We start from the raw sequence: 129,577 nt of genomic DNA on the forward strand, positions 1-129,577 counted from the left end.
CTATACTATGCTATGCTATACTATGCTATACTATACTATGCTATACTAGAACAAAATATACTATACTATACTATACTATACTATATTATATTATACTATACTATACTATACTATACTATACTATTCTACTCTATACTACACTATACTATACTATTCCATACTATATATACTTTAATATACTATAATATACTATACTATACTGTTGCTACTATACTATAACTGTTGTTTATAAGTTGCTGTAGATAATGTCTGAAATAACATTAATCAAACATAAATTAAAACCAATAACTTTTAAAACACAAGACTATTGTGGACACTGTCGCCTGATTACACATAACTGCTGCTGCTGCTGCTAAAAGACTCATATAAAAAGTCCTATTATCTCCAGAGAATCTGTACATTCACTCACATTCAGAGTTTGTGTAGTTTGTTTAGGCCATTTAAATTACCCAGATTTATTTAAAGCTGTTGATTCAGTGCATCATGGGTAACGATAAGTCTGTGCTGTCCTCCATTGCTGTGTGTTCGCCAAACTAATTCCACCCATATGCTGTTATTACAGGAACACTGTGTCTAAATTGCTTGTTGGTGCCCAACCCAATCTTCCTGTGTAAACCGGTTTAACTTTAGGCCAGAAATCAGGTCAAGGACCACTGCAGCCGAAAAGTATGAAGAAAAAGTATCTGGTTAAAACAAATTAAAATGGCATGTTTCTTATATTATTATATTATAATGGATATCCAGTCTTTTCCACAGTCTCATAAAATAAAACTGTATGTTTGGAAAATGGCACAACCAAGTTATTAGATGTAGAGAGCAAATACAATTAATACAATAAATGTATATAATAGATTAAATTAAAATTTAAATAGTCTTGTTATAATTACTCAGGTTATTCTTTTCTGATGTTAAAATGTGTTTGTTAAACTAAGAAATGGGAACTGGCTTCTGTGATGTGCACAAGTGACTAGATGATGTGAAAATTGAACAATTGGTGGCAAAATGCTCCAAAGCAACAGAGAAACACTGTAAATATATGTAATTGAAAAGCCCAGACTGAGAGATCTTTGTTATTATAGTATGTATTATTATATTACTATACACAGGGGTTGGACAATGAAACTGAAACATCTAGTTTTAGACCACAATAATGTATTGTCCCAGTTCTGGTGGAAACAGGAGAGTTGAGGTGCACATTGAATTCTGCCGTGATTTGATCAGCCGTGGTTTTATGTTTATTGGATAAAATCCGGGTTAGCACCCGAACATCCCTTTCAGACAATGTATGCTGACATTACCCTGGATACTGTGGCTCTTGATGCATCACAAAGACTTGCTGTCTTGGTCACAGATGCTCCAGCAAGACGTGCACCAACAATTTGTCCTCTTTTGAACTCTGATATGTCACCCATAATGTTGTGTGCATTGCAATATTTTGAGCAGAACTGTGCTCTTACTCTGCTAATTGAACCTTCACACTCTGATCTTACTGGTGCAATGTGCAATTAATGAAGATTGAACACCAGGCTGGTCCAATTTAGCCATGAAACCTCCCACACTAAAATGACAGGTGTTTCAGTTTCATTGTCCAACCCCTGTATGTGGCATAACATTTTCTTAAAATGACAATAATATCATTTATTGCAATTATGTCTGGGACAAAATATAGAGACAAAAATACTTATTGTTTAATTCTATTGGAAATTCTTTACACTCTTTGTTGATAACAGTCAGAAAGGATGCAGGTTTCTCCCTCGATTCTGTAAAGACCTTCATTGGCTGGTGTTCAAGTGTATCATCCCAGGACGAGCTAAAATAACCTGAGACAAAAATAAAGCCGGACAACAACAGTCTAATCTGCTTCAATAATCACAGATCAGATCAGCAGATAGAAACCAGGCTGCTCATCAGTTAATCACACACTCATCCTAATTTAATGCATTTAAACTACGTTCTTGTGAGTGACGGAAGACACACACACACACACACACACACACCTCAATAACTTTAATAACCTGTGCACAGTGCGTCTGAAACAGGTCGACAGCTGGCCTGCTGAGGCTTACACCACCAATTACCCAAAGTGGACTCTGGCACCCGTCTCTCTCTCTCTCTGTCTCTCTCTGTCTGTCTCACACACCCAGTGTCCAGCATGCACATCTGTCCCCTCTGTACCGCACATCTGTAAAAAAAAAAAACTCCTCTTCTGTGCACCAACCCAAGCCAAGACATGTCCTCTAAAACTCAGTTGATTAAAGCGTTACGCAACATGTCCAGTTGCTGCGCTTGACCCGCCCTTGTGCTCATCCTTGTGCTGTTTTTATTTTTTATTTTTTTGCAGAAGGCAATAGAACAGGGGGGTCCAAATTTTCGTTTAAAGTGGGCCAGATCGACCCATATAAAAACATTCTTTGCAAAAATACTTTATTTAAAATGTGAGAAAAAACACAAACATACAGAACTACAGTCACTTTTGTTTAAACACACATATATTTTATTTAAACACACATAATATATATATATATATATATATATATATATATATATATATATATATATATATATATATATATATTTTTTTTTTTTTTTTTTTTTTTTACATGCAGCAGGAGATCACACAATACCAAATCTTACAGCAGATTTTTGGAGACTTTTTCCCTTTGTGGATAATACTGCACCTTCTGAGAGCATTACGAGATTCATTCAGTCCAGTCAGAGAAACAAACTGCTCCTAAATATACTGTAGGTAGCTAACCTACATTTAGAATTAATACAAACTTAAATACAAACTAAATGTATCTATTTTGGAACAACTTATGGTAACTTAAGTATATTTCAATTGTAATTAAGCTATATTTAAATACAACATACAAGCATTAAGTTGTGCTTTTGAGTGTTTTTTGCATATAACTTCTGCAAACTTAAATAGATTTGAGTATGTGTTTTTTTTATGATTTTTAATACACTTGATGTATATTATAAAAAAACTATTACTCTAAAGCGCAAGTGTATTTTCATAAAGTATATGAAATAAAAAAATTACTTTTAGTATTCTTTACCTAATTTGAAGATATTTTAATGCTCTTAAGTATACTTCCTTTTCACAAGGGGAGGTAGATTTGGTATACAGTGAATAGTGAATATTTGAGTAATGTTCTAATGCAGATTATGAGAAGCAACAACTACTTAACTAAGTAAAGAAAAAAAAATCACTTTAAGAAATGACGGTCAGAAAAAAAAAGGTCAGTCAATCGAAAAAACTCTGAAAGTATCCTCAAGTGCAGTTGTAAAGAACATCCAAAACATTATGTTGAAATTGGCACTCATCAGGACCGCCCAAGGAAAGGAAGAGCAAGAGTTTCCTCTGTTGTACAGGATAAGTTCATCAGAGTTACCAGCCTCAGAAACAAATGCAAGTTAACAGCTCCCCAGATAAGAGCACCTAAAAGCTTCTTCACAGAGTATTTTGGTTTGTTTAACACTTTTTAGTTACTCCATGATTCCTTATGTGTTCCTTCCATATTCACTTACAATGTTGGAAAAAAAAAGAAACATTTTGAAGTGTGTCTTCAAACAGGAAGGACCCCAATTGCAGAAAAAGTTCACATAAGGTTAATAGTACTACTAGTTCTTTATTATTAATAATGAAGTAATAATATTGCATGATTATCGGTGTATGAAATATTTGTCTTGCCTAATTTCTGAATTGTTATATGCCATTGAAATCAATCAAAGTTATTTATTCTCACGGTTAAAGCAGAGACTGAAACTGCACAGCAGCAGCATTCCTGGCAGATGGTAAAATCACTGATCAAACACAAAAAGACACAGAGATTATTAAATATCAGACACTGTGATCTGACTGGATTGGAAATAACATCATTTGTACCCGATTTGAGTCAGAAAGTCAGTGTTTTAATGGAAATGAAGCACTAAAACACATTGAAATTTAGGTTAAAATGAAAGTAACAGACAGAGTGTAATATAATGACCTCTGTCATTGATTTGCTTCTCATCTCTCCAAAATTCAGGACATTTGTGGCCTCTCTCCATCTCATTAATCCAAATTAATCCCCCCTCTCTCTCATGACCTGGCGTTTTTCAGCAGTATGAGCGTCGCGTGTCGCCGCCGGGGGCCGTAACCCTTTCCTGTAATCAGCTTTTTGCCCTTCTGCCACATCTCTTTATTCTCTGATTCAGGATTTGACTGATTCCCCGGAATCCTGTATTCATTGCGGATGTGGATGGCCTGTCTGTTCACTAATTTCCAGAACAAATCTTCAGAGATCAGAGGACAACTGGTGCATGGCTACATGTATGCTGTAATGTTGATGTTATTATAATGTTTATGTAAACCTCATTATGTCTCTTTATCCCTTGAAGGCCAATACACCAAATATACAGCCATGTCTACCTTTCTACTTCTCAACTTTAGTAACCTGATGATGTCAGGTATAAAACTTATCTTACAAAGCTGGAGATGTTTAGTTTGTGTATAATTACATTAAAGAGAGATTTTAGATTGGTAGAGATAGAAAGTGTGGTAGAAATGTACATTTTAGGAAAATAAGTTATTATATCGACAGAGTATGTCAAACAAATTAAGTTTGAAAAAATAAGTAAAGATTTAAAATAACAATATGTCTTTTGACTTATTCATTGTCGCAACATACTAACGAAAAATATATAGTTTAAGTTAACATTTAAAAACATCGAGAATTGTTTTTGAAAAATACAACAATAAATAATTTATCAATATTTCTCAAGAAGTAATATGATGTATTTTTTTTTTTATAAAATCACATGTGGATATTAAATGCTCTGCTCTGACACATATCTAGTGCACTTTCAATTTCCCTAGCACTTTTATACTTTCAATACTATATAGAACTGAATAAGCAAATCTAATTTAAGCATGCTTCAGATTATTATAATCAAGATGAAGATGGATGATCACAAGCCATCAAACCAATATGAACTGCTTACATTTTTGCACTAGGAGTAAAGGCATAAAGTTATCCAAAAGCAGTGTGTAAGACTGGTGGAGGAGAATATGATGCCAAGATGCATGAAAACTGTGATTAAAAAACAGGGATATTTCACCAAATATTAATTTCTGAACTCTTAAAACTTTATGAAAATGAACTTATTTTCTTTGCGTTATTTGAGGTCTGAAAGCTCTGCATCTTTTTGTTATTTAAGCCATTTCTCATTTTCTGCAAATAAATGCTCTAAATAACAATATTTTTATTTGGAATTTGGGGGGAATGTTATTTGTAGTTTATAGAATAAAACTGTACAATATTTTTTTCTCTCAAATATATACCTATTAATAGCAAATGGTAACTTCTTTTTCTATATATTACGTTATATTAAATTATTTAATCACACTGGTTGTTAATAATGCCTTTTTATTTTTAGCTTAAACTTTTTTCGCAAAAAAAAAAAAAACCTGGATGTCATGTTATGTCATGTATTTTCTTATCCAATCAGCTCTCGGCTTGCTGGTCGGCCCCGCCCCCCGCTTCTGCACATGTGTATGGTGGTGAGTTGAGCTGGGTTTATGTGGTTTTGCTGGTTTTGCTGGTTCATAGCAGTTTTATCTGCAGTATGTTGTTGGTTTGAGCTTTATTATTAATGTGCGCTGCTGTGTTCAGTTAGTTGCTTAGCCTAAATAAACAGGGAGAATTTAGCTGGCTAGGTTATGTAGTTAGCCTAGCATGCTAACAGAAGCTAATGACAGCTAACCAAAACAAATTACAGAACTTTACACCACTGAATCTGTAATTAATCACACAGGCAGCATGTGGACCACGCTGTGGACGAAATGATTAGTTAATAAACGTCTTTTAATACAACTCAAATCGATTTGGCCACGTTAAAATATACTTTTTATTTGAACACGCCATTCCACCTTAAATAGTGCGGAAGGTTGCTATGTAACTGCTGCACCTTTTAAGGTGGAACGGAGAGTACAGCACTGCACAGTGTCTGCTCGTGTATTAGGGCTTTTATTTTATATGTACAATATAATTTAAGTAACTTAATTTAAGTAAAAATAATGGTAAATGTATATTCTGTAGGGTTTTTTTTACGAATAAAAACTGTAGATAGTCCGCATATATTGTTTTAGGTTTTTATAACAATAAAATGTAATATAATACCCTAGTACTGGGCTACAATGGGCAATAATGGACAATATAAAAAAAAAAAATGAAAATGTCATTAAACAGTTACATTATTTCAGTTTAAAATGTACATCTCATATTATATAGATATATTACACACAGAGTGATCTATATATTATAATACTGAAGATGAACATTTACATTAGATAGAACAAAGTGGCTATAAATGAAACTACACTTTTAAGCTAAAGAAAGTTTTGGAATTGAAACAGATTCACAAAAGAGTTTCCCTTTACTACACTGCATATACAGCTTCTATGAAAATTAGCAGTGCTTTCAGACCTTAAATAGTGCTAAGAAAACAAGTTAATAATAATTTAAAAACAACAACAGAACTAGTGTAGTATTGTAAAATACTAACTCAGGAAGAGTTCAGAAATCAACATTGTTGGAATAACCCTGAGTTGGTGGAATAATTCCTGAACAGCAGTTTGATTTTATTTACATTTTCTATTTAAAAAAAATCTATATTCCAGTTAATGTATCCCTCCAATATCAGAATTTTCCTAATTACAAAAGTCTAATGCAGTGCAGCTGCATTATTATTTTTACTTTTTTTTTATGATCCTCCACAGCTGGGGCTTCATCCATGATTCCTGGGTGTAGGATTGTGACCAGAAGACTCTTCAACCTGAGACATTGTCTGTCTTCCCTAAACCCCAGCTGTCATCCTCGCCACCTCTCTCAGTCAGGCCATTGTAACGTTTCCATGGATTTAAAGGGAGTTTTAGGGGTTCTTGAGCAACTGGCTCCACTCTCACTGGCAGAATCATGGGACAATGTCGGCTTATTGGTTGAACCCAGCAGACCACGGCCCATCAAAACCATCCTCCTCACCAATGACCTCACGTCTGCCGTCATGGACGAGGCTGAGGAGATGGCATGTGACCTTGTCATCTCGTACCACCCACCTCTATTCCGGCCTTTCAAACGACTGCTCCAAAAAGACTGGAAGCAGCGATTGGCCGTCAGAGCTGTAGAAGGCGGGATTGCAGTCTTCTCCCCACATACATCATGGGACAGCGCCAAAGACGGCCTTAATGACTGGCTGATAGGAGGATTGGGTTAGTTATCATCTTCAAATTAATCATCATCATCATCATCATTATTATAATACAGTATATTTCTTTAAAAATGGTAACTTGTGATTTTTCTCCTCAGGTCATGGACAAGTGTCCGTATTGAGCCAAGCTCTCTGCAGCGCCCCTCAGAGGCATCGGGTGGAGTTCACTGCTGGAAGTCAAGTGGAGCTCGACAGTATCTTGAAGCTGCTGAAGGAGACAGAAAACAGTGAAGCATTTCAGTACACTCTGCTTAGGTATGTTATTTTCTCACTAATTTACATAGCCAATTACCCAACCCACTCATTGGGACTACCCCTATCACTAGTGATGCCCCAACACCAGGAGGGTAAAGACTACCACGCGCCTCCTCCGACACATGTGAAGTCAGACTCCGCCTCTTTTTGAACTGCTGCTGATACAGCATTACCGAGTAGCATCATAGTGCGCTCGGAGGAAAGAGCAGCGACTCGGTTCCGATACATCAGCTCACAGATGCGTTGTGCTGTGGACATTACCCTTGGAGTAATGTGGGGAGAGAGCGCCATCTACTGTACCCACCCAGAGAAAGAAAGGCCAATTGTGCTCTCTCAGGGCTCTGATAGCTGATGGCAAGCATTAAAACTAGTGGTGTCAATCCATTACAAAAACCTAATTAATAGAATTCATAATAGAATTCTGCAATTGATCAAAATGAATCAAATAAAAAAAATCAGTGTTATAAACACTAAGATTTGTATTATTGGTGCTGACCCCTTAAAAAAGTATTATATTTATTATAACAATATTATGTGACTAAAATCAAAGAATAAATAATGATTATATTTTTTATATGTTGGTACATATAAATTTTTTTACATTTTTTAATTTTTGGGAAAGGGACAGTAATAATGGTGTAGTGTGGGTTACACCTAGCAGATTAGATCCTTTTTTACTGGAATCTCAGGGTAGATTTAATGTATTATAATATTTTAGGGTATGATTGATGCTTTTTAAACTAGAATACTGTAATGTGCCGAGTTTAATCTACCTTCTGAACTACCTGCTGAAGTGTTGCTGTGTTATATCTCTAAAAGCTAATTGTGAGCATGGCATGGCCATTAAAAAGTGAACTAATTCTGAAAAGGACTGAAACTGATGAGAATAGAGTTGGTGGTCTTTCTATGTAAGAGTGATGTTGTATAAAGAACTTAACGAACATGTTTTGTACTATAGCCCATAGACCTATTCTAACGTGTAAAAAGAGGTATATTTTTTAAGAATTTTAAAAACTGGCTTGTATATAACACTCTATGTATTACATTAATGGTATAGTAATGGTATGATATAATTAAGTAAACACAGAAGACAAAAGGGATAATGCCAACACTGTAGATTTTAGTTGTTATCTTATATAACAGACCCAAAAGATGCAATAAGTTGAATGCTGTGAGAAGCACCATTAAAAGATCATATATAATCCTGAGCTGTGTGGAGAGGGATGGATAAGAGCAGTGCAGGCTGGGCTGACTGCAGTAAATCACGTCTGACACACTTTTTTAACGCTTCTCGATTTTCCAGATTCTTTTCCGGATTGTTGATTAATCCCCTCTCCCATGTTGCTGCTCCTTATCAGGAATGAGGAGGGCGGTCAGCAAGTGATCCTGACCTGTCCCGGCTCAGCTCTGACCCCTGTCGTTCAGACTGTGTTAGGAAATGTCTCAACCAGCCAGTCCCTCAGCATCACGCAGGTCCAGCAGGTAAAACCACTGTCCCTATATACTCATATATCTCATATACATCATATACTAACTGTGATTTCTTTTACACAGCTCATTAAAAGCTCAGAGACTTTGTATATTAGCAGATAAAATGATTTTACTTAAAGCCAAGAGTTCTATACAAGGATACTCCAAAAACAAAAAATGTAAATATTATTAGTTTATTTAATATAATCAAATAAAAATGATAGCAGACACTGAAGTAATCAAGCTGATTTACACTGATGAACAGTGTGATGTCTTGGCTGTGTAAGATCACTGTGATCTTACTGGTGAATAATGTCCAACCACTGCAGTGTTTAATTGACCTAATGTCAGTATGGACAGAGTAATTTTGACTATTTTATAAAATTTTCTTTGGAGAACATTTAATTACCCTTATGGTTTTATGAACAATTTAATTCTTTAGTATATTATTTAAAATTGAGTTTTTAAGTGCATATTATTTTTTTTAATATTTATGTAGCTTTTATGTAGCTATGTTCTTTTTATTTGAGTGTTTTTTGTTCTTTTAAGTATTTTTTTAAGCCAATTGTTAAGTGGCTTGTTTACAAACTGTTTTAAACTAAGCATAGTGTCTTGCACTCTGTTCATAGAGTAGTTTACCATATACAGTGCCAGTTAAAAGTTTGGCCACATCATTTTAAAATGTGCTGCATTGTAGATTAATACTAAAATCACCTAAACTATGAAGAAAAACATATGGATTTTTTTTAGTCAACAAAAAAAAAGTGTTAAACAAACCAGAATAGTTTTTATTTTAGATTCTTCAAAGTAGCATCTCTTGTTTAGATGACAGTTTTGCACATGTCTGCTGGATTATGGTTTGTTTAACACTTAAATTATTACAAAGTTCATTATGTGTTCCTTCATAGTCTGGATCACTTCTCTATTAATTTACAATGTTGGTAAAAATAAAAACATTGAATGTCCAATTTGGACTGCTACTGTATATCGAAAACGGCAACATTTTTGTTCTTCCATACTTAAGTCAAACATGTACTGTTTTAAATTAGCAGTTCAATATTGTTTGGTGTAGAGCTCTATATTGTTACCTGATTCAAGAACTGCTGTGGCTATCTGGACGTATTCCAACTTAAACAGTGTAATGTTTTTTGGAATTTTTGTACCTGTTGAATTATTGTATTAAATGTGATGTAGAACCCTATGCTTGGCTGTGGTCAAGGACGACATGTGGTTTTGGACGAGCCTCTCTCTGTGGGCGTGGCAGTGCAGAAAATGAAGACGCACCTCGGCTTGCCTCACCTCAGACTTGCCCTGGGAGAGCAGAAAACATTAGGTAAGAAGATTATTTACTTTATTATATACCGAACGCTCTGATTGACCAGTATTTTTTGATAATAGTTCTGCAGTTCTATCAGATTTAAAGATGGTTAATATTTAAGACTAAATAGAAATTTGGACACACCTTCTTATTCAAGGTTTTTATTTATTTTTTTATTATTATTTTTATTAATGTTTTTGTTGTTGTTTTGCTAAATAATTCCAAATGTTTGTATTTATAGTTTTGATTATTTTAGTAATAATCTGCATTGCAGAACTTTTTTTTTTTTATATATATTTTCCCATTTTCTCCCAATTTAGCTAGGCAAATTGTCCCACCCATTCAGCTGCTACTCATCTGTATATCCCCCATCACTAGTGATGCCAAAATAAAAGGAGAGTGAAGACCGGCACGTGCCTCCTCTGATACATGTGAAGTCAGACTCCGCCTCTTTTTGAGCTGCTGCTGATGCAGCATTACCGAACAGCATCACAACGCCAACGCTCGGAGGAAAGCCCAGCGACTCTGTTCCGATACATCAGCTCACAGACGCAGCCTTGTGCTGATCCACATCACCCTAGGAGTGATGAGGGGAAAGAGTGCCATCTACTGTACCCACCCAGAGAGAGCAAGGCTAATGCTAATGCTCTCTTGGGGCTAATGCTCTCTCCAGCAGCTGATGGCAAGCTGCATGAGCAGGATTTGTATCGGTGATCCCCAGATTATAGTGGCAGTGCTTTAGACCAATGGACCACTTGGCGCCCCTGCAATGCAGAACACTTTTAAATAATAGGGGAAAGAACTGGTGCTGAATATGGTCACTTAATTTATATTATGTATAATTAATTGACTTTAGTTAATTTTCACTGATTGCTTTCTGTGTTTGTAAAGATGCTGTTGTGAAGAGTGCAGCAGTGTGTGCTGGCTCAGGAGCTTCTGTCCTACAGGGAGTCAAGGCAGACCTCTACATCACAGGTATCTTACCACACACACACATACAAGGATTGGACAATGAAACTGAAACACCTGTCATTTTAGTGTGGGGGGTTTCATGGCTAAATTGGAGCAGTCTTGTGGCCAATCTTCATTAATTGCACATTGCACCAGTAAGAGTAGAGTGTGAAGGTTCAATTAGCAGGGTAAGAGCACAGTTCTGCTCAAAATATTGCAATGCACACAACATTATGGGTGACATACCAGAGTTCAAAAGAGGACAAATTGTTGGTGCACGTCTTGCTGGAGCATCTGTGACCAAGACAGCAAGTCTTTGTGATGCATCAAGAGCCACAGTATCCAGGGTAATGTCAGCATACCACCAAGAAGGACTAACCACATCCAACAGGATTAACTGTGGATGCTGTAAGAGGAAGCTGTCTGAAAGGGATTTTCGGGTACTAACCCGGATTGTATTCAAAAAACATAAAACCACGGCTGAACAAATCACGCAGAATTCAATGTGCACCTCAACTCTCCTGTTTCCACCAGAACTGTCTGTCGGGACAGTAAATTACTGTGGTCTAAAACCATGAGTTTCATTGTCCAACCCCTGTACACACACACACACACACACACAACAGTAGTTCCTATTTAACAAGTTTATTCAAAATGTCTAATTACATCACATCAAAATAAAAAAAATATTAACATCACATAACAATACAAAATAAATATCACATTTATTAAAGAACTTTTAATCATTTTTCATTGCTTGTTCGTTCGCTCACTCCACCCAGGTGAGATGTCCCACCATGAGGTCCTGGACGCTGTCGCTAACGGAACCAGTGTGATCCTGAGTGACCACAGCAACAGCGAAAGAGGCTTTCTGACTGTGATTAAACAGCGTCTGGCCAATCATCTTCCAGATTCTGTTACTATAGCGATCTCCAAAAGAGACCGAGACCCGCTGGAGGTGGTCTGACACTCGTGGACCCTCAAGAATTATCCCATAACTCCCATACCATCCCATGCTTTATCAAGTAAATTGGAATTGGAGTCACTTTAAATACAGCAGTAACAACATGGATTTCATTAACATATAAAACAAATACAAGTTACATTTTGATCAAGAAGCTGTTAAATAAATATGTTTAGATTAAAAAAAGGTTAATAAATATACTACAATTGTCTACAGTCTACCTTGATATTTGATATGAAACATTCTAAATATTAATTTTACTAGAATCTCATTCTGCTGTTCTACTTTCAGTCCTTTAAAATTCCAGCTGTCTGTTATAGGTAGAGTTTAATTAAAAAAAAATGATGTATGAATGTGTTTGATATCTAAGGTAAGCTTTTTTTTTTTTCTTTTTTTTTTTCATCAACAGGAGATGCTAGGCTAATGTTGCTAACAAACTCTGGATTTATAATCCATAATCATCTTTTGTATGTAAACACACTCCTAAATATCTTAAACTAAGTGCTTTATAGTAGGGAAGTGCTTTATCGTATCGTACGCAATAATATCGCCAACATTTTTGAATATGGTGAACGATATTATATCCTGAAATATCTTACCATATCACCCACCCCTAATTGTCACATCAGGGTACTACTCTTACTACTTTTTACTGTTTTTAGCAAAAGAAAAAGTCCCACTGTTCTCATTTCCCATTATATATTTACTAGAGACAGATTATATTTGTCAAGTATAATTTAAATCCTTGCATTTTTTTATATCGCAGTTAGGGTTATGCCATATCATATATCATATGCAATAATGAAATGTAATTTTCATTTTGATGCAGTAGTGTATTTTTAAAATATATATATATTTTTTCAGTGTTTTCTCATATCGTTATATATATTTTCGTTATCGCTACTTTATATACTATTTTATATTTCTATCACTTTATCACACTTCACATATCACAGATTTTCAGAATGAAGAGAAGTGTTACATAGTGGAGGGAGGGAGAGGGTGGTTTTTAAGGTATTCCGAGAGGAGGGCGGGGTAGTCTGACATCACTCCTGTAGCTCCGACTGAAAAGGCAGCATCCATGTCGCTCTCCTCGTTACACACAAACAGCTGCACCTAAGAGAGAAAGAACAGGATGATAAGAAGAGCTAATCCAGTGCTGGAGAACAGAACATACAGTCCTGATATTGGATTATGCTGAGATAACTGGATTTCCATCGGGAATGTGTCACGGCCCATATGTTTTTGAGGTTTCTGAGGTTCTGTGAATTTTAATCCAGATTACAGATTTAAAAAAAAAAAAAAAAAAGGATGCAAAATGTACTGTACCTGCATCCCTCGCTTCACCAAGTGGTCAAACAGGGACTTCCTCATGGTCAGCCTGCAATAAAAATCAAGAGAAAAGGGGGTTAGATGTGGTGAGCACCCAAGGGACCTAGACCCAATGCCCCCCCTTAAAAAAAAAAAATGTAAATGAAATTTAAGGAGAGTTTCCAAAGCGAAGAGTGAGTGAGTGAGTGGATCATATTTGAAGAAATGTAATCATTTAGATTCAAATCATCAGACACACAAACTACTATGTGTAGTACAAGGAGTAGATAGTAGTAGTAGTAGATAAGAAGATAAAACTGTTGGGGCCACATTTTAAAATATTTGTATTAAATATCTCTCTTCTAGCTGCATTCTCAATTATCTGGTCTAATAAAAATAGCTTAAAAGCAGGAAGCTACTTTAAAATTACTTATGAATTTTTTAGGACATTTGATCACTCTATTTTTTTGCAATGATGTTTTACCATCATCAATTATTTAATTGCACAGGATCAATCAGGAGTGGGACATCACTTGTCTTGTCATATGTTCTATTATTCTGTATAATTTATTATCTGATGCTCACACAGACAGTACTAGTCTAGCACCTTGCCTTTAATATAAACCGAGCAACATAAACCACAGAGCAACATCACCACAACTAGCCTCTCTCTCTTCCTCTAGTTAAAACAGTGGACGGAGGCTGCAGTCTACAGCATTAGCTTACTAAAAAACAATAATATCATAAAGAGTGCTATTTGATTGTCCATGCGCATATAAGAGCCCAATGCAGAGAGTAAGCAGATGATGCTGTTTGCACGATAAGGGGTGAAAATTATGTACTTTATTCTTTAAATGGTATTTAAATGATGCTTTCTTGGATTCTAAAAAGTTTAGCTCATCAGAGACAAAAAAACAACAACAACACAACTTTATTTCTTTCACTATTTGATGTGTTGGGACTCATTTTTAGGGCTAACAACACCCCTAACTGACCTACTGCAGACTTTCAGAAACAGTTAGTCTTCAGCACTTACTTTTCTATGAGAGAGACGACGAATCGATTCTTCAGAATTGATTCTTCTGGAATGTATTTTCTGTAAAACACAGCAAATAAGAATATATATATTAATAATAGATACAATTATTAAAAATGATTATTACAAATGATAAAATTAGCATTATTTATTTAGCAAGGCCTGATAGTGTGGTAGTTTTCCAATCCCACAGGTCAGTGCAGTGTTCTTTGGCTTACATTAGCTGTGGGAAAGTCATGGGACACTTACAATGTTGCATACACTGTCACATACTATCCCATGACATTTGGTATGTAAGTGTATCTTACTGAGTCAGTACCGTATAATCAAGTCTAGGTCAGGGGGGGCGTGTCTATGTGACCTTTTGCTTTTATGTGAGTTTATTCAGCAAAAATGTTCACAGCTTGTTCTTTTCTATCTAGTTTTAGGTTTACATTTCACTGAACTCAAACAAATCTAAGGATTCTTCCCTCCTTCCTTTTGGTTTCAGATAAACCACTGACCTGTTGATCACACTGGGCAGGTAGAACTGTAGCAGACTCTCTTCCAGAGGCATGAAGGGCAGGAGACCAGTATAGAACAGCACCAAGAGGAAGAATATTCGTCCCATAGTGAAGCTGTAGGGCATGGAAGGGCACTGTCCAGGAAACACAATCACAATCAAAGAAATGTCATTCTAAATTAAATATTATACTTCATGAGTATAACAGACACACGACTGGCGCTCAAGTAAAAAACTAAAAAAAAAAACAAAAAAGCAGTTTTAAGTGAATATCCAATGCAAGCAATAAAAAACCCTGAAGATATTACTGATAAATATCAAAGCAGAGGATGGACCAATGCACACACACCGACGAGACAAATTTCAGCATCTATAATTCACCTAACGGCATGTGTTTTGACTGTGGTAAGAAATGAGACATCGCTATATTGCTGTTTTAATCAATTTTTAAGTAAATTTCAAGCATTAAATTGACTTAATTTAATTCAAATTAGGTCTGCCTGGCGGAAGCGACAGAAATGTTATGTGGTGCACGGCCACGGGACTAAAACAAAACAATTTTTGTCGAGAGCGGGCCGTAACGGGACTAAAACAAGCAACCTTACTCATAACGATAACCTTCTAATACAACTAATACAGAGGTGAACATCATCAAGCCATCCCCTCCACATAACATGATCAATTTAAATACTTATATAAATTGTATACTTCTATACATATTTATATACCCAGTGCTTTACCTGTTTCTTGCACTTTGCCATAATGACGGAGTCGTCTGTGGCCCAGACGGTGATGCTCTCTCGTTTATACTTTTTCACCAGTGAGGCGACCTTGGTAGATATAGAATAGCATTAGCATTCTCATTTCTGTTCCAAATCATTACAGTCATTTATTTAAGATCTGTAAGGCATGGCCGGCTGTACCTTTTCTATGAGCTCGTCCTTGTTCTCTTTGACCTCGATGTTGATGGGCATTTTTGGAAATTTCTTGAAGACATCCTCCAGCAGAGCCATTTTCCTGTCCTTTCCGGTGCTGTAGTGTCCTGATAGGAGATTTTCATTCTATTAGCGCGCTAGCATTCATTAGCCACATTAGCATTTTTCTTAATTGAATGTGATAACTAGTACAAACTTTTGTCAAATAGCCCAGCAGTCCCAAATACAGAGCTTAATAGCTAATGCTTGCAACAGGCTTATAATGCTAGTGATAGGGGCATAGTGTCACCAATGAAAATTCTATTCTATTCATCACTATTTCTACACCAGTAACATAAAGTATATCCACACTTCCTTGGTAGAATTCAGAGGGACCATATATTTTTTCATTAATAGCTGCTAAACACAAATAGGCACTAAACCCTTTGATTTTTGCTGACTCCACCCTCAGCTCAAATTTGAAAAAGGCAAAAAAAAAAAAAAAAATGGGAGGGGTAGTTAGTTTGGGAGGGGCACTGTGTGATTTATGGGTTTAGAGGCAGGGCAGGACGGACAGCTGATTGGTTGAGCTGCAGCAGCAGTGTGCCTCCGACAGCAGTAAGAAACAGATGGATGGTTGTCAGCAGGGATGGTTTTATGGATAACTGGTATGTTTCTTTGCTTCAAAGGAACACATTTGAACTATCAGTGTAAAAGAATATATGGTTTAGGGCTTAGTGGCTCTTTACCAAGCTTAACGTAGCTCCACACTTTTTTTAAAAACACTTTTTATACACACAGTGCCTTCAGGTAGTTTAAATCCTGATAAGTTGACTAACGAGCACAAATGAATCCACAGCTGATCACGTTACGTTAATCACGTTAATACGCATTTGTTTTGGACTGGAGTTGCTGCAGTAGGAGTCCCACAGAATTCTACCAATGAAGTGTGGAAATACTTTAAGCTAAGTTAATGGTGTTAAAATAGTGATTTCTTTGCATGGTGCAACACTATGCCCCTATCACTAGCATTGTAATCCTGTTGGGAGCATCGGCTAAAAGCTCTGTATTTTAGAATGATTCTGGGTGAACAAAGGTGGGTTTATCATGTATTACTACAACCCAAGATCGTACTCCGCTGTTGTTAACTTACCCACGTTGAATGTGACCTCAAGGTGATCCTTATAGAGAGGTAAGTCCTGGAACATGAAAATGACCATGGTCAGTAATGGTCACCAAATGTATAATGTAAACAGACTGAGATTAGGAGCAGAAAAAAAGAGCTACCTTTCGTTTTAGGGAGGAAATAGCAACGTCTAATCCAGTCTGTCTTTTAAGGTTCTTGTCATGAGACACCATCACATATCCGTCCTGAGTTAAATGACAGTCCAGTTCCAGCATCTGGGTTCCTACTTCCTCTGCGCTGAAGGAGGAGGAACAGAGGGTTATTGTAGTGTACAGTGTATGAGTGATCGATTAACAAGATATTCAGTGAAAAGGAATGTTGAAGATAAAAATGGTTTCATGTTTAAGGGAATTTATTTATTTATTTTATCCTGTTCCTGAGTATTTTATGACAAAAAACAAATATGATCAGACAAAATGATAGCCTCTGTTGCGATGGCTATTGCTGTTGGAAAATGAAATCTTCTGGTAGACACTGCACTGACTTTAGACCTCATAAAACACAGTGGATCAACACCAGCAGATGACATGTCTCTCCAAACCATCACTGATCATCATTAAATTTTACATTTCATTTGTAAATCAAGGGAGCAGAGTCTGGAGGAAGAGTGGAGAGACACACAGTCCAAACTGCTGGAGGTCTAGTGTGAAGTTTCCACCAATCAGTGATGGTTTGGAGAAAAATGTCATCTGCTGGTGTTGATCCACTGTGTTTTATTATCAAGTCTAAAGTCAGTGCAGTTTTGTTTTCCCAACAAAATCTTACAGCACTTCATGCTTCCCTCTGCTGACAACTTTTATGAAGATGCAGATTTCATTTTCCAGCAGGATTTGGCACACTGCCCACACTGCCAAAAGTACCAATTGGTCTTATATAATATTCAAATTTTCTGAGACACTGATTTTTGGGTTTTCATTGGCTGTAAGGTTCATAATCATCAATAATAAAAGAAATAAACGCTTAAAATAGATCTCCCGGTGTGTAATACATCTATATAATATATAATTTTCACATTTTAAACTGAATTACTGAAATAAAATAAGTGTTCAATGATATTCATTGTCATGTGGCTGTCCTCTGCTGTGACTCAGGAAGGATATCACAAGTGAGGACAGAATCTGTTCTGCTAGTTTGCTGTTTGTAGAACAAAATGAGGTGTTCCTGTTACTCACTGTGTAAAAGCTTCCATCGTGTTTTCAATCTTCTCCCCGGCACCTGATAGATAACAGCAAACAACGAATCTGAGTGTTAAAAAGGTTCTCAAAAACAAAGGAGCCACACAGTGTTCTCAAACTGATGTTTCCTTATCAGCAATATTCAGAAAACAAGAAGATTTACTCAAACAAAACTCTTTTTTTGGTCTTTTTTTTAACATCTTTGGAGAATAGTTATTTCAAATGGAATATCAGACCTTCAGACAGAATAAAGGATGTAAAAGAATACTTGGTGGTATTTTTTTGTTTAAGTTTCTTTACAACAAAGTTCTGTTGTAAACGTTCTAAAAGTTTAAGGGTTATTCATAAAACCTTTTCTCTTTATGCCTATTTTTACAAAAAAATCTTCATATTTGCATCCCATTTGCAACAAAAAACCCACAAAACTGTTCTTTAAGAAAAAGAAAAAGACCATACTGTTTAAAATATATGAATTGACAACGGCAATCTCTTTAAACCATCCACTGAAAGGTTTTTTTTTGGGAACCAACATTGATTCTTCTGTAGCATCACTCCGACAAACATACATTTACATCTATAGTAAAACTTTTTTTAATGAAATGTGAGGGTGTGAAAAAACTAAAATTTTTAATTCTATAAAAAACAAACCCTTAGGTTAATTTAAAACCTTTGCATGATGTGAAGGTTCTTAAAACCTATGAAAGGTTGTCCACACTGAATGAAATGGTCCTCTAAAGAACTATCATTGCTTTCCAATGAAAAAAATCTGTTTTTAAATTTTTTTACTTTACTAAACTGTCCCTTTCCTTGTCAATTCCTTGATGAATTGACCAATAGAAATACTTCAAAATGACCTGAAATAAACGTATTTTACATTGACCTCCATTGAAATTTTAGATTTTTTTTTTTTCGTTCCTGAAAAGTTGCTGTTTTGGAGATGCTTCTTGTTTATTGGATATTGGTGACACTGTCCATTAAAAAGATCTTTAAAGGTAACCAATTAAACAACACTTTTAGCTTATTTGTTAAAAATGTTTTTTAGCAAACAAAAGAAACAAAGAGTCAAAGAACAAACTGTGAGACTCATTCAGAAAGCTGTGTAATCTGTGATCAGGTGTGCACTCACCTCCTCGGTGGGAAATGTGTCGGCTGTAGAAATCTAATTTCTTCTTCTTGTGGAGAATCAGAGGGTTTTTCAGCAGATAAAGAGAACACGGGATAAAGAGATCTAGAAACAGGATGATCAGCGCTATCACCAACATCCAATCCATGATGTTTCTTCAAGCGACTCAGAGCCTCGCTGGATGACCGACTGAAGTATCTTCACTACTGTCTTGTCTTATCTCCCTTGGCCTTCTTTTATGGCCTTGATCTGACTGGAGCATGTGAGGGGACATGTGAACTGTACTTGTGTGTGTATGTGTGTGTGTGTGTGGTCAGGTATGACACAGCTTATACTTATGACTGGAGGGAAAGTCTGGGAAACAATACAAAAAAAAAAATCACACTGGCATTCAGTCAAATCCAAACATTCCCTTATCTCTATTGTGCAACAACAGCAAACGGAAACCGAAGGGGCTCCGGTTTAGTGTGAAACTGAAGTGTGGACACCGTCTCATGACATTTCCAACATATCTCAGCTGTTCTCAGACGATTGGCTTTCCACCAGACGATTGACCCCTCGGCCACAAACCCAACCCAACCCAAACACGCCGATCAGTACATGACATTTCCACAAGGTCCTAACTTCTCAGTGCCCGGGTAAAGTACTGCATATCACAACGGAGACCGCAGAGCAGCAGCACTTCCCACCCTGCAGGAGTTTCACAATGAAGAAACTGCTGATCAGGAGCGAGACAGTCCATAAAAGGAGTGTCGGTCACCCTGTGACCTCACTTCTCCATAAAGTTCACACTAATTTCATCAGTACGCCAGTTTGTTTAATCAGTAAAATGATGAAATGAAATGATTGAACTATAGTGAGAAACTCATAAAGTCAGTCATTGGTCAGTTTTTTCTTATAATTTTATTTCTCCTTTTTCCCATTTTCTCCCCAATTTACACGGCCAATTACACAACTCATTAGGACTCCCCCTATCACTAGTAATGCCCCAACACACCAGGAGGGCAAAGACTAGCACATGCTTCCTCCGATACATGTGAAGTCAGCCACCGCTTCTTTTCGAGCTGCTGCTGATGCAGCATTGCTGCGGTTCTGATACATCAGCTCACAGATGCCCTGTGCTGCAGACATCAGAAGTGATGTGGGGAGAGAGCTCCATCTACCCACCCGGAGGGAGCAGGGCCAATGGTGCTCCCTCTGAGCGCCGGTAGCTTGATGGCAAAGCTGCATGAGTGGGGGTTCGAACCTACTTTAAACCACTGGACCACTCGGCGCCCATAAATTGGTCAGTTTTTAACATAGTTTGGTTCAGCAATTGGTCGTTCAGCAGACTATGGTGCTGTCACTGTGATCTGAGGATCACAAGTTTAAGTCCTTAATCAAGTCCTTAATCATGCATGCTGCTTCGCCATCAGCAGCCAGAGTCCGAGAGAGAGCACAACTAGCCAGGCTCTCTCTGGGTGGGTAGATGGCGCATTCTCTTATGCTATCACTCCTAGTGTAACGTTGCTCAGCACAGGCATCTGTTAGATGATGTATCAGAGCTGGGGATCTGGCACTTTCCTCCAAGCATGCTAGCTACTCACTGATCAGCAGTAGTTTTAAAAGAGGCGGTTGGTTGGCTTCACATGTATGGGAGGAGGTATGTACTGGTCTTCACCCTCGTAGTGTTGGGGGCATTATTAAGGGTTACTAAGGGTTCATATGAAATGGACTTGTGAAAACAAGAAAATTGGGGACAAATTATGATTTGGATAAATTAGAACTACATAAAAAATAAAAATTGGTTCTTTGAGTTGTTGTCTTTCCGTAGAGGACCGTAGCCTTTAATACACATTTTCTCATTGTACAGAACAATGTTTTAATATAAAACTACGATCACTCAAATAACTGTGGGAATACCTTAATAGATCTACATCTAAAAGGAAATGAAATTTTATGATTATTTAACAGTAAAGATATCTTAACCATCTCCATAATTTAACAAGGAGAGAGGAAAAAACCTTCAGTACTTTCAGTTTCCATATTAATATGTTAATAAACTTAAAATAATCATAAAATAATTAAAGATATATGAAAACCTAAACATTTAAACCATATAAAAATGATGTTTTTTCTTTGATTTTACCAAATTTAAAACCTCTGGAATATAATCAAGAGGAAGATGGATGATCACAAGCCATCAAACCAAACTGAACTGCTTAAATTGTTGCCCCAGGAGTAAAGCAGCATAAAGTTATCCAAAAGCAGTGTGTAAGACTGGTGGAGGAGAACATGATGCCAAGATGCATAAAAAAACTGTGATTAAAAACCAACCAGGGTTATTCCACCAAATATTGATTTCTGAATTCTGAAATCTACCTGAGAAACGGGTGAAAGGAGGATAATAGAGTATAATGAGAAAAACAGAAGGAATGCACAAACAAATATTATATTCTTATATTTATATATTATATTCAGTATTAACTTGCATAGTTTGAAAATATTTAATTTACTATTTACTGAAATAAAAATAAAAAATACAGTATTGTATTTGTGCATATCAAGTGTTTTACAACTGACCCAGCCAATCAGAGTTTAGAACATGTGATATCTGTTTAATAACTGGTTTTATATGAGTGGAACTGTAAACGTTTGTACTGTAGAGTAGACTGAAACTAATTTAACTGCTATTTAGGAGTGCTGTGTTTCTGTAGAGGTGTGAAAGATGGAGTTTGCAGTTGAGCAGCACAGTAAACACTCTCAGCTCTTGTTCACGGATCTAAACACACAGCTAAACACACTCATTACCACTAATGTAAGTGGAGTGTCTGCACTGCTACTGGTGTCTGCAGTGGGACACCTGTCCACTCATAAACACATTACAGCTCATTACGCCTAACTGACCCCGAGCCATCACACCCCCACCCACCCCTCACCCACGCGGGGGTCAGTAATGACCCCTCCACCTCCCCGAGACAGACTTCAGGAGGAGGAGCAGCAGCGTTCACACCTCCACTTCCTCTCCTTTACCAGTCTGGCTTTTATCCCCCACATCAGGCGCCAAGAAAAACAGCAACTACAACAACATGAGGCTCGCAGCTCTGAGACCCAGCCGGTGGAGGATCTGACCCAATGCCAGAGGTTAAAACAGCTCTGGAAAAAAATAAGAGACCACTAAATAATGATGTTTTTCCTTGATTTTACCAAATTGAAAACCTCTGGAATATAATCAAGAGGAAGATGGATGATCACAAACCATCAAACCACCAAACTGAACTGCTTGAATTTTTGCACCAGGAGTAAAGCAGCATAAAGTTATCCAAAAGCAGTGTGTAAGACTGGTGGAGGAGAACATGATGCCAAGATGCCTGAAAACTGTGATTAAAAACCACCAGGGTTATTCAACCAAATATTGATTTCTGAACTCTAAATGCTCTAAATGGCAATATTTTTGTTTGGAATTTGGGAGAAATGTTGGCAGCAAAATCAGAGAATGATTTAGAAACTGAAGTGGTTGTATATGGTTATTATAGGGGAAAAAAACAGTTAAAGCATACATTCTCACTGATTACAGTGACTTATAGCAAGACACCAACAAATGTTCAAAAGTTTAAAAGGCATTTTTTTGGTTTTAAATCCCCAATTTTTAAGATTATTTTTGGTACTTTGCGACTTTCCTAAAGAATTAAGTTTTGCTTATTTGATGTTCCGATCAATTAGAAAATTTGACATAAAAAGAATTTGTGTATGCACCGGTACATCTCAAAAAATTAGAACATCATTGAAAAGTTACTTTATTTAAGTAATTTAAATGTGAAAAATCACAGTAGTTTAAAATGTGAAACTCATATATTATATAGATGTGTTACACACAGAGTGATCTATTTTAAAGGTTTATTTCTTTTATTGTTAATGATTATGGCTTACAGCCAATAAAAATCCGTGGCAGTGTTGGCAGTGTGCCAAGTCCTGCTGGAAAATGAAATCTGCATCTCCATAAAAGTTGTCAGTAGCAGAGGGAAGCATAAAGTGCTGTAAGATTTTGTGGGAAAACAAAACTGCACTGACTTTAGACTTGATAATAAAACACAGTGGATCAACACCAGCAGATGACATGTCTCTCCGAACCATCACTGATTGGTGGAAACTTCACACTAGACCTCGAGCAGTTTTGTTTTCCCACAAAATCTTACAGCACTTCATGCTCTCCTCTGCTGACAACTTTTATAGAGATGCGGATTTCATTTTCCAGCAGGACACTGCCCACACTACCAAAAGCACCAGTTGGTCTAATTTTTGGGTTTTTATTGGCTGTAATCATCAACAATAAAATAAATAAATGCTTAAAATAGATCACTCTGTGTGTAATACATCCATATAATAGAGAGAGTTTCACATTTTGAACTGAATTACTGAAATAAATTAACTTTTAAATTGTTTTCTAGCAGGCAGGTCACAGGTCGAGGTGCTGGGGCTGGCCGTGTCCTGCTGGCTGCTATTCTGCAGCTCTGTGTTTTTGTAAGGCTGATTCTGGAACATGTGGGGCATTTTGTCTAGGTTTGTTGTTTATATAGAAGACCAAACTGCTTCCACCTCTTCCACCTGCAAAAGCCTGCCCTCCACACCTCACACACCTCCTACTGAGAGTCCTCATCACCGACCACACGCCTGACCTGCCCTTACAGACCCCTACACTCAAACAAACAATCACAACCATCATTTTACTGTTCTATTCACAATACCTTATTCCAATCAGATTAAAATATTATACAATACAGAAACTTACTTAAAAATTGGGTAATTGAATATTTGATTAAATGCCAGTTTCTCTGATTTTGCTATTTATAGGTTTATGTTTGAGTGAAATGAACATTGTTGTTTTATTCTATAAACTACGGACCATTTTTCTCTCAAATTCCAAATAAGATTATTGTAATTTAGAGCATTTATTAGCAGTTATTGAAAAATGTCTGAAATAACCAAAAAGATGCAGAGCTTTCAGACCATAAACAATGCAAAGAAAACAAGTTCATATTCATAAAGATTTAAAAGTTCAGACATCAATATTTGGTGGAATAACCCTGGTTTTTAATCACAGTTTTTTTTCATGCATCTTGGCATCATGTTCTCCTCCACCAGTCTTACACACTGCTTTTGGATAACTTTATGCCACTCCTTTATGCCACTTCAGGACTGCAGGCAGGCCAGTCCATCAATTTGTCCTCTTCTTCCAGCCATGCCTTTGTAATGTGTGCAGCGTGTGTTTTTGTATTGTCTTGCTGAAACTGTATGCACATCTATGGAAAAGATGTAGTCTTATAGGCAGCATGTGTTGTAAGTTGCATTTTTGAATGGAACTGATTGAGTTTTTTTTTTATGTATTGTACAGTGTTTGCCAAAGATTTGCCAAAAGTAATGCTTGCCCATATACAGCTCTTATACAGTTATCCAAAAGCAGTGTGTAAGACTGGTGGAGGAGAACATGATGCCAAGATGCATGATAACTGTGATTAAAAACCAGTGTTATTCCACCAATTATTGATTTCTGAACTCTTAAATCTTTATGAATATGAACTTGTTTTCTTTGCATTATTTGAGGTCTGAAAGCTCTGCATCTTTTTTTGTTATTTCAGCCATTTCTCATTTTCTGCAAATAAATGCTCTAAATGACAATTTTATACGGAATTTAGGAGAAATGTTGTCTGTAGTTTATAGAATAAAACAACAATGTTCATTTTGAATTCTACTTCACGAATTCAGGCCTTCAGGCCTGACTAACGAATGTACCTGGTATGAAACATAACTGCAGAGTAGCAGTTAAACTCCCTAATGTTACTCAAGGTTAAAGCAGAGTGTGAGCATGGCGCTTGTTGTTTGTGGTTTTGAGTGTATATGTAGGGTTTTGCATTAGTGTAGTCTACATATAGTAAGTCTGAGCGTGTAGGTGTGAGTGTGTGTGTCTCTGTTTGTTTAGGCCATATGCAAAGACCCAGAGTGTGTTTGTGTGTATGTGTGGGGTGTGGGGTGTGTGGTTGGGGTGTGGGGGGGGGGTCTATTGGCTTGATAGAGACAGAAGGAGAGGAGGGAGTGTGAAGACTCCACCATTTGGTAGATGTGCCAACACACACTCACCTATATAACAGAGAACCTGGAGCCACGGGCGTCAAAAGAAGAAATGCAGCCACCAGAGAACCACTAAGCACAGAAGAAGAAACTGTAGTTTAGTGATTTTAAAATAATGTTAGATCATAGAGAAAGTTGAGACACGGATAAAGAAGATCAGAGTTTAAACACAGAAAGAAACTAAAGAAGCTCTAGAGGAACTATCTATCTCAGAAGAGGATGCTGGGAGTGGAGATGTACCCTAGCTTGGCCCTTGCGGCCCAAAGACTGGGAGACTGCTATTACCGAGGTAAGATCAGCTTGTAAAAAAAACATCCTGCAGAGCTGATTAAGCTTAAATGAAAATACATTTCTTGAAAACATTTTATAAAATTAAATAAAAAAATATTTCTGTTATTTAAAATTTGGTGCATAGTTTTAATAGAAGCACAGTTTACTGGTTCTACAATTAATTGGGAGACTGGGGGAGTGTATAGGTGACACATATTCAAATGCTCTGCTCTGTTCTTAATTTAGGTGCCAACATCTATGTGTTGGGGCTCAATGACAGTTTACTAGAAGGTTTTGCATAATTTACACATGATTATTTTCTCAAAAAAAATAAAAATAATATATAGATGTATTAAACACAGAGTGAATTTATTTCTTTTATTGGTGATGATTATGACTTAAAGCAAATGAGAACCCAAAAACAGTGTTTCAGAATATTATTAGAACATTATATAACACCTGTTGGTATTTTTGGCAGTGTGAGCAGTGTGCCAAATCCTGCTGGAAAATGAAATCCTCATGACTCTCCAACACATTGAGCTCCAACACATAGATCTTGGCACCTAAATTAATAAAACATTTGAACATTTTCTTCACTTCTTTAATGATCTCAAAGCAGAATGTCTGTATATGAATGTCTATATACATATAATATATATATATAGATCTATCACGATAATTACATCATCAAATTATTGTACAATAAATGGACATTACCGAAATAATATTTGATAATTGTGATTTTGACTATTATATTTATTTGCATGTTTATTCACATACTGTATATAACAGTGAATAGTATTTTACCCAGTCATTCAAAGAGTAATGCTTTAATAACTGTGACTCCATACACACAGTGTGGACTATTACTATGATTAATAAAAAAATGTGGGTGTCTTTTTTTTTTATAAGGGTATAATTGCTTTCTTATTCTATTCCATTATCATTGTGTCAGTGGCATTTAATGATCTTAAAATGACAATAATATTGTTGTGTTCTCTATGATGATTCCTGATGATTCTTTAATTTGCTTAAAAATATATATATTTTTTATATATTATATTTTCTTAGAATATTTTATCGATTTGACAATGCAATAAAATATTGAATATTGAAAATATTTTAATATTGCCCAATACTGAAATATTCTACCTACAAGATGTGCTACTTGTTAACACTGCTCATATTGTTAACTTTCCTCCAGAACAACAGCCCCCAGCCCATGTGCCCCTATACCCTGCATCATGTGACATGATGGCCCGAAGCCTGCCCACCCGCATGCTGGCCCCACCCCCTCCCAACACCGAGCCCCCTGGGAAAGCCCTGGATACTGTAAAGATGGAGCTGGAGAACGCGTCGTTATGGAAGCAGTTCAGTACTGTTGGTACAGAAATGATCATCACCAAGAAGGGCAGGTAATGCAACTTTGACTAATATTGAAAAAAACATTAAATAAAAGAATAGACATGTTAAAAAACATAAAAATCCCTTTAAAAAAACCAAAGCAAAATATATAAAAATATACAATACATATAAAGGCCTTTCCTCACATTGCCAGACTGAAGTGACTCAAATCGCAAAAGAATTTTAAACAGTAATACATGTGAGTGACTGTGTGAAATGGCTACAGGAATCCAATTTACAAACACTGGCAAGCTATGGTTAGCAACCTAACCGAAGCTCAATGATTACCTGTTCAGCAGAAAAACAACAACCAGCTCGCTCTCTGGTCCATGGCTTCAGCACACTGTTTTCCTGCTATTGTCTGTACCTGGCAACCCTGGGTGTAGAAATTGGAGCCACACAGGTTATTGTGACGTACTGCACAGTTCAAATAAGAAAATACTGGCCAAAGCTCTGCTGTTAAGAGCTGCCAGTGCTTTAACTCAGCATGTTTCCTTAATCTGATGATACATCCTGATCATGTTAAGATAAAATAAGACAAGATAATCCATTATTAATCCCACAATGGGAAATTTGCAATGTTGCAGCAGCACAGAGGAAAGGACAGAGAAACAGGTCAGGAAAAATATATAAAGAAATAATAATAAATCGATATAGATAAAACATTACAGAAAATATAAAAATATATATAAAAATACTAAAAAATATATACATACATCTTGTGCAGCTAAGATAAGGTCAGAGGAGGTATAATTATGGTAGGTTCTGACCAGTTTTGAGTTTCTATAGAAAATATAATCGATAATGGTCTTTTAAATCAGATTTGAGTCACGTTAAGAATACTTCTGTATTTCTGATTCATGGGCAAGTGACATGAATGTGAATTGTCAGATCATAAAAAATTAAATGAATTCTGAACTCAATAAAGAGGTTAGTAATGTGAACACAGCCACCTAAAACTGAATTCATATTCTTCTAAATCTCTCTTTATCTCAGGCGGATGTTTCCTCAGCTCAGGCTGAAGCTGTCAGGCTTGAACCCGTCTCTACGGTACATTCTCCTGTTAGACATCGTTCCTGTAGACTCCTCCCGATACCGGTTTCAGGACGACAGCTGGCAGGTGGTAGGTGGGGCTGAGGCTCGGCTCCCAGACCGAGTGTTCATCCACCCCGACTCCCCTGCGACTGGAGAACACTGGCAGAACCGCACCATATCCTTCCACCGAGCCAAACTCACCAACAACACACTGGACATGCAAGGACATGTGAGTGACATGAGCAATGACGATAATTTTACACATTCATTTCCTATATAATTCAATAAGTTCTGAAATGTGATTGATGTAAATAATTTCATGCCTGATTTCTTTTTATCAGATCATTCTTCACTCCTTGCACAAGTATCAGCCGCGAGTGCACGTGATTGAGGCCAGAGACGTGCTGATGTGGGGAGGAGCCCAGCACTCATTCACCTTCCCTGAGACCCAGTTCATCACCGTTACGGCCTACCAGAACAACAGGGTGAGAATCACTTGACCGTAAATGTTCTCAAACCACTTGTAGTCATTGTGTCGAGAGCTAAAATGAGCTTACAGTATATTAGCTTTTATTTTATTATTATTTCTGTTCCACCTTAAATGCTAAAAAGCCTCTGCTATCTGTTTGACCATTTAAGGTAGAACAGGAAAGTAGCTAGCTACTGAGACCAACTACTAGTGATTTTTATGCTTTTTATAAAGAAACTGGCCATAGAACATTGAAACTACACATTAAACTATATGGTAATAACGTGATTAACATTTCTAACAAGGAAACACTTAAATTTTAGTGTTTCTTGGTTTGCTGGTGCCAGTAATTCCTTAGCTCTCTGTTTGGAGTGTGCCTTGGGACACCCTATGCCTAGATGTGGCCAAGGAGTGAAATAAGATTGGGTCATAGTTACAGTAAATTAAAAACGAAAAAAAAAAAAAAACACACCAATTGAACAGCATTAAAGCAACTAGTTTCTGCCATCATGGGAATGATCTAAATTGTACATTTCATCTCTTTTAAGATAACAGAGCTGAAGATCAACTCAAATCCCTTCGCCAAAGGTTTCAGAGAAAATGGAATGAACTGTAAAAAGTAAGTTCCTATTGTTAAATTAACAAATGCAGAACTGCAAATGGTGTTCTGTTTAGCTGCGCTTTCCACACTGTGTAACTTTCTCTGCTTTGCACATTATTGCACAATATTATTTTAATTATAATGTATTGTATTTACTTTTCTTTTTTTATTTTCTTTTAACATTGTTTTTAAACTATTTTTTTCTATTACAATTTTTCTTTTACATGGTTTTAATTTGAGTTCTCTTTGTTTTAATCAAATTTTATTATTTTATTTCCATTTTTATTTTTACATGTTTTTGTAATTTGACTTCTCTTTTTTATTTTCTAATTTGTATAGCACTTTGAATGACCATTGTGTATGAAAGGTGCTATATAAATAAACTTGCCTTGCCTATTATCTATAATAACTCAATATTTCTTTTAGACAGCGAGAGGCTAGACAGAAGAGGAAACTGCCCCACCCACACCAAGAGGAACCTTTAGACATAGGTAACAATCAATAATCAATAATAATAATAAGCAACAGATTTCTAACTCACACTGATGTTTTTGTTTGTTTAACTCAATGTTTTTCTCTCTTCACTTTAGAATCGTGTGACCCGTGTGATTCCACCGAGGTCCTACAGCAGCCCCTGGTCCTGCAGAGCACCACCATGCCACTACCTGATTCAGGCTTCTGCCCTGATGTGACGTCTTTCCAAGAGCAGACAGGTCAACAGCACATCTCTGGAGAAGCTTTTCTGGGTTCCCATATGACCCAGATACCTGAGATCTCAGAGATTCCTGATTCCAGAGAGAACCAACCGCAACCAAGCTCAGACAGCGACGTGAACGGTGGATTGCTTCATGGGTATGTTGTTTACTAGAGTTTGTATAGCACTGTATTTAAAAAAAAGCTCATTAATTGTGCATTTCAAGAAAGCAACAGGGTGAGGGCACGATCATGCAGACTAAAGTTGATCTCGCTTTTTGAAAGACTTACAACTAAAGCTCCACAGTAATTGTGACTCTAGGAACGTGATAGGCTCCAATGAAAGGAAGGCAAAGCCACTAAACCTGGTTGCAACAGTCTGCAATATATGCCTTCTATACTTAAAACATATTGAGAAGTATGCTGTAAATATACTAACAGATTTTATATACTTAATTAAATTATATTAAAAATACATTAATATTAAGCTGTCATCAAATGTTTGAAAGTAAACTTTGATCATACTTATACTATAAAAGTACAATATAGTGTATTACAAAAATAGACTACTATGAAGTACACTTTTAGTTTAATGTAATTCAATATATATTTTAGCAAAGTGTGTTAAAAACAATGGTTACAATAGTTAACTTATAGTACAGTGTATCATGGAACTTTTTAGAATGTAAATTAAAATACTACATTAGTAAAATGTTTTAAAAATATATTTAGCCATTACATTAGTATAAAAAGTTGAAATGTATTTCAATGCTCTGTAAATATAAATATAAGTAAATTATGGGAAACACTGTTAAACAACATTTAAATGTAAAAAAATTAAGTAAATTTGAAACACGATAAAAACAAAGTGTACTAGAAGTGTGCTACTTACAAAAGACAAGAAATCGATTCAAAATCGATTCTTAGTACATTCCCAATATACTCGGTGTATAATAGTGATACAGTTGTAATGCTCATTAAATGTATTATAATTTTACTGTATGCATATTTAATATATGAAGTAGTGGTTTAAATGTCACGTAAGTATATTTCAAATAGGTCCATTTTAGTACAGTTAGGTACACTTTGCACTTTTTTTTAGTACTATTTTTATACAATTAAAGTATAATAAGTACAAAAAAGTTGTTCTATTTCAGGACTCTTTAAATATACTGATTAATAAGGCTAATAATGTGGCTACGAGAACACTTTAGTGCACTATAGCATAATAATGCTTAGTATACTTTAATCTACTTTTTTTCACTAGGGCATTCACTTGATTCACTTAAAGTTGTGGGAATTGAGCCTCAGTTAGCTGCAATATGCTCTGTACTATGGTGTTAGCTGTTAGCCTGTTAGCTGTTAACCTAACTAACTAACTAACAAACCACAGAAAAATGTATTTTATTCCAACAGCAGTTACTCAATCTAAGTCATTCTTATCTTATGTTTATAAATGGAGTTTAAGTCAGACAGACTTGAGTGAATTTTATTGTGAACATTTATAAGATAACCTAGAATTCGATGGAGTGGTAGCCAAATAAAAATACAGCTAATGCAAATCCCCATCCCAGAAATCCCTTATACCGCCAATAGACAATAATGTACAATACAAATCTCTGAATATTTGTTTATTCAATTTTTTGGTTCTCTTTCTCATATACAGGTCTACCCAAATGATGGCACTTTCTTCATACAACACATTTACAGGCCCTCCTATTACATCATCATCTCACCCACCAGTGGCTCATCCTCAACCTTCATCACTCTATTCCTTAGTTTCTTCCAGCCAGGCAACGGATCTGCCATCCTCTCATTCTAACCAATCCTCTTTACAAGATTACTCTTCCATGACGTCTTCCCACTACCCCCTATCCACCACCCTGGATTCTTCTTCTCCAGTCACAGCTTCCTCTACCTCTCCCCCAAGCTCTACTTATCCCTCCATCTCTCATTCTTCCTCTCCTCCTCAGTTACCCCCTCTCTCTGCTTCCTACCACTCTGTCCATCCAACCCAAGACAACCTTAGTCCTCACACACCAACAAATTCACCCTTCCAGTCTCTTCCTCCACCATCCTGCCAGTCTATCAATGGTTGTGCTTCCAGTCTGTCTTTAGACCCAACACAGAACCAAGCTGTAGATGGAGGCTTGGTCAATACACCACCTTCTGTTCAGGATGGAACCCAGACTGCCTTTCCATTCCCTCCTGTGCAGTCATCCAACGGCACTGATCCCACCACACCCCCAAACCAAATTGTACCACAAACTGCTTTCCCCTTTCCTCCAATACCACAGACGCAAAATACGCAAAATCAAGACGCAAATCAAATTCCAACTGCGTTCCCTTTATTTGCGGTCTCAAACCCCGCCTCCAACCCTGTTTCAACTCCATCTGATCCCAACACCCAAAACTCCACAGCCTTTCCTTTCCCCACGATTTCCCAACAACCCAACAATCCAAATCCATCAAATTCCCCACCCATGCAAACCCCATCAGCTTGCTCTTTTACAACCACCCAACCACCATCCTCAACTTCTCACCTCAACCCTTCTCCGTCTTTCCAAAACCCTTCAACAACCACTCATTCAGTAACTCAATCCTTCCCTCCACAACCATCAAACCAACAAATCAATATACAAATCCCTATAGTCAATCCTAATCCCAACCCTAATCCTTCTGTCTCTGCTTCTCTGCCTACCACATTTCAACCCCCTCAACCATCCTATGCCTTTCCCACCACCATCCCCTCAGGTCCCCATCTCTTCCAGAATCTAGCCATGCCTCCTACTGGCTCTTCTCATGCTGTTCCAGCCATTCCAAACATGGCCCATTTCCAGCCCACGATCCCCCAGTCACTATCAGCCTCCACCTTCAGCCATATCCCTCCACAGTGCAACTCAAACCCCACTCAAATCCCACCACAGACCTTCATGCCTGTACAGGCTTCCCATCCGACCCCCCACCTCCCACCACATTCAGCTCTACAGAACCACTCCCTCCCCCCGGCCCCCACCCACACTCAATACACTGCCAATCCCAACGCCTACCCAGCCGTGGCAGCATCTGAGGTGGGCTCATTTTCTCAGATGAACCCACCACCCGCCCCATACCTGCCCGACGTAGTACTCCACCCCTCCCTCCTTCCTCCTTTAGACCACTCACTTTCCTCTTCTGCTCCACCCGCCCGATACAACCCCTTCCCTTCCTACCCTCTCCGCCTGTGCCAGGACCCCCGCACCTCCTTCCACTTACCACTCAGGCACATCTACAGGCAGCCCCAGCACGTACACCCGCACAGCCAGGGGCCGTACCTGGACCTAGGAGGAAGGGCTGCGTACTGAGGAGGCACTCTTCAAAAGATTAAAGGATAATCAATGAGATCTTTAATATTAAAAGTGGACTGAATTAAAATTGCTGAACGACAGCTTTTTAAAGATATTTTGTAAAGCAGTTACGGCTTCAAATGATGAAATGTACATTTATTTAAAGTCCCACGGATGAGAATTTCTAGCCTTAAACTTTTGGGGACTCATTACTGATCTGTTTTAGCTTCAATTTTAGAGAATTTTACAATGCAGTTTATATTTTTTCATGTATTTGTTATATCTGTATACTGGCATTAATTGTGGCATTAAAGTGTGCTTGTTTTATTTGTCAATGATTCTTTTGTTATTATGGACAATGAGCCTTTACTTTTCTATTGATACATACACATTTAAATAACTAGCAGAGATCCAGCTATAGTAATGAAGTAGAAGTTATTCGCTACTGTACTTAAGTAAAATGCTGCATCTGTATCTACTGGAGTATTATTTTTTCTCCTACTTCCACTTTTACTTTACTACATACAGCTCTGGACAAAATAAGAGATCACTTTAAAAATTTGAGTTTCTTTAAATTTTATCAAATTGAAAACCTCTGGAATATAATCAAGAGGAAGACGGATGATCACAAGCCATCAAACCAAAACTGAACTGCTTGAAAGTGTGTGTAAGTCTGGTGGAGGAGAATATCCCAAGATGCATGAAAAAAACTGTGATTAAAAACCAGGATTATTCCACCAAATATTGATTTCTGAACTCTTCAATCTTTATGAATATGAACTTGTTTTCTTTGCATTATTTGAGGTCTGAAAGCTCTGCATCTTTTTTGTTATTTCAGCCATTTCTCTTTTTCTGCAAATAAATGCTCTAAACGCCAATAGAACTGCCACTTAAGTGTGAAGCTTAAAGAATATTTCAACTTTTACTCAAGTCTGTGTCTCTAGAATTGTAAACATGTCTGACAGCCAGTGCTGGGTGATATATGACACAGGTCAATTTCACAAATAATTACAGTTACAGTTATTGAGTAATGATTTATTTTAAATGATTTGAATCAATAGCTGATACAGCATTTTCCTTGGTATAAGCTGGTCATGTTACACTGCTGGCTTGGATTTCCCCTCAGTGTTGCAGAAGAATGGACGGGTGGAGTCACATGACTACACACATGTAGAAGTGTGTTTTTGAAGAGACATGAACACGCACAAAACATATTAACAGAATTTTTGTTAATACAAAATAACAGTAAGTTTCAATAATTAACCCATAAGATCCCTCAATATTGATGCCAAATTCAAAACATAATCAGATAAATTCAGTGAGCAGCTCATTTGTTATATTTCTCATTGTGGGAAAATGACTGTAAATATTTAAAGGTTAAAATCATGATGTAAGTTAAATGTAGGTTAAATAAAACAATTTCATAACTTTTATTAACATCTTGTTCTAGAAATAGAACAAGTTAGAAATAGTTACATTGAGTTAAAAGGAGCTTGATTTATCTTAAGCACTAATCCAGCACTCATACATTATGTAAATATGGGCAGATTCACACACTGTCCTGTAGTTTTATTAAGGAACCTTACACAGATTTTTGGGGATCTGTGACACATACACATCACCATGGGATTTTTTTGGGTAAAAAAATAAAATAATTGATATGGGCAATGAAAGGTATAAAATAACCCAGCAAAAAAAACACAATCACAATTAGCAATTATACACTATCATATTATATATATATATACACTAACAACATTATACAATATATATTGGTGATTAAATTTGCGTTATGTAAAACATTGCTGAAATGAATTTACAAAACCAGTCAAATACTGAGATAGTAGATAAAAATCAATTAAACTATTAAAATGTTTGAAATCCATTGTTGTATTATTAATAACTATTATCATATTATTTTATCATTAATAAGTGATACAATAAAACTGTATAACAACAAACACTATTTATCATACTAAAATATATTTTAGATTGTATATTAAATTGTAAGTATTTTGAGAGCAACAGGAAATGTTTACATATGTAAATGTAAAATGTAAGTAATTTAAATCATTAAAATCAAGTTTGTTTTAAACACTTGAAGTCACAAACATTTATCAACAATTAAATTAAAGGGTATTGATTATTATTATTATTGATTCCAAACTGGAATTATAACAGGATTTTTGTTTTGTTTTATTATAAGCCATTTCTGCATTTACTCTTAGTTCAGTCTGTCAGTTCAGCACAGAGCACATGTGAAACTGCTGAATAAAACACTGCCTTTACTCACATTACAGAACTTACAATCAGAATTCTACAGCCTGAGAACTGCTGTGTCATTCTGACTGTCCTTTTAAGATTTAAGGAAAAGAGAAGTATCCATCAAAAATGATACTGAAACAAGCTTACTCACAAAAAATTAATAACTCCACACTAACACTAACAACTATGAGCAATTATACACTATTATATCATACAGTAATAACAATTTATACATTTTACTTAATACAATTATTTTGTGCCATGTAAAACATTGCTGATTTTAATGAACAAAACCAGTCAAATACCAAGATAGTAGATCAAATCAATTAAATTATTCAAATATATGAAATCCATTGTTGTTTTATTTTTCTTAGTTATTTTATCATCAATAATTAATTCAGTAGGACTGCATGACAAACAAACACTATATATAAAACATACCAGAATATACTTTTAGATATAAGGTATTATATATACGTATATTATACACTAACAAAAATTTATACATTATATTATACAGAATTATTTTGTCATGTAAAACATTGCTGATATTAATTAAAATCATTGCTGTATTTTTTTTTTAGTTATTTTATCACCAATAATTCATACAACAAAACTGCATGACAAACAAACATATATATAACATACCAGAAAACATTTCCATATATTAGGTATTATATAATGTAGGTATTGGTATAATATATACACAGCATCTAGATTTACATGGTTATTAACATATTTTCACTCTGAGAGTACTTAGTAATATATTATTATTATTATTATTATTATTATTATTATTATTATTATTATTATTATTATTATTGATAACAATGATCAACAATTGATTATTGATTATAACTGGACACTAAACCCAGTTTATTGCCTTCACTAGTATTTTTACACTTATAGTCAGACAACTGCATTGGAAAAACTGCTATGTTATTATGACTTCAGAAATTGAAGGAAAAAATAAATATAATACTGAATCAAACTTACTTTAAAAAACATGAAAAACTGTCTTTATCTAATAGAAAATTGTCACAAACTGTCACACTTTCCTACCTAACATCTCTAATTGATATATTGATTGTTTTTCTGTATTCAGACCCATTTGCTGAAGGCTGGGTGCTGAAAGGGGTGATGAGGCATGGTGTTGGTGAGGGGAGGAGGTGATTAAAGAACAGGTGATAATGACAACAGACCCCCCACTCCTCCCCTCTCTCTCTCTCTCTCTCTCTGACTCCTTTTGGTGTAAAAAGTAAAAAGAGGGAAAATGTGTTAAATAAACAAAAACACTGTTAAAGCACATTTACTAACAGCTGAGCTCATTAAATAATGAAAAGAGGAAAGAGGGAGAGAATCTGAAAATCACATGATGATCTGCAGCGTTTCTGCTCTGTCACTCACAGTCCAGCATATCATGCATTTATGATGACATCACTCAATCAGTTTCACATTCACTAACACTGCTCATGTGAAAATAGTCTGGATTAATATCTAATTTAGATTTACTTTAATGTAGAAGTTTTTTGTCCTAAACGTTTATTTTTGTCCTAAAATAAACCTCATTAATTCAAGAAATGATCATCAAGTCATTATTTTGTAATACATTTATTTATCTTTGTATTTATTTTATATTATTTATTATATCACAGGTACTTTTTTTGTGATAAAATGATTTTACAAAAATAGAAGTTTACAATCATACATTACAAGTTATTTCATAAAGTACAAAGTAAATCAATTAATCAATGAATTAATTAAAATAAATAAATTAAATATTTTACAGGGTAAGTAATGTTTAAATATACTAATTAACCATATGATTAAAAACCAACACATTATTTAATAATAGTAAGAGTGAAAATATTGAGATTTTTGGGGAATCCAAAGTTAAACCTGCCAAATTAGCTGATTAACTAACTAATTCATGAACAAATTTGTAAGTAAATACATATTGACATACCAAGTAAGTTATAAATGATCTATTTTTTATTTACATTCTTTTCACACTATCTGGATGGAGAGATTTATCTGGATAGCAGTATTAGCATTAGCTGCTAGCGCTAGCTCTTTGGCCATTCAGAGACCCGGAGCAGCATTAGCATTACACGCTAGTGGTTAGTCGCTAATGCTAATGCTCCAGCTTTTGTGGAAATCTGGAATTCTAAGCTTACTGTTAATAAACGAAAGAACTTTACACACCCAAATAAACAGTTTTTTAAGGAGAAAAATGTGTGTATATTCACATACAGCACTCGTTTGAGTTGTCAGACTTGTTGAAATGTTTTTTTGTTTTTACAGTTTTGTTTACTTAACTTAGCTTAGCTTTACAGGTTTCGCCACCCAGCAGTGAGACCTGCTGAATTAGAAGGAAAACATGGCGACACCCCTGTTCCTTACTAGTGTCGCATAATGAGCGTTATAATCCAGTGGGCCTTATGTATGAAAATAGAGCAGAAAATAGACGTTTATTGATCCCTTATAATCTGGTGCGCCTTATAGTGCGAAAAATAGAGTATTATATCTTTATTCTGTATCTTTCGCACCTAAAATAAAGTCCTGTCTGTCTTTTGGATAAAAGTGTCGGCCAAAAGTAACGTAATGATTGTTTCATTATAAAACCAAAATCAATTTATTTAAGACGGAATTTACAATAAATTTCTCATATCAGTCCACAAATACTGTACAATGTGTAGATTGTAGATAAATACTGATAATGCTATGTAGTGATTACTGAAGGTAATGCTACACAATGTTACCAAAAATAATAATAATAATAATTGTGTAAAGCAAGGTGCCAAGTTAGACAGCTGTTAAAACTGAACAGGTCACCATAAAATCATATCATCATAATATCTGCCCCCCTCCTTCCTGAGATATTTAGCAGAAGCTAAAAGAGCTACATGATTCTACATGTGGAGTAAAGAAATCAGTGTAAATCTGATTTATATCTGAACAGTCCCTGTAATATGGATCTATTTGGCTCCAGTGATCTTCTCCCGGACTCTGCGGCGGAGCTCCTGGCGCAGCAGGTCTCTCTCTTTGCGGATGCCCTGCAGAACAGTGCGGTTCTCCTGAGCCCGACGCACCAAATAGGGCAAAGTGTCGTCAACCGAGCCGTACGGAACCGACTTATACACAGAGAAACCCTGCTGAGCTGGAGGGAAAAAAGAGACGGAGAACCCAGGATGTTCATAGATACTCTACTATACTCTACAATATGTGTGTAACTGTAGATCCACATCAGTGTACATCACAGTACCTACATTTAGATTTTAGTTTCTCAGATTTTACTATTTATAGGTTTATGTTTGAATAAAATGAACATTGTTGTTTTATTCTAAAAACTACAAACAACATTTCTCCCAAATTCCAAATAAAAATATTCTAATTTAGAGCATTTATTTACAGAAAATGAGAAATGGCTGAAATAACAATAAAAGATGCAGAGCTTTCAGACCTCAAATAATGCAAAGAAAACAAGTTCATATTCATAAAGTTTTAAGAGTTCAGAAATCAATATTTGATGGAAAAACCTTGGTTGCATGTTCTCCTCCACCAGTCTTACACACTGCTTTTGCATAACTTCATGCCACTCCTGGTGCAAAAACTCAAGCAGTTTGCTTGGTTTAATGACTTGTGTTCATCAATCTTCCTCTTAATTATTTTCCAGTTTAAAAAAACATTTAATTTGGTAAAATAATAGAAACTCATAATTTTTCTCTTATTTTTTTTCCAGGGCTGTACATAAAACAAATCGTTAAACAAACCAGAGTATGTTTTATATTTTAGATTCTTTAAAAAGTAGCACCTCATGCTATTAGGCAGTTTTGTACATCTCTGCTGGATTTTCTCAGTCATTTATGAAGTAGAGTCACCTGGAATTCAGGCTTTCAGTTAACAGCTGTGCTGAACTTGTCAAGAGTTAATTACTTGAATTTCTTGTCTCTTAATAAAGTGATTGAGAGCATCAGTTGTGAAAAGTAGTGAAGAGGTAGAGTTACAGGTATACAGTGAATAGTGAATATTTGAGTAATGTTCTAATACAGATTATGAAATTATGTGTTTAGTACTAATATGTGATCCTGATATAAATAAAGCACAAATTTGATAATTTATGTTATTTACCCAAAGTAAGAGACACATGGTCACACATCCCCAACAGCTGACCGAAGCAAACTGCGCCGCCGTCTCGATCGATGCCTAACTCAGTCATCCTGAAACAGACAAGATATATATCTTAAAGACCTCTTTAACCTGATAGAACTCCAGTTACAAAAAGAAGTGAAGTAATGGGAGCTAATGCCTCACCAATTAGCATAGTGCTTCTCAAAGAGGGTGGAGGTGTTCAGTAACCTCCTATAGACTTGCTTACATAGTTTCTGACAATGTATATCTACCTGTTTTCTATTAACACGGACTAAAGTACGGAAAAACATGTCTTGGCTAATTATTTCACTCTGCTAGGAAGGGTTTACTAAGAAGCTGAAAATGGTTTCATGTCACTTGTAGCTCTGAACCCTTTAAAGCAGGGGTGTCCATTTTTTTTCTTGTTGGGGGCCAGAAGGAGAAATATATTTGAAGTCACGGCCCATAGACTCTGTAATAAAACAAATAATGAAATATACCACTTTAAATAATACTTTTTTCTGATTTCATTTACACACCATTTTACTTGACTTACTATCTTTATCTTTGACAGTGTTGTGTAAACTAAGATTTTTCAAATTGATTTTTAATTTCATGATGTCTCTTTATATTAAACTCCTTAATTCCGGAAACTTTTACACTCTTTGGCCCGTTTTTCTGCGCTAGAAATACGCTCCCTCTCTGATTTTAGACTCGTTGGCCCGTTTTATAGGATGTAAACAGTGGCTTTTAATAAGCTTCTTGTGCACTTTTAAAGTTTTTAATGCCTCATTTTAAATGTCAGGGCTCTTTGGATTCTACCTTTGAGCTGGATAACAGTGTAAAAAGCAATTTATCTGCAGGGGCAAAATATGCCCCCATTAGAACCTATTCTAGCCTGTTTGGACAAGCTGCACAAAACTGCTGGATCTCAGAAAGCTGTGCGAGAACAGAGGTGGGCTATTTAACAAAGTTAAGTACTCTTTTTCATGTAATACTACTACTTAAGTCAATTTCACTCTGGAGTTCTCCTTTAATTTATGTAAATATGAAGACTGTGTTTACCTCGTCACTGCTTTTCTAACAGACTCTTCGTTATGTGTTGCTACAATGATCTTGTAGCGCTGGGGATGCTGAGAGATGAGGTTCAGCATGATTTCCAAAGAGCCGTTGTAGCTGCAGGTAAAAAAATGCAGGTTAAATATTAGGATTAAAATCAACGCAGGTTATTTCAATACTTCAACACCTGAGCTTTAGGATCTGATCACCAGTCATTGGTGTACTCCCAGGATTGGTGCACGGGGTCGGCTCGTCCCTCCTTGTCGGCTAGTTTCCTTTCCTTGTCCATGTACGCTCCTCTGACCAGCTTAACCCCGAGACAGAAGGACTGCTCCACAGACAGACGGACGGCATCAAGCAAGAGATCCCTGGACTCCTGCATAGAACAGTGGAGGTGTGAGTTAATTAGAGTTCTAAGCAGTTTCTGATTCATACCATATCATACTAATTTATATCAGCCAAAACGACTGCTCACTTGCTGCCTAATATATCTACACCTTAACATCACTGTGCAGTGATTCTGATACATCAGCTCACAGACGCAGCCTTGTGCTGATCCACATCACCCTCGGAGTGGTGAGGGGAAAGAGTGCCATCTACCTACTCAGAGAGAGCAAGGCCAACTGTGCTCTCTCAGGGCTCTGGCAGCTGATGACAAGCTGCATGACCGGGATTCGAAACAGCGATCTCCTGATCATAGTGGCAGTGCTTTAGACCACTAGACCACTCTGCACCCCATACTACTTTTGGTAATATAGTGTATCATCACTGTAATTTTATCAATAAAAATGCTCAAAAATTACCTGGAATAAAATCTATTTACATTGCATTCCAACTAAATATGTTCTTCCTTGCCATTTTGCAGACTTTCTGAGGTTTTTGTTAGACAGTAACAATCAATACACTTTGCACTTTTAAAAATAATCTTATTTTGATTTTTTTCAAAAACCTTCTAGAACACCAACCTTTAAGTAGCACTGGTAGGTGTTCCAAATCCAGGCTCCATCTTGATTGAACTTCTTCATCATGGCCATAGTGATGAGGGAGAGGGCAGGGTTCATATACGTGTATTCAGCATCCACCAGAACCCTGACTTTATTTATACTCGCCTGTTGATTAAAATGAGTAAAATAAATACATAAACAGATTTTAGATTCACCATGCAAGCATTTAGAGCACATAGCAAATTATATGTTTAGTTCAGGTTATTAAAAAAAAAAAGGCATGTGCTTCTTCAATTTCAGCAGTGGGGCTACAAGGCTAATGTTGCTAACAATTTTGGAGGATGGAAGTTCATACTCTTAACAATATTAGCCTGATGCTAAATATTAGCCTGATGCTAAATCATCACACATTGGCTTGTTGTAGTCTCTAGTAAGCTGTAATATAATTGTTTGGGGGATTTCTGACACACTGTAGTTTATAGCTCAGTCCTATCTTGTATTTTCGTATCTCTCATATAGGGGTGTGCAGTATTATATTGTGTGTAATAATTTTTTTTTTCTTGCAGTGTATAGTGTATTTTTGAAATTGTTTTTTTTTTTTTTTTTAGTGTTTTGTCAGATTGCCAAGAGTATTGTTATCGCGAAAATACCATGAAATATCGTGATATTATTTTAGGGCCATATCGCCCACCCCTAGTCAGAAGGAGCATTTTTTTTGTAAATAAAATTATTCTAAATATTCTCTATATAAAGTCATAACCCATTACCAAACAGCTTATTCTGTCATTGCAGAATTGCATACACTTTTTAACCAATAAATTTCCATGATTTATTTATGACTTATCCATGTTTTCAAGACAATTTTTTTAACGACCATATGATTTTTAATACATCAGTGCAGACATGGATAATAATATAATGGAAATTGATTATAGTAGGCCTGAAATTAATCTAACACACAGTTTTTAATAATAAAATGTGTATCGGACCCTGAGAGCTCCATTGTGTAGGGCTAAATTACTAAAACTAATCCGAGCTGATGTATTTGTAGCTCAAAATAGATTTTCTCCAACAATAAATGGAAAAACAAAGGATTTAAGACCAAATTACCATGATTTTTACCAAACTTTCTGGGTATTTTTATTTTTCCAAAACATATCTAGGCCTGGAGATTGCTATTTTTAAATTACACGACTTTTCCAGGTTTTTCACGACACATGAAGCTGATGGCTGATATCTGAGTGTCTAAATGGAACAAGTTGAGTGTAAAGTCATTTCCAGCTCCAAAATCCAACATCCGAGGAAAATGGAACGCACCACAAGCTTTCATTCCATGTTTTCTAAATCAGCCTCATAGCTACAGAGCTACATTTGATTTTAGGTGCAAGCATAAGAATGTTAGTTAGCGTTTTGTACCTCTCCTATTTCATTTAGTCTGCGAAGGCCGTACAGGAAATGTGTGTTTTCTCTCTCGCTGAGGCCTGGAAACACTATGACCTGTTAGAGAGAAAGGACTTTAGGTCATGCACCGTACATTACTTTATTACGATTGTTGTCTGCAATCATTTCATATAAAAGTGTCACGTCTACCTCTCCATCCATAGCTTTAACCAAGAGGTTCAGATCATACTGCTGTTCCTGTAGCAGGCAGGTCAGCTTTACCTAAACAACAGTAAAACACAGGGAGGGAGGGGATGCTGATGAAGCATGTTAATGATTAACGTTATAAAATACAGGTCAGTTCCTGGACATGGATTAAGCCTAGTCCTAACAGTAGAGAATTCTTTTGGATTTAGGGTGACAGATCTTCAGGGCTGGTCTCCCCCAAGTACAATACAGCACTTGATGTTTTCCTCCGCTTACAACTTTTATGGAGATGCAGATTTCATTTTCCAGCAGGACTTCCAAATTTCTGAGACACTGATTTTTGGGTTTTAATTTGTTGTAAGTCATAAACACTCTGTAATACATCTATATAATATATGAGTTTCACATTTTCAACTGAATTACTGAAATAAAGTAATTTTTCAATGATAACTTTTCAAATTTTTTGGAGAGTTTTGTTTTAGTGGTTTTGTATACCAGCCACTCACACAAAGCTCAGGGCTGACCAGTGCAGTGATCTTCAGTTGCATCATGGGATCTTTGCTCCACGTGTTGTGGTGAGACATTCGCACACATTCCAACATGGACGCCAGGTTGTCATCGTACCTCTGCTCTCTTTTAGATCAGACAGAACAGGAGAATTGGAAATATTTAATTCAGGAAAAATATCTATAATCATTATTGAAGTATGAGACATTTTATGCTAGATAGATTTCTCTGATTTTTTTATTTATAGTTTTATGTTTGAGTAAAATGAACATTGTAATTTTATTCTATAAACTACAGACAAATCATCTCAAATTGTAATATTATGAAAATATAGTAATTTAAAGCAATAATGCAAAGAAAACAAGTTCATATTCATAAAGTTTTACATGTTTTTTTTAGTGGAATAACACTGATTTGTTTTTAATCACAGTTTTCATGCATCTTGGCATCATGTTCTCCTCCACCAGTCTTACACACTGCTTTTGGATAACTTTATGCTGCTTTACTCCTGGAGCAAAAATTCAAGCAGTTCAGTTTGGTGGTTTGATGGTTTGTGATCATCTATCTTCCTATTGATTATATTTCATTGGTTTTCAATTTGTTAAAATCAAAGAACCTCATCATTTTTAAGTGCTCTCTTTTTTTCCAGAGCTGTATTTTATTGTACTGTATTTTATATTATACAGACTCTGATCTGAACAATATGACCCAGTAGTGTCAAAACCTTTACCTATTAACTATTTATAATCAAAAGTACAGCATGGTATGTACAGTGGCGTGCAAAAGTATTCATACCCCTTAAACAGTTTTTTACATTTTGTCACCTTACAACCATAAACTTAAATGCATTTTATTGAGATTTTAAATGATAGACAAACACAAAGTAGCACATAATTGTGAAGTGGAATACAAAAATGAAGTTATTTTAAAAAAGTATCAAACTAATATGTTTTTAGGCCCAAAGGAGGTGGATCTATAAAGGGTCCTACCCAGTGCTCTCTCCCAGGTCCTCCTCAATGGGGACGGCCAGCATGGGGCGCAGTCCCAGTGAGCTCATTTTCTCCATGGACTCTGCAATCTCCTCCTCAGTTTCCCCAGCAACAAACTGGGCGTATACAAACGGGCGAAGGGCCATAGCAAAAGCTCTTTTTCCCAGGATGGTCCGAGTAAATGACATGAGCTGATGGACAAACAGGAAGGGAGAAAGAGAGTGAGAGAGAGAGAGAGAAAAGAGAGAGAGAGAGAGAGAGAGATGTGTGGAAAACTTGCACAAGAACATATAAGAGGAACAGGGCAATTTATTTAGAGTTAATCTGCAAAAACTGATAGGTGCTATTCTTTCAACACACCGTTACCTGTTTTTGTGAATGAACCCTTCATATAATAATTACAATAATTATCACTTGAGTTAGAGAGTTCATCAACAGGTATATACTGTAATAGAAGCACCAATAAAATTATATAACAGTGTACCAACATGTTACTTTACGAGAGTACTAAAACATAGCACAGAAAGTGAGGAAATTTGAGTTTGATAGATTATTTCTTTTTTGTAATAATACTTCTTATTGGCAATAAATCTTATACCATTGGAAAGTCTTATAGTTTCCCTTTTAAATGAAGCCACATTTGTAAGGAACATGAATTTGTGTGATGAGCAGCAGAGCTGATTATGTGCTGAGGTTGTGCCCATGAAAAAAAATGACAAATCTTCTCGTACTTCTAGTACTACACAGATTATTCTGCTGTTGCTATTTACATTTATTTTGAGCTTCTGTTTCCTCCAGGTTCTGATTTTGAACTGCTGCTGACGCAGCATTACCGAGTAGTGTCACAGCGCACTCAGAGGAAAGCACAGCGACTCGGTTCTGATACATCAGCCCACAGACGCAGCCTTGTGCTGATCCACATCACCCTAGTAGTGATGAGGGGAAAGAGCGACAACTACTGTACCCACCCAGAGAGAGCAAGGCCAATTGTGCACTCTCGGGCCTCCGGCAGCTGATGGCAAGCTGCTTGAACAGGATTCCAACCAGCGATCTCCTGATTATAGTGGGAGCACTTAGCCTGCTGGACCACTCAGAGCCCAGGATGGTTGTTTTAATGAATTGCCTTTTTTTGCAATGGTCTACAGACTGGAATGGTATTGTTTTAAGCAACAAATCTAGGTTTTGTTTGGGATCCGAGGACATTCAGGTTTGAGCATGGAGGCCTTGTGAAATCCCTTTCACATCTTCACCTCCAAGGCAGTGGCTTCCTCACGGTCATCAAACGAGGATCAGCCACTACATACAGTGAACGCTTCACCTTTAAAACTGAACAGATCTGGAGTGAAGCTCACCTTACCACAGTGATTGACCAGCACAGGGAAGGAGCAGAGTCTGAAAACCCCCAGAGCTCGCGTGAGCTCCCACCAGCTCTTCGCCTGGAACGCCCGCGGGTCCTCAAAGGTCAGCAGAGTCGGCGGAACAGGAGTTCTCAGAGGTGCAACTTGTGATGCCAACATCCTAGAAGACACACTTGTAATTCGGAGTGAAAGGATGGGGTAGAACGTGGACGGCCGGAGAACAGAAGACATCTTTGGCATGAAACTTCAAAAGACCCAATAGACCTCCTCCAGATCTCTCTCTGTTTTGTCTTCTGCTGTGCAAGCAAATTAAAAAGTGGATTTTTTAAAACATGGTGTAGGCACTAACTTAAAAAAATTGGTGAAATTAAATCATAATTATAAAAAAAAAAAAAGTACGAAAATATAATGCTTACCGTTGCAAGCTTCAGCCGGCAGCACCAAGAACAGCAGCTGTTACAAAGTGAAAGCTTTGCCCTGCATGAACTCACGCAGCAGGTCAATATACAATGAAAGGAGACCAGAGTGGGAGGGATGGTCTGTCCGTGACTCTGGGATTGGGGTTTGCGTCTGGTTTTATGGTTAATTACTGACCAACAACCTGAACTTTGGGCCATTTAGGGGTGAGGACCTTTAGGAACAAATAATCTAGCAGATCCAAAACTTCCAAGCACAGAAATTGCCTCCTTTAAAAAACAATATGCAAAAATATTTAAAGACTCCAGGAAGGTGGTATGAGGGCCCGACGTCCACAAGTGAGTGCAGGGAGATTTTCCAGAGAACATCAAGATTGGCAGATTCGCCGCTGGCGCCCTGTGCTCTTCACAGATGAGATCAGGTTCACACTGAGCGTATGTGACAGAAAACTTTAAGTTTTTTTTTTATAGTATTGTGATGTCATCGTTATCGCGGACAACATTTGTGATATCATATTGTGAGATGTCCTGTGATCCCCAATCCTACCAAACAGTACTGTGTGTTGCCATGGCTCTACTGTATATATTCTATATAATATATATATATATATATATATATATATATATATATATATATATATATATATATATATATTCTATATAATATTCTATATCATTGCTTTTAAGCAATTAAAAATTTTAAGATTCTCAGAATATTTTTCCCCATTAATTCAACCCTACTAAAATGTGACAGCACAGAGGAAACCAGTAGAGGAAGCTTCATGTCCCAGCGGGTCAGTGACGTATTTCACTTGTTCACAAGCAGACTTTGGCCTACCCTGACCCTGCTAACAAACCAGGGGCCAAAAATTAACTTCATACAACCTGCCAGCAGTACTGCTTCACTGACCCTCCTACACCACAGAACCAATCCAACCAGTCCACAACACGTCAGAACAGCATCTGTTTCAGTAAAAGACCAAAACAATCACGCTTACTACTACATTGATATTGACCCTACTATTTAAAATGACAAAAAAACTTCAAACATTAGTCTGGTTTTCTCTTGATTGTTGGAAGTGAGTGAATCAGCACGGCCAGATCCAGAGAGATCTGTGAGGCCTTCAAAAAGAACTCAGTCATTCCGCTGTATGGAAAATTATTTAAAAAGGTGCATCAAAATTTTTTGGGATATTATTGAAAAGTTGCTTTATTTCAGCAATTCAGTTCAAAAGTGATCTATTGTAAGTGTTTATTTAATTGTTGTTGATTATGGAGTACAGCCAATAAAAACTCAAAAATCAGTGTCTCAGAAAATATGAAAATTATACAAGAGCAGTAGCCATTGTACCAAGTCCTGCTGGAAAATTAAATCCCCATCTCAAAAACAGTTGTCAGCAGAGGGAAGCATGAAGTGCTGTAAGATTTTGCGAAAAAAGTCTGCACTGACTTTTTAGACTTGATAATAAAACACAGTGGATCAACACCAGCAGATGACAGACATGTCTCTCCAAACCATCACTGATTGGTGGAAACTTCACACTAGACCTCGAGCAGTTTGGACTGTGTGTCTCTCCACTCTTCCTCCAGACTCTGATCCCTTGATTTACAAATGAAATTCAAAATATACTGATGATCAGTGATGGTTTGGAGATTTTACAGCACTTTGTGCTTCCCTCTGCTGAAAACTTTTATGGAGATGCATATTTCATTTTCCAGCAGGACTTGGCAAACTGCCAAAAGTACCAATTGGTCTCATATAATATTCTAATTTTCTGAGACACTGACTTTTGGGTTTTCATTGGTTGTAATCAAGTACGATTAAGAACAGCTATGAGGGAATTCAGTGTCTCACAGAATTAATTGTTTAACTAGTTAACAGCATTCAGTACCACTAGATATAATAATAAATAAATGTGACACTAGAAAACAAAAATAGAACCAATGGTCAACAAAAAGCTTACATTACAGGAAATATTAGGTGAGAACACTGTCCTTTTTCTATTTCTTTGAAAGGCCAAGACAGCATCATATCTGCCCACTGGCCTTAGTGATCATCCTATAGCTTTAAATTCTCACAGCAATGCTCCAAACTCTAGTATAAACCCTTATTTGTACAGAAAATAGTTACTTCAACAAAAGCAGGATAAATTCTTCTTTAATACCACCTGATTTCAGACCAACCAAAAACTGCACACATTATTTGTTTTATTGGGTGTTTATTGTTGCTCTCATCATATATTTGCTTTGCGTGTATTCTCCTGACTCGAGTCTGACTTTGTGACTAGTGAACATGTGTGCAAGACACACGGACACTGTGACTGTTTCAGAAATTGAATAACTTTATTGTTTTAAATCAGATAAATCACACAAAGAACAAACCTGCCAAGCTTCTACCTAAAATCCTGCTTCATCCTTTAACTCAGTATTTTGAATTAACTCACACACAGACCTGAACCTCACTGTAAAGAAGGGTGAACTGAGGGAAAGCAAATCTATTGAAACAGAAATACAGTCTGCAGGTCTGGATGAATAAGCTGTACAGTGTGATTAAACAGGCTGAGGTGGAGTGGAGAAGCAGAGGAGATGTTAGAACTTTATAGAGATGGAAAGAAGAAGAAGTCAAGCTCAGGAAGCGGCAGTCTGGTCTTGGAATGAAAGCGGGTCCTGCTTCTACCGGGCTGGGTTTTAGTAAGAGCCCTGGTTCTGGGACCGGTATCCTCCTCGCTGGTAGCCGCCCTGCCTCTGCTGGTAGGAGCCTTTCTGATCTGAGATGGAGAAGAAAAAAAAGAGAGAAAATTAAACACACTGGAAGCTGTTTAAAATGTTCGAGAGAAAGAGAGGCACTGGCACAGTTCAAAACACAAGGAGACGACGCTAGAGAAGAGAGAAGAGGGGATGTGGAGGGAAGAGAAGTGGAAGAGATGATGTGTTTGGAAGAAGAAAAAAAAAAAATTAAGGGCCTTGTTTGTAGTGTCTGATTTTGACAAGTCTTTACTGAAATCTGTATGAAATTATTAAAAAACAACAGAACTACTTTATTTATACGAATAAAACACCAATTAGGCCAGTCACGATAAATTACCAAGGAAATGATTGCGATAAACAATACTATTGTCATTTAAGGTCCATTAAATATCACTGACAATCATAGTACAATAGCATAACAAAGCAATGATAATGCATGTTTTTTTGCATGAAAAATATCGATAAAATATTTTAAGAAAACACTACTACAACAAAATAAAAATGCAATTATATTATTGCATACGATATGATATATGGCACACTGCTTTTTTTTTGTTGCTGTTTTTAACCAAAGAAAAATTCACACTTTTCATTTTCCATTATATGTCTACTAAAGACAGATTATATCTGTCCAGCATCATTTATTTTACTTTAATCCTGTATATATGGAGATATTTGGAGTGCATTATAATACAACTGAGATACTTTAAAAAAACAAACAAACAAAAAAAAACACAAATACAGGAATTTTATCAGATATGTAACGGAATGTAACACAATGATCCAGAATGTCATGATACTAATAATAATGCACTTTAAATATCTCCATATATCCAGAATTTAAGTAAAATAAATGATACTGTACAGACATAAGCTGTCTCTAGTAGATATATAATGGAACTTTTCTTTAGTTACAAACAGCAAAAAGTGTGGGAAATGTATACTTTCTATATATAGACTGTCTAAAGTACTCTTTACGATATATGTGAACAAACACACAAATAAACATAATAGGCAGTATCATCAATGTCCACTTATTTTTCGATAAGTCAATTACTTAAATTATCGTGACAGGCCTTACACCCATAAATAATTACGTATGAGAGGGATTTCCATACTGGCATCAATGTGTGCACTGGCTGAAACACACTGGCAGTGCCACAGAAAAAAAAAACGAATGCCAGGATAGGGTTTTTTTATCCTTTATAAATATTACTTAATAGTAAAAGTTCACATACAAATTAAACCCATGCACAGGAAAGCTTCCCTTCACACCCCAAACACTTAAAATAGACTAAACACTAAACAGGAAACTAAACAGCAGAGACAGTCAGCACATTAAGATTAGGAAGAGGAGAGAGACAGGGAAAGAGATTGGGTGGAGGAATGAATAAAAGTGAGTTAAGGGATAAATTAATGAATTTATTGATAAGCACCTCGTTGGTAACCTTGCCTCTGTTGGTAACCGCCCCTCTGGTCTGAATCTGCACAGAGAAGAGTTTATAGAGGCATGCAGCTGTGGATGCAGCGTGTAGATACATTTTGCTGACATTCTGCCAACATCACTCAGACATGCAGTTCAACAATGACTGAAATATCACAAATTATAAATAAAAATTAAAAGCAAAAATGAAAATAGCTGCTGTCCAAACTCACCATAAAAGGGTGATGTACAGGGGAGTATAGAAAATTACTAGTTTTATAGCAGTACTATAAGGCACACCAGATTAAAAAGCACATTAAGCAACAATAGTAAGGATGCCTTCATAGAAGTGAGCAAGGGTGTCGCCCTGTTTCTCTTCTAATGAAGAAAAAACCTCTCTCTCTTTCAAAGTGAAATAAGCACTGGATGTGAATCTACACATTTATCTCCTGAAAAACGTTCATGTCATGTCATCCTCACTTGAGTCACATGACTGTGATAAAACGTCAAATACATGTATTGTATCAAAAATAAAAGCTCTTAGCTGTGTTTTAGCACTGTTTAGACATCACACAAATCAAAGCAGATCCAAAAAGACAACATTTATATTTTATCATGAATTCTATTGTACATATTTTATAATGAATTAATTGATAAGCACCTCGTTGGTAACCTTGCCTCTGCTGGTAACCGCCCCTCTGGTCTGAATCTGCACAGTGAGAAGAGTTTATAGAGGCATGCAGCTGTGGATGAGTGTACAGGTAGGCATGGGCTATTCTACATTTCGCTGATGTTCAGTCAACAACTCTGACTCGGACATGCAGTTCAGGGATGAACACAGTACACAGTATACAGAGGTCCATCATAAACATGGTGTTTCTCATGCAGTGAAGATAACTAGCTTCTAAAATCACACTATAAATGAATGCTCAGTTATACTGATATAAAGCCCTGTAAAATTACAGCTTCATCAATTGTTTGACTCAATTTGACCACTTGAATTAACCCTTTCAGACCCTACATCCATTACAATGAATAAAGTATTTTCTTTATTATAAAATCCTTTGTTGCACTTTTTGCACACTATTTGAGAGGTGTTATCCTCCATTGAAACAGCAACTTGGCCCCGCCCACTGCACTGGAAAACAGTAGTACTATAGCCATTAAGGCAAAGTAACCGCTACTTTTAAAATAATTTATTTAAATGTGATTTCGAGCATGTTTAATCCTATTTTTTACTGTTTTTTTGTTTATGAAATGAAAAGGTCAATATAAAAATATAATATACATAGGCTTCCAATGCAATGTTTAATGTTTAAAAACAATAGTTTAATAACTATTTTTATAATTGTTATATAGATTTTATATTAAAATATTAGATTATTAATTTCTGTACATAACAGACAGAAAAAGAGATAATTCAGGTCTGAAAGGGTTAACAAACAGAATCAGGAGCGCTCCTGGGTTTTGAGAATGCTTTAAGGCGTCTTCTTTCCCATTTGCATTACCTGTTAGACTAAAAAGGTCATTTCTTTACAGTTTAATTTCATATTTACATATGGCTACATTGCTAACAGAGCTTAAACCAATGAACATTTACTGATTAGCTTGAACACTGTAGCACCTGACAGTTTTTACTGCCATGCATGACCATGATATTATCAATTTGAATTAAACAATTTCATGATGAATATAAAAAAATATGCTCAAAAAGGTCAAGAAATTGACATTTTGGAGATATGAGGTTTCTGCACAACAGCAATGATATTTAGTACTGAGTTACATATTTAGAAAAAAAATTGTGTGGAAAAGAATTCCTCACATATAAATAACTTTAAATTACAATTTAGGTTTTTAGTTTTTACATAACTTACATAAGTTTTTTAAACAGACAGCAACATTTGAAGTGATGCGTAAACTATTTGTTCCTTTAGATACTTGTACATAGTAAGCAGCCCCCTTCAACCTTACATGGAGCTTTCATATTAAACAGTGTGAATATAACCTCCTTATATTTCAGTTAAATGAAAAGAGTAAAATCTGAAAATCACTGCCAAATAAGAATTTATTTTCTCCCAGTCATACTTAAGGTAGATATAAATATTTAATAGACCATTATCGACTCATCTGTGCTTGATGCCACAAAACATGATAATAATCACTCTACCTAATAATGGTTAAAATATCACTATTCATAAAGAACACAGGAAAAATGTTAGCAAATGCAGTTTAAGTGCTGTAAACTGAAATACAGAAGTCTTTGTATATGGCTACATATATCAGATATTACTTACCTCTCTGGTAGCCCTGCTTCTGTTGGTAGCCTCCTTTCTGATCTGTGGAGAAGAATAAGACCATTAACATTTTTACCCAGTTATATAAATGTGTGTGTAACTATTAGTGCAAGTAGAGTAGAGTAGAGTAGTGAGTCCCCACAGGTGAACAGGTTCTGTTTATATACTGAGGTTATAGAGATTTTATGTAAAACGTTTAAGGAGGACGTGCCTGCTCCCACGCGTAGCACAAGCACAAGTGTATAGTTTTAGTTAAAAAAAAAAAAAAAAAAAAAAGATTAAATCTCAAAATTGTTAAAACCACCACAAAAGGGCAGCATGAGCAAATATGAAAGAAAATAATAAAAATAGATAAATATTTTGCTAGTAGAGTCCTCAGGCAACATTCAACTGGTTTGTTTTTTTAAACTTGTGTTACCTGGTTTAAGCCTTTACTCAAATTAAAATTTAAAAAGTAATTAAAACAACAGACTATAGCTTTGTTTTTTTAATCCCTTATATATGCCTTTAAACAGTATAAAATTTTAATATAACTAAAACTAACTAGAACTAAAACTGGTACACAGGATGCTTATCTGCAATTGCACCGAAATAAAAGCAACCCAGAAAAGAAAACTGAACAGAAGAAAGTCAGTCGAAGGTGGAGGAGGAGGAGAGTGAGGGAGTGGGTGGGTGAAAGAGTGAACAAATGAAATAATCTGTTGATAAGCACCTCGTTGGTAACCTTGCCTCTGTTGGTAACCGCCCCTCTGGTCTGAATCTGCACAGTGAGAAGAGTTTATAGAGGCATGCAGCTGTGGATGCAGCGTGTAGATGATGGGCTATTCTACATTTTGCTGACATTCTTCCAACATCACTCAGACATGCAGTTCAACAATGACTGAAATATCACAAATTATAAATAAAAATTAAAAGCAAAAATGAAAATAGCTGCTGTCCAAACTGCATAAAACCATAAAAGGGTGATGTACAGGGGAGTATAGAAAATTACTAGTTTTATAGCAGTACTATAAGGCGCGCTGGATTATAAATTGGATTAAGCTACACTAGTAAGGAGGCCTACATCTAAGTGAGCGAGGAAGTCGCCATATTTCCCTTCTAATGGAGAAAAACCCTGTCTTTCAAAGTAAAATAAGCAATGGATGTGAATCTACATAGATTTATCTCCTGAAAAACGTTTATTTGGGCGAGTTAAGCACTTCCATGTCTTTACAGTAAGCATAGATTCCCAGTATTTTCTCTAAAAGTGAGTTTTCAGTAAAGTTTCTCCAGCATTAAGACTGGGTGCAGCAGCTAATACTAATAACACTGTACTTAAGATAAAGTGGCTTTACTGCTCCTTAACACCAGACTAGAAGAATTCATATATAAGGCGTACCTGATTATAAGGCATCCTGTAGATTTTTGGGAACATTAAAGGCTTTTGAGTGTGCCTTATAGTCAGAAAAAAATACAGTATAGAGTAATAGGTTTTTGGCTTTTGGAGGAGTTTGCTTAATCAACATATTTCGGGATCAGCTACACTGGTCAGTATATATATTAATCATTATTGTTATGGTTTCTTTTGTGGCATTACATTACTTTCACAGACAGCACGTGATAAAATGTCAAAAAGACATTAAATCATAAATAATTTAATATATTTAGCATATTCTGATTTAAAAAACATTTTCCCCCCTGGTATAGTATTGTGGCTAACTCTGCTCTTCCCATCATACCCTGGGCTATGACGGCATAAACTGAAATATAAAATACACTATAGTTTCTAGCTACATTTTAAAAAGAGTAAAAAGAGGGTGATTAATGCTGCTTAGCTAGATGAGCAACAAATCTGCTACCACTGAAATGTTTGTCATTTCAATGCAGTTAATACAAATATAATGAATTGTGAATGGATAAAAAAAGCAAATAAATAAAAACTGAAATGTCACTATATTAAAAAAAAAATCAACCAGCCCTAGCATAAACCATTAAATATATAAAAGAAATTTATGTTAAAATTGTTTTTTTTTGGCTCCACCTTAAATATGGTGTCATTTTTGCTTTTTGGTCAATATCTCAGTAGCGTACTGAAAACACAGCCCTGTACGAAGCTACTCACCTCTGTTGAAGTATCCTCCATAGACGCCCTGTTTGAGGTCAAAGACACGCTCATTGTTCTCCACTAGGCCGCCCAGCTTCTCAGCCAGCTGGAGCGCCATGTTCTGCAGGGAGGTGGGCTCTGTTCTGTGCATCACTACTGTCTGAGTGGGCTGGTCCAGAGACGCCTGGGAGCGAGAGCATCACAAAACCGTTTACTAACCTTTTACAAATCTACTCAACTCCAACAGAGTCAGAATGAAGAGCAGCCACAGTTCGTTTACCATCAGCTCCTCGTTGATGATCATTTTACTGATAATGCTGTGTACTGTGGGCAACTCCAGCTGAAACATCTCTGATAAAGTCTCCATGCTGCAGAAAGAAGAAAGAAACAAGGGTGATAAAACACAGATGGCATAAAGAGCAGACCATCATCAGTACACAGGCAGTGTGGGTTCAGCTAAGCCAGGGGTCACCAACATGGTGCCCGCGGGCACCAGGTAGCCCGCAAGGACCTTATGAGTAGCCCGCAGGCCTGGTCTAAAAATAGCATTTTTGTTGCTATTCTTTTTTTTTTTAATCACAGTTGCATTGATGTAATTTTAGATTATATTACATTAATATTAGCTTAGAGAGCCTATAGTTTATATATTATTATACAATATAATGTAATATAATATGTAATATTATATTAAAATATAATATAAAATGTAAACACTTGCAGAGATTTATAATAATAGTGTTGCCTATTGATATCTGTGTCTTCACATAGATGAATGTCATTAATTATTAATAATAACATATAATTAAAGGTAAATTGAGAAAATTTGTAATTTCACGAGTGTGTATCAAACTGGTAGCCCTTCGCATTAATTGGTACCCAAGAAGTAGCTCTCAGGTTCAAAAAGGTTGGTGACCCCTGAGCTAAGCAAATGCACGTTAGCTGGTAAAAGTACCTGATGGAGTCGTATACACTGCTGTAGGTGAACAGGTAGGTGCGCAAAGACTCCTCCTGAATCTTCCTGTAAAAGAAAAGCACAAATTGTGAAGTATAATCCAGTGTCTAAGGAGAGCTCTGTCTCATCTCTGAGTTTCCCCAGTGGCTGTGTTTACACCAGGTCAGAGACTTATATCAACACATGGGCTTAAAAACAGTTTTGAATCACTGATTTGAATTTGCACTCGAGAATTAATTCACCCAATTAGTCGACTCTGCCCTCAAGCTATTGTGTTTAAGTTCCTGAAGGCATCCAAAGACGACACAGGTCACATGATTCAAGAAATATCAGCAGATTTTGAAGTTTTAATGTCTCCCAGCCTTCAAGTTATAACTGTCACAGTTTGTTGCCATGCACAAGTGAATTTAAGAAATAAAACTGCTACCCAAAAAGGACACCAATTAATTGTTCATTATTAATTGAAATATGTAAATTTTCCTGCGTATTTTCAATTGTTCTTTAATCTAAACCATAAAATATTTTATCTGATTTTTCGATTAAATCACTGGGATTTTCAGTAGAATCCCCTAAAATATGAGAGCTGCGGCTAATAAAATAATCGATAGCTGCTGCATACAGGGTTCATACATGTTTTAACCAATACATTTCCAAATTACTAAATTACTAAGCAAACTCTGAATTGGTGCATTTGTTAGCTTAAAATAGCTTTTCTCCGTCAACAGATAAAAAAAAAAAAAAAAAGATTTGTAGATTGCAAATTTATGACCTTTCTAAACTTTTGGGGGTATTTTTATTTTTCCAAAACTGATCCAGGCCTGGAAACTACTATTTTGAAATTTCCAGGTTTTTCATGACCGTACAAATCCTGCTTATGGAGATTATTAAAGCAGAGTCAGCAAAGTGTGTGATTTTCCAGCCAGGCTAATCACAAACAACCCACTGCAGCAGCAGGTCATCAAACACTGATACACTTGTATTCCAGCTGTAAATCAAGACACCATTTATTCCCGTATTAGCAGCTAAGGCTAAGATATCTAGTTCGATGGTTATACACAGCTTGTGAAGCTCTTGGTTCACTACATCTTGGTGCATTGGAAATAAGCATACAGCATTAAATTTCATCATTACGTACCTGACGAGCATTTCACGGACCCGCTGGGCCTCAGGGAACAGGTCCCACACTTTGCTGTTCATTTTCTCATTGATGATAAATGAATGACAAGTGCGCCAGTCGCCCATCTTCATGGCTTTACTGGCAGCCACCACATGCTCCCTCATGCTCTCAGGGGGTCCTGCAGGAGCACAGAGAGGTAAATCAGTGTTCAGAGCTCAGCTGTAACATGGTCTCGGTACATTAGAAGCTATAGTTTGTGTGCATTTGCTCCTCCCTCTCATCCTACTCACCCAGGAGGGGCTGTCTCTCGCCCACTCGCAGCTGGTGATGGAACTGCTTGCTGATCATTCTGCGGCGAGCATCAAACTCGTGGGCTGCCATGTAGGGGATCTCCAGCAGCATGGCTGAAACCAGGTACACACACTCCAGCAGCTCCAGGTTGATATGCATGTGGAAAGGCACCTGGGAGAGACACGCAAATACACAATTTCAGTTCAACTAAACACAATAATAGGAAATCTATCCATCTACTACTTTCATCCACGCTTCATTTTCCTCCAAACACCTCCAGACACACCGCTTTGCTTTACACCATGGCATAACCTCCACATTTAGTATGATTTGGTAAAGTGGGTGGAAAGAACAGATACTCCAAATAAATGTTTGGTTTTTCACTTCAAGTAAAAACAAGGGGCACATTAAAAACAAACTGTGCTTTTGTAAAAGCGCATCTACACTGCTTAATTAAAGAAAAAGAAAATTAAAAGTGCAGTTTGAGTTTCACGTTTTTATATTCCTTTAATTTGTTTTGAAATGGTGAAGAAGCTCATTGGTCAGCCTTAGTTCAGGTCTGAGTGAGGGTGTCTGCTCTGAAGATCTGTGTTTTGTTTAGTAGTGGGTTAAAATAAACACTGTCAAAATAAAAATGTTTTAACCGTTTAACGGCCTGGGTCCGTTCAGAGGCTCCTGCAATACAGCTAAAGATTTCAGGTGCAACTCGCCTGTGAACTTTGGTTCTACACTACGTTCATTTCGTTTTCGCACATTCTTTCAGACTGTCTGTACCGTGTACACATACTGTGATTAAAGAAAACATGTACCCCTACATCCCTACAACGTAGGTGTTTCCAGTAAAAAGGCCAGTGAGTGGAAGCACAAAAGGCGATGTGTACCCCTAATGAAATGTCTGTACCTGTCTTCTCTTTTCAATCTTCTCTTGCTCTGCGTTCCTCTCCTGCATGTTCCTCATTAGCAGGCCCTGACCCAGCAGCTCCTTGGCTCTGCCACTCGACTGGATGTCCAGCAGTGCATTGTGGGCGTCTTTGATCATCCCCTGGCGGAAGGCACAGATGCCCAGCTGCACCATGGTCCTGTTATACAAGATCTGAGGAGGGAAAAAAAATAAATTAATCAAAACTCAGTCCGGCTGGTTCTCCTAGCGTGAAAGAGTAAATCAAACATTACGTATTTTTCACACTACAAGACGCACTTATAATCCTTTAATTTTCCCCGAAAAATTGTCAGTATGCCTTTTAATTCAGTGTGTCTTATGTATGTATTTTACCAGTCAGGTTATAAAGAGCAGTAAAGCCACTCCGCCGAATTGCAGCGTTATTCAGGAGTTTCAGTTCAGCTCTCCAGAACTGGAGCTGGAGATGTATTAGCATTAACCGCTAACCGGCATTTCCCCTTTCAGAGGGGAGTATTAATCGGCCTGTAGCCTGCTGCTAACTCCGGCTAGCACTGCTGGAGCAGCATTTGCATTACCCACTAACCACACTCGCTATTTTCCCTTTCAGAGGGGAGTATTATCAACCTGTAGATTGCTTCTAACCCTGCCTAGCACTGCTGGAGCGGTTAGCCGCTAATGCTAATGGTCCAGCCTAGTGTTGGAGAAATTCGCCAATCTAAACCTAATGTAAATAAATCACTTAAGCACTTCAGTCGCCCAAATAAACAGTTTAAGAGAGAAATCTGTGTAGATTAACATCCAGCGCTCGTTTAACTTTAAAAGAAAATATTGTTTTATTACAGTTTTGTTTACTTAGCTTAGCTTTACTTAACTTAGTTAACACCCCCCTCCCCCACCACCCAGCAGCGAAACCTGCTGTATTACAAGTTCCTTATAGAGCCTCCTAAAATGTGCCTTATAATCCGGTGTGCCTTTGAATGAAAATAGATGTTCATTGATAATGAGCCTTATAATATGATGCGCCTGAGTGCAAAAAATACTGTAATATGACTCACACAACTCAATCAGGGCATATTTAAGTGCATAGGTTAGTACCTGCACTGGAGGATCAGCGTGCTGAATGTTGTCCTGCAGGTGGCTCATGAGCATCAGGTCGCGGGCCTGGTACCAACGGCTGTGCAGTGCATGGTGGTAGATGTGGCACAGGATGGCGCAGGTACGGATGCGGTCGGTACGGTCCTTGGCGTAGATGAACTTGCACAGACGGTCCATGATGACTGCACTGTCCTCTCCCTCGCTCTCTTCTTGGTCTTGCTCAGACTGTTAAAAGGTAGGCGGAGTCAGATTTAAAAAAAAAAAAAAAAAAAAAAAACCTTATGCAGAAACTGAATTTATTTTAATAGTCATTTTTTTAATAGTCACTTTATTTTAAGTCATTAACTCAACTTATTAACCACGTATACATGTACATATACACTATGTCAAAAGTTGTAGAACACCCCTATAGCTTAGTATTTTTACATCTTAGCAATGACTTTATTAATGTATGTCAACTGTCAGACTGCTAATTCTTCTCTTCTCTGCCGAGACTAAGTCTATAATCATGTTAATCTGAGCTAAAGGCTGAAGCTGTTTCCATGAGGGTCAGCCAGACGTCTTCCTGTACCAGGAGGTGTAGAAAACAGTACTCATCGCTTTCTAGCTACATCTGTAATTTCTCTAAATAAAGGACATCTACTTTTAATAGTTACAGAGCTCTCTGTGTCTTTTTCTAGTTATTATGATGATGAAAGTGTGAATGGGCTGTAAGTGTGTAAATGCTGGAGTACAGAATAACAGCAGTAACACCATCTGTTCAAGCACTGCTTTATATTACATACCTAGGCTGTGTAAACTGATATTTCCTTAAAATCAGTTTCCAAAGCTCAGATTATTTCCATTACCACTTGACAACCGCAAGTGGATAACCAATGAATTGATTGCTAAAACTTTTTTGTACAGTACTTATTACTTTCTTCAGTTTTTTCTTTAGTTTTTATTCAGTGGATTTTGCACAGTTTTCAGTTACTGACTGGACCTGAAGAGCTTAAATAGCAAAAACCATTATTAAAAAAAAGTGGGATGTTTTAAAACTTTTGAGTGGTAGTGTATGCTACATATTCCTACAACAAATAGAAAGGTAAGACAATGAGGCTCTGCTCACCTTGCTCTCTCCCTGAATGCCCATGGAGCGGCGGTGGGTCTTGTAGTCGAACTTGTAGTAGGTGTGCATGATCCTGCGCAGGTAGACACGACACACCTCCTCGGTGCTGCCTTTACTCTCCAGGTACTGCAGCAGCCGGTCAATGATGTTGCACACACAGCCCTCGTCCTTCAGGTTATCCACGTACTCTGAAATGGAAGATTTATCATTTTAAGGTGGGCAAAACAATAAGAATAACCAATCAGTTAAATTAGATATTAAATTAAAGATCCTAATAAACTGATCTGAAGCATAAGAAACCCCCCGCAAAGCTCACCTTGTGAATGAGGGTCCGTGTTCTGCATGATCTTGGTAAACTCCTCATCCATCCTCTCCACCAGGGTCAGGATGCAGCCACGGACACGGAAAGGCTGGAATACAACACAGACAAGCAGGTTAAACCTTCTACTCCTAACATTTCACACAATGATCTGAACTTACTACTCCTTACATTTTAAAAAATAGCCTTGTTCATTTCAGCTCGTTTTCATTCCGGCTTCTCATTGTTCAATAAAACCCCTATCCAGATAAATCTCTCCATCCAGATATACCATTCCAACTAGGGGTGGGCAATATTGTATCGTACACAATATATCGTGACACAGAAATATCATGATATTAAAAATCCATATCGTGATAATAGGGCTGTTCTGTCTTAAAAGTAGTCTATTATTTACTGTGTAGCTTTAGGTGTATTTATTGTATAATTGTTTTAGTTTGCAGTTTATATGCATGCACTAAATATTCTGCAATATTTTTTGCTGCATAATATTATGTTATGCTATATTATTTATTTTGCCACATTATGATTATTCTATTCTGTTATACTATATTCCTGAAATTAATTAATTATTTTAGTTTTCCTATATCGCCAAGTATATCGTTATCGCAAAAATACCCTGAAATATTGTGATATTATTTTAGAGCAATATTGCCCACCCCTAATTCCAACACCCTACTGGTTTATACTGTGATCCATCACACCTGCACACGTTAGACGTGGTTCGGCCTAAGCTTTTGTTCTTAACGGCTTTATTTTTTCCCCTTACATTACTTTTACTTTTTTTAAACTTTAAGTAGTTTTAAACCAGTACCTTTACTCTTTTACTTGAAATAAAAAAGCTTGAGCTGATACTTCTTCAACTTCTACAGAAGTATTTTAAACCCTAGTCTCTATACTTCTACCTACAGAGTAATGAATGTGAATACTTTTCACACCTTTGATCAGAACTATCTGGCCAAACAACTGAAATACTCCTAATAAACCATCCAATATCTGTTTAACCCATAACGTGGTTCTTGAGCACTGACCTGCTCAGAGACGGCCAGGTTCTCACTGTCCTCAGCGATGTTCTCGCCAATGAAGATGTTGTTGTTACCAAACAGAATGTCCAACAGCTCATTAATGCAATCCAGACACTTCTTCCACATATCCGGCTGAAAGTGTAGAGCGGTAGATAGCGGAAAAGGGAGAGTGAAGTAGAGAGAGAAAATAAATAAGAGAAAATAGAAGCACATACATTCAAACTATGATAGAAAATTGAAAGATGTGCACGTGAATAAACGCTAATGTCCGTGTAAACGTCTCCAACCTTCATGAATGTTGCCAGGTTGGGGTTGTAGTCATAGAGGGAGGCGATGATGTTGAACTTGATCTTCACAGAGATGCCTTGTCCAAGGTTGTGCTCCTCTGAAATTGCTGCCAGAGCGTGGAGGAGCTCAATCTGAGCAGCTCTGAAACACACAAAGTGAAATTAGAAATTAATGATCACACCTTTAAATCTAGGCCAGTTTTTATACTGGTGTCCACAGTGCCAATAATGCCTTGTATGGCATTTTCCTTTCCACCTTAATTGCAGAGCAGTTCTGTACAAGTGCCATATTCTTAAATTTTATATTATTTTGTATTTTATTTTACAATACATCACAGGATTGTATAATTCATATGCACCTTTCCTTTTTTGAGTAGTTTGTCAATATAAATTACAATAAAACTACTCCATTCCATAATAACTTTTAGTCACATAAATAATGGGCATCAAACGTAAAAATAAAATTTTAGGGACAAAACATAAAAAAAATAAAAAAAAAATACTCAATGACATCCTTAAACACAAAACCAGGTCTATAACAGGGCACAACTGAAATATCCCATTTATATATATTTTGCAGCTGCACCATTTAAGGTGGAACTGAAATTATCCATCAAAAAACAACCAAAAGAGGGCACTCTAGAGCAAATTTCCCAATTATGTAAATCCTACCTGTCTGTTCCTTTCTTTCCTCGAGCCTGCAGGATCTCATTCAGCTTCTTCACCACCACAGTCGTATTGATCTCTGTGCCCTTGGCGAACATCTTCGGTTTCTCCTTCACCAGCGGCACGCCTCCCTTCACCTTCTCCCACTCTCCTCCCTCCATCTCCAGGGCCTCCTCCTCGGCCTCCTCCTCAGCACGCTCCTTCTTCTTGCTCCTCTTCTTACGGTCCTCCTTCTTACGATCGCCCATCCTGTCTCCATCCATCGCAGCTCTGAAAGAGTGAGGAGAACGCTCAGTTTTCAGTTAACACACAGGATGGAGGACCTTAAATCTGGACCTTGAATCCAGTTTATCTTCCAGTGATTACATAGAATCCACCACTGCAAACTGAACTTAAGGTCCAGATTTGATGATCTAAGACTTTCTGCATTAACACCAAAACAATATGAATGTTTATATAAAATTTAAAATGTTAAAACTGCTGTTTTGTACTTCAATCCAGGTTTCTAGACAACATTGTGCCTTATTAAAATTGTGTTCATTGAACACAAGCTCTCATTACTTAACTACCAACATAAACCTCATACTATTTAAACACCCAAATTAAAAACCGCAAATTAAGTTACATATCTTTGACCATTACTAACTTTTTGAGGAAGGCCACAGCCAGAGAGCCAGCATTTCCTTCGTTGTCCTCACTCTCACTGCCGCTGTCTGTGGAGTCAGACCCCCAGATTTCATCATCGTCGTCACTGCCGCTGTCCGATTCATCATCCTAAACAACACAAGTAAAATCAATTAACATCACCAGCGAAAACAAATCCTACCTTAATAGTAGATTTTTTATTGTGATGATAAATATGAACTCACAGCTCCCTTAAGGAACTTGCTGGCCTCAGGAGCTGCTTCAGCTGCCGGCTTCTTCTTCATGAAGCTTTTAGCGGTGGCACTTTCTTCAGCATCGTCCTCACTATCCATGGATGAACCTGGAGTTCACACACAAAATAAGGACTTAATATGAACACTTACTACCAACAGTCAGTCCACTGTTGATATTGAACAGTTAATAAATAAATCTGTATATAAACACACATACCAGATTCAGCTTCCTCCTTCTCTTCCTCCTCCTCTGCTGACTGTTCCGGGTTCTGAAAGCAACAAGAGTAGACATTTAATGACAAAAACGATGAATACAAAGTGGAATCAATACTTATTAACAGTGTTTTTAAGGCGATATTGACAACAAACCTCCTTGTAGTTCGCAATGTCTGTCTCAAAGTCCCGGTTGTATTTGCGGATCTTCTGGCGCAGGGTGCTGAGGGCTTTGGCGTTGTTTTTGTTCATCTTCTTCTTCCCTTCTTTGTCCTCCCATAACTGCCAAAGTAAAATCATCAACTTAAAATGAGCCATCTCAAAACAAGGAGTTTTGAAAAACAGATGGTGCAAACTCTCCTATTGTATCAGCAATAAATGAACCTTGAAGAACTTCTTTTTTCTTTAAGACTGTGTTATAATTTCTGGAAAAAATAATCATAATTCCTGTTTAAAATGACGCACCTGGTTGAGGTAATCCTCCAGGTCAGCAAGAAGGCGGATGTAAAACTGTGGCACTCCCTCTTTATCCACGATCGCTTTACTCTTTAAAAACGCTCGACATAACTGTTCAAACTCTTCCAGACATTTCGCCATGTCTCTGATCTTCATAGCATTGCGGATGGTCTTGATCAGGTTTGTCAGCTCCTCAAACCTGGGAGGAAGGGACCAGGTTATGGATTAAATTATTTTCCCATTTCATAAATAAATGAATAAATCAATTTCTAAGGCCCAATTTGTTCCAATACCAGTTTAATTTTTGAGCCCTTTACTCTTACATACTTAAAAGGACCTTAATCTTAGAGATAGACACTTAGAGCTAAATCATCTGCAAAGTGACCAAAACTTTACCTCTTGTCCTTGGCACTTCGTACCACTCTTTTAGTGTCCTCCTCATCATCACTCAGCAACAGATTCCTGAAGAAACACAGACATATTGCACACTGAAAACACATTATGAGTATTGCAATGTCAGTTTTGTAGCAATGCCCAGCCATAATAATGGATACTGGAAGGAGAGAACATGCACTCACTGCTTGTTGAAAGCAGCTCCGGTTGCTTTAGGAGTGATCTCCTCGGCGGATGAGGACTCCTCCGACTCACTGTCGGATCCAGTAGCAAAAAAACGGGACATCGCTGAAGGTCTTGATCACTGCGGATTATAAGACATTAAGAGACTGTGAAAAAACTGTAAAAATGCATTATTTTTTACCGTTATTGTTTTATTTATAGGCTATTATTACCGCTGTTGACACCAAAAGCTGCTTAATATGGCTCTAAAAACAAACACCATTTATAAAAATGCATCCAGCTAAAACTAAAATAAACAAAGGTCCAGGTTTTTCTGAGAATAATAGTCATAGCAATAGTAATAGTTTTTAAAAGAGGTGAACTACAGAGAAGAATCATATCATAGTCATAACATTCACATGATCTTTGGAGTTGTCGTGGCAACTGCTGCCTGTATTAAAAGGACCCCACTTTCTACACATGACCTTAAATACTGTAATCTACACAACAAAAATGTGTTATTTAATATTCTAAACAATAACTTATAATGTACTGTAAGATAAACATTAATTGCACTTCAACGGTGTGACCTGACATGATTTTTTTTAAATGCATCCTGGATTAGGGTTGGCTGATATGACCAAAACCTTGGAAACCAAAAAGTTTGGTTTCGGTCAATATGATTTGAATACCCACATTACCAATATAAAGGCCACAGAAAAACTACCAATAATGCACAAAACAGACATCTGTACCTACAAACGTCTGAAAAATGTATTAAGTTAGTGAAATGTCCTCTGTAATAAATGTCAGTCAGTGACCGATGCAGTAAAAAAAAAAAAGCTCTGATTATGCAGTTTGAGTTTGTAGGTTTACATAAAGCTGTTTTTTCTTCATTGTCTGAATAAATTCAGCATTATTTACAACGTAGAAAAAAATAGTTGTGGTGTGTAGTATTGTGTTATACACACAGTAATAATGATTTATGAAATCCATAGTTGTAATAGAAGCACTCTTTTTAAAATAGTCTATTATTTGCTGTAAATTTTATGGTTATATTTTATTTAGTATTAATCTACAATGCAAAACATTTTAAAATAATAATAAAACAAAAACTTTTGAATGATAGCTGGTACTGTAACTTTATGAATACAAATAGGGTGGCTCTGTCTTTGAGAGCATTATTCACAATGTCAGGTTTTGTATAGAAAACATTTTGTATCGAACTGACACACACACGCACACACAAATACAGACAGACAAACAGACAGACATTCCACACACACAATAGACAGACAGACAGACACACAGGGTCTAACCAGCCGGTAGCCGCTTTCAATTCATTGCGCCAGCTGTTATCAGTAACGACCACCATCAGTTAGCTTGTTAGCTACCACACCGGTAGTTGCTCTAAACCTGGGCCCAGTCCAGCCGACCATCCAGCGATGTCGCTCACAAATCGAGCCCGCTGATTCGAGCCGGCCCCCGTATCCCCCACAGTGCCGAACAGCGCGCGAGGGAAGGCCGGGCCCGGCCCCACACCGGCGCGCAGCCCGGAGCCTCAGTCTGATCCTCCTACCCCCCGCACAACACTCCCACAGCCTCTCACCTGCTAGCGGGCGGAACGGGTATCGAGTCCGGGTACAGGGATGATCGGGCTACGGTTTTGATCCAGATCTGCAGTTTATCCGCGCGGACTGGCAGCGTGCGCCTACGAGCCGTATCGCTCACTTCCGGCGAGAGACAGGAAAGAGGGAACGCGCGTCTGACCTGCAGCGCGAGACCCCAAATACCTACCCTGCCCCCCAGTGCAGCGGAGCAGTACTGCACCCTCTCTACAGCACCAGTGAAGAGTTTTGATATTTTAGTAGCTCTCATTGTTTAGATGACAGTTTTGCACATCTCTGCTGGATTTTCTCAGTCAGCTTTATGAGGTAGAGTCACCTGGAATTCAGGCTTTCAGTTAACAGCTGTGCTAAACTCATCAAGAGTTAATTACTTTAATTTCTTGTCTAGTTTGAGAGCATCAGTTGTAAAGTATTGAAGAGGTAGAGTTACAGGTATACAGTGAATAGTGAATATTTGAGTAATCTTCTAATCCAGATTATGGCAAGGTCAGTCGATGAAAAACATTATGATGAAACTGGCTCTCATAAGGATCGCCACAGGAAAGGAGGCGCAAGAGTTTCTTCTGTTCCACAGGATAAGTTCTTCAGAGTTACCAGCCTCAGAAACTGCAAGATAACAGCTCCCCAGATAAGAGCACCTAAATACTACAGAGTATTTTGGTTTGTTTAACACTTTTAAGTTACTACATAATTCCTTGTATTCATTCACTGTCATTAATTTACAGTGTAGATTTTTACTGGTAATTTAAAAAATAACTGAGTTGTTAAACAATTTTTTAAGGGGTTAAACTCCATAAGCCTTTTAAACATGATCTGGCTGCATCTGTTTACCAACCAGTCAGCTCATAAAAACCTGTTTTCTTTGGAAAAAACGTAAATATAAAGATATGTTTTCTCTGTTATTATATATTTTCTAAAATTAAAGAAAAATCTCATCCAAGTAGTATAGTGAAAGAATGGGTTTCCTCTCAGGAGCTCAGTGAACTCCAGTGTGGTACCGTGATTAGATGCAGCACCTGTGCAACAAGTCAAGTCGCAGAAATTTCCTCACTATGACAAAGGCCTTCAGATTGGCTTAATGACAGCGCATAGAGAGAATGGGATTCCATGGCCGAGCAGCTGCATCCAAGCCTTACAATCACCAAATGCAATGCGTCGGATGCAGTGCTGTTCAGAGTTCTCTGGATTGATGCATCATGCTTCTCCATTTGGCAAACTAATAGACGAGTCTGAGTTTGGCAGTAGCAAGAACTGTACTTGTCTGACTGTATTGTATCAAGAGTAAAGTTTGGTGAAGGGGGGACAATGGTGTGGGGTTGTTTACAGGGGTTGGGCTCGGCCCCTTCATTCCAGTGAAAGTAACTCCTAATGCTTCAGCGTACCAAACTATTTAACACTTTAATTATTTGTGTGAACAGTTTTGGGGATGGCTCCTTACTTACTGTTCCAACATGACTGTGCACCAATGTGCAAAGCAAGACCCATAGAAGACATTCACTTACCATGGTCTACTATGGCTCATATTTAATTTTTTTGTAATAAAACTCTTGTTAAACTTTTAGGTGAAAAGGCTTGTTATATTTTAATAGAATGTCACTCTTTGTTCTGATGAAAGCAGAGCATATAATTAATTCCTTTTTTTTTTTGCTTGAAAGCACTAATTTTGCTCTTATTAGTCCATCATCAACCGTCTACAAACAGTGAACTGCTTATAGTTGCCAACATGCATAAAGCAAACACCAAAACTCAGGATTATGTTCATACAAAAGTACAGTTTATTGTCACAAATAATAATAAAAATCAACATTTAGACCTATAGAGAGAACAGTCAGAGAAAAAAAAAAGAGAAAGAAAATAAAGCATGTCTAAAAACAGGTTGGTTCTGTGTGTTGTGTTCCGATTCTTTCCAGTGTACGTTTGTAAATTGCTGCAGCAATTCCTTCACAAAAGTCAAAATCTGTAAGACTATGACTGGGGGTAAAAATATGCATAATCTAGAACAGAGAGCAGAAATGGTCACTTGCGCGTTCCTACACGTTTAAAACATAAGAGAATAGAATGGAAAGAATATACAATAAAAAAATGAGTAATGCATATAACTCCCAAATCTGAATCTTTGAGTCTTTGCCTCAACTGTCCGTAGTGCCATTCACATTAGTTAGAAACAGAGTTGCCTACAGCTAACGGCATACTTGTGAGAGCAGAAACTTCACAGCAGCACAAGAGACTAGAATGCCATGTCTGTGTGAAAGAGTGCACACGTGTGTGTGTGTGTGTGTGTGTTGGTGTGTCTGTATGGCAAAAGAAGTCCAGGTAATAGAGAGAGTTTGTGGCAAAGAGAAAGAGAATGTGCTGAAGGTAGATGTTCATAAAGGACAAAAAGTAAATAGAAAAGATTGTAATGATAGAGAATAAAAAAAATAAGCACAGTTAAGACAGTTGGGCAGGGAAAGGGCGGATAGATATAGAAATACGAGTAGACACAGGACTCCACTTCCTGCAGAAAAAAAATCCTAAAGTCACGGCAGCCTCACAGAAAGTAGTCAGCCACTGGCTTTTTGGAGGGAATGCCTCGAGTTTCCTGTGGAGCAGCTTCAAATATGATAAATTCCTTCTGCAGGTGCTCATCCAGCTCCAAGATGGCCGCCACATTACCACACCTGCAAGAGAGAAGTTGACTAGTAAGTTTTCTGAAATAGAAGAGCATATATTTCTTGTTGAAGACTCCATCGTATTTTTTTTTGTAGTAACTCATATCATGATCAGGATAGATCACTAAAAATATTAAACAAACATGCAGCTTGTCAGCAGAGCTACAGGCAGTAGAAGCCAAGGAAAAGGGCAAGCTGGCTATTTTCCTGCTATACAGGTAATCACGAAGCTTCAGTAAGGTTGCTGACCATAGTTGGGTCATTAATTACCACACTAGTGTAGCAGAGGTGGGCATTTTGGATGTTGAAACATATGTATATATTCACTGATTTGATAAAGAGTAAGACTCATTGTCGTTTGCCACTGTGTGTCAATCTGGCAACCCAACTGATTGTTCCTTTAAGTTTTAAGAAAAATCACTCAACAGTCAACATTTTTCAGATACTTATCACTTTACATAATCAATAAAACTTTACATCTTCATTTTGTTGTTACTATTTGGTTTAAAAGTAATGGACAAATTTATTTTTTAAGAAATAAAACTGAAACATGAACAGGGCTCCCAACATTTTGCTTAGTCAGTTCAACTCAACTTTCAACTGCTTAATATGCACATACACACCTGTAGCAGTAGTTAGGAGCAGACCACACAGTAAGCACAGTCTCATTAAAGTGCCACTTGTAGCCTTCCATTACAAGCTGGTGGGCTCTGCAGATCATGTCGATGTCATTGGCTGCGTTGAACTGGGCCACAACGTCACTGCCGAACAGATATCCTGCTCCTCTCGGGCTAACTCCCCAGCCTGTAGTATCTGTCAGAGCAAACAGAAAGACAAACACCATTCATATGCTTAAAGCAGAAAGCAATGCAAATAACCATAAAAGTTGCTTTGAGTTGAACCAAGCTTCAATATCAACCAAAGGGTGAACTTAAAGACTGCCAAACCAACAGGCAAAATCATTGGTGACCCTTAATATGACGACAGAGGGAGCATTCTTAAAGCAGTAATCTACAGCGGTGAGTCAAGCTCAGTCATGTTCTCACTGTGGAAAAGAAAATGATTATAGGGCAGGCTTCCCAGATTTAAGCCTAGGACTAGACCAAGGGTATCAAACCAGTCCATAGTTATTTTAAAGAATCACCAGCTGATTAAAACAAGTGGAATCAGTTTTGCTGCTGGTTGTTTAGAAACAAAACCTGCAGCCACACTGGCTCTTTATGGATCTGGTTCAACACTCAACGCCTGTTTATAAGGGTAAAACACTATTGGCATTGCAATGTACTCCAAAAACCAGCCCAAATAGTTTCAACAGGTCAGAAGTTTAAAGGTTAGTGTTACACTGGAGCTACACAGCTAACAAGTAAGGAGGTATCAAGTGGGAAAACACTGAATATTCTGCAACCAAGCAAAAAGACAGTTTATATTGAGCAGTTATGTCTTTGAAAAGATACATTTAGGCCTAATCCCATTTCACCTCTTAGCCCTACCCCTCTGTTCAGCATGTGTACGTCCAATTGTTGTTAGGCTGGAGGGAAGTGTTAGGACTACATGGCCCTCCACAATGAACATTTTCAGAGGCACACTCAAAACAGAGGCTATGAAAAATCAAATGGGAAGATTGTGGCACAAGTGACCAAAAAAAAAAACAATAATCCTTTGCAAATGAAGTATTTTCCTTGTTATAAATTTCGATAATCACTATATTACCATAGTTTAATGTGTAGTTTCGATGTTTTATGCCAATGTTTTTTTTATATATGTAACAAAGAAGAGCGCAAAAAAAGCTAGTAGTTTGTCTCAACTTTTCCATTCCACCTTAAATGCACAGAAGAGGCTGCAGAATTTAAGGTAGAACAGAAAAATAAAAAAATACATTAATTTAGTTTTAGCTCCCCATTACAAAGGAATTATGGAATCGACACTAATATTTAATTGCTGCACCACCTGGCCTTTGTCTGAAGACATACGATAAAGTTAACTAGTTAACCACCAGCAGTTAGGTTGCTGAATTTTAGCACTCCACTGCTATAACACTATCTGTTTTGGGTGCTCGAAGGGTTTTCCCAATTCTCACCCGTTCCTATGGTAGCTTTGTTCCAGGGGGAAGGGTAACACTCGAATACAGGGGGTGGAGGAATAAAAACAAAAACAAATGGGATTGGGTTTTAGACTACTTGATTTAAGGAATGGTGAAAATATGCCAAAATTTCTGAAAAACTAAAACAGTTTTTTGTTCATTTTTGTTCATGTGAAGCATTACCTTCAGGGTCAGACCACAATAAGTCACACATTGGTCCATCATGCGGTACTTCTTGCTTCCTGTCGATGGTTCTGATCTGGTCTAGAGTCTGGATGGAAGGCGAGAGGCCACCGTGCACACAGAAAATCTGTAGAGAAAACCAGCAGAGTAATTCACATTAGTGTTGAAGAGATGATAACTGTCCAAATCAGTGACAATTTGAGCTCGTGTTTTGAATCCATTCAGAACTATTTAGGTCACATGCTTACATAATTAAATGCACATGGAGGTGAATGAACCAAGGGATGTTAAATCTGAACAAACAGCCTCTCAAATAATCAATAAATACCATGCTGCAGTCGAGCGGTGAGACTGACCTTGCCGTCGATGATGGCTGAGAGGGAAAGATAGTCGAAGATTTCCGTGCAGTACCTCCACACTGTAACAGAGCCGTATTTCCTCAAACACTCGTCGTAGAAGCCGTAGACTTGTGTGATCTGCCTGGATTCGTGGTTCCCCCGGATCAGCGTGATTCTGTCTGGGTAGCGAACCTGAAGAATAGGAATGAAAGCTTAGAGAAATGCTTTATTTTTGAAAACAGCAGTGAAAACAGCAGAGAAAAACAAACAGTCTACCAACCTTAAGGGCCAGAAGCAAGAGGAAAGTCTCCACACTGTAAAAACCTCTGTCCACAAAGTCTCCCATAAAGAGGTAGTTTGTTTCTGGAACGTCACCACCCACCTAAATCAGGGAGGGGAAGGAAAAAAAAAAGGTCCACTTAAGTATCCTTTAGGTATATAACTGTATATTGACACGGCAGAAGAGGCCTCTCTTTTTCTTTTTTTTAACAAAAACAGAACCAGAAAAACTAGCTTGCTACAATTTAAAACAAGATGATCAAAAGCAGAGGATTAACTGTGTCAGGGTGTGAACGAGACTTACTCTGAATAACTCCTTCAGGTCATAAAACTGTCCGTGGATGTCACCACACACCTGTAACAGAAAGAACACATCAGATTACTTCACATCAAATCTAAATGGCCAGTTTTACATGCAGAAGAAAGAGAGTAAAAATGTGCCCTGCTTAACCAATCATAACCTTGCATTCTTCATGCATTAAATTACAATATATTTAATGACCTTGATTTTTTTTTTTTATCTTCCACTACATGACCCAGATACCACAAACTATCACAGCCAGATTTTAAAAACTTCCCACCTAAACCTTTTTTATAATGGTATTTTTTTATTTTAATTTAAAAAAGTGCTGTACTACATTAATTTATTAGAAAAAATTCTGATCTTTGAGATGAAACCTGTTGATTGAGAGACGGGCATCAACCAAAGACTGAATATCCAATAGGGGTGGGCGATATATATGATATGGCACACCCCTAATTGGGATTTTCAACAGGTTGTAACAGAAGTCAATGATCCAACATGTCATAATGCTAATAAAGAACTCCATTTATCTCCATATATCCAGAATAAACATAAAATGAATAATACTGGACGGATATAATCTGTTTCTAGTATATATTTAATGGGAAATGAGAACAGTGTGAATCTTCCTTTTTCTAAAAACAGCAGAAAAAGAAGTTGTACCCTGATGGCCCTTAAATAAATGTCATGATATTTCAGAGTACTTTTGTGATAATGATATTTATTAACACATATATTATTAACACAGATGTGCAAAAACACTTGCTCACTTATGCACAGCTAGCTCATCTTGTTCCTGTAGAGAAGTACTACTAAAAGAAGGACTTTTTTATATGAACCTATTGCCACTAAGTCTAATGCCAAATGTGGCTTAATTACATTATTGTACACTAAACTGATACTTATTTATGAAAAAAAATATATATATCACAAATAAGCTTGACAAAACAGGTTTTCTTGTCAATAATAACTGACCATGAATAATAATGATTTTTTTAAAAGCCCCCAAGGCTTCCCCTCAAAAATCAAGAACAAGTAAGTGAATAACAGCCTAAATTTCAGAGCAGCAGTTTACAAACATCTAAATATAAAGGTACAGAATTTAAACTAATTTAACTTATTTAAACTCAAGCAGGATTTTTAGCTGTGCAGAACATTCTGCTCCACTTCCTGTGTACAGACTGTTTTAGTCATTTAACTTTTTTTTTATATGAGTCACCACTCAAAATACTGCCCTTACATATTTAGAAACATGCAGACTGACTACTGCACATCTTAAAATAAAAAAAGAAAAGAAAAAATCATGCAGACATGATTCAAACTCCAATCAACCTCTAACACTTACTGTAACTGGAGAATCCACTCTCTGTACGTTGCTCTCCTCTACTAGAATCTCTCTAAAAACACACAGATAAACAAATTAACAAGTTTATATCAGTAGTCATCATCAGCGCTGGGCATTAGATCATTTAACACAAATTATTCCCTTTTGGTCATGGATAAGTGTGATCTGCACCAATTTTGGGTGGATGGTGGGGTTTGTGAGCTCCTCTGTGTTGTTGTGCTAACATCTACTTGCTGTATGGGCTAAAAGATGTACTCTCAAGAGGGGTCTCCAGTTAGTGGTCAGAGAAAAGACCAACAGCAAAACTGCGTATTTTGGCTGAAAATCTGATGGTACAAATACATTGACAATATTTTTTCCATCTCTAAACATCTAAATATCAGTGGTAATTTTCAACTGCATCACTATTGGATGTTATTGTAGTTTCCTGTAAAATCCTCTTGTAAGAGAAACTCATGTCTACAGGTTTTCTATTCAGAGATTATTTTATCTACAATATTCTCTGTAGAGTGGAGGTGCAGACGACACACTAATCTGAAAGGCTGTGGTGAATTATGTGAGAGGATACGGTCAGGTCAGGCTTCTATGGTTTATTACCTGGCTTTGGCACACAAGGCTTTGACCTCATTCTCCTTGATGAGCTCACACCTCCTCAGCTGGTCAATCTGTCTGTCCAGATCGCTGATGTCACCCATAGTGAACGGCCCAAACAGAGTCTGCCTGTGTCTCCCCACACACTCGCGTCACCGTGCACAGCCTCCTGCAACCCACACGGCCTCTCACAGCGCACCTCACAGACAGACAATGCCAGCACACAGACAAATAGACAGACAGACAGACACACACTACGTAAAGGAGCTAAGAGAGGGCAGGACGAATGCGAGCGAAGCCACCTGTGGAAGAGAAGAATTACAACTCCAATGAAAACTGTCTGTGAGACAACAGCCAACATGACATGTGAAGCTGTCCTAGAATGTTCAGCACAAGAGCTCGTCACAGAATTCATAAAAAAGGGCCCTAATAATACTAACATTTTATCACAAGAACTACTGACAGCTCTCGCATCAGTTGATAAAAGTACTGATTTGAGCAGGTCTTCAACATATTTTACATTACTGTGAGAAAAATGCATGCAAGATTAGTTGCTCAAGAGATTTCTTTAATCTGCTGCTTCAGGGGCAATTCTTTACATGACAAAACAGCACAATAAAGATCATGTACCATAAAAATGTGTTTAAACATTGTAAAATCTATAAAATGTATCTACAACTATTTACTGCAAATTATCAACAAATATTTAATGCCACTGTAGTCTAAAAACACAAAAAATATTCGCAACATCTAGGCCTGTTATGATAATTACATTAATGCTTTGTTGTTCAATAAATGGACGACATCAATCATTTTTGATAATCGTGATAGAGCTGGATGATATTGACATTAATGCTTTGTTGTTCAATAAATGGACGACATCAATCATTTTTGATAATCATGATAGAGCTGGAAGATATTGAAAAAAATGTATCTTAATATTCATCAAGTTTACGTATGCGATTTGACATTAAGATTTATCGTTCTTACATAACATTTTTTGTAATCATAACAGCACCCTTTAAAGTGATACACAAACTAACTTTACTGTTTCCTTTACATTTAATTTCAACATTTTTGTAACTTTATTTTATAGCTTGTATATTAAACATGGTGCAAATATAACCTCCTTGTATTAAAAGTTAAAGCAAAGGTGTACAATAAATTACTTAAAGGTAAATGACTGCCTCATAAAAAGAGTTCTTTACAGGTTTTTGAGAGAAGCAAATGTCTATCTACTGAAATTCACCCTGACAGCTTCAATCTGCATTATCCCATTTTGAAAATAAAATTTAAAACAGTAATCTTAATATAGATCGTTATATGTTCTTTTGTGTTTATTTTTATGTTTGTCAACATATTTAAAAGTGAAGAGTATTTTAGCCAGCCAATGCTTTAATAACTGTGATTCCACACAGTGTGAGCTACAGTAGATTAAGGGGGTAATAATATATACTAATATATTAATTACAAATTGTGTTGACTTTAAAAGGGGTATAATTGCTTATAATTGTTATGCTATTCTGTTGTCACTATATCACTGGCATTTAAATGATCTTAAGCTGACAAAATCGTTTGTCGCAATAATTTCTGAGAGGACATATAGTTCACAAAAATGTCTTATCGTGACAGTCCAAGCTACAAGAATAAACACAAAGAATAAACTAACTAAAATAAACAAACAATATGTGTTCACTTACATATAATTACTTAGTTATGATGATTACACAATAAGGCAAACCAGGAGGTGGAATAGCTAAGTTAAGTGAACTGTTTATTTTAAGAATTAAAGACTCGTTTCAAACCCCCAGACACAACCTAACGTTACTTAACCTAGTTTAGCAAAATAACCAAAATCTACAATATTGATAGCGTTAATTTAACTTACAGGAACGAGATCAAGCTGAGACAGACAGTTAGTAAACTAACTTCACACAACTTATAATTTAACAACTGATAATGCATATCGACAGATAACTAACTAAATTTTTTGAGAAGTTAGAATCTAGTTATTTAACAGACATAAAGTTTCTGGTAATAAAACATTAACTTACTCGGGTTAAGTCAACGTTAAACAGCCAAACTTTGAACAGAAACTCTGAAATATATCATTGGCTAGGTTAGCATTTGTGCTAAAGAAGGGCTACAGCCGAGATAAGCCAGCTATGCTAGCGTAGATTATCTAGCTATCTATACAGTCTCAAAGTTAGCTAGTTGGCTAGCTGGCTAATGTTCGTCATCGCACTTTTACAATATTTCTAAACCCCAAAAACGAGATATAGATCATTATGTCGTATCAGATTGATATGTAACGAGACACAAGCATGTTCATTGCCAATTTGGTGGCTATTAAACACTTTATTAGACAATTTGTGAGCGAAAACGACGAACGAGGAGACCGGCTATGCTAACACCAAGTATCTAGCTAAGCTAAGATCTAGCTAGCTAACCTTTTTTTAAACATTATCTCTACTGGAACAGCGTGACGAGAGGAGCTGATTTGTTTTATTTTATAGGTACTTACATCAAGTTTTCTGGACTCAATGACATAAAAACATAAATACGGCTTCTGACACACTGTTTTATAGCGTGATTTTTTTAAATACGCGGCTCGGTTTTAATCCAGACAACAGCCAAAACGAGCCGCGGCTAGCCGGAGATTTAGCTAGCTTAACTATCTATCTTAGATAGCATAGCCACGTTAGCTTCACTCGGCTAGCTAACTAACTTTAGCCTATAGCGGCAGCCATGGCCTGACTAACCGCCACACACCCCGCCGCTCACACTGAACTAGGCTCAATTTCGACATTTCCACAAATAAAACGGGTTCATGAGCTCGCTAGGTTAAATTACCTGATCCGCCTCGATCTCACGTTCAGTGGGTTCAAGTTAAATCGAATTAAGTTTAAGTGAGATCCGTTTTTTCCCCTCTTTGCTCCACCGGCTCGTCGTCCTACCGGCTTTCAGCGCCTCCCTCCGCCTGCCATCCAGTTTACATCACCAGCCCTCTCTCTCTCTCGCCGCCTAAAGGCCGACAACCCCCCACTAAATATCACACTACAGCCAGAAAACCGAGAAAACCCTGCTGCAGCCTCTCAACACTCCCTGCACCGACTCCCAACTTTAATAAAAACATAATTCAGTGTCTAAGATGGGGAAAAACCACAGTGATTTGTGGACGAGTTACCAAAACCATGTGGCTAATAAGATAACCTCACCCCTAGTTAGCTACTTGAGTTAAAGTGGGAGTACCTGTCACTAGGGATGGGCAATATAGGCCTAAAATATTATCATGATATTTTATTAGATTTTTGCGACAACAATACTCTTAACGACATAATAAAAAAATAAAAAAAACATTGAGAAAAAAATTACAAAAATATACAGTACAGCAACAAAATAAAAATTAATTGTATTATTGTATACGATATTGGATATGATATGGCACATCCCTAACTGAGATATTTAAAAATAAAATAATTTTCACCAGAATATCATGATACTAATACTGCACTCCAAATATCTACATATATAAAGGATTGAAGTAAAATAAATGATACAGAGTGATGGATAAAAGTTGCTCCTTTTAAAAAGTGAAATTTTAGCTTCTACTTTCCAACCATTTTAACTATTTAACTCTAAATGCTTTTTACAGTACATGTAACTAAATCTCATACGACTGCGAGAAAAAAGCTGTTAAAATAAAAGTCACAAAACTGTTCTTGTCATTAATGTTACACTAAGATTTTAACTTTAAAATATGAATGAAATTAATGTATCTAATATTTTTTTAATTTGGCATCAATATTCAGAAATGTGTCTCGGCTTTTATGGGTTAAGAATTAAAAGTAAAATACCATTTAATACACATCCAGTTTTTTGTTGATTTAAGGTAATGGTTTCAAAGTCATTTTAATATTTATAAGTAACATAGAAGCTTATTTAATTTGAATAAAAACACAGGTTCAGAGGTACAAATGAGTTTTCCTTTATTATTTTTAACTATATATTCTATTTATTCCATAGTTTATGCAGACACAGACATTCCCTATATTGTACCCTGTAGCACAGACAATGAACTATAGGTTTGCAAAGTGTGTGCTGTACCCTGCTGGTGAGCTTGCTTTATGCTTCTTTTGTTTTAATATGCAAAATTGTTATGCATGCAAAACCCAAAATGAATTACTTTAGATTTTATAGCGTATAATGTATAGGACGAAACTATATTTGACTTTGGAAATAGTGTAAAAAATTACCCAAAATAGAAGTACTTCAGTAAAGCATGAATGCACAAATGAATGAAGAGTGTGTAATGAATGAAAAGTGCCACACACTTTTACGTTATTTATGGATTGGTATGATAGAAAAACAGCAATTTAGCAATTTATGGGGGACTGTATCCCTCTCTATACTAAAACACATGTTAGACCTGTGTTTAAACTGTGTCTCAGTGTATTTCTAACCATTTGTAATAATGTTGTGGTATCTGCTTCAATTCGGCTCCAGTGTGAACAGTTCACTATGAATAACTGTTTACATTTTAACTTTTTATTTAAACTATATCAACATATCAAAGATTCCCATTTAAAAGAGTATAAATATAAAATAGAATTTGCACATTTATTTAATTAGACAATTTTTACACATATAAATATTTTTTTCTTTACTATAAATCTCATTTTTTTACATTGCACAGTCAAAAAATTATATGATTTTTTTTATATTGCACTGCAGGGGAAGAAAAGACTAGTTTTCATTGCACTGTGGAAGAAATAGCAAAGAAAGTGAACAGAATCAGTAAAAAAGGGCTGGTTAAATTGTGATGTTCTTCTCTGGTGAAGCTCTTCACTCTTTTCCAGTCTTTTTGAGTTTGCTTTTCAGTTCTGACATCATCATTGGGTTTCCCATCCTAAAGGCACACAAAGGATATTACTTTAGAACAAAATTAAATTTTTTATATAAATATATACAATATGTTGTATGTGTATATTTGATGCAGGTTATTAATTAGTGAAAATATTCTGTACCCAGGATGTCTCGGGGGCGTCCATTTGGGTTTGTTAGCCGGCTGCTCTGGCTTGACACTTTCTTCTTTTGTCTCAGTCGGGGGATCAGATTTCTGAAGGGGAAGAGACTGAAAATAAAGGAGAACTAGTAAACAATAAGTACTGTATCCAGTAAGTCAGATTTAGGAATGTGTTACCATTTGTTGACACTGTCTAGTGTTACTGCTGTTTTTTTTCCTAAATGGTCCATGCAAATGACCGTCCTTTTTGAATAAATAATAGAAAAGTGACTGTGACCGTACCAATTACTGAACTTGACCTAAACATGTTCTGTTTTTCAAATAAATTAACATCTTATCTTCTTATTAATTAACTTTAAATCTTAATTTACACTTGCTAAATATATATATATACACACTGTGTTCCAAATTATTGTGCAAATTATATTTTTCTCAGGTTTTACTCTACGGTCAATGCAAATGACAGTCATGACCCGTTAAGTATAAATTCAATTTTATTGATCAAACCCCCCCAAAGTTAACAGTATTTTTTTTTAATAAAAAAAATCAAAATGCACTTTTCCAAATTATTATGCACAACAGAGTTTCAAAACATTTTATAGATCATATTGATCTGCAAACAGTCAGTTTTGGAATTTGCAGAAAGTGATTACATTTACTAAAATCAAAAGCGATTGCAATCAAACAATCTTAACAGGCAAAGTTACATGTTAAAATAGGACCCCTTTCTGTTTTTTTCTTTTTTGTCAGACAGCAGAAAGCTTGCATATGCCTATTGTTGCTTAAACTTTTTTAATTTCTTGTACTTGAATTTTGTCCAAGTCTTCTTTGCTATAAGTATTTAGTTCTCAGATACTTCTAAATCTTCTTGCTACACAGCTTGTTTGAGCTACAATTTTGAGATAGATATTCATGTCAGAGAACTGTGATGCTCATTATGGATCATTTTTGCTATTCTTTACAGTGTCTTATCTCTTCAAGATTTACAGATATTTTATGGTATTTGGGGCCATTAGGCCCCATTACTCACACTTACAACTTCACTCCCCTTGTTTGCACATACTCACTCGATATGCAAGGCTGTAGGGTGTCACATTTCTTTAAACTTCCCCAAAAATCACCCTTTTCTGCATCAAATAACCTTTCGAAAAGGCTATCCTGCGATTTTCACGAACAAACCACTTTGCAAAAATGGAAAAAAGGGAACTCTTTAAAATGCGAGTGGAGTCTATTATACTTTTTAGTTTAACTTGCCATAGTGATAATGTTTCACCATGCTTGAAATTGTTCTCTGCCACTGAACACACACATACTCACATTTCAGCAGCAGCCAGAGTGAAAATTGCAACAACTGCTAAACCTAACATTGGGGCAAGTGTGGTATTTGGCATTCTGGCAGTTGAGTCGTATAAAGAGAAAAAAAAGAGTGGTTTCCAAAACTCTAGATTTGAGTGCTGAAAACAGCCCTAAAACCCGACTAGGCCATATGTTTGGGGGGTTTGACCTCCACAGTTCCCCTGAACTGCCGCTTATGAACAGTCCACACTGCATAAACTATAAGCTAAAAAATAAATAAATAATAATAATCACTTGAATATCTGCTCACAGCCTTGTGGGAATTTACCCTTTTTTCACTTATTTGATTTGATGAGATATTGGATGCAGCCAATAATTACGAATTACATGCAATAATTGGTGTCATGCCCCAGGCCTGATTTGTTAATCATGGTGTGAAACCATGTTAAAACACGCCTCTAGAGTACACAACCCGTTCCACAAGCTACACCCATATTTATATATATAGATATATTTGTATTTTTTATATGTGCTATGAAATACACAGTACAAAAACGTTAGCAACTTCTGCATGTATCTGCATGGCTGTACCTCTGTTGATGAACTCTCTGTCTCTCCCTCGTCCCTGATTTTCCTACCAGCATCAGTTTTTCTCAAAGCAGGGAATCCTGCACCCAGACCTAAATATCATACAAGAAAATTGCAATTACACAACATTACACAACACCCAAACACCAAAACCAGAAATGATCTGCTAAGGAGGTGTTCAGCTCCACCAGCAGCTCACCTGTTGTGATTTAATTAACCATTAATTAGATAATCTAAGCATTGGGTGGGAACTGTAAACAATGGCCTTCCTCCAGACAAGCAACAGAAACAGTTATGCCAACACTAGACTTTACAACTTACCAGGAAGTTTGAATCCAATTCCTTGGACTCCTTTCTGTGGTATTATGAGCCCTTCTCCCTGAGCCTTTCTCAGAGGACTGGGCTGTGAGGGGCGGGTCGGTGCCAAGGGCTCCACTGAAGCCTTGTTTATGAGCGTACGAGGGTCTTTGGGTGGTCGAACATGAGGGTTTTTCACTGCAATTTTTGACTTCTGGACCGTGCAGTCCAATGAGGAGACCTTAAATAGTGAAATAGGCATTGCAATAGTAGTCAGTTTTAAAATTAAGACTTAAATCTGAAAATGATCTATGACTGCTGAGCTATTGGCACTTAGATCTAACATTCCCCAACATACAGCTCTGAAAGAAAAAGAGACCACTTCAGTTTCTGAATCAGTTTCTCTGATTTTGCTATTTATAGGTTTATGTTTGAGTAAAATGAACATTGTTGTTATATTCTATAAACTACGGACACAATTTTCTCCCAAATTTCAAATAAAAATATTGTCATTTAGAGCATTCATTTGCAGAAAATGAGAAATGACTGAAATAACAAAAAAGCAAAAAAAGTTCAGAAATCAATATTTGGTGGAATAACCCTGATTTTTAATCACAGTTTTCATGCATCTTGGCATCATGTTCTCCTTCACCAGTCTTACACACTGCTTTTGGATAACTTTATGCCTTTAAAGTTGCAAAAATTCAAGAAGTTCAGTTTGGTTTGATGGCTTGTGATCATCCGTCTTCCTCTTAATTATATTCCAGAGGTTTTCAATTTGGTAAAATCAAAGAAACTCATTTTTAAAAGGTCTCTTATTTTTTTCCAGAGCTGTCAGCTGGCTTTACTCTGTGCTAGAATAAAGTGTCAAATGGGAATAACATTATAGAACCTGCAAATACAGGAGAGCATTTTAGAACAGATAACCCATCCAGGCCCTGTACTGGGTCATGGTTTGTGTTTACTGGTGCCTGGTTACCTGGTTAACTGTATCTGGCCACCTAGTGTAATACCCAGTGTGCTCTAGATCGTTTTGCCCAATATACTGTCTGGAATATTCTCCTCAATTCGCACAGCTCTAGAATATTTGTCCCTATATTTTTCCTGTTTAAAGTTCTCTGTTAAACATCCCTATCTATTCTAGAACAGTGTAAAGAAGGAATAACATTCTAGAAAATTCCATATGTGTATATGCAATGGAGGAGGCCATTCTAAAATAGTGTATATAGGAAATAAAAAATAAAATAATTCCAGAATAGTGCGTGAATGATCATCTAGAACAGTGTGTACAAAAAAAATGAAGAAGACCTTTCCAGAATAGTGTAAGCAATGAATAATATTTCAGAATGAGGTAGACTTTCCTAGAATAGCATAAACAGGAAATAACATTCTAGAACAATAAATGGAGACCATACTAGAATATTGTAAATAGGGAAAACACTGTAGAACAGTGTGTATATGTAATAAGGTAGATCTTTCTAGAATAGTGTAAACAGGGAATAACATTCAATAACAATTAACTGATACCTTTGTAGTGTAAGTACGTTCTATAAAACATTATAAAATAGTGAAAATAATAAGTAATATTCTAGAACAGTGTGTATATGGAATGAGATATGACTTTTCCTGAATTGTTAAAGCAATTAAAGGAGTCACATTCTAGAACAATGATTGGAGATCATTCTAGGGTAAAGTAAATAGGGAATAACATTCTAGAGTAGTGAAAATAATGAGTAATATTCTAGAACAGTGTGTATATGGAATGAGATACAACTTTTCCAGAATAGTGTAAACAGTTAATAACATTCTAGAGCAACGAATGGAGACAATTCTAGTGATTGGAGATCATTCTAGGAGTAAAGTAAATAGGGAATAACATTCTAGAGTAGTAAAAATAATGAGTAATATTCTAAAATAGTGTGTATATATATATATATATATAAAATGAGGAAGACTGTTCTAGAATAATTATTGGAGACCATTCTAGAGTAGTGAAAATAATGAGTAATGTTCTTGAACAGTGTGTATATGGAATGATATATACATTTTCCAGAATAGCATGAACAGGGAATAACATTCTACAGCAATGAATGGAGACAATTCTTGTGTACAGTAAATAAGGAAAAACATTCAATAATAGTACAAATAATAAGTGATATTCTAGAACAGTGTGTGCATGAAATGTAGGAGACCATTCTAGATTAATATGAATAGGAAATAACACTACAGAACTATGATATCTTTCTATAATAACATAAATGGACAGTAATATTATAGAGCAGTGCAAACTGAGGAGACCATTCCTGACATTGTATTGGGCAAAATATCCCACAGTGTCCTAGATATAACACTAGGTGGCCAATCAGATACATTTAATAACTACTAGTTAGCATAACACCCAGGACCTGATACTGGGATGTAGACATTTATTCTAAGAGACTACCAAACTATAATCATATACAGCAACAAGCCTATGTGGGTGTGTTGGTGTTTGTTGGAGAACATTAGGTGGGTGTGCCCCGGCTTTATCAGTTAATTGCTCAATGCTTTACCTGCTGGAGTACAAGGCTGGTTCCGGCCCAGTCCTTAGGAACTGTTGGTTTACTCTCTTCATTTCTTGCCATTTTTTCAAACCCTCTCTTCAGGCCAGGTCTGCTTCTTTCTTGCATGTTTCCATTACTGTCAACTAGTAATTTCTCTTCACCATCGGCCTTTTCTTCTTTAAAACCAATATCCTCTTTTCCCTCTGCAAGAAGCTCTACGTCATCACCTGTGGTATGCTGAGAGACTTCTTCTTTTCTTTCTCTTTCGCTGCCAATGTCCATTGCTTCTACTGGTAAATTCTGTCTGATTTTCACTGTATGCAGGAGATTCAGATTAGGGTCTGATGTTTCCACCCTTTCTTTCAATGTTTCGGTCACCCCTTTTTCATGTGTGTCCATTTCCCTTGAAGATAAACTCTGACTTTCTTCACATTTTTGTTTCAGTCCTCTCATTACTTCATTTACGACCCCTAATGAAGCCATCATGACCTGCTTTTCATAAGGGAATCCACCATCGGTCTCATCAGGGCTTTTTGCATCTTCACCGCCGCCTTTTTCTAAATCCCTCTGCATCTCTGCAGATGTTTCCAGTGCTGATTCACTCTCTGGCAGACCCAACTCCCCCGAGTATTCCATCTGCTGTCCATGTGGTTCAACAGCTGATCTGTCTTGCACAGTCCACTCGTCCTGCTTGAACAGACTCTGGCTTCCAAACGTTTCATCTGAAACAGAAGCCTCTGATTTTCCAAACGTCTCTGGGGCCTCTACAGCTGCAAGAGTAGACTCACTTTCTGTTTCTGAAGCATCCATTTCAAATGCAGCTTTCTCACACTTTGCTTCGGTTATGACACGGTCTCTCACAGCTGTTAATTCAGTGTTCACTTCAAGCACTTCCACTTTCTGTGCAGTAAAACTGTCTTTTGTTTCCGTAGTCAGTCCTGTAAGCAACTCAATACCCACAGAAACGTTCTCACATTTGTCCAGTTCCTGTGGCGAAGAGCTTGGCATTTTATCAACAGATTCAACAGCAGTTTCTTCTGCTTGCTCAGCAAAACCAGACTCCATCTCTTTTGTTTTTATTTGCATGATACTGATCTGTTCTTCAGGTAACTGTAACTCAATTATGTGTTTACTATCTGAGAACTCTTGCAAAGATTCATTTCCAAGGACAGATAGTCCATAGGCCATAGTTTCCTGCAGAGCTAAATGTTCATTACATTTTGGCTGCTCGTGTACACGCTCCATCACTGCTGATTTCTTCATAACATCTGCTGCAACTTCTGCTCTGACCTCCTGTTGAAATTCTGTGGTCTCGCTTTGGTTTCCAGGCTCTTCCGTTACTAGCACGATGACTGACTCACTGTCTTGCTTAATCACCATTTCTGGTGTTTGTGATCCATATATAGCATAAACTGTGTCACCTAATGTCTCTTCTTCTGTTCTGAGCGCTACATGCAATGTGGTTCCTGCTTCTGAATTCTCGTCTGGTTGGTTTAACTGATCTGCTTCCTCCACTATGGCCTCCACAGTCTCACGGTCCACAGACTCGTCATTAAAGGTCATCTTACTGGAGAATTCACATTCAGTCTCAACTATTCCTGCTGTGAATTCACTTTGGGTTTCGTCGAGCTTTGCCCCATAAATGTCCAGATTTTCAGTAATTTCAGAGCCAATGACCTCACTCACCAGCTGCTGCTGATCTGCTTCCCTCTGCTCACTTTTCCCTGTAACCACAATCTCTTGTGTTGGTTCCAAAAGGAAGAGAGTGATGGATTCACTGTCTGGCAGTAGATCTGCTACAGTTTCAGTATCTTTTCTTGAAGGTTCTAGGTCTTTTCCATGAACTTCTGCAACTTCCACGTGTCCAGTTACATGTTCCACTAAAAGATCACACTGTTCACTCATCACTCTTTCCTCAGTCTCTGCTATTTCCTCTGAGAATTCAGTTAGGTTATCATCAAGCTTTGCCTTGTGGATGTCTGATTTGTCTGCAATTTCAGAACCTACGAGTTCACTTGATTCAAAACCTGCGTTATGATACCCCTCTTTTCTGGTTCCAACAATCGCCAGCTCCGATTCCTCAAGAACAGTCGGTGCTGCCTCATTCTCTGTATCTATGCTAAAGGGTTCTAGATCTTTTCCATGAGTTTCTGCAACTTCCATAAGTCCTGTCACAGGTTCCTCTACAAGATCCCATTCATTCTTAGCTCTTTCCTCAGTACATTGAACGGGTGATTCATCCAGTTTTGATTCACATAGGTCAACAGCTTCAGGAAACTTAGATTCACCTAATTGTGTAGCTTCTTGATGCTCATCTTCAGCGGTTTCCAAAGTCATTTGACTTGACTGTTTGATAATATTGACTGGCTCAATTTCTGTTGTTGGTGTCGTTTCATTTTCAGTACTTTCACTAATAGGTTCTGTCTCTTTTCCATAGATTTCTGCATTCTCCATCTGTCCTGTTGTAGGTTTCTCCAGTGGTTCAGATTCAGTTTCCTCCATTTCCTCTGGAAATACAATTTGGTTTTCATCCAACTTTGACTTGTGAATGTCTTGTTTGGCAGCAATTTCAGAAACTATGAATTCACTTGATTCAAACCCTGCTTTATGCTGCACTGATTCCTCAAGAACTTGGTTTGATTCCCTTTCTGCAACTTCTATATGCCCCATCACAGGTTCCTCCAAAAGATCACACTCAGTCTCCTCTCTTTCTTCAGTAAGTTGAATGGGCGATTCATCCAGTTTTGATTCACACAGCTCAACTGCTTCAGCAAATTCAGATTCACTAAATTGTTTAGCTTCTTGTTGCTCATCTTCAGTGGTTGCTAAAGTCAACTGTTTTGATTCTTCAGTGACACTGGCTGGATCATTTTCAGTACCTTTACTAAAAGATTCTGGCTTATTTCCATAGATTTCTGCGTTCTCCATCTGTCCTGTTGCAGATTCCTCCAGTGGTTCACATTCAGTTTCCTCCATTTCCACTGGGAATACAATTTGGTTTTCATCCAACTTTGACTTGTGAATGTCTGGTTTGGCAGCAATTTCAGAAACTATGAATTCACTTGATTCAAAACCTGCTTTATGCTGCTCTGATTCATCAAGAACTTGGTTTGATTCCCTTTCTGCAACTTCTATAAGCCCCATCACAGGTTCCTCCAAAATATCACACTCAGTCTCCTCTCTTTCTTCAGTAAGTTGAATGGGCGATTCATCCAGTTTTGATTCACACAGCTCAACTGCTTCAGCAAATTCAGATTCACTAAATTGTTTAGCTTCTTGTTGCTCATCTTCAGTGGTTGCTAAAGTCAACTGTTTTGATTCTTCAGTGACACTTGCTGGATCATTTTCAGTACCTTTTCTAAAAGATTCTGGCTCATTTCCATGGATTTCTGTGTTCTCCTTCTGTCCTGTTAAAGATTCCTCCAAAGCTTCACATTCAGGCTTGATCATTTCCTCTGTAAATACAGTTTGGGATTCATCCAGCTCTGACTCATGAAAATTTGGTTTGTAGACAATTTCAGGACTTCTGAATTCACTTGATTCCAGATCTGCTTCAGGCTGCCCCTCCTTTACAGACCCCACAGTCACTAGCTTTGACTCCTCGATGGCCTCGGCCAATTCTGTTTCTGGTGTCAAGATTTCCTCATATTCAGTAACTGGGCAAACTGATTCTGAAACTGGTTCTTTCCTTATTTTCACTATTTCCTCTGTGAATCCGAATTGTGCTTCATCTTGCTTTGACTCACAGATGTTCAGTGTCTCAGAAATTACCTGCTGAGCTGCTTGAATATTTCCATCCGTTATTGTTCCCACAATCTCTTCCATTGTTTCATGGTTGGAATCTTCTTTTCCTGGTGTCAGCACGGCCATGTTTACGGGTTCTGATTCGTGTTCAATTATTTCTTTTTCTCTATGTTCTTCCTGTGCTGTCCTGGGTTCCTCCAGCAGTTCAAATGCAGTCGCTTTGGCTTCTTCCAGATTTGATTTATAGTCAACAACGTCATGCTTGGATTCTCCTTGCTCATCTTTAATGAATCCTTCAGTCCTTTGCTTTGTTTCCTCAACGCTGGCCTCAATTACTTCTCTCTCAGACTGGATTTCAGTTGTTTCTGTTGTCTCGCTATGTTCTCCATCCATTTTGAGTTCTTCATTTGAAGGAGAACCAAAAAGGTCTTCCATTTGCTTTGTTGAGTGGGTCAAGTGGGATAACAAGTCATCGGCCATTCCTGATGTATACGCCTCAGTTTCATCCTCAGTTATACTCTGATTTGTCTCTTGCTCATCTTCTTTCACCTCATTTTCATCCTTGTCCTTGGCATGTTTGATTACCTTCTTGTCCAAGGCTTCCGGGACATTTTTGTTGTCTTCAAAACCACACTTGTTTGTCCGTTCTTCGAGTATTGCTCCTTGGCCAGCACTTTCAATTTTCATTGCTGCTTTTTCAGCCTTGTCGCTGATCACATGTTCACTTCTTACAGCATCGATACCCAATTCCACACTTCCGGAATCCCCAAAGTCTTGAGCTCCTTTGCCTAAATTGATGGAAGAAGGAGCATCAACAAACGCTTCTTCAACAAAATCATTACTGTTGGTTCTGACCGCCTCGTTGTTGTTGTCTGAAGCTTCACCATCCCTCTTCTCATGTACTTTTCTCTCAGTGCCCTCTTTACAACCCTCCTGAACCCCAGTGTTCCACGCAACCCCAGTGCCAGTTTTTCTTTTTGTGCCTCCCTTGCGTATGCTCGCCTTTTCCCACTGAACGGCTGCAAGCCGCACCCGGACGCCACTCTGGGGGCTCTCACTTTGGGCCCAGGTGTTTGTCTCACTCCTTTCTGTCTCTTCTTCATCTTCTTTCAGCTCTCTGTAACTCTTGCTGATGGTCACGTCGGCCGCGGTGTCTTCTCCATTTTGCTTGTCTTCTTCGTTTGAGACCTCTGGTTTGAGGTATCTTCCCACAGCCCCTGAGAGATAACCCTGTACAAACAGCAAGAAACAAGCGAGTCGGTCAAACGAAGACTTTGACGAAGCAGAAACAAAATGTGGTCTTGTTTCTTTTTAAAGAGCCAAAGTGTCAAAGGGAGGGGGAGTGTGTGTGTATGTGTGTGTGTGTGAAAGAGAGAGAGAGAAAGAAAGAGAGAGAGAAAACGAGAGAGCACCCAGATAAGAGAGGGTAAAAGAGAACAATGGTGGGACAGAGAGACAGAGTATGAGTGAGGGTAAGAGAGAGCGAGATCAAAGTTAGATCAGTTTATTTAATCTGATTAAATCAGAAGATCAGACTGTAGAATTAATTGTTTCTCATAACAATAGCAGAACTCTTTGTGGTGCAACAGAGAATATATAGAATTATAGAATAACCATAAAGTTACTTGTTAGATTAATTGACTAATCCAAAACATAATCACTGTATTCATACAAAACATTGTTATATACAGCCTTATTTTTTAATTTCACACTAAGTGTATGCCATATTGTATTGTTCTCAATAACATCGCCAACATCTTTCAATATTGTGAACAATATTATACCCTAAAATATAGTGCCATATCACCCACCCTAATTATCACATCAGGGTACTACCTTTTTACTGTTTTTAGCAACAAAAAAACTCACACAGTTTTCATTTCCCATTATATATCTACTAGATACAGTTTATATGTGTTCAGTATTATTTATTTTACTTTAATCCTGGATATATATATTATCTCCTTATATTATTATTAGCATCCTGACATTCTGAACATTCAATCATTGACGTCTCTTACAAATCTGATAAAATGTTTTTTTTTATATATATCTCAGTTAGGGGTGTGCAATATGTATGTAATAAAATAAAACTTTCATTTTGTTGCAGTAGTGTATTTTTGAAATATTTTATATTTTTTATTCAGTGTTTTGTCATATCGTGAAAATACCATGAAATATTTTACTTATTTTACTTCAGACTGCACATAAATCTAATTATCCCAGCTTAATCACCTTTTATTTTTACTTTTTATTTCCTGTCATGCATGTGTCCACCCTGTCATGACAAGCTGCACAACAGGGTGGACAATTTTAGTGATTAATTGAAAATTGATTAAAATGTGGTTCACATAGAGTTGCAGACATGTTAAATTGTTCCTTGTATTTTTTTTTCTTAAAAATTATTTTAGAAACTTCTGGTGTTATTTTACCACAGCAGGGTGGACAGCTTAAGCTTTACCTCAGCTAAACATGGAAACAATATGATAAGAATTAAGAGAAATTAATACTACTAGTTGTTGAAAATACAACAAGTGTCTTCAGGCTCTTGAAAATAAATTCAATGTTTTTATTTTTGCTTTTTTTCTACATAGTAAATGAATAGTGAAGTGATCTATCAGATTATGAAGGAATACATAAGGAATCATGTAGTAACTTAAAAACAGTGTTAAACAAACCTAAATACTCTGTGATACTTTTAGATGGGCTCTTTTCCTGTACAACTCTCGCTCCTCCTTTAATGGGACATCCTGATGAGACCCAGTTTCATCATACGGGTTTGACAGTCTTCACGACTGTACTTGAAATATACCTGTAACTCTACCTCTTCACAACTTTACAACTGATGCTCTCAAACACTTTATTAAGAAGCAAGAAATTAAAGTAATTAACTCTTGATGAGTTTAGCACAGCTGTTAACTGAAAGCCTGAATGCCAGGTGGCTCTACCTCATAAAGCTGACTGAGAAAATCCAGCCTGAGATGTGCAAAACTAATCTAATCTAACCAAGATGTGCTACTTTGAAGAATCTGAAATATAAAACATATTCTGGATTGTTTAACACTTTTTTTGTTTAGTAAATAATTCTAAAAAATGATTTTAGTATTTATTTATAATGCAGACAATTTTAAAATAATGAAAAACCACTGAATTTAAGGTGTCAAAACTGGTACTGTATATATAAAATAAAAATAAAAACAACCAATCAATTGTGTTATTCAACATAACCACTCCCAACATTAAATAAATAAAATAAGTTCTTTAAAGTGAAGCTTAATATGCCTCTGTATTTATAATAATGTGTTCATTCAGAGTAAATATTGCACAATCTATTGTTATACAGTGTTTTTTTTATGGAATAAAAAAGAAAAAGCCATGTTATATTAATATTGATATTAACCCTACTATAATTTAACAACAAAAAATAAGTAGTTTGCATGGCATGAGCATTTAAATGATTCTTGAAGTTGTGCCAGTTATATATTACTATTAATTTTAGTATAGAACCACTGAAGAACCATTTTTAAAGGCTGTATAATCTCATTTTGTATAAAAAGCAGGGCTACAGTTATGACTCTTAGCCGAAACATTACTCTAATAACCCAAATGCCTAAAAACAGATTTAAAAGCATATTTAAAGATTTAAAAAATTACAGATATTCCTCAAACAGTTCCCTCAGGTCAGAAACAAAGCCCCTATTCTCCAGCAGCTTCATGTTCACTCACCCAGACTGTCCAAATAGTGCGACCAATCCGGTTTATGGAGCTCTCAGATCCCTCCATGGCTGAAGAAGTTCAGGAGGATCTGACTGAAGCTCTCCTCAGCTCCTCAGAAGCGGCTCCTTCTCTATAATCCAGAGGAAACGGCTGGATAAAGAGAGTTATCTGGAGCTGCAGGACTGTGAGTGGTGAAGTGTGAGTTTCTGCAGTTCCTGAAGCTGCTGAGAAGCTCTGAGGAGGAAGGAGGGCGGTCAGGTTTCAAAGCAGACAGCAGAGGGCGAGCTGAGAGCTGCTCTGTGGTGAAGTAAAAAACAACCAGGCCTGTTTATTAAACGCCATCAGAGCTGCTGCTGCTACACCACAACAACCACCAGCAGCAGAGACTTCTCTAAAACAGCCCAACACCTCAGCTACACTTCCCCTCACTCACAACATACTCACAACATATCACATATACACTCTACACGTATACAGCTCTGGAAAAAAAGAGATCACTTAAAAATTATAAGTATCTTTGATTTTACCAAATTAAAAACCTCTGGAATATAATCATAAGGGAGATAAATAATCACAAGCCATCATACAAAGCTGAACTGCTTGATTTTTTGCACCAGGAGTAAAGCAGCATAAAGTTATCCAAAAGCAGTGTGTAAGACTGGTGGAGGAGAACATGATGCCAAGATGCATGAAAAAAACTGTGATTAAAAACCAGGGTTATTCCACCAAATATTGATTTCTGAATTCTTTAGGGCTCTTTAAATCTTTATGAATATGAACTTCTTTTCTTTTCATTTGAGGTCTGAAAGCTCTGCATCTTTTTATTATTTCAGCCATGTCTCATTGTCTGCAAATAAATGCTTTAAATTACAATATTTTTATTTGGTATTTGGGAGAAATGTTGTCTGTAGTTTATAGAATAAAACAACAATGTTCATTTTACTCAAACATAAACCTATAAACAGCAAAATCAGAGAAATTGATTCAGAAACTGAAGTGGTCTCTTAATTTTTTCCAGAGCTGTACACTCTACACATGTAAACTCTTTACATATACAATGCTGTCTTCATTCAGTACACTGCAAACATCCACTAGCAAAAACTAACATTTTATACTAGTGCATCTAAAAAAAGTAATTCAGTTCAGAATGTGAAACTCATATATTATATAGATGTATTAAACACAGAGTGATCTATTTTAAGTGTTTATTTCGTTTATTGTTAATGATTATGACTTACAGCCAATAAAAGCCCAAAAAACAGTAAAAACACAGGAAATTACAATATTATATAAAACAAATTGGTACTTTTGGCAGTGTGGGCAGGGTGCTAAGTCCTGCTGAAAAATGAAATCCGTATTTGCATAAAGTTGCCAGCAGAGGGAAGCATGAAATGCTGTAAGATTTTCCAGGAAAACAAAACTGCACTGACTTTAGACTTGCAAAGTGAGATCAGCCTGGGGTGTCAAAACAATTACAAGACAAGTCAAGAGTCTTTTATTTTCATGCTTTCTGAGTTCATGAAAATACTGGAAGGAAATTACACTCCTCCAGGATTATGGTGCAACAGGATACATAACAGTGCAATACAGACTATATAAAGTGCATTTTACTTCTGCAAAATAAAAATAAATCAAACATAATCAAATATGTACCCTCTAATGTGCTATATTAAACTTCTTAAACATAATGTCAATGATTAAACATATTTTCCTATATGTCAGCAATGTCTAAATAAAATCTTATTACTCAGCTCAGATGACCATGAGAGGAATATAACAAGTTGTTGTACAGCTGAGATAGGAAACCACAAGTTCTTATCATCTTGTTTTTCATCTCAGTGGCCTAAGAGATAAAGAACAAGTAAAGTTTTAAAGGCTTTGAGATGGTGAAAAAGAAAAAGAAATGTTTTTTTTTCTGGCCTGTATTATATATATATATATATATATATATATATATATATATATATAGGGACGTGTTTGCTCGTAGTTTATACTCTTTAGACCGCAGGACCTGCCGCAGAACGGCAATGAAACCCCTCAGGGTCAGAGACGCTGTCTCACAACGATCATCAGCAAAACCCCTGACCTTCACAAGCACAAAAACAACCTCCAAGGCCTTGTAACATTGTGACACAGCTAAAGAGAGCTCTAAAGATCATTAATCTCTGTGGATTATTAAGCAGTAAATGAGAAAGATAATACTTTAAATAATTTTCATATCATGCCCTTTAATATACATCAATATAAACACAATGCAAATATGTTAGACTGTCTTTTAAGTGACAGTCTGTAAGTTTTGAAGATTTTTTAGAGCCTAATTTATACAATTACCTCTAAAACATGTATTGTGGTGATTGCTGGAGATTTTAGCAAACAATTAAGTTCAAATTCTATGTTTTTTGGTTTAATGATGAGTTTTCCATTCTTGTATCTCCATGTTTGCAGTAGATCTTGTATCAGCACCATTAGCAGTGCCACTGTTGTTCCTGTAACCAGGAAAAAACATTCAGGAATACTGTTTATTTCAACTTAAAAGAAGAAAAAAATGTAAGTACTGCTGCTAAAACCAGTTACTGAAAAAAACATGGTTGCCTTAATTCCATATTCACATTATCAATTTTGCAGCCTATAGTGAGCAAAGTCAGTTATCAGAAGCAGAGCTAGGCATGCCTGCTCAATTAGTAAGTCCGTCCCCAAGAGTCTCAGACCGCCTTCATTGAGTTTTCAGCACTGCCTAAAGAACAAGAATCACTATATTAAGTTTATACAGTTAGTGTAATTCCTTTACACTAAAACTGCAGGTTATATTTTATTAGTCCAGCACATCTAACTACGCCAACATTAGCTGGCTGGCTAACAACTAAATAGATACTGTAGGAATTAGACACTGAAAATGGAGAAAAATGAGGCAAATTGTTTTTTTTTACTGAAATATACAGGGATACTGTATTACTGCAATCATGCAGCAGAGGCTCTAGACCTTTTGTTGCCTTTATTTTTAGAGACATGCTTTTATATATATAGACGTAAACCTCAACCCTTGAACAACTGTATCCTAGAAATAGAGCTTCACTACAAGTAGTATTTTATACAGTCAGTCAGACATATTCTTAATTCCTTATTTGCTTTACTTGCTAATTTTTTTTCTACATTATAGATTAATATTAAAGACATAAAAAACAATTAAAGGAAAACATATGGAATTATGTCTCCACATTAATCTCCTGGTCTAAACCTGATGAACTGAGATGGTGATTTAAAGTGATTTGGGATGAGCTGGAAAGCATCTATTGTTCAGCACCTCCAGGAACTCCTTTCTTTACGACACTGAGATTAAAATACCAAGAGTGTGCAGATCTGTTCTCAAAGATAAATGTGCTACTTAGAAGAATTTAAACTCTAAAACACACACAACTTTTTATTTACTGAATAATTCTGCATGTGTTCCTGAATATCTTTAATATAGTCTTAAATATTACATTTACCATGTAAAAAAATCATTAGAAAAAAAAGAAACACATTGAAACACATTTTGAGCAGTATTATTTCTGCTTTAATGCTCAGTTTCTAGCTTGTTAACTTGAGGGGAATTCTGAATAAAGTTGATCTTAAGTGTGAAATTGGTAAAAATGCCCCATTCTAAAGAAACCAACCCACTCGGGATATAGAATAGATTACAGTGATGGTGGATGGAAACAGACATCTAAACCTCTAAACTTCCAGTTTTACCAGTTCTGAGTTCTGAGAAGATTTTAGCTAATGTATGGCAGCGTTGGCTACGACTGGGCTATAGAAGCTATGAGGAACTGGGCAGAATATGATTCATACTCAGCCCTAAAACATGTACCGGTACACCCTGCATATACTGACATACAGAGACATAGCTGTGCTATCTTCAGCGTGGGGTAAAATAAGTCTCATCACTGCTGTCATCTCACACCTGCCTACTACACCACCCACCCGCCACTCTCTCTCTCTCTGTCACACATACAGAAAAGTGAGACATTTCCTGTAGGTTAGCTTCAGTATCGCAGCCAAAGATTAACTCTGGTGACCACTAGTGTTATAGAAGTACATATAAGGCCACAGCTGGGTTCTGTCTGTAGCTGAAGCCGCCACCACAGCTGGAGGAAAGTGTAGGTGAGCTTCTGAAATCACCAATGGAACCATTGTACAGACACCACAGTGGTGAATTAGTTTAAAGTGGTGTTAAATGGAACAAAAAAGGTATTATCTGGCTGCCTGAAATCCACCCGTGTTCTATCTGCCAGTCTTTGCTGGAATCACCCCAGCCAGTTTCCGATTGGATACATCTACCATCACTCTGCTCCTAAATCAGATATGTATCCGATCCATGGACATGCTACATGAATGTAAACGGTCAAATCTGAATTCATGTGTCTTTTTGCTTTTACTCATTAGCAATAGCATTAGCGCTACGTGCTTCTCTCTCGTACCCACCCATCTCTTGCTGCAGCCATGCAGCTATAGCTGCAAAAAAACAGCAAAAGCAAACCACCTGGCCTTATGCTAACAAACGCATCCATTTGCCTTTATAAAGCTACGAGTCTCTCGTCTCTCTAATATGAGTTTTTTTGTAGTTGAACCATCAAAATAGCCAAATCTGATCCTGGCAAAAAAAAATGGATTTATGCAATGTGGCTTGTAATGTGACCGTAGCCTTAGACTTGGACCCAGAGATAAGGGCGTGGCTGCATGACACTAAATTGGTCATCTGATTGTGAATGATGTGAATTAAAATACAGGCCTAAAACTCAACAAAAAAAAATCTCAAAACTCTAAAAAAAAAAGGTGTGACAGGTATCAGGCAGTGTATTTATAACCATTTGCCATTCACCAATTGTAAACACTCAAATGAAAAAAAGCAGAATATTTTCATACAACAAATACATTCAATCCCAACTCATCCCAAAAGCATCCATCCATCATAGCAATCCATCTAGCCAACACCTGGCATTTGGCAAAGTTGCTATAAGTTCATGTTTATCTGCCCTAGAAACATAGTGTAATATGACAAAAGGCCCAAGCCACTTGTGCCAAACCCCGGTTGCTGAGTGTAATATGGGAATCGGCACACACCACTTTAGTATAAACCACATTCTGCCAAATTCTTCATGGCTAATGACAAGCAATAAATGATGGGGCCTAACTCATGTTGATTCGTATAAGCTAGGTATAAAATTTAAATTAAGAATATATATATAAATATAATTTTTTTTAAAATAATTTTATTTCTCATTTTTTCCCATTTTCTCCCCACTTCACATGGCCACTAGTGATGCCCCAACACACCAGGAGGGTGAAGACCTCCTGAACACATGCTTCCTCCAATACATGTGAAGTCAGCCACCGCATCTTTTTGAGCTGCTGCTGATGCTTTAGCATTACCGAGTAGCATCACAGCGCTAAGGCTCGGAGGAAAGCGCAGCGACTTGGTTCTGATACATCAGCTCACAGACGCCCTGTGCTGCAGACATCACCTTAGGAGTGATGTGGGGAGAGAGCGCCATCTACCCACCCGGAGGGAGCAGAGCCAATTGTGCTCCTTCTGAGCTCCAGCAGCTTGATGGCAAAGCTGCATGAGTGGGGGTTCAAACCTGCAACCTCCCGCTCATACTGACAGCGCTTTAGACCGCTGGACCACTCGGCGCCCGAGAATAATTTATTTAATCAAACCTCTAGGTTGCTGTTGTGTGCTACAGAACATTACATAACACTACAAACCATCTGAAAGCATGGGCCTTTCCTAAATGTACTATAAATATATAGGCAAGGCAAGGCAAGGCAACTTTATTTATATAGCACCTTTCATACACTGTGGCAATTCAAAGTGCTTTACAATTAACATTTCTAAAAATTAAAAAACAAATTAAAAATAAAGAGCAAAAAATAAACAATTAATAACAAAAAATAAAATAAAATCAAATTAGGTTATAAAATAAAATGAAATAAATTGCTTTAATTAAAAGCACGAGAAAAAAGTAGAGTTTTTAACCTGGATTTGAACAGTTCTACATTTGGGGTATTTCTAAGACTTTCTGGAAGTCTGTTCCAGTTATATGCAGCATAATAACTAAAAGCAGCTTCTCCATGTTTAGACTGGACTCTGGGTTCAACTAAGTGACCCTTGGCCATAGATCTAAGAGATCTAGTGGGTCTATATTCTCTAAACAGATCTGTAATGTATTCGGGGCAAGAGCTGTTCAGTGATTTATAGACTATCAGCAGCACTTTAAAATCTATTCTGTAAATAACTGGAAGCCAGTGTAGAGATTTTAGGACTGGAGTGATGTGCTCTGTTCTCTTAGTCCTAGTTAAAATTCTAGCAGCAGCATTCTGAATGTGCTGTAGCTGTTTAATACACTTTTTAGGAAGTCCAGTTAAAAGGCCATTACAATAATCCACTCTACTTGAAATAAACGCATGCATCAGCTTCTCTAGATCCTGCTGAGACACCAAACACCTGACTCTAGCTATATTTTTAAGATGATAAAAAGCAGTTTTTGTGATGGATTTGATATGACTAGCGAAGGAGAGATCTGAGTCTATTATAACACCAAGATTTCGTACCTGGTCTTTGGTGTTTAGACCCTGAGTATGGAGATGTTCACTAACGCTAATTCTCTTTTCTTTGCAACCAAACACTATGAAGTCTGTCTTGTCTTTATTTAATTGTAGGAAATTTTGGCTCATCCAATTATTTATGTGGTCCAGACACTGACATAATGAGTCTATAGGACTAAAATCATCTGGAGAGAGGGACAGATATATCTGTGTATCATCTGCATAACTGTGGTAATTAATGTTATTGTTCTGTAACATCTGGCCTAAGGGCAGCATATAAAGATTAAACAGGAGAGGTCCAAGAACTGACCCCTGGGGGATTCCACATGTCAATGGTATCCTGTCTGATTCAAAATTGCCTATAGTGACAAAATAATTCCTGTTCTCTAAGTATGACCTTAGCCAATTAAGGACAGTTCCAGACAGTCCTGCCCAGTTCTCCAGCCTGTCCAATAATATTCTGTGATCAACGGTGTCAAATGCTGCACTAAGGTCCAATAATACCAGGACTGACATTCTCCCAGAGTCAGTATTAAGCCGTATATCATTTAACACTTTAATAAGAGCTGTTTCAGTACTGTGGTTAGATCTAAAACCGGACTGAAATTGGTCAAAGTATCTGTTGGTGTCCAAAAAGTTGCTGATTTGATTAAAAGCTATTTTCTCAATAATCTTAGCTATAAAAGGAAGATTTGAAACAGGTCTATAGTTGTTTAACACAAAAAGTTGTTTAATATAAAAGGAAACAACAATCAGCTACAACATTCATTATCTTAGCATATGTATTTTTAACACAACACAGGATAATTGGTCTGTTCTTACAAAGAACACTGAGTCAACTTGTAGTTACAGTTTTATTTTAGCTAGATAGGTAGCAAATGTAGACAGTTTATTTACACAGACAACATATCACAGAGTTAATTTGTGTTAATTTATACCATTATGTACAAAACAACATAATACATCTGATATCTGCATATCTGATATTCTGCACTGTATCCTCACAGTCATTTTAAATATTGCTGAAGGAAATAAATTCCTTCAACATGCCACAACATTTCAGCAGGGGAGGAACCCAAGCTGCTGAGCTTCTCAACATTCTTCAGTCCAAACGCTGGAGGCTTTATGAAGACTCACTTCATTACTGGTACTTTTGTAACAGAAGTTACATTATTAGCAGGAAAACTGGAACATTATACTTGAAAAAAAAAGAAAATGAAAATGCTAAATGGTAAAGTTAAAAAAATAGGTTTAGATAATAATAATTTTATATTCAGTATAAATAAACACATGGAGAAACATTTTAATGTTGATGCATTAGGACGATACTTCCTCGTCAGGCTCTGTAAAAAAAGAGAAAAGAAGCAAATTAAATAAACAATACTTTAAAATGACTGGAAAGAAGAATAAAAAGTATTAAAAATATTAACATATTTATTAAACAGCCTGAATATCATGCACAAATGAACTGAGAAATCTGGCTTAATGAACTTAATAATCTGTTTAAAGGATTAATCTGTTTATAGGTTAACTGGCTCAGTAGTTTATGAATGCTGAATGCCTTGTCACTTTTATTGTCACCTACATATTTAACAACTAAAGTACACCCACATTAGCAGTAAGGGTTCTCCTCCAAGCATAATGAGCTTTAATTATATCGTATTAGCAATAGATGAGGTGGAGCATCAGCATTCTCGACTTCACCCATTCCATCACTTCTAGAATCACACCCCTTCTTTGTGCAGCAGATCACACTTTTGTGAAGTTCCTTTATTTGTTTATGTTGCCAGGAGTGTTAAGCAATATATTTATGCCCATATGATCACAGGTGTTAAGTTTAGGTTTGCACCACTTTACATACTAAAATTCCTCTCGATTCCTTGAATGGTTTAGTGACATTATGCACTGCAGAGGGACCCTAGTAGTAGATTAAATTAAAAAAGTAGATTAAATTATACTAAGCATTATTATGCTATAGTGCACTAAAGTGTTCTTGTAGCCACATCAATATATTTAAAGAGTGCTAAAATGGAACAAAATAGTACAAAAGTCTTACTTAAATTGTGCTAATTATACTTAACTGTACTAAAATGGAACTATTTTAAATATACTTAAGTAACATTTAAACATACTACTTCATGTATGTAACCCCATATTTTACATATGCTAACAGTAAAATAATACATTTAAAGAGTATTCCAACTGTATCACTATTATTATACACCAGGTATATTAGGAATGTACTAAGAATTGATGTTAAATATATTTGATCTATTTACATTAGAGCACAAATATGCTTCTTGTTCCTGTCTTATGTAAGTAGCACACATCTAGTATACATCATTGGGTATAAAAATATATTTTAATATACTGCACTACAATTTTTAGTTTTACCAATTTCCTTTTTTTTTAGAAGTAATTAATTTTTTTTTCTAAAAAGTTACATTATACATTGTACTTCAAGTGAACTACTGTAACGGCGGTTTTTAAAACACTTTGCTAAAAATGTACAAAAGTATATTTGGAAATAAGAATTTTAGAAGTATATTGAATTACATTAAACTAAAAGTCTATTTCATAGAATTCTATTTTTTTAATACATTATATTGTACCTTTTAAAGAGTATGATCATAGTTTACTTTCAAACATCTGATGAAAGCATAATGATAATAATAAATAAAGCATAAATCTGTTAGTATATATATAGCATATTTAAACAAAAATTCTTTTTGTGACCCACACCGTAATGGCTTGGAAAATATCTGGCCTGCAGCCAAACTTAATCGCAGACTCCTGATTTCTACCTTTAGGATCTGAATGTTCGGGTGATGCTAGAGTCTGCTCTGTTAAACTGTCTCATGTAATAAGAGTGTGTGTTAGCGGTGTACTGGATACCTGTCCAGGTGCGGTACACAGGCAGGCTCAGTGCAGGATGGGTTATCTCCACAACCACTCGAAGGCGCTCTTTCTCCCCCCGCCGCCCCTCTCTCCTCACGTTCACCGTGTTTATGTAGGAGAACTCCGGTTCTGTCTCTCCATCTTCAGTTTCTGCCTCTGAGGTTTGTGTCCATTTCTCTTCAGCTGTTTCCGTGTGGTTCTCCTGTTCTCTTTCCCTCAGATCAGTGTGTCCATTCTCCACTTCATTACAGAACACAGGAAACTGAGAGCCTGAGAAACAGATCACTTCAATTTTTAACATCTTGAAATGTCTTGACCTGTATACGGGATACAGGTGTAGGTGATACAGAACCCTTTTTTCTGCAGTAAAATTAAATAAGTTATTTAAATTCTAAAAATTTGAGGACTTTAAAAATCTCCTACAGGACACTTGGAGAAGCTGCCTGTTTTCTCTCTACTTCACTTATTAATTCAATAATAGATCAGTAACAGGACTCAACCCAAATTCTGCAGGTTTGAAAATAGACGTAAAAAATAGACAAACATGATGAAACTAAAGGTTTGAAGGACATTAACTGTTTGATTTGTATTTAGGAAAAATTTCAGGAAAGAGACAATTTTATGATTTTATTCATTATATTTTGACATTAGCAAATTTACTTAAATATTTTAAAATATTTTCTATTACAGCAACGTTCCTTATCAAACATGAAAGCTTTTTATGTAATGATGGAATAGAAATCCTCAAGATTTAGGGGTGTAATGTCAGGCAGAAAATTGATAGAAATCCTGGCCTGTTAATCATATTAATTATGATTAAATCATATTGAAACACAGTAGAACTCCTTGTTTCGTAATATTATCAATCAAATTGCTCATATCTAGTTCACTCATGGAGATAATTTGTGTTAGTTAAAAAAGGACATTTACGAAATAATAACCAGTTTCTCTGATTGTCAAGATTTTAAACAGCTAAAAAAAGAATCCAGCTCAAACCCAGAACATGCTGGTAGCTGGTTTTGGACAGTCAAGGTGTCTGGAAAGCTGGACATCTGGGAAACAACATACCCTAACCTAGCAAGCTAGATTGTTAATTAGCTGTTGGCCAGCATATAGTGTACACTGACATGGGACATAGGTATCTAGAAAATTTGATATCCCTGGTGTGTGACTGTATGCCTAGATATGTATTGGCAGCCTGTGCTGGGTCAGCTCCTCAGTGCCCAATGCAGTCCTCCAGGTGGACGGTTGTTTCCGGTTGAGAGTACACTGTGTGTGATTGGCTGCCGCTTCTCACCAGTGTGTGATGAGTGCTTTGAGTGTCCGAAAGGCTATATAACTGTAATTGTAAGAATTTAAGTTTGTGTGTTCACATGGACAATTCTAGCCAGACACAGCCAGTCACAATAATGTCCACCCACTGCACTGAGCTGTCCAGTATGATTGATAATGCCTTCTGTAATTTTACTCAAACATATTTATATAAATTGAAAAATCAGAGAAACTGATCATTTTGAAGTGGTCTCTTAATTGTTTATACAGCTGTATTTTTTGTATTTTTTTTATTTCAGTGGAAAATCTTTTTTCAAAATGTTGTGTAGTCAGAGAAAAAACTTAATCCCTGTCTGGGAAACTGCCCCTTAGGATACGGGGTAAAGCCGTGTAAAGGAAGTGTTTCACCAGACTAGTCTGAGGAACATTGCGGGACGGTTTTAGCTTTGTGTACAGACTCGCTCTCCACTTATTTCCCTGCTGTCAAACATTTAGTCCATTTCTGTGGGATGTTTATCTTGAAGACTCTGTTTGTCCTTTTTAAAGTGAACTCACCGTTTAGATGTCCGTTCCTGCGACTGTGTGGGTGGGGCTCTGATCTCTGAGGTCCTTCTGACTTCACCAGAGCACAGACGCTCAGCAGCTCCCTTGCTCCGCTCTCAGCCTCCTTCTCCTTCTCTCTGGAGATCAGCTGTGTTAGAGAGGAACCGCCAGCAGCCCAGAGCATCTTAGGGTGAGGGACACCAGCGGACATGCACAGGGAGAACACGCCAACCCCGTCATTCCTCCAGTTCACAGACAGAGAGAGAGGGATGGAGGGAGCCACTGTAGGAAAAGTACAAAGGAGAGAGAGTGAAGGCCAAGCATTGTGAAAAGGAAGTAGGCCTATTATTAAAGGACCAATATGTAACTTATTTTCAGTAGTAAATGATAAAATGATCAGGATGTATCAGCAGATATTAAGGAAACATGTTGAGTGAAAGCACTGGCAGCTCTTTTCAGCAGGGCTTCAGCAGTACGTTCCTAATTTAAATGTTAACTCCGCTTTAAGTGTTAACTTTAAGTGTTAATTAGTGTTAGTTCTGTCCTCTGACTCCTCCTGCTGCTCATTCCCCAACACTAACTCCGCCCCCGAGGTTGCCAGCACGTAACACTATGCTACAGCGATCCGCGCTGCAGCAAAGGAGCTATCTAGCAGGGCTGGTTCAGTTAAACCTCAGCTGCTACACAGCTTAAACTGTCTTAAAAAAGCTCAGTGAACAAGGAAGGAATATAACAAGAGTGAATATTGGCAGTGAGTTCGAACGCTGGAGACTTAGAGCTCAAAAAGACTACAAGACCGACCCAGAGCTGCTACTTTTCTCTTGAACAGGTAAGCTAACTAGCTAGCTAATTCAATCAGGTAAGTTAATTTATCACCACCACCAGGTTAGCTTACTAGGCACTGGTGTTTAAATTAATTAAAAAATTGAGTGTTAGCATTCATATTAGTGGTCTGTGTTCAGCTGCGATAAAAAGGCAGAGGCTACTTGAGTAAGATAGATAGTTTAGCAAGGTTAGCGCAGAGCTGTCCCTCAGGCCGCCAATAGCTCACTCGTGTAACATGCAGTCCCCTCGTGTAACATACAGTCAATGTAACGCTAAATGCGGGTGATAGAAGAGTTTCTGTATTTCTCCTCTCTCCTCTCGCTCGTACTCTAAGTTCTCTGCCTCTCCTACTAGTCTAAACGTTGTGTAGATTGTGTAGATTCAGCCTGCTGAATTCGGCAACCCGACGTAGCTTCGTGTCTGGGAAGGGGTGGGCGGGGCAGACTACTCTCTGTGATGTTTTGGAATTGGACTGCTCTAGCCATTTCACAAGTTTGCTCTCTTTTCCTACAGAATGTACATTTAAAAGCATTAAAATATGTTCAAAGTAGGTAAAGAATACTAAAAGTACTTTATGAAAATACACATTAAATATACTGTACTGCTATGCCACCCCCAGCCACCAGAGGGAAACCCAGAACCACTACACTCTGATTACAGGCAATTAGCAACACCTGTTCCTCTCCTATTTAAGGAGAGTCAACCCACGTTACATATACTTTCTATGTATTTCCATAAAATGTATTTTTAAGCAGTATGTTTTAAATTTGAATTTTAAATTGGTGCTTTTCTAAATTAAGGGAAAATTACCCATGCAATTTTTCCTCCAGACTCTCTCCACGGGCTCCTGTAGTGCACAGTGCTCCACCCTGCACACGATCTCTCCACCCTCCTCCATCTCCTTCAGCACGTTCTCCACCTCCTTCAGGAGAGCCGTGGCCCGGAACGCCCTCGGCTGAGTCTGGATCGGCCCCCAGACTTCTGCTGCCCCCTTAACTCCTTCTTCCCCCTCTGCTCCTGCCTCCTCCACCTCCTGCTCATCTCCCTCGTTCCTTCCTCTCCTCAGCCATTTAACAGAGACATCAGGAGGGTAGAAGTCTGAGATGTCGCAGGTCAGGGTCAGAGGTCCCTGGTCGGGGAAAGATGGAGTGCAGTGGATTTCTGAGACGGTAGGCCTCTTTATGAACCCTGGGTAAACACAGGAAAAAGTACTGTATCAGCGCTCAGTCACTTTCACTTGTTCCATAACAGCCCTGTTGCCCCTCCGCCCCCACCACTGCCCCCCCCCCCACCCCTGCCCCCCCCCCCACCCCCACCACTGCCCCTTCTCACCTCTGGTCTTGCGAGTGATTGGCTGTTTGAGGGACATGTGGTGGATGGTGACCCAGACGGTGGTTCTTCCTCTCTCCAGCTCGGCTTTGGGCAGTCTGCACTGGCTCATAGCTGAGAAGAAGCCCTGGGCATCTGGGCGAGGAGCACTGAGGCCTGGGGGGGCAGCAACCGGGCACAGCTCGCCCCCCTCGCAGAACCAGCGGAAGGTGATGACGTCCGGATGGAAGTGGGACGCCGTCACAGTCAGAGTGACGATACCTGAGAATGAGTTACAATTACTACAACAAGGGTGTGAGGAGTGCCAGCTCTCTGTTCATAGACTGAGAGACTTCTCATTTATAATAAAACTTTATACTGTATAGTAAAAATAATAACTAATAAATAAAAAGTGATGTATATTGACTGTAGAAAGCACAGTTGGGATTAGTTTTGAAATTACTTACAAGGGTTGGACAATTAAACTAAAACACCTGTCATTTTAGTGTGGGAGGTTTCATGTCTAAATTGGAGCAGCCTGGTGGTCAATCTTCATTAATTGCACATTACACCAGTAAGAGCAGAGTGTGAAGATTTAATTAGCAGAGTAAAAGCACAGATCGGCTCTAAATATTTCAATGCACACAACATTATGGGTGTGGATAATTATGAATGAGTTTAAAAGAGGACAAATTGTTGGTGCACGTCTTGCTGCAGCATCTGTGACCAAGACAGCAAGTCTTTGTGATGTATCAAGAGCCACGGTATCCAGGGTAATGTCAGCATACCACCAAGAAAAACGAACCACATCCAACAGGATTAACTGTGGATGCTGTAAGAGGAAGCTGTCTGAAAGGGATGTTTGTGTGCTAACCCGGATTGTATCCAAAAAACATAAAACCACGGCTGATCAAATCACGCAGAATTCAATGTGCACCTCAACTCTCCTGTTTCCACCAGAACTGTCCGTCACCACAATCAATTATTGTGGTCTAAAACCAGGTGTTTCAGTTTCACTGTCCAACCCCTGTATCTCTGGATTAAAAAATGGACCAGGGGGTTCATACCTGTTACCTCGTTGGGTTCTGAGAGCTGAATCTCTGAAACTTCAGGCAGGGCTAAGCAAACAAACAAACACAGTAAGCACACACATAAATAACCACATTTTAATACAGCTCGGGAAAAATAAGAGACCACATACAAAATGATGAATTTCTTTGATTTCACCAAATTGAAAACCTCTGGAATATAATCAAGAGGAAGATGGATGATCACAAGCCATCAAATCAAACTGTACTGCTTGAATTTTTGCACCAGGATTAAAGGCATAAAGTTATTCAAAAGCAGTGTGTAAGACTGGTGGAGGAGAACATGATGCCAAGATGCATGAAAACTGTGATTAAAAACCAACCAGGGTTATTCCACCAAATATTGATTTCTGAACTCTTAAAACTTTATGAATATGAACTTGTTTTCTTTACATTATTTGAGGTCTGAAAGCTCTGCATCTTTTTTGTTATTCCAGCCATTTCTCATTTTCTGCAAATAAATGCTCTAAATGACATTTTTTTTATTTTTTTGGAATTTGTGAGAAATGTTGTCTGTAGTTTATAGAATAAAACAACAATGTTCATTTTACTCAAACATAAACCTATAAAAAGCAAAAACAGAGAAACTGATTCAGAAACTGAAGTGGACTCTTAATTTTTCCCAAAAAAATCACCACATTTACAGATAACATATCTCTAGCAGTTAACAGAAGCCCCGCCCACTCAACCTGAAGTTACAGTACCAGTCAAAAGTTTGGACACACCTCTTCCTATTCAATGTTTTTTTTTATTATTATTATTTTCTTCTTTGTAAATTTAAAATTGAAGAATATAATAAAGCACTACAGGAACACGAAAAGTGTTTAACAAATCAGAATATGTTTTATTTATACTGTAGATTTTTCTAAAGTAGCACATTTATCTTTGAGGACAGATCTGCACTTTCTTGGTATTTTAAATTTTTTTTTTTCTTGGTATTTTAATCTCTGTGTCTTCATGAGGGAGAGTCACCTGGAATAGTTTTCTCATCGTCTTGAAGGAAGGAGTTCCTGGAGGTGCTGAACAATAGTTGCTGCTTTTCCTTCACGCTGTGAAGCTCCAGCTCATCCCAATTCAATCACCTCAAATCACCATCTCAGTTCATCAGGTTTAGATCAGGGGATTGATCAGGTGGAGGACGAACACTTTTTTTTAGACTGTTTACTACGTAATTCCATATGTGTCCTTTATTTGTTTTTTAATGTCTTTAATATTAATCTACAATGTAGAAAATACATTAAATAAAGAAATAAGGAAAACATTGAAAGAGAAGGTGTCTCTAATCTTTTGAATGGTACCATATATGTACTGTATATCAGGCTTTTATATCAGTGCTTTTTGTCCATCTTCACTTTTTACAGCCTCTTACCCAGGATGGTAAACTTGTCAGACACTTTCTCCATCACTATCTTGTCTTTGCCTTTGTAGGATATCTGGCATTTGAACACCGCCCCCTTGTGGATGGACAGGTTGGGGATGAAGGTGAAGGAGGAGAGGAGCTGTTTGATGGGGCCGGTGGAGAGCAGAGGATGCCGGGTGTGCAGTTTGTAGTACCCCGGAGCGGTGGCTGGAAGCAGGGAGGATTTTTCAGACACTAGAGACACACGGGAAATCCTGGGGGTGTGACCTGTGGAGTACGACGGACTCAAGCTTTTTTTTTCTAAGAAAAAATAAAAATGAGCATAGTGTAAGAAAATTGTATTTTTGATCAACGATCACTTAAAATGTAGCTTTTGCACTGATTTTCTAAAATTTATGAATAATTATTGATATAAATTTACTGACATTTCAAAGGCCATGGCCATGGGATATCAGTATATAAACTAAAAGATAACAGGGTTTAAAATACTTCTGTAGAAGTTGAAATATCAACTCAAGCTTTTTACTCTTTCTGCCTGACATTACACCACTAAATTCTGAGGATTTCTATTCAGCCATTACATAAAAATGTTTCTTGTTTGATAAGGAACGTTATTGAAAAGCATAATTTTAATAGTAACAGAAAATATTTTAAATAATTAAGTAAATCTAATTATGTCAAAACCTAATGAATAAATCATTTTAAAATATTAGAATTTGAGTTGATTCCTGTTACTGATCTGGAATTATTAAGTGGAGTAGTTAGAAAAACATGCAGCTTTTCCAAGTGTCCTATAGGAGATTTCAAACCCTCACATTTTAAGAATGAAAATAAGTTATTTCACTGCATGAAAAAAATATGTAGCACATATACAGGTCAAGGCCTGTATGTTAATAGGTTAAGTAAAAGTCTAAAAGTACTGGTTTCAAAACTACTTAAAGTATAAAAGTAAAAGTAATTTAAAATTGGGAAAAAATGCCATTAAGGACAAAAGCTTAGGCCACGCCCACAGAGTCCTATAGTGCACCTCCCCTCCCCAAAACACATTTTACTAAAAGCCATAATGACTATAATGTTAAAATATTAAAATGTTAATGTTGATAATATAATGTGGCATGCACTAGGTTGTTCTCTAGTGTTTCAGCTGAATATATGCTGATTGTAAATGAATATATTTTATTTAGTAGAATGTAAATATATTAAAGGTAAAGTTTATTTGGGCTGGAGTTTGTCTGGAGTTCTCTTGACTCTCTGCAGGATCATCTTCATACTAGACTACATATGTCTGCTATGTTCTTGCTGGAGTGGTGGGTTTTTTTTTTTGGGGGGGGGGGGGTGGGGTGGGGGTGTGATGGATCACAGTATAAACCAATAGGGAGTCGGAATGGTATTTGTTTATACTTCTCTACATCCAATCACAATCAGATTCACTCTGGATGGAGAAATTTATCTGGATAGGGGTTTTATTGAATGACGAGAAGCCAGAATGAAAACCGGCTGAAATGAAATAGGAGTAACGAAGCTATTTTTGTGTTTGTTTAGATCTTCCACTGATTTATGATAGAAGTATAGGTTTAGTGGTGGGTTTGAGTAATAAATAAAATAGCTATTTCTGTACACTTGACTTATCTCACTATCACTTTAAGGCAATCTGAGTTGGTTTCTTTAAAAGTTTAAAAATAAAATAGTGTACCAAAAAAAACAAAAACCCTTCCTAAAAAGAATTTTATCTTTTGCATGATTAAAAAAAGTAATAATGGCCCCCTTTAACCCTGTGTCCTGACGCAGTAAGAGTCATTACCGGAGTAAGACGTGTCTGCTATTGGGATGTTGTTGAGGAACCACACAGTCTGGACCCGGTCTGCTCTCCTGCCCTCTATACTGATGGTGACCCGGCCTTTCCGGCCCACCACCAACTGCGGGGGCAGAATGATCGCAGAAATACTCAGGCTTTTCTGCTTCTCTGCAGAGAGAGACAGAAACAGATTTTTTACTGCACAATAATATGCAGTGAGTGAATATGTTTATACAATATCAGGAATAATCTCCAGCTAGGCATTTTCTCTCAGTGATATGTGGGGTGGTTTGTTAGTGAGCAGTACCCTTGTGAAAAGAGCATTAAAAGTATGTTCAAACAAGATAAAGAATATTAAAAGTGCATTTTCAATTTAATATACTTTATAAAAAAATACACATTAAATATACTTTCTTTGTATTCCCATAAATAAATAAATGTTTAGGCAATATGCTTTAAATTAAACATTGTGTTAATAGAAAATATATGTAGTGGCATTAAATCCTGCTTAAAGTGCACTTTGGTGTAGTTTTTGTTTTTACAATATACTTCAAGTGTATTAAAATGATGTTTAATAAATACATACTTAAATCAACTTAAGTTTCCAGAAGTAATAAGAAAAAAGCACTAAAAAGCACAACCTAATGCTTTTATCTTGTATTTAAATATAGATTAACCCTTGTGTGGTGTTCATATTTTTCGTATTTTTTCATATTCTCGTTTACTTTGTTACTAATTCAGCAAAATTAAGCAATTTTACATTAAAATGCTTTACACATGCTTGCTTCACCTAAATTGCAAGCAATATAAACAGCTTACATGGTTAATATTTGTCCTTTACCTTTCTTATGTTACATTTCTTTTAAAAAGTGCTACTCTTTTTTTTATTAGTTTTTTAATAAAATGTAAAAGAAAATGAATTAAACTCAAGATATGAGTAGAAAATTAGTTTAGTTTCAAATTTATAAATGAAGCAATGTTTATTAGCCCTTGGCCAAACATACTGTATGTAATATAAATATGTAGTGGGGGGGGGGTGTACAGTGTGTGTTTATCGAAAATGTGTTTTGATATATGTTTTTCACAAAAAATGAGCCAATGCCAATGAGTTTGAGTTAGAAAAAATATTTTTTTTGTATCATTTGACGAAAAAGGAAAACGGGTCCCACAGACCCGAACACCACACAAGGGTTAAATACAATTGAAATATACATAAGCTTCCAGGTCTTAAACAAATTTTATTTGATTTTGATGAAGTGTTGCTTTAGTGTTAGTGTTACTTTTCTCAATCACTATCTTGTCTATCTTGTTTATAAATGTGTGTGTATATGTGTGTGTGTTTTCCGGGTTCCTCACCATCTCTTCTCTTCCAGGAGAAGCCTAAGCAGAGCAGAAGGACGAGGATCAGTGAGATGATCATCATGGCTACTGATGCTTTTGCTGATTTGCTCAGAACCAGCTCCCGCACTGAGAAGAATGAATAATACACACTGGTTAGAAACACTTTTAAAACCATATGGCTGCAGAAGTTAACTTATAAAATGAACATAGAAAATACATGTGAATGCATTAAATGCATGAATATAAACTAGTATATGATTTAATTAATATCAGTTATAGTGTATATACTGCAGTGTGTATTGGATGTAGTACATATAGTGTAGCGTATAGTGTAGTGTATTGGATATAGTGCATATAGTGTAGTATAAATATGATATAGTGTATATAGCGTAATGCATACAGACTATAGTGTATATAATGTAGTATAAATGATATAATGTAGAAAGTGTAATGTATACATAATATAGTATATATATAGTGTAGTATATGTGTGATATAGTGTATATTGTAGACACATGACAGGATAAAGTGTAGTGTATTTTCATTATAGTGTATATAATGTAGTGTATTTATGATATAGTGTATAGAATATCTGATATATGAACTATACTGTATATAGTGTAGTGAATATGCGATGTAGTGATATGCTGTAGTGTATATGTGATATAGTGTAGTGTGTATATGCGATATAGTGTAGTGTATATATGTGATATAGTGTAGTGTATATATGCGATATAGTGTAGTGTATATATGTGATATAGTGCAGTGTATATATGTGATATGGTGTAGTGTATATGTGATATAGTGTAGTGTATATATGTGATATAGTGTAGTGTATATGTGATATAGTGTAGTGTATATATGTGATATAGTGTAGTGTATATATGTGATATAGTGTAGTGTGTCTGTGATATAGTGTAGTGTATAAATGTGATATAGTGTAGTGTATATATGTGATATAGTGTAGTGTATATATGTGATATAGTGTAGTGTATATGTGATATAGTGTAGTGTATATATGTGATATAGTGTAGTGTATATATGTGATATAGTGTAGTGTATATATGTGATATAGTGTAGTGTATAAATGTGATATAGTGTAGTGTATATATGTGATATAGTGTAGTGTATAAATGTGATATAGTGTAGTGTATATATGTGATATAGTGTAGTGTATATATGTGATATAGTGTAGTGTATATGTGATATAGTGTAGTGTATAAATGTGATATAGTGTAGTGTATATATGTGATATAGTGTAGTGTATAAATGTGATATAGTGTAGTGTATATATGTAATATAGTGTAGTGTATATATGTGATATAGTATAGTATATGTGTGATATAGTGTAATATATATGTGAGATAGTGTAGTGTAAATGTGATATAGCGTAGTGTATATGTAATATATATGTGATATGGTGTAGTGTATATGTGAGATAGTGTAGTGTAAATGTGATATAGCGTAGTGTATATGTAATATATATGTGATATGGTGTAGTGTATATGCGATATATGTGAGATAGTGTAGTGTATATGTGATATATGTGAGATAGTGTAGTGTAAATGTGATATAGCATAGTGTATATGTAATATATATGTGATATGGTGTAGTGTATATGCGATATATGTGAGATAGTGTAGTGTATATGTGATATATGTGAGATAGTGTAGTGTATATGTGATATATGTGAGATAGTGTAGTGTAAATGTGATATAGCGTAGTGTAAATGTAATATATATGTGATATGGTGTAGTGTATATGTGATATATGTGAGATAGTGTAGTGTATATGTGATATATGTGAGATAGTGTAGTGTAAATGTGATATAGCGTAGTGTATATGTAATATATATGTGATATGGTGTAGTGTATATGCGATATATGTGAGATAGTGTAGTTTATATGTGATATATGTGAGATAGTGTAGTGTATATGTGATATATGTGAGATAGTGTAGTGTAAATGTGATATAGCGTAGTGTATATGTAATATATATGTGATATGGTGTAGTGTATATGTGAGATAGTGTAGTGTATATGTGATATATGTGAGATAGTGTACTGTAAATGTGATATAGCGTAGTGTATATGTAATATATATGTGATATGGTGTAGTGTATATGTGATATATGTGAGATAGTGTAGTGTATATGTGATATATGTGAGATAGTGTAGTGTAAATGTGATATAGCGTAGTGTATATGTAATATATATGTGATATGGTGTATATACCCAGTGGGTCAATGGTTGACAGGTCGATGGAGCTGGACGCTGGTTGTGAAACGTGGGGCTGATGAGCCACACACTGCACGGCTCCGCCCCGCTCCCTCTCCTCCGCACTCAGCGTGTGGAACCAGCGGGTTCTGTATGATCCATCACTGTTCAGGTGGGTCAGTGGAGGCTCAGGCAGGACTGTACTGTTCTGGACCCAGACCACGGAGATGTTCTCTGGATAGAAGCCTCTGAGATCACAGGCGAGGGTGAGGGGGGAGGAGCGAGAGGCAGGAGGAACGATGGAGAGACTGACTGTAGGGAGGACTGGAGGAAGAGAGGGAGCAGAGAGGAGGTTATAAATGTTGTTCAGAACAGTTCTGAATATGATATAAGGTCAGTTTAAGGATCACTCACTGATGATGCTTGGCTTGAACTTCTTCACCAGCGGTTTCTCCAGTTCCTCGTGCTGAACCACACAGCTGTAAGTGATGTTCCGGTCATGGAGTTCAGGGACGAACACCAGCCGACTGACCGCCTCATACAGACCGTCCTCTGCCAGCATGCCCTCTGACCTTTGAGGAGGTCTGAAGCGTTTCCCTGCTCGAGTCCAGGAGAAGCTGATTTGTGGAGGACTGAAGCTTTTTGCCCAGCACTCTATTACACTCTCCTGACCCAACACCACCTCTGGAGAAGTTATAGACACGGAGGGGGCAGCTGAGGAAGAAGAAGAGGCATATTGAGAGGCAAAATTATCCATACACTATGTATACAAACAATTTATTTAATATAAAATAAATATATTAAAGGAGAACTCCAGTGTAAAATGGACTTTTGGTGTAGTAAAACATGATAACATGTGGGCCCTCCCAACAGCCTTCAGAGATCAAGAAATTTTACATTTTTTGTCCAAACACCCTTCAGACTGGGTGATACCCTGATAAATCACTTTTTCCACCGTTATCCACCTCAAAGTAGCTCCACACCTCTTTGCTAGAATCCGGAGAGCCCTGACATTTAAAACGAGGCATTAATAACTTAAAAAAAGTACACAAGAAGCTTATTAAAAACCACTGTTTACATCCCATAATGCTAGAGTCAGCTCCGAGCACTACCATTACTGAACTGAAAACAACATAGACCCCAATATATACACAGACTCAGCATAGCATAGCAACTGGCACCAAGAGGCAGGCTATGCAGAGTCTATGTATATATATGTCTTATTTTCAGTTCGGTGATGGCTGAGCTGAAGCTAGCGTTATGGGATGTAAACAGTGATTTCTAATAAGGTTCTTGTGCACTTTTTAAGCTCTCCAGATTCTAGCAAGGAGATGTGGAGCTACTTTGAGCTGGATAACGGTGGAAAAAGGGTGTTTGGAGAAACTGTTAACATTTCTGGATCTCTGAACGCTGTGGAAGAAACGGAGGTGTCCTATTCATCAAAGGTAAGAACTTTTTATCATGTTTTACTTCAACAAAAGTCAATTTTACACAAGGTTCTCCTTTAATATGTAATGCTGTGTATTAATATGTAATATTAATATATGCATTGGGTCACTGTTCAAAGAAAACCTTGAATTTAACAGAAGATATAATGTCTTTTGTGTACAACAAATTTCATTCAAACAATGTCATAGAAACAAAGGACCCTATTTTAGCAATCTGTAGATGAGACATCAACTGTGCACCATGCAGAATGATTTAAGGAGTGTCTGTGAGTCTTTGCTATTGTAATAAAGGGAAAATACACCTTGCATGATTTGAAATGCTTAGGAATCTTGTAAAAATTTAAGTAAAGCTGCCTGAGTTTGATCAGTTCATGTTTTAAACAGTTAAATACATGTGTTATTAGATTCAAAGTAAAAAAAAGATTTTTAAAAAGTTTAATTTTGAAGAGTTACAACAAGCAAGTATGACATATCTGCACTGCAGGCCTGTAATCAGGGCCAGGTCTCACATACCCACCCAGTACTGTAAGAGTGACATTGCTGTAGTGTTCGGTCCCGTTGCTGTTCACACTGCACTCATAAACCCCCTGTTGGTGTGGGGTGGTGTTGTATACAGTCAGGGGAGCCGAGCCGTTGAGGAGGTTGGAGGTGTCAAGGTTGAAGCCTGGGTCTGTGTGGTTGATGAATGCAATGACTGAACCTCTGAAGGACCAGGTAACATCGAGGAACTTCTCGTTTGCTGGAAGTTCGAGAGGGAAAGAGCAGGGGAGGATCGCCGTGTAGCTCAGAGGAACAACAATTTCTGTGGAAAAGACTGAGAGATGGAGGATGAGAAATCAGTAGATCAGTAGATCATTGCTTCAGCACAGAACAGGAACTGACAGAGAAGCTAGCTGCTAGCACACTGCTAGCTGCTAAGTGCTAAGTGAAACTGTGCCCAAGCTAAATTCGCATGCTTATCAGTTCTATTCACTGTATAGGTGTAACTCTACCTCTTCACAACTTTACAACTGATGCTCTCAAACACTTTATTAAGAGACAAGAAATTCAAGTAATTAACTCTTGATGAGTTCAGCACAGCTGTTAACTGAAAGCCTGAATTCCAGGTGACTCTACCTCATAAAACTGAGACTGAGAAAATCCAGCAGAGATGTGCAAAACTGTCTCTATATAAGCAAGAGGTGCTACTCTGAAGAATCTGAAATATAAAACATATTCTAATTGGTTTACTAAATAAGTCCATATATTTCTTCATAGTTTGGATGACTTTAGTATTAATCTACAATGCAGAACATTTTAAAATAATGGAAAAACACAGAATTTCTGTACAGATTAAAGGACCCTTAATTCATTAGTTTCACAAAGTGAGCTAAAATATAAATAAAATATGATATTGTATGCTATTTATGCAGTTAAAACAATCGAAAATACTCATACCCCTTGATCTTTACACATTTTTTCACCTTACAACCACAAACTTGAATGTATTCTATTGAGATTTTAAGGGGTAGACCAACACAAAGTATTGCATACGTCTGAAGTGGAACGAAAATGATACATGGTTTTCAAAATTTCTTTCAAAAAAAAAAAAAAATCTGATGTGCAAAAGTATCCATATCAATACTTAGTGGAGCCACCATTCACTGCAATTACAACTGTAGATGCTTTGCACATCTAGAGACTGAGATTTTTGCCACATTCTTCTTTATAAAACAGCTGAAGCTCAGCCAGGTTGGATGGAGAGCATCTGTGAACAACAAGGGGTATGAATACTTTTGCAAGCATCTGTATGTTGTGTTTTTACACATAATAAGTGTATGTATTCAATATCACATTGTCATATATCCCAGCCCTTACTGTAAAAATAGGCTTGGTGATGAAGGGCTAAAGGGTGTTTTATCTATCAACACTAGTTAAACAGACATCGCCAAAAATTACGCAACCAAATGGCCACAGGCACCACATTAATATTAAGTGTTTAATTACACAGCGGCTGCACACGCCCTGAAACAATGACTTAATGTTTGTTGGATTATATCTGACTTGTTGCTTGTTGTGGATCTAATTTAATTATGATTTGAACAGAAATAAAAGTAATTTTATTCTTCATACACCAATCAGCCAGAAAATGGTCCTTCTGACTATTCTAGTGCATCTCAAAAAAATTAGAATTACTTACAGCCAATGAAAACCCAAAAATCAGTGTCTCAGAAAATTTTAATATTGCATAAGACCAATTGGTACTTCTGGCAGTGTGGGCAGTGTGCCAAGTCCTGCTGGAAAATAAAATGTGCATCTTCACTGCACTGACTTCAGACTTGATATAACACAGTGGATCAACACCAGCAGATATCAGACATGTCTCTCCGTTAAACCATCACTGATTGGAGGAAACTTCACACTAGACCTCGAGCAGTTTGGACTGTGTGTCTCTCCACTCTTCCTCCAGACTCTGCTCCCTTGATTTCCAAATGAAATGTAAAATTTACTGATGATCAGTCATGGTTTGGAGAGACATGTCATCTGCTGGTGTTGATCCACTGTGTTTTATTATCAAGTCTAAAGTCAGTGCAGTTTTGTTTTCCCACAAAATCTTACAGCACTTCATACTTCCCTCTGCTACTGACAACTTTTATGGAGATTAAATATCGGATTTCATTTTCCATTAGGAACACTGCCCACACTACCCACACTGCCAAAAGTACCAAGATGAAATTTTTGGGTTTTCATTGGCTGTAAGCCATAATCATCAACAATAAAAGAAATTGACACTTAAAATAGATCACTCTGTGTTTAATACATTTATATAATATATAAGTTTCACATTTTGAACTGAATTACTGAAATAAAGTAACTTTTTGTTGATATTCTAATTTTTCACAGACTATCAGTGTTAGCCAGTTTAACCTATCCATGGTTTTATTGTTATGGCTAACTTGTTTTCAGCGTGTACTGTATGCTGATATCCAGAATGTTAACATGTCTGGAAATTACCACTGCTGATGGAGTTATGCTGTTATCAGTAGTTATGTATTAGTTTATTAAAGACATTTGACGTCACAAATCCAGCCTCAGACTGTAAAACCTTTTCCAAAGTGTTCCCTTGGACTCAAACAGCCTCAGAGTCCAATCAGAGAAGAGCTTTATACTAAAGAAAATAGCGTGAAAGCAGTGAGATTAAGCGGCTGAATAAACCAACAACATGTGCTCTAATTTTGGATAAAAATTAGGATTCTGAGGTCTAATTTACAATATTTTGTAATCAATTAAATCCAGAAAGCAAAAACACAAACAAACACAAGCAGGACTGTAAATCTGTACACATACCGCCGTCTCCTCAATCAGATTAATCAACAACCAGGGTAATAAATATCTGCCGGTCAGATAAAAGAACAAGAACACGCTGGAATATTTTACACTCTGAACTGATTGTGACAGGACATCCACTATCACACAGATGTACAGATAAAGATAAAAAACAGGGTGATAAGGAGATTAATGACTTTATATGTATTTACAGTATGTTATCTTAAAATCACTGCAATTGAATGAGTAGTTAAAGTAGCAAAAGGAACTTCAGTATAAAAGTATCAGGCCTGAAAACACTGCTTTATAAGAGAAAGATTAGGAGCCCACTGAATTGAATCCATTTGAGTGAGTATTTATATTTATTTAATGCATTAAGTGTACTAATATCTATATACAAGTAGTATATAAGTAAATGTACTGTTTCAACACTTTTAAGAACTAAATGTGCCCTTTTTAATTTACAAATATAAATATATATTATACTTTAAGAGTTTTAATATATTTTTAAATGTATTTCTAATTGTTCCCATTTTCTTCCCAGTTTGGAAGGCCAATCAGCTACCTCTGATGGTGCATCACTGGATAGCCAGCAAACTATGTGGAAACTTGAGGTTCTCATGGCTAACAACATTAATTCCAAATCAAAATGTTGTCATTTAGAGCATTTATTTGCAGTAAAAATAACAAAAACAATGCAGAGCTTTCAGACTTCAAATAATGCAAAGATAACAAGTTCATACTTATTTAGAGTTCAGAAATCAATATTTGGTGGAATAACCCTGATTTTTAATCACAGTTTTCATGCATCTCGGTATGTTCTCCTCCACCAGTCTAACACACTGCTTTTGGGTGACTGAATGCCGCTCCTGCCACAAAATTTCAAGCAGTTCAGCTCCTCTTGATTATATTCCAGAGGTTTTCTATGGTTTTCAGGTCTGGAGATTGGGCTGGCCATGACAGGCTCTTGATCTGGTGGTCCTTCATCCACACACTGACTGACCTAGCTGTGTGGAATTGAGCATTGAAAAAAACAGTCCTTAGAGTTGGGGAACAATGCCAGTGCAGAAGGAAGCAAGTTTTCTTCCAGGATAAGCTTGTATGTGGCTTGACTCATGCATACTTCATAAAGATGAATCTGCCTGATTCCAGCCTCGCTGAAGCATCTCCAAATCATCACTGATCTTCCACCAAATTTCACACTGGGTAAAGCACACTGTGGCTTGTATGCCTCTCCAGGTCTCGGTCTAACCATTAGATGACCAGGTGTTAAATAAAGCTGAAAATTTGGCTTATCAGAGAAGATGATCCTTTATGATCCAATCCTTATGGCTTTTACAATCTTCAGTCTGGCTCTTCTTCGCTTTTCATTGATTTAGGGCTTTATTCTAGTTTTATGTGACATGAGCTCTGCATGTAGGAGCCTGTTCCCAACTGTTCTTACAGTGCATTTCGCCCCAGCTGCCACTTGCCATTCTTTTTGTAGGTCACTTGATGTCACCCTGTGGTTCCTGACAGACATTTTAATAAGTTGATGCCCAATCTCCAGACCGTAACATAATTGAAAACCTCTGGAATATAATCAAGAGGAAGATGGATGATGGAGACAAGCCCTCAAACAAAGCAGAACAGCTTGACGTTTTCTGCCAGGAGTGGCATAAGGTCACGCAAAAGCATTGTGTAAGACTGGTGGAGGAAAACATGCTAAGATGCATGAAAACTGTGATTAAAACTCTTTCTGAGTTAAAACATTAGTATTGTTGTTTCTAAATGAAAACGTACTTGTTTTCTTTGCATTATTTGAGGTCTGAAAGCTCTGTTATTTTAGCCAAAAAAATGCTCTCAATAACAATATTTGTACGTGGAATTTGGGAGAAATGTTGTCTGTAGATTACAGAATAAAACAACAATGTTCATTTTACTCAAACATATTTGTGTAGACATGTCTAGGATTACTGGTGGGTTTGGATAGTAAATTAAATGGCTAAATTTGTCTTGTTCTTGTGGCAACTAACACCTGATTGCATTTACGACCACTGTCATCAGAGTGGGTGAGTTCCTCTGAAAGGATCACAGTATCTCATCTCATTAATTAATGTCAAATTAACAAATTAAAGTTTTGCTATTAAAAGATGAATTAATGTTGTTATTGCAGTGCTGTTTCAATCAATGTTCAGTATTACTTCTCATCAACATTCAAAATAACTTGAATAAATATATGTTCAATAAAATATAAAAAATATAAGATGGTAATAAAATAATAATAATGATCATATTTAAGACAAATATATTATGTTGATTCTAAATTCAAATTTCAATGTTAATTAATAGGTATTTTGTTAACTTGTTTTTAACTTTTTTTTCAATTGAAACTACAGTCAATACCACATACCATGTGGTGGTATTTCCACCACATTTCAGTGTTGAAGGTTGCCAGGTAAGTAACACCAACACTGGTGATATAACAATAAAAGGGTTAATTTAACACTGGCATATTTGCTATGTGGAAACGGTTATTCAGATGTTTGTAAGCTGTATTTATTGCGGTGCATATTAGCAATTTAATCTGTAGTTTCTGGGCAGGTTATTGCAATAAACACTACAAAACAATACAACAAAAAAGTTTCATCACAGAAAGTGGATTGTTCTGAGAGTCTGAGAGTTTTGCGTTTATTCGGATCACAGTAATTGGACAGTGCATTGTCTCTGCTGACAGATTTACATAACACTGTCCACTGCTCCAGGACGTCTCAGTGGTCCTGTGGTCATACAGAACAAATAAAGCACGTCACATACAAACAAACACACAAATCCAGGTGAGATTAAAAGCTGAGTATTTGATTGAGATTGCAGCCGGACGTCAGACTGAAGCTGTCTCACACTCTCTCACCTGCTCTGATCTACCTGACAGACAGACAGACACGCAGTACTCACCCAGCTTTATTGGGCTCAGGACACACAGACACAGCAGGACTTTAAACCTCATGTTGTTTCACTGATCAACCCCTCTATCTCTCTTTCTCTCTCTAATACTGAGACAGTGGCACACAGTGCTTATATACGGGGCAGAGAGGGGGCGGGTTCGAGTGACCGAGGGACCAGAAACAAGGCCCAACAAGAGGGACCACTCACCCAGAGAGAGAGAGAGAGAGAGAGAGTAAACAGAGTGACAAAGAAGGAAAGATATACAGAGAAAGAAGTAGAAAGAAAATGGATAACTAATAGAAAGAGAAAATGAGAGGTAGAAATGACAAAAGAGATAGAAAACGTGTAAATGGGAATGTAAAAGTAAAAAGTGAAAGAAATAGAAAAAGATAGAGAGACTTTAAACAGGTACAAAGAGGGTAGAAGAACTCAGTGAAAGAAAATTAAAGGTAGAAATTGTAAGAGTGATAGAAAGAGAAAAAGAAGATATATATGAAGGAAGGAGAGAAATAAAAAAAGAGAAAGAAGGAAAGAGTAAAGAGAGAGAGAATGAAGGAGGGGTGAACAGAGTGACAGAAGGAGAAAAAAGTGAAAAAGAAATTAGAAAAAGAGAAAGTAACTGAGAGAAAGAAGATATTCTGTTTAAAGGGAGGAAAGAAAAAGAAGGGGTGTAGAAAATATATAGGGTTATAAAGTATACAGGAGAGAGAAAAGAAAGAATAAAAGAGTAAAGAGAGAGAGAATGAGAGACAGGAGTGAACAGAGTGACAAAGAAGGAGAAACAAAAAAGTAAAAAGGGATAGAGAAAGAGGTGGAAAGAGAATTGATGAATAAAGTAGTAGAAATGAGAAGAAAGATAGAAAAAAGAGAGTTATAAAGTATATAGTGAAAGAGAAACGAGAAAGAAAAAGAAAATGCAGAAAAAGAATGACAGTAAAAGAAAGAGAAAAATAAAGGTAGAAATGAGAAGAGCGATAGAATGAGAAAAGAAAGATTTATTTAAAAGAAGGAGAGATATAAAAAAGAAAAGATATAGAGAAAAATGAGAAAGAAGGAAAGAGTGAAGAGAGAGATAAGAGAAAGACAGAAAAGAAAATTAAGAAATAGAAAAAGATTAGAGGGAAAGAGGAGAGGAGAGTTAAAAAACAGACAAAGAGTGTGAAAGACAGAAAGATGGGGTAAAAGAAAAAAAAGTGATAGAAAATTAAAATGAGAGGTAGAAACAGATGGATAGAAAAGAGATATAGAAATAGGTAGAAAAAAAGAGTGCAAAACAACAGAATAAAAGTTAGACAGAAAAAAATAAGTGAAATGTAAAGAGAGAAATGTGAGATAAAGCAGTTTGTATAGACAGTACTGTGGTAGAGAATGAGAAATACAGATAGATAGAAAGAGAGAAAGAGAGAGAGACGGATGGATAGAGCGGAGTGTGTACAAACAGTTCGGACAGTGGTCACTTAAAATGCACTCTGGGCCGAGTCCAGTGTTTTAGCTACTTTATATTCACACTGTGGAGCAGCAGAGCTGAAACCAGGGGCTCGATGCTGATCTCCTGCAGATCAGTCACATGTTCCCTTTCAATAGAACAGGAAGAATCTACTGTACTGCTATTAGACTCAGAGAGAGGAGGAGGAGGAGAGCTTTCACACCTTCACACCTTTAATAATCTCTCTATCTCACCCTCTCCTGACCTTATTGCGGTGGAACATTAACCCGCTGGAGACGCTGCAGCCGCACCATAAACTATTCACAGGTTTCATCAAATATTCAGTAACTTTATTAGCTGCTCCTGGACTGATATGAGAATTACAGTAAGCTAAAGAAAGTGTTAAACTGCCCAGAATCGCCCCGCCCACATTTCTACACAGGTGTCTGCCCAGGCTCCGCCTACAAATGCATTTTTATAGTTACAGCCAAAGTTCAATCTTAATTGTTTGTAGAAAGCTGTGAGTTTCCAATCCCAAGAAAGTTGTGGATTAATAGATCCAGACTGTTTTAAAAGAGGTATGGCTTAAAGGTCAAGGTTATATAATGTTGTAGTTTGAAAATTACGGGTTTTTAATTTTAGAAAGGTTCACATCTTAGAAGGGTTGTAAAAGGTTGTTTTCTTAAATCTTAAACCCTATCTGGATGGGACTAGTTTCTCAGGGAGTTCTGGGGTAATTTTCTCTTTTATTGGGGTCCTCTGTGATTTTATTCCCATCCAGAACGACCATGTCTTTGTTTTTCTCAGACGTCCTCTGACAAATTACAGGCTGAATTATCTAGTGTTTTTCTCTGAACTCTGTGGTCGTCCAGTAATTTTAGTCCCGTTTGAGTCCAGGGATGAGGTTTTGATGATGGTGTGCTGTGTCTTTTTTTTCTCTACACATAGCGTTGTGTGTTCCTTCCAAACAACTCAATTTTGTTTCGTCTGTCCACATTAGCCAGTACTGCTGTGGAAAATCCAGGTGCTCTTCTGCAAACTTCAAACGTGCAGTAATGTTTTGTTTTTTGGACAGCAGTGTCTTCCTCCGTGGTGTCCTCCTATGAACTCCATTCTTGTTTAATGTTTTCCTTAAGCCAGGCGGACACTGTGCGATTTTAGCCCGATTTTAAGCCCGATCTGGTCGGATGCGACTGAATTTCATGATCGGGCCGAATTTTAGCTTGATCGTGCGTCGTTTGTCGTGCAGTGTGAGAGGGGAAGCGATGTCCGATTAATTGCCCATACGAGCTGCGAATGAGCAGTCGGAGGCGACCAGGGATTTCTGACATGCCAGAAATTTTGGTCGCTTGTCTCACAGTGTGAGCTGTTTTGCGGGCCGATTTCTTAACGTCACGACCTGTTTTCCCAAAAATCTGCACAGTAACTATAAATAATTATTAGTCATATTTATTTCTGTCAGTTATAAGGATTTATATTTATGTTTGGTACACAGACTTATAGCTTAATATAGCAGACACAGGCATTCTGCTGTTTAAGAATTTCAACAGATGCTTATTCTCAGTCAATAGCTGGAGTTTTTGAAAAGAAAAATTAAAAGAGAAAATATCTTTGACAAACATAAATTTATTTTATTTCACTTTGCTATTATATCTGAAAAATAAAGCACATTGTCAGCCTCTGGTGCTGCCCGTCAATTATATAAAACTTAAAACATGCACAGAAATATAAAGCTATATTTTATAATTCGTTTCTTTTCGCCAGGGCAAATTTATTAAAATTATAAATATGTTAATTTATTAATTAAAATCTCGTCCAGTGCTCCAGAATATTAGCCACGCAAAGCCAGCTTAGCGCAGCGCGTGGCATTGCGCGCGGCATTGCCCGCATAATAACCTCTGTCTTCTAAAATAAACGTTTTAATAAATAAGGTCGGAGAAGTGTAGTAAAATTAGTGCTATTAAACTTACTAAAGCTAATAAATGTACTGATAATTAATCAAGATAAATCAGACAAAATGCGCTGCGCCTCTCTCGCTCTCTTTCGCAGCGCGGAGCTGAATTCAGCGCGAGGCTACAGGAACTCAGTTCAGTTGAATAAAAATAAGTATGGGCCTGTAAGTACAAGCAAAGGACCTGTGAGTAAATATAGTCAAATATAAAGTATAGTTTGAGGTTTTGGTGAGCTGTTTTCATGATTTGAAACTGAAACTAACTGAAACTTTGATTATTCTGCAGAAAGCCTGGGTTATTTTAAACGAATTTTTAATGAGTTTATATTTTATATTTTTTATTTATTCATTTAAATTATTTTTCTTCTTTTATTAATCAAATCATTAAATATATATCTTCATAAGATATAATTTTTTTCCCTTTTATGTCAATTTTTATGATCTTTTTTTAAGGTCCTATTTTTCCTTTTTTACGTATATATTTTATTCGTCTATAATAAATGTCAGTTTTTATTCCTATTTTTTATATATATTATTAATCCCTTTTAAACTGTTAATGCTCAGCGGCACTGTAAATGAGGGTCCCTATCCAGTGTGAATAACCGATTGCTTGTTTAATATTCAGTGTTGCAAAACCAGTTTTTACATAAACAATAAACAGAATAAAAAATAAAATTATTTTATTTTATTTAAGCTGCTGGTGTTTCTTTCGCAGCCTGACGCGCAGTCATTTTTCTATGCGCTCTCCTTAAAACGGACAACCCGTAGAGTCCACGTCGCCTCAGCCACCTGCGAGTCCATGTACGTCTCTTCCGTGGACTTTTAGCGCACAACAGGGCACAAATAAGCAAAGCTAAGCGCTTTCTTTTGCAAGGCGTTGTGTTGAAGCGAGAGTTTGTACGCAAAGAAAGCTCCGCCTACGGGCTGCGTTTAGACGTGCAGTGTAAGCTCCCCCGTCGCAGCAGGTCAGTCGGACCGTACAGTGTGTGCAGATGAATCGCAGGCGTTGTTCATACACGACAAACGATTCAAACGTGCTGTTTGAGCTCTCCAGAACGCATCCGATTAAAAAAATCGCACAGTGTCCGCCTGGCTTTATTGTAGATTTGTCAGCAAAAATGTTTGCATGTGCCAGAGATTTCTGTAAGTTTTCAGCTGACACTCAAGGATTCTTCCTCACCTCATTGATCATTCTGCGCTGTGCTCTTGCAGTCATCTTTACAGGACTTCTAGGGAGAGTAGCAACAGTGCTGAACTTTCTCCATTTGTAGACGTCCCTTTCCAGCTTCACGCAAGTCAACAATTCTTGAACGTAGGTCTTCTGAGAGCTTGATCTTTTGTGCGAGGCATGATTCACATCAAGCAATGCTTCTTAAAAACAGCAAACTCAAAACTGGTGTGTGTTTCCTTTAGAGCTGGACAGCTTTAACCAATACATCCAATCTCATCACAACCTGCCTCCAATTAGCTCTTAGAAAAGTCTTAGAATTAGCCTAGAGGTTTACATACTTTTACCCCCTCACTGTTAACATGTTAACATGTTGTGTTCAATAAAACCATGCAAACATATAATTTTTGTGTGGTATTAGTTTAAGCAGACTGTGTTTGTCTATTGTTTTGACTTAGATGAAGATCAGAACACATTAAATGACCAATTTATGTAGAAATCCAAGTATAATCCCAAAGGATTCACATACCATTTCTTGCAACTGTAGCTATTTTTTTTATATGCAGTAACTAAAGGCATTTGTAGCCTTTAGATTTTGGCCTCACGGAACATGGGCAGGAATCCCATTTGGTCCGATGAATTTGGATTGGTTTGTAGAGTTCTTTCTAGCCTTGTAACTTCAGTGCTAATTGGAGGGGTATAATTATTTATTATTTATTAGCTATGTGGTTCCTTTACTGGTTAGCAACATTAGCCTCAAAGATCCAGTAAAAACTAAGGAAGCCAACCTCGGACACCAAACAAGTCTTGGCTATTGAATATATTTGGGGTAAGTTGGGGGGGTGTGAATAAGATTTTTAATTTACAGTTTGCTGTAAAGGTTTTTGTAGGAACCAGAGCTTTAACACGTCTGAATAACTGAAAGTAAGTGAATAACTGTTCCTCCAAACAAATCAACAGATCTAAGGCAGACACAAATATCCATGGTAACCTGAACAGTCCTCCTTAAGAATGTCCACCTTAACTGTCCTATTGACTCCAGCTTTGGAGTAAATAGCTAACTGGCTGTTGTCAGTGTGTGTGGGTTTCACTCTGTGTTTTTTTTTTTTTTCAGTTTATTTTAGACCCTGTTTTTTCTGATTTGACTCTTAAATTCTGTTTGTCTGGCTCGAACCTTTTGTTTGCGCTTCTTTTCATTTTCTGCCGTGTCGAAACCTTTCATCCCGGCCTGAGGGAGCGTGCGGAATAAAAGGAGAAGTGGATGGAGTGAGGAGTGGAGTTTGTTGAGGGATCAAATCTACACGATTCCCTTCCCCCAGCGACATTAGCGCTTCTTCTGATTGAGCGCTAACAAAGCAGAGCCAAGTGCGTGGCAAAGTGTGTCGGCCTGCACAGCAATGCAGCAATTAAGAGAAGAAAAAACAAGGGTTGGAAGGAGCGACAGAGAGAGAGAGAGAGATGAGGAGAGAGAGAGAACGAGAGAGAACGACAGAGAGAGAGAGAGAGAGAGAGAGAGAGAGAGAGAGAGAGAGAGAGTGGACAGAGGAAGATTTACATGCCTGAGGGAAACACAGGGTCCTCACAGACAGGGGGAAAAAGGAGCCCACTGTTGGTCCATTAAACAAATGTAATGAACTGAATCTACCTTAAAAATCATTGGTAATTTAAGATAAATTAGCTGGCATTAGGCTCTTTTCATAGGGAGTCTGAAACAGACAGATTGTTAAACTGTCAGCACTTTTTCACCAATGTAGAACCAGCCCCGTTTTGGTTCGCGAACTGTGAGGGAAAATCAACATTTACTTCATGTATTCATAATTAATTACATTGATTATTCTTATTCATGTATTCATAATCAATTACACTGATTATTCATTCAATCAGTATTATTATTCCCTGTAACAGAGTTGATTACTGTATTCTTGTATTACACTATATTCTTGTATTTTATCATTGAGTGTTATGTGAACTTATATTCCAGACTTAAGAAAAGAAAGCCGGGGTCTGCCTGGAGACAAGCGGGTCATAGCAAATGGAGTTTTCTGATTTATGAATATTCTTGACTTTTGCTTATACGTGCGTTTTCGGTTCCTCTTTTTAAGAGAACAAGACATCCAGTCCATATATGGTAGTGACTGGTTCCAAAAACAAGTCACGGGGAAGATTACCTCATGCATGAACGGGGATTGTATAAAAATGCCCGGTCGAGTATCTTCGGGGGCTCCGATTTTTCTGACTACTCCATCTGTATCGCTTGCTTGCTGTATTTTTCTTTTGCAACTTTAAAATAAAAACTTCTCTTTTTGGCATCCCGGGTCTGTCATTGACTGTCATTTGTCGATTTCCACGACAGAACCTAATTTTGAACCATTTTCCGCGTTTTTACCATCAAAAATAGGTTCCAGAACCAGGAACATAAGTTCGCAGTGGGAATCAAAGAATTGCAAATTGTGTTCACCGCCGCTGTGCAGCGCCCTCTGTTGATGACACATAATGTGACGTTTTGACGATTCTACTAAAATTGGTGGAAATGCTGGCTGGATCACTTGAAAAGCACCACGGTTCTTATAAGACCAAATGGAACTGGTTCACGAACCAGAGTTCTTTTGTTAGAAAAACACTCTGTGTAAATGTTTCAATCTGAGCCTGTTTGATTGACATTTTGGTTGTGTGTTAAGCAGTGGTGTGCAGTGAGGCCCTTCTAGCCCTTCAGAGAAGGGGTGACAATAAGTGCATGTAAATAATTACATATTTTTTAATCAGAAAATATATATTATAGTTATTGTAAGTGTAAGGCTTATTTTATAAATTAACTTAAATAAAAAACAGCAACTAATTCAAAGCATTAGTCTGTGTTTTTCAGTTGCTACAGGACTCTTATATGACTGACAGCGGTTCTAACCAATCAAAGCTTTTTAAAATGGCTTCTGGCCCCCTTGTGTTTGCTCGTGGAGCCTTCTCCTGATTTTGAGAAGGGTGTAGTAATGAGTCTGTTAGCAAAGTCGTAGGACAATCTAACCAATCAGATTCATGATTTCCACTCCGGGGGTGGGGACATGGCTGCCTAACCCCTTCTGAGCGCTGTGCTGAAGGGGTACATGTTGATTAGTTGCACAACAGCGCGCATGCTGGCTTAATTCACTAGTTAGCTAACTATCACGGAAATGCGACTGCAAATAAGACAGATATTTTTATCTATGTGTCGTTTGGGTGGGGGGGGGATGGGTGTTTGGTTTGCAGAAGGGGTACCCACTAAATTCACTGCACGCCACTGGTGTTAAGGCATTTTTACACCTGAAAGTCTAATTCAGAGTCTGCATCAAGGTTCGTGCCTTTGTTACATTGTGTAGAAGGTACAGGCGTTTTCAATCTCAGAAAGGCTGTTGGTTTAAATCTCAGGAAGGTTGTAGAAGGTTGCAGGTTCACAAAACAAAATGCTTGTAGATCAGGGGTCAATAATTAAGTTTGGCTACGGGCCAGAAATTGTCCAAGCCATTACATGGCGGGGCACAAAAAAAAATTTAGTTTTGGAAAATGTAGTGTAATGGGATGGAGTGCTACAGACTAGTAGCTCTCCAGCCCAGAGGGTTGTTGAACCCAATTGCAGAACAGTTGATCTCAAAGCAGGTAAACCCAAGAAGAAAAGAAAAAATAAATAAATAACCCACCGCTCCTCACACAAGATCGAAAAACGCCCTTATAAGGAGATAGGGAGCCAGAGAACAGATGGAAAAACGAGAACCAAAAACTCAAGTTCACGCCAAGTGCGACAGAGAGACAGGGGAGGTATGTAAACAAAAGCTCACCAGAAAAGCATTTTATTTATTTATTTATTTATTTATTTTTATCATCGATCATTATAGTTCAACAACCTCACGGGCCAGATGTTTCATGCTGGCCGGCCACATCTGGCCAACGGGTTGCCTATTGCCGACCCCTGTTGTAGATGTTTGTGTTTTTTCTGATTCCCAGAAGATTGTGGAAGGTTGTAGATAGTAGCAATATTAGATTCCTGGAAGGTTTTAGAAGGTTGCCAGTTAATTTACTAGCATGACTATAAAAAGTTATGGGTTGAAATCATGTGCTGGGTGCAGAAGGTCTCAGGAAGGTTGTAGAAGGTTTATATATGTTGGTCCTATTAGTTTTGGTTGCAGTTTAGTGAGCAGACTAAAGAACTTTACTACATCCAGTCATCGTCAGCTACGTCCCTTCACACCTACTACTTTGGTTCAGACTAAACTAAAAAATGTGAAGGTCCAAACAATGTGAAGGATGCATGTGAGCCGTGAATGGTCACCATGGTACTTAAAACGTCAATTCTAGTAAAAGCTGGAGGGATTTTTTAATAAATGTTTTTAAAAATCCAAAAAATGTTTTTGAATTCTTCCACAGTAGTCTGACACTGACTCATATGATGACTGCTTGTCTGCTGCTTTGTATTAATACACAGAGGAGACAGATTGTTTTTTAATAACACAAATAATGTA

The 129,577-nt window shown here is 37.0% G+C and overlaps 8 protein-coding genes across 22 annotated transcripts; 2 read left to right on the forward strand and 6 right to left on the reverse strand.

The window, feature by feature from the left end:
• Positions 1–5,485: 5,485 nt before the first annotated feature.
• nif3l1 (NIF3 NGG1 interacting factor 3-like 1 (S. cerevisiae)) lies at positions 5,486–12,420 on the forward strand. Of its 2 annotated transcripts, none has more exons than XM_022669231.2 (7): positions 5,486–5,545; positions 6,764–7,252; positions 7,350–7,506; positions 8,865–8,988; positions 10,171–10,309; positions 11,186–11,269; positions 12,028–12,420. In XM_022669231.2, the coding sequence occupies exons 2-7, from the start codon at positions 6,778–6,780 to the stop codon at positions 12,210–12,212; spliced, it is 1,164 nt and encodes a 387-aa protein (XP_022524952.1). In that variant the 5' UTR covers positions 5,486–5,545; positions 6,764–6,777; the 3' UTR covers positions 12,213–12,420. The 2 variants fall into 2 exon arrangements, with proteins under 2 accessions (XP_022524952.1, XP_022524953.1); XM_022669232.2 differs by lacking the exon at positions 5,486–5,545 and adding an exon at positions 5,587–5,608.
• A 78-nt stretch (positions 12,421–12,498) lies between these two features.
• gdpd3b (glycerophosphodiester phosphodiesterase domain containing 3b) lies at positions 12,499–28,276 on the reverse strand. Of its 2 annotated transcripts, XM_007248692.4 has the most exons (12): positions 28,189–28,276; positions 27,524–27,748; positions 25,571–25,633; positions 18,331–18,373; positions 17,260–17,395; positions 17,126–17,171; positions 15,982–16,100; positions 15,799–15,888; positions 15,060–15,193; positions 14,557–14,616; positions 13,539–13,590; positions 12,499–13,325 (listed from the first exon to the last, which is right to left on the reverse strand). In XM_007248692.4, exons 4-12 carry the CDS (start codon positions 18,345–18,347, stop codon positions 13,188–13,190), a joined length of 792 nt encoding a protein of 263 aa, XP_007248754.3. In that variant the 5' UTR covers positions 18,348–18,373; positions 25,571–25,633; positions 27,524–27,748; positions 28,189–28,276; the 3' UTR covers positions 12,499–13,187. The 2 variants fall into 2 exon arrangements, with proteins under 2 accessions (XP_007248754.3, XP_007248753.3); XM_007248691.3 differs by lacking the exons at positions 25,571–25,633; positions 27,524–27,748; positions 28,189–28,276 and adding an exon at positions 19,460–23,281.
• On the forward strand, positions 25,645–33,694 carry tbx6 (T-box transcription factor 6). The gene is made up of 8 exons (XM_022669243.2): positions 25,645–25,850; positions 27,036–27,246; positions 28,232–28,499; positions 28,612–28,755; positions 29,288–29,358; positions 29,767–29,831; positions 29,931–30,192; positions 31,700–33,694. Exons 1-8 carry the CDS (start codon positions 25,781–25,783, stop codon positions 33,375–33,377), a joined length of 2,769 nt encoding a protein of 922 aa, XP_022524964.2. The 5' UTR covers positions 25,645–25,780; the 3' UTR covers positions 33,378–33,694.
• A 2,747-nt stretch (positions 33,695–36,441) lies between these two features.
• prodh2 (proline dehydrogenase 2) lies at positions 36,442–46,721 on the reverse strand. 2 transcript variants are annotated; one of them, XM_022669244.2, is made up of 11 exons: positions 46,616–46,721; positions 46,194–46,492; positions 44,842–45,032; positions 43,852–43,978; positions 43,349–43,420; positions 43,175–43,255; positions 41,780–41,923; positions 41,024–41,190; positions 40,821–40,931; positions 39,756–39,844; positions 36,442–38,784 (listed from the first exon to the last, which is right to left on the reverse strand). In XM_022669244.2, the coding sequence occupies exons 2-11, from the start codon at positions 46,437–46,439 to the stop codon at positions 38,603–38,605; spliced, it is 1,410 nt and encodes a 469-aa protein (XP_022524965.2). In that variant the 5' UTR covers positions 46,440–46,492; positions 46,616–46,721; the 3' UTR covers positions 36,442–38,602. The 2 variants fall into 2 exon arrangements, with proteins under 2 accessions (XP_022524965.2, XP_049320248.1); XM_049464291.1 differs by having other exon boundaries at positions 46,194–46,495; positions 46,616–46,720.
• A 2,218-nt stretch (positions 46,722–48,939) lies between these two features.
• On the reverse strand, positions 48,940–66,771 carry eif3c (eukaryotic translation initiation factor 3, subunit C). Of its 12 annotated transcripts, XM_007248693.4 has the most exons (25): positions 66,636–66,771; positions 65,050–65,168; positions 64,868–64,933; positions 64,481–64,670; positions 64,172–64,297; positions 64,020–64,071; positions 63,794–63,909; positions 63,571–63,698; positions 62,931–63,194; positions 62,259–62,400; positions 61,978–62,103; positions 60,944–61,037; positions 60,628–60,815; positions 59,520–59,744; positions 58,425–58,616; positions 57,523–57,694; positions 57,251–57,410; positions 56,116–56,181; positions 55,444–55,531; positions 55,182–55,347; positions 53,793–53,840; positions 53,081–53,122; positions 51,448–51,495; positions 50,800–50,847; positions 49,181–49,383 (listed from the first exon to the last, which is right to left on the reverse strand). In XM_007248693.4, the coding sequence occupies exons 2-25, from the start codon at positions 65,148–65,150 to the stop codon at positions 49,304–49,306; spliced, it is 2,928 nt and encodes a 975-aa protein (XP_007248755.2). In that variant the 5' UTR covers positions 65,151–65,168; positions 66,636–66,771; the 3' UTR covers positions 49,181–49,303. The 12 variants fall into 12 exon arrangements, with proteins under 12 accessions (XP_049320251.1, XP_007248755.2, XP_022524960.1 ...); XM_022669239.2 differs by lacking the exon at positions 53,793–53,840; XM_049464292.1 differs by lacking the exon at positions 53,081–53,122.
• A 1,635-nt stretch (positions 66,772–68,406) lies between these two features.
• ppp4cb (protein phosphatase 4, catalytic subunit b) lies at positions 68,407–77,437 on the reverse strand. Its single transcript, XM_007248697.4, has 9 exons — positions 77,279–77,437; positions 74,432–74,727; positions 73,835–73,886; positions 72,490–72,540; positions 72,187–72,288; positions 71,925–72,098; positions 71,569–71,695; positions 69,929–70,118; positions 68,407–69,314 (listed from the first exon to the last, which is right to left on the reverse strand). The coding sequence occupies exons 2-9, from the start codon at positions 74,527–74,529 to the stop codon at positions 69,185–69,187; spliced, it is 924 nt and encodes a 307-aa protein (XP_007248759.1). The 5' UTR covers positions 74,530–74,727; positions 77,279–77,437; the 3' UTR covers positions 68,407–69,184.
• A 952-nt stretch (positions 77,438–78,389) lies between these two features.
• Positions 78,390–91,922, reverse strand: si:ch211-136m16.8 (uncharacterized). Its single transcript, XM_049464924.1, has 6 exons — positions 91,646–91,922; positions 84,185–89,149; positions 81,657–81,873; positions 81,339–81,427; positions 79,453–79,559; positions 78,390–79,334 (listed from the first exon to the last, which is right to left on the reverse strand). The coding sequence occupies exons 1-6, from the start codon at positions 91,700–91,702 to the stop codon at positions 79,271–79,273; spliced, it is 5,499 nt and encodes a 1,832-aa protein (XP_049320881.1). The 5' UTR covers positions 91,703–91,922; the 3' UTR covers positions 78,390–79,270.
• A 7,139-nt stretch (positions 91,923–99,061) lies between these two features.
• si:ch211-180a12.2 (uncharacterized) lies at positions 99,062–120,662 on the reverse strand. Its single transcript, XM_022669245.2, has 13 exons — positions 120,555–120,662; positions 114,832–115,128; positions 113,281–113,580; positions 112,885–113,190; positions 110,667–110,777; positions 109,317–109,478; positions 107,525–107,815; positions 106,135–106,185; positions 105,092–105,349; positions 104,570–104,947; positions 102,947–103,216; positions 101,117–101,389; positions 99,062–99,564 (listed from the first exon to the last, which is right to left on the reverse strand). Exons 1-13 carry the CDS (start codon positions 120,604–120,606, stop codon positions 99,539–99,541), a joined length of 2,775 nt encoding a protein of 924 aa, XP_022524966.2. The 5' UTR covers positions 120,607–120,662; the 3' UTR covers positions 99,062–99,538.
• Between the last annotated feature and the right edge of the window lie 8,915 nt (positions 120,663–129,577).

Source organism: Astyanax mexicanus, chromosome 15, assembly GCF_023375975.1.
Source record: "Astyanax mexicanus isolate ESR-SI-001 chromosome 15, AstMex3_surface, whole genome shotgun sequence".
NCBI classification, from domain to species: domain Eukaryota; kingdom Metazoa; phylum Chordata; class Actinopteri; order Characiformes; family Acestrorhamphidae; genus Astyanax; species Astyanax mexicanus.

Excerpts from the sequence above, each read along its gene's own strand:
- nif3l1 (XM_022669231.2), top strand. The coding sequence starts at position 6,778 with ATGATTCCTGGGTGTAGGATTGTGACCAGAAGACTCTTCAACCTGAGA. Across the intron at positions 7,253-7,349 it reads CTGGCTGATAGGAGGATTGG|GTCATGGACAAGTGTCCGTA; the intron begins GTTAGTTATCAT and ends TTTTCTCCTCAG. Across the intron at positions 10,310-11,185 it reads GGGAGAGCAGAAAACATTAG|ATGCTGTTGTGAAGAGTGCA; the intron begins GTAAGAAGATTA and ends GTGTTTGTAAAG.
- gdpd3b (XM_007248691.3), bottom strand. The coding sequence starts at position 19,604 with ATGGATTGGATGTTGGTGATAGCGCTGATCATCCTGTTTCTAGATCTC. Across the intron at positions 18,374-19,459 it reads ACACATTTCCCACCGAGGAG|GTGCCGGGGAGAAGATTGAA; the intron begins GTGAGTGCACAC and ends GTTATCTATCAG. Across the intron at positions 15,194-15,798 it reads TGGCAAAGTGCAAGAAACAG|TGCCCTTCCATGCCCTACAG; the intron begins GTAAAGCACTGG and ends TTTCCTGGACAG.
- tbx6 (XM_022669243.2), top strand. The coding sequence starts at position 25,781 with ATGCTGGGAGTGGAGATGTACCCTAGCTTGGCCCTTGCGGCCCAAAGA. Across the intron at positions 29,359-29,766 it reads AATGGAATGAACTGTAAAAA|ACAGCGAGAGGCTAGACAGA; the intron begins GTAAGTTCCTAT and ends TATTTCTTTTAG. Across the intron at positions 29,832-29,930 it reads AGAGGAACCTTTAGACATAG|AATCGTGTGACCCGTGTGAT; the intron begins GTAACAATCAAT and ends TCTTCACTTTAG.
- prodh2 (XM_022669244.2), bottom strand. The coding sequence starts at position 46,439 with ATGCCAAAGATGTCTTCTGTTCTCCGGCCGTCCACGTTCTACCCCATC. Across the intron at positions 43,256-43,348 it reads TTAAAGCTATGGATGGAGAG|GTCATAGTGTTTCCAGGCCT; the intron begins GTAGACGTGACA and ends TCTCTCTAACAG. Across the intron at positions 41,924-43,174 it reads GACTAAATGAAATAGGAGAG|GCGAGTATAAATAAAGTCAG; the intron begins GTACAAAACGCT and ends TTTAATCAACAG.
- eif3c (XM_007248693.4), bottom strand. The coding sequence starts at position 65,150 with ATGTCCCGTTTTTTTGCTACTGGATCCGACAGTGAGTCGGAGGAGTCC. Across the intron at positions 64,072-64,171 it reads ACATTGCGAACTACAAGGAG|AACCCGGAACAGTCAGCAGA; the intron begins GTTTGTTGTCAA and ends TGTTGCTTTCAG. Across the intron at positions 57,411-57,522 it reads CGAGAGACAGCCCCTCCTGG|GACCCCCTGAGAGCATGAGG; the intron begins GTGAGTAGGATG and ends GTGCTCCTGCAG.
- ppp4cb (XM_007248697.4), bottom strand. The coding sequence starts at position 74,529 with ATGGGTGACATCAGCGATCTGGACAGACAGATTGACCAGCTGAGGAGG. Across the intron at positions 72,541-73,834 it reads GAGTGGATTCTCCAGTTACA|GTGTGTGGTGACATCCACGG; the intron begins GTAAGTGTTAGA and ends TTTCTGTTACAG. Across the intron at positions 71,696-71,924 it reads CAGCCATCATCGACGGCAAG|ATTTTCTGTGTGCACGGTGG; the intron begins GTCAGTCTCACC and ends TTTTCTCTACAG.
- si:ch211-136m16.8 (XM_049464924.1), bottom strand. The coding sequence starts at position 91,702 with ATGGAGGGATCTGAGAGCTCCATAAACCGGATTGGTCGCACTATTTGG. Across the intron at positions 89,150-91,645 it reads GCACTATTTGGACAGTCTGG|GGTTATCTCTCAGGGGCTGT; the intron begins GTGAGTGAACAT and ends CTGTTTGTACAG. Across the intron at positions 81,428-81,656 it reads AATTGGATTCAAACTTCCTG|GTCTGGGTGCAGGATTCCCT; the intron begins GTAAGTTGTAAA and ends TATGATATTTAG.
- si:ch211-180a12.2 (XM_022669245.2), bottom strand. The coding sequence starts at position 120,606 with ATGAGGTTTAAAGTCCTGCTGTGTCTGTGTGTCCTGAGCCCAATAAAG. Across the intron at positions 106,186-107,524 it reads TGACAAGTTTACCATCCTGG|CCCTGCCTGAAGTTTCAGAG; the intron begins GTAAGAGGCTGT and ends TTGTTTGCTTAG. Across the intron at positions 99,565-101,116 it reads TGTGTACCGCACCTGGACAG|AGCCTGACGAGGAAGTATCG; the intron begins GTATCCAGTACA and ends CTTTTTTTACAG.